Raw genomic sequence first — 122,475 nt, 5'->3', positions numbered from 1 at the left:
AACCTTCACTTCTTCCTCTATTTTGCGACCATACTCAACCATTTCTGTGAGCATCCTGATTACCAGTGTTTTGAACTCTGCATCTGATAGGTTGGCCATCTCTTCATCACTTAGTAGTATTTTTTCTGGAACTTTGATCTGTTCTTTCATTTGGGCCATATGTTTTTGTCTTGGCATGCCTATTACATTTTCAGTGGTGGAACCTTAGGTATTGGCCAGGGTAGGGCAATCCACATTGCTGTGTTTAGCATTGAATGTGGGGGAGGGGTCTGAGAGGGAAGAATTTGGCTTGCTCAGCTCTCAGCTGACTTTCAGTCACTTCCTCTGCTGTCCACAAGCAAATTGGGCCCTTCTGGTTTTGATTTCCAGGTGGGTGAGTTTGTATACATTCTAGGACCCTGCAGGTCTCTCCGACAAACTCTCCTGCGAGACTGGGTGTTTCTCCCACTGCCACAATGCCCACTGGTTTTAACAGCTAGAGGTTTTTAGGCTTTATTTTTCCAAGCTGGAATCCCGGGTTATATAGTCTGTCTCGCTCCCCAGTTGTTCCTCCCGCCTACTCTGCCAGGTACCATCTCACCCGCCCAGGTCCTTCAGCCGCTGCCTCGCCTTGGGTCCTCTTCATCCCAGCTGCCCATCTCTGTCCCTCCTACCAGTCTGGATGAATGTTTCTTCTTTAACTCCTTGATTGTCAGACTTCCATGCAGTTTGATTTTCTGGCAGTTCTGGTCATTTTGTTTTTAAATTTGTTGTTGTCCTTCTTTTGATTGTGCAAGGAGGCACAGTGTATCTACCTAGGCCTCCACCTTGGTGGGAAGCCTCTAATACCACTTTTCTGGTGCTTACATTGAAAGGTCACTCTCACAGTAGGTGCCAATTTTGATGGATTGTTCTTCTCTGTGAGTCTCCATTCCCTGGAGTAGACTCTATGCTAACACCGATACAGGTGCAGCTTTACTAACACCTGGCACCTGTGCTGATGGGCAGTAATATGGGCCCTAAAGATGGTTAAGTATTTCTGAAAACACCCATTCTGTCAGCCACAGCCAGTCCTGCACAGGTGCCCCTCATGGTTTTCCCAGGGGCAAACACAGCTCCAAAATAATGTCATACAGCTCTGAATTCCAAGCTAGATCAATGGTTTTTGGTTATTTTTTTCTATTTTTAACCCCAAGATCCAGAATTCTGTTTTATTTCAAGGGATATCAACATTTCCCCCCATTTAGATATATAAAAAATAGCACAAAGTAATTTACAAAGTTTCCAGGAGCACAATTTGACTTAAAATACTGTCTTTTGCATCTCATTGCATTATTCTTGGCCAGACTGTTGGTACCAAATAACATTACAACTCCCCGAAAATATATGACCTATAAATAGTAGATTTCCACCATATTTCTTCTAAATTATTTCTTATTTAAGCTATTTCAGCAGTTTACATATTTCATTATAACTTACATTCTGTATTCNGTCCCTCCTACCAGTCTGGATGAATGTTTCTTCTTTAACTCCTTGATTGTCAGACTTCCATGCAGTTTGATTTTCTGGCAGTTCTGGTCATTTTGTTTTTAAATTTGTTGTTGTCCTTCTTTTGATTGTGCAAGGAGGCACAGTGTATCTACCTAGGCCTCCACCTTGGTGGGAAGCCTCTAATACCACTTTTCTGGTGCTTACATTGAAAGGTCACTCTCACAGTAGGTGCCAATTTTGATGGATTGTTCTTCTCTGTGAGTCTCCATTCCCTGGAGTAGACTCTATGCTAACACCGATACAGGTGCAGCTTTACTAACACCTGGCACCTGTGCTGATGGGCAGTAATATGGGCCCTAAAGATGGTTAAGTATTTCTGAAAACACCCATTCTGTCAGCCACAGCCAGTCCTGCACAGGTGCCCCTCATGGTTTTCCCAGGGGCAAACACAGCTCCAAAATAATGTCATACAGCTCTGAATTCCAAGCTAGATCAATGGTTTTTGGTTATTTTTTTCTATTTTTAACCCCAAGATCCAGAATTCTGTTTTATTTCAAGGGATATCAACATTTCCCCCCATTTAGATATATAAAAAATAGCACAAAGTAATTTACAAAGTTTCCAGGAGCACAATTTGACTTAAAATACTGTCTTTCGCGTCTCATTGCATTATTCTTGGCCAGACTGTTGGTACCAAATAACATTACAACTCCCCGAAAATATATGACCTATAAATAGTAGATTTCCACCATATTTCTTCTCAATTATTTCTTATTTAAGCTATTTCAGCAATTTACATATTTCATTATAACTTACATTCTGTATTCTGCTCCTTAAATGTTTTCAACTCATGTAGATTTTCAGATTTAATCTTCTGTATAAGAGAGCTCACTTACCTAAACTTTTAAGAGTTTTTTAAAATTTATTGAGGTGATATTCGTTAATGAGTTTCAAACATGCAATTCTAAAATACACCATCTGTGTAATTGTTTTGTGTGTTCATCACCCAAGTCAAGTCTGCTTGCAGAGCAACGGTCTTGAATAAAAGGGTTTTATAATGAAGTGAGCTCTGAGAGAGATTTCTTGAGCTCCAAATAGTGTGAACATTTGTGAACTCAGAAAATAAATTTTATTTCATGAACTATAGCAACAGAAAATGGTGGGGTGACATAAGAACAACTTTAAAGAACACGAAAGATTCAACAGAAGATGGAACAGAGAAGTAGATATGTGGCAGCTCCTACCGTGGAGGACTTTACGTATCAACTTGCCTGGGCCACAGTACACAGGTATTTGGTCAACACACCAGTCTAGAAGGTGGTATTTAGGTGAGATGAACCTTTAAATCAGTAGACGTTGAGTAAAGCAGAGTACCCTCCATAAGGTGGGTCAGCCTCATCCAACCAACTGAAGGCCTTAAGAGAAAGACTTCAAGAGAAAGGCCTCTTTTCAGAGAAAGACTGAGGTCACCAGAAGAAGAAGGAATTCTTCCTGCAGTTTGGTTTCAGACTCGACTGCCACAAAACTTCTCTGGTCCAGCCTGCCCTGCGATTTCAGACTTTCCAGCCCTGCAAATACACGACCCAGTTATTTAAAGTATCTCTCTCTACATGTGGAGTATTCATATAGAAATAGATATAGCCCTGGCCAGGTGTCTCAGCTGGTTGGCATGTAGTCCCATACACCAAAATGTTGGGGGTTTGATCCACAGTCAGGGCAAATGTGAGGCAACAAATCAGTGTTTCTCACATCAGTGTCTCTCTCTCTCTTTCTCTCTCTCTCTTTCTCTCTCTCTCCCCTCTTTCCACTCTCTAAAATCAGTAAAACTATATCTCCTTGGGTGAGAATTTTTTAATGAAATATAGATACATAATATGTATGTGTGTGTGTACATATACAGGGTCTTAGCCTGTTCAGCCTGCTATAACAAAATACAACACCATCAAATGTAGGGCTTAAACAACCAACTTTTGCCCTGAGCAGTGTGGCTCAGTTAGCTGGAGTGTTGTCCCATAAAGCAAAAACTCGCCAGTCCAATTCCTGGTCAGGGCACATGGCTAGGTTATGGGTTTGGTCCCCAGCTGGGGAGTATATGAGAGGCAACTAATCAATGTTTCTCTCTCACATTGATGTTTCTCTTCCTCTCTCTCTTTCCCTTCCCTTCTCTGTAAAAATAAATAAAATACATCTCTAGAAACAAACTTTTATTTGTCACAGTTCTGGATGCTGGAAATCCAAGATGGGTCACCGAAAGAGTCAACACTTGCTGTTCCTAGGAGGCCACCATTTCACCTGTCCTCACGTGACTGAAGGAGTGAGAGGTCTTTCCAAGAGCACTACCCACATTCGTGAAGGCTCCGCCCTCAGGACTGGATAACCCCCAGAGGTCCCACTTCCAAATGCTGTCATGCGAATTTGGGGTAGACACAAACACTCGGCCTGTAATATGTGTTATATTATATATACATATATATAATACATATATATCCTCTTGGGTCTGTCTCTCTGGAGAGACCCAGACTCTCCCTGTGCCTAAGTGAGGACCTAAAGCTCAATCCCACACCTGCAGCCCAAGCCCCAGAATGAGGAATCACAAAAGCTACTAGTAAGTATAGAGGGTCTGAGAGTAAAAAAAAAACCTATGAACAGAGCCACTTTCCAACGGAGGCAGACCTGCCATGCCAGAGCAGCGGCCTCACTCATCTTCTGCCTCAAAACTGGGAAAGTCAAAGGGGCAGAGTGACCTTTGGAAGGCGGCTGAAAGTAACCCTGTGTCCCAAAGAACTGTTTGCAAGGGTAACAAGAAAGCAGATGTTAATAACCACTGGGCTAAAAATTGACAACACTTTAAAATTAACATCAGGGGTCAGGGAGAGAGTAGGGGGTGGAGGGACTGAGCAAAAAGGAAAGAGGACTCATGGACAACAGTGTGGGGATTGTCGGGGAGGGTATAAGGGAACTAAATGATAATAGAAAAAATACAATACAAATTAAGTTTCGTTAAATTAATATCACTAATTAGTTTCCCTGCACCAATAGCAATTCCTTCCTTTCACTGATATCATTGTTCCCCTTGCCTTTCTCTTAGTACTCTTTGCCTTTGTCTCCTAATCGGAACACTGTTTGGGTTTCTGCCAGAATTAGGGATTCCTAAACAGCTATTCTTTTTATTATTTTTTTAAATTTAATTATTGTTCAACTACAGTTTTCTGTCTTTTACTCCCATCCCAGCCCACTCCCCCAGTCCTCCCCACCTCCCTCCCATTTCCACGCCACCTAGTTCTTGTCCATGTGTCCTTTATACTTGTTCCTATAAACCCTTTCCCTTTTCCCCTGAAATTCCCTCACCTCTCCACACTGGTCATGTCAGGCTGTTCTCTATTTCAGTGCCTATGTTTAGTTTTTGTTTTGTTTCGTTTTTAATCTCAAGTAAGTGCTTGTCGCCTCTCACTTTGAAAGCCTTTTATCTTTAGGTTAGCCTATCCGGCACAGTCAGACAGGATAGGAAGTGGCCTCACCTTCATGGTCCATCTGAGCAGGCACTTTAAACTTTCTTACCGTTTGTCCTGGCTGAAACCCGGCACAAAATTTTGAGAATCTAATGACTCTATGATCAGAAATTTGGTAAAATTAGAAGTCTAATGAATCTTACCACTTGCCACAACATGGTTGGGCCTAGAGGGTATTATGTGAAGTGAAGTAAGTTGGTCAGAGAAACACAAATACCATATGATTCCACTCATAGGTGGAATCTAAAGAACAAAATAAACCACAAAACCGTAACAGATTCACGGACACAGAGAACAGACTAGACTGATGGATGCCAGAGGGAAGGAGGTTTATGGGACTGGGTGAAAAAGGTGAAGGGATTGAGAAGTACAGATTGGTATATAAAAATAGTCATGGGGAGGTAAAGTGCAGCATAGAAAATACAGTCAATAACATTGTAACAACTGTGAATGGTGCCAAGGGGAGCAGTTTGTAAAGTTTAAGACTGTCTAACCACTATGCTCTCTACCTGAAACTAATACAAAATAATATTGAATGTAAACTGTAATTGAAAAAATAAAAAGTACAAAACTGCAGTGAAAAAAGAAATTTGGCAAAATTTAAACTCTATTAGCATTTAGTAAAGCATTTTCCAAGACTCAGTAAGTTCCAAGATCTTCCAATTGATAATCAGAAATGTAAACACAGCCCACAACTGTCTAAAACTGAATAAACCAAAGGAGGGAAAATGAGAGAAAAAAGTTTAAGAAAAAAACAAAAGCCGCTAAAAAATTTCCCTTGCCTAAGCAGCACCCACACCCGATCTCCTTAAAAACTGTTCATCAAGCCCTGACCAGCATGGCTCAGTAGGTTGTGTGTCATCCCACAAAGCCAAAGATCACAGGTTCAATTCCTGGTCCGGGCACATGCCTGGGTTGCAGGCCAGGTACCTGGAGGGGGCATGCGAGAGACATCTGATTGGTGTTTCACTTGCACGTCAATGTTCCTCTCCCTGTTTCCCTCCCTCCCCCTCTCTCTAAAGATAAATAAATAAAGCCTTTTTAAAAATTGTTCATCAAAGACAAATAAAAAGCTTAAAGCCTTTGCCATCTGAATGAATAAACTTAGTTTGTTTCAACTGTTATAAATTAGTGGTATTTTGCCTTATTGTACTTGTCTCATGGCTGGTTTTTTAAAAAATATGTATGTATGTGTACCTCTGGAGAAGACTAATAAAAGTAGCTTATATAAAAAGAGTTCAGTTTAATTGGCTTATTAAGCACTAACCTCCTCCCAGGACCAACCAAACTGGAATTACAACTATATCATAGAAAATTCATCTTGAATAACCAGCTGAAGACTAACTAGAGAGAAACCTTATAACTAAGAATTTATGGGAGAAATCATACTACCACATTAAAACTGGTAGGAAGTGTGGAGGGGCAAGAGGGCTGGACGGGCTCCCACAGGCAGCAGCTGAAGTTACAGAAGGATATTCCAGCTGTTGGGGGGTCCCTGGAGATGTGTGGAGTCTAAACCTCAAGATAGACTCCCCAGCCTAGACGTACCAGAACCTGGAAAGGCAGCTGTGTAACATCTGGCTGTGAAAAGCAGTGGAGTTTCTGTCCACCAGGGAGAGACGGCTGGAAACATAGAAAGTCTCTTGAAGGGTCAAGACCCAAAATCTCATTTGGAACCACTTATCCGGGCTCTGGAAGAAAGAGAGCAGAGTGGACTGGAGACACATGAGGAGGAGAGTCTGGGGCTGGCAGCTCTGAGGAGAGAATTCAAGGATCCGCTACTAGGATCTCTGAGCTCAGTCATTCCCCTATACTGCAGAATCATCAATCTCAGGCAGAGCACTCCCCTCAAAGCTATGCCAGCCTGAGGGGAAGCAATATCCCTACCCCCCAGAAATCCCTTCCCTTCCACCCTGTGGAGCTTAAGCCTGGATGAAGAGTACAGCTGGAGAATATTTCAGTGACTAAGACTAACAGGCAGGGTGCAGGTGGAGGTGGATCTCTGGGAGCTCTGAGACTTTAGATGACCTGTGCTGGTGCACAGTCTGGTCTTTCAGCATGTGCCCTGGCCCAGCAGAGGAAGTCACAAGCTGTGCATCGCCGATATCTCCAAACAGGTTGCTCAGGGACAGTCGTGGGCAGCGTCTGACCTAGGTCTGCACCAGAGTCTTTAAAGATCTACCTAATACATAGAAACAAACGAAAAGAAGCAACCAAAATGGGGAGACAAAGAAACAAGCCCCAAATAAAAGAACAAGAGAATTCTCCAAAAGAAAAGCTAAATGAAATGGAGGCAAGCAATTTATCAGATATAGAGTTCAAAGTAACAATTACAAAATTGAAAGAGAAATAAAAAGCTTCCCAGAAAAGAAGAAGCTAAAGGAGTCTGTTACCACCAAACCATATCGCAACAAATCTTAAAAGGCTTGTTTTAAGAATAAAAAGGAAAAAACAGAAGAACACAGTTTTAAAAAATGGCAATAAATCTGTTTCTGTTAATAGTCACTTTAAATGTAAATGGCTTAAATGCTCCGATCAAGAGACATGAGGTACCTGAATGGATAAGAATACAAGACCCATATATATCCTGTCTATAAGAGACCTACTTCAGCCCTGACTGGTGTGGCTCAGTTGGGCATCATCCAGGAAAGCAAAAGGTCACTGGTTTGATTCCCAGTCAGGGCACATGTCTGGGTTCAGTCCCCAGTCTAGGTGCATATGAGAGGCAACCGATCAGTGGTTCTCTCTCACATTGATGTTTCTCTCCTTCTCTTCCTACCTTCCCCTTTCTAAATAAATAAATAAATAAATGGGCAAATAAATAAATAAAATCTTTTTTAAAAAGAGAGACCCACCTCAGAAAGAAAAATACACACAACCTAAAAGTAAAGGGATAGGAATAAATATTTCATGCTACTGGAAATTTTTTTAAAAGCTGGGGTAGCAATACTTATATCTTAAAAAATAGACGTTAAAATCATGGCTATAGTAAAATACAAGGACACTACATAACGATAAAGGGAACAATCCAACAAGAGAATAACTCTAGTAAACAGTTATATATCAGAAATAGGAGCACCTAAATATGTAAGCAAATCTTGAGGCACATAAAGGGGAGTCAGGCAGTAAAACAGTGATAGTAGGGGTTATAACATCCCCTTGGCATCAATGGATACATTTTCCAGACAGAGAATCAACTAGGAGAAAACAGCCGTAAACAACACACTAGATCAAATGGATTTAGTTGACATCTTTAAAGTATTTTGTTCCAAAGCAGCACAACATAAATTCTCAGTGCTGGGTGTGACACAATGGATAACACATCTACCTACAGATCAGAATACAAATTCTTTTCAAGTGCACATGGAATGTTTTCTAGGATAGGCCACATGTGAGGGCAAAATGTAAATCTCAATAAATTTAAGAAGATTGAAATCATATCAAGCATCTTCTCTGGCCATAATGTTATGAAGTTAGAAATCAATCACAAGAAGAAAACTGAAAAATACATAAAGATATGGAAGCTAAACATGTTATTAAACAATGAATGGGTTAACAATGAAGTCAAGGAAGAAATCAAAGACACCTGAAACAAATGAAAATGAGAGCACACAACCCAAAATCTGTGGGACACAGGGAGCAGTCTCCTAAGAGAGAAATTCATAGCATTATAGGCCTACTTCAAGAATAAGAAAAATCTCAAGTTAATAATCTAATTTTACACTTAAAGAAACTTGTGAAAGAACAACAAACAAAGCCCAGAGTGAGTGAACAGAAGGAAATAACTAAGATCAGAGTGGAGGGAGAGGCCCACGTTTGTGGTCACCACAAGTATTGCGGACCCTCGGGGCAGCTTTCAGGTGGTCTAGGCATTTATTTGGGACTGGCTTCTGGAATGCATCAGGCCAAAGACACCTCTCTTTGGGAATACGTTCAGTCCAAAGAAGACACCCCTTGGAAGTCTGCTTCTCTCTCCAACTTGCATAATTTGGATCAGTCAACCCGGGAGGTGGAGCTGAGTCTCAACTATGGAATCCCACTACAAATCTGGCTGGACAAACCTGAAGTTTGAAAACTGTCATTGGATAGCACAGGCAGGAATTGCTGGAGGTGTGGACTGGAGGGAGGCTCAGTGTCTCTGGGAGAAAACAGTTTCTTGCAGATCAAAGTGGACATCCTGCTTGACATGTTCTCTGAGACCATGGCAAAATACCAAATAATGAAGAAGAAATTGGATGAACTGAAAGTGTCAACTGGAGAAGGAAATGAAGACCTCCAAAGACATTTGTTAGGAGAATAGGGAGAAACCTACTGATCAGAGGAGTAGGATAGAGCTGGAGGTTTGTTTGTTTGTTTTTTTTTAACCGAACTAGTGGATTAGGTCCTAGGAGAGAGTACCATGGCACCAGCACCCTTGAGTGGCAATGGAAAGGTGACAGCATAATAGAGGAAGCCCAGATTCCAGGCCAGGGCAGTAAATAGCAATGACTCTGACTGCACAGCACAGGGAGGCCAGTCTGTGAACTAGGCCTCATGGAAGACTAGTGGTAGTAAGACTTTGGGTGCTCTTCAGTCACTTAACATACAAATGCACCTGTCTCATTGGACAGACACTCTTGGGAGAATCCGCTGGAGTCAGTAATTGCATCCCCTCATGTTGGTATTCGGGACATGGCTGAGATCTAAAGAGCCCTGTATGAGGTGGTTTCAGATGAGCAGCTACCCTGGTCTCCTGCCCCTCAGACCACTCTCTCCATCCTTTAAAGAGTGCTCATTCCCCAAATCCACAACCTCCTCTGGCTTCAGTTTCTCAGCAGCAAGCACCAGCCTTCTATGCAACACTATATTTTTGTGCTACTTTCCTGTTTACACTACCTTTTTAAATTAAACAGTGTTATTTTTTTAAGATAAGAGCAGAAATAAACAAAATAGAGTCTTAAAAATACTAAAACTCAATGAATCCAAGAACTGATTCTTTTTCTTTAAGATTTTATTTATTTATCTTTAGAGGGGAAGGGAAGGAGAGAGGGAGAGAAATATCAGTGTGTGGTTGCCTCTCATGCGTCCCCTGCTGGTAACTGGCCTGCAACCCAGGCATGTGCCCTGACTGGGAATCGAACCGCGATCCTCTGGTTCGCAGGCCCGTGCTCAATCCACTGAGCTACACCAGCCAGGCAAGAGCTGATTCTTTAAAAAGATAAGCAAGATTGACAAATTTTAATCAGACTCATCAAGAAAAAAGAGATAGCCTGAGTTATCCAGGACTTACCAAAATCTACACTGTCTCATCTGGGTCACTAACAACTGTAACTGAAATGTAACCTTGGCTGCCTGCACAACAAAAGCCAAACTCATGAGGCAGGTGCTGGTGCCAAAGGAAATAGGTTTATTCGTGTGTCATGACCTGGGAGAATGGAGGACTCCTGTCTCATAGAACATCCCCACTTCCTGCTCAAGCAAGGATAAGGAGGGGAGGGCTTTTTCTATCTAATTATCTTGCTATGTTTTGGCACACTTGGGTCCTGTCTTTCTAGTATTTGGTGTGCTTGAGCCCTATCCACTTATTTTTCTACCTTTTGGAATATTCGGTGTAAGAACCTGCTCCTGTGTCATTTTGATCAATGGGGGAAGCTCCCCAGTAGTCCAACTGACCATCAACAGTTACAACAACATACCCAAAAAACCCTTCATGACCCAGACCGAAGGAGGAAACACACATTGTGGAGCAACCAGAAATCTCAAGGGGGCTGAGACTGGGAAGAGGATGCAGTGTTGGGTACAGCTGGGTAGGAAGCCAGTATCCGGGCCCAGGTTGGGACAGCTTAGAGGGGCCCAGCAAGGACAGAGATGAGCTCACCAGCAGGTACCTCCCCCAACAAAAAGGAGAGGAGGGACAGGACATGGAGATTGCCGAGGAGGCTGAGATTTCCAGGAATGAGACTGCATTTAAACTGAAAGTAACTGTTGGAGAAGTCACATGGAACAGGAAAGAGCAGTGTACCAAAGAGGAATTCGGTGTGAGGACATAAAGTGAGAATTTTGCATTACTGAGTCCCCATGAGTTGTTGTAAGGAGAAGCCTGGTGTAGGCCCTGTGTGTTGCTACTTATTCTCCCTCTCCATAGAGGGACGTTTCCCTACGGCCAAGCTGTGGGCACGCATGCTCCTCATTTGGCCATCCCTGGTGTCTCAGTTGAGACTGGTTTTATGAGTCCAAGTACTCCAGAGTCCCACAGTGCTTGGGCGCTTACCCTTTCTGAAATACAAACATCCTATGCACTTTATTTGGAATTGGCATCTTTGTTTCCACTTAGCTCTTCCTTTTTTGTGTGTTTTTCAAGCTGTTCTCCATAATTACTCCCTAGAGAGAACCTCAGAATCAGAGACCCTCCGCACAGGCTACAACTGTCCTCCCCACATGTACCTTTAAGTGATTCTCCTCAGCACACCCCAGTGGTTTTGGAGGGCTGATCAAGTTTTTAAAAATCTAGTTTTTATTGCAAAATTGAATCTAGAGGAAAAACAAACATTCTGAACAAAAATACATAAATTATGTCCCAAAAACAGCAGGTGTGGTGTGGTGAGAATTTGTGAACCTTACTAAAAATCAGTAACATGTAAAATTTCTAAGTCATTTACATTTTATTTACTGATGAACTATAAACACATAAGTGTGTTTACTCTTATGTGAAACACATCTTTTCACATAAGAGTAAATTAAATTCCTTCTAGAATTTTTTTCTGTATAATCCTGAGTGCTTTTTCCCTATATTTTGTCTCCTTTAAAATAAATTTATAATTAATTCATCCTTAGGAAGAGAAGGCAAATATTTCATTGTGAAGGTGAGAGGAAAATCTTGGTCTTCCAATTTACTTACATTTTTAAAATTAGTTGCCAAAAACAGAATCAAAGATTTTTCTTTGAATACATTTTATTAATAGGTTTCTAAGTCTTAGAATTCTAAAACCAATTCAACCATCTCATTTCTTCAAGCAACATAAAACCCGGAGCCAGGATAGGTGGCCCACCTCAGCTAGAGCATGGATTCTTCGTGGTCCACGGCCTCCGTTGCCCCTGCACCTCTTCAACTTAGCACACACCTCACTTACACTGCCTGCTAGAAACTGTAAGATTTTGAATTCCCAACTTGTGATTCTCAGTCACATCACTCCCCCAATGCAGACTTATTGAGGTAATTGACAAATAACACTGTGTGAGCTTAAGGTGTGCAATGTGATTATCTGATACATTTATATGTTGTGAGATGATTACCCAAACAAGGTGACTTAACACATCTGTCACTGAACACAGTTACATGTGTGTGTGTGTGTGTGTGGTAAAAATGATTAAGATTCCTGTCTTAACAAGCTTCAAGTACACAACTTTTTACTCTGACTGATGTGCACAGTGGGCTGGGGATCTACTGCAAATGAAACTGTCCCAGGCTTTGTTCCCAGTCAGGGCACATGCCTGGTCTGTGGGCCAGGTCCCCGAGTGACGGCGAGCTAAAGGAAACTGACTGATGTTTCTCTCCCTCTCCTTCTCCCTCCCTTCCCCTCTCTCTAAAAGTAAATAAACAAATTAAACCTTTTTTTCAAAAGTACATCACTTTTCAGATGGTGGTGGAATAGGCAGATCTTGTACTCAGCTCCTCTCAGGACCAAACTGGAAATATAACTAAGTCGGGCAGCAATCACCCTAAAACCAACTGAAGACTAGCTGCAGAGCAGTCTCACAACCAAGGATTTGCACAAGAAGGCACATCCAGACTGGTGAAAAGGGTAGAGACAGGAAGGGGGCTGGCCCTGCTCCCACGGGTGATGGCAGAGGGGCCAGAGGGACGCCTCGGCTGCCAGAGTTTGTTCCTGAGAGGCAGGAGGCCTGAACTCCAGGCCAGGCTTCCCAGCCCAGAGCACCAAAGCTGGGGAGAAGGGACGGCAAAGCATTCTCTTTTTACAGCCTCTGGCTGTAAAAAGCAGCAGTGTTTCTGTTCACTATGGAGAGGCAAAGTCTGCGGAGACACAAACACCCTCTTGAAGGGCAAATGCACAACATTTCGTTCACAACCTCTCACTGTGGGCTCGGGCGGAAGAGGGGAGTGTAGACTGAAGACGCCCAAGGAGAGTCTGAAGTTTGTGGTCCTGGAGGGACCTTTGGGGGGAACAGCCAGCCACCAGGTTCCTGGCACTGAGTCACTGTCAGACACTGCAGTAGCCATCTTTCCTGGGGGAGTGCTCTCCTCCCAGTGACACCAGCCTCTGGACTCCTTCTGGTACTGCTCTGCAGAGCTTAAGCCCTGCTGAGGAGTCAGGTTCATGGGCCAGGCAGAGGTCTGGCAGACTCAGAGTGTCAATGAATGGCTTTGGAGCAGAACCAATCTCCCCATTTTTTTCTGTGAACCTGACTGGCCTTCCCTCTCATGGAAGATTCAATAGAAACACCCTCTGGCCTTCCAAGAGACCCAACTTCTGGGTTCCAGAGGCCCCATTTATCCAACTACTAGAAGCTCCACCCCACCAAGGTCAGGACAAAATCCAGGCCGACTCAGTCATGTGCATCTGGGGCAGCAGATCACACCTACCACTTTTCTTGGAGCCTGGTGGGCACCCTCCCCCTCATGACAGATCCACCAGCCCCATTTTCCCAATTCTACCAGGGGCTCTTTCAGTGACCGAGCCTGGCAGGCAGCCAGCAGTCAGGGGCAGGAGGAAGCCAATCCTGGGATGGCTTGGGACAGTTGCTGGCTTGCCCCCGGGGCCCGATGCTGCTAAAAGCTGGCCTCGGAGTGTAACTTGGTCCTTCCTTGATGCAGAGCCAGGCCCAACAGAGTCAAGAAAGAGAAACAAAAAAGACTTACACATCTATGAGTCACCAGTCATGAGAGGGTCCCAAGACACATGAGTCGGGGACAGAGATGAGGAAGGATGTGAGGAGGGAGACCCTCTGACAGACACATGGAACAGCCAGGGCTTCCCGGAGCAGCAGACACACACTGACAGGCAGCAGACAGCCAAGCCTCAGTGCCTGGGCACTCTGAGGGACAACCCCGTGGACACAGCAGTGGCGGGACACTCACACTGAATTAGCTTAGGGACCTGGGCCCAGGATACCGAGGACACCAGATAAAAAACCCAAGGGCTCTACCCCACCACCCTCACCTGATTCCAAGGAGGCAATGCCAGGTGAACAAAAGGAACACCAGATCACTGACCATAAGACTGTCACCACCCACCCTGGCTGCTGTGGCTCAGTGGACTGAGCACCGGCCTTCGAACCAAAGGGTGGCTGATTTAATCGCCAGTCAGGGCACATGCCTGGGTTGTGGCCAGGTCCCCAGTTGAGGGCATGTGAGAGATAACCACGCATTGATGTTTCTTTCCCTCTCTTTCTCCCTTCCCCTTTCTCTAAAAATAAATAAATAAACTATTTAAAAAATTTTTTTAAATGAAGTATTTTTTGAAAAAAGAATGTCACCACCCCTCCACTCCGCGTGCGTGTGTGTGTGTGTGTGTGTGTGTGTGTAATTCTATCTCCCTTTAACCCTTGATTCTCCAGCCCCAAGTAGAAAATTCTACAAGCCTGCCCTTTTCAAAAAGCCAGGTTTTTTGTAAAAACTGACTTTGTTCCCAGCTTATAAAAGCAGCCATGCAGAGGCAGCCCCGAGCCAGCTCAGGGAAGCCCCCCTACCTCTGGGCTGCCTCCTTGTGCTCAAGTGAGAGCTCAGTAAAGTCTGTCTGGAAATTTCTCCAGTGTTTACTCTCCATTTCTATCTTGTGAACCCAAAAACCCAATGATAGCAACGGGATGGCACAGGCCATGCATTGTCAAGTGTGGTGACTGTCTGCTGCCAGCGTGGGGGGAAGCTGAGTGATGGCAGGCCGGCCCACATCAACGCCCGGCAGCAAGGGCAAGGCCAAGGGAAGCACCAGTCTGTACCTGGCATGGTTATCACATGAGTCAAGGAAATTTCCTGCTACTGGGAAGAATACTATACCCAGCAAAGAGGAGAAGAAAAGGCCAGACAAAAGATAGGAAGGCTGGCCTCTGCCCTGTGGCCTGATGACATAGACAGACACTTCTCAAAACAGTGTTTTCAAGTGCATTAAATAAAAGTCATAAGCTGCAGAGGCAGCCTGATAGTGAAATGCAGCTACCAAAATATTTTTAAGTTTGTGATATTTATGCATCAATTAATAAGATCTAGCAGTTAGCCCTATAACTGGTATAACTTGGAAATGGTGATGAGGGTAACTGATATTTCAGAATACCAGCTGTGAAGTGTTTTGAAAATATCCCTAGCCCTGGCTGGTGTGGATCAATGGATTGAGCACTGGCCTGCAAGCCAGAGGATCGCTAGTTCAAATCCCAGTCAGGACACATGCCTGGGTGGCAGGTGAGGTCCCCAGTTGGGAGCACACAAGAGGCAACCACACACTGATGTTTCTCTCCCACTCATTCTCCCTCCCTTCCCCTCTCTCTAGAAATAAAGAAATAAAACCTTAAAAAAATAAAATATCTCTAATTTCTATCAGTGACAAATTAATAGGATCAACAGTCACTACTGGGCTGTGTTGTCTGCATTCACTGGAGAAAAATCAAGATTAAATTTTCCCACCCAAGTTCACAGACCCTCCCCCGACCCCCGGACTATGTCCACAGAATCCTAGGGATGCACCAGGCCTTCCCCAGCTACTCTTCCAAAATGAGTTAGTCCAGGAAGAGCTCCATTATTTCAAAGAAGAGTGATAGACATGTTTAAAGGAACAATCATGAAAACTATGCAAAGTTAGGGCAGGAGGAAAGGCACCTGGCCCACACAGATAGTGCGGAGCACCGCTGCAAAGCAGGTGGGGGTCAGCATGGCAGCCAGTCTTCCAACCACGAACATGCCGCATTACATGACAAAGAGGCATCGAGGCGGCAGGCGGGGTAGACTTACTCAGTGGGTCTTAAATCACAGAGTGTCCTGGATTATCCAGGGGGCACCCCAGGACCTCAGCAGTGGAGGAGGGGGTGAAGGGATTTAGGGGGTTCCACTGACAGGGACTTAGGGAAGGGCCTCCAGGAAAGGAGAGCAGCTGGGTGTTGCTGGAGACTCAGGAAGGAACAGCCTGCAACACCCTGAGTTCAGCCCGGTGAGGCTCCTTGTGACTTCAGAACTGCGGAACCACAAGATAATTTTTTGTTTTTTTTTAAGCCAATACATATGTGGCAATTTGTTACGGCAGCCGTAGAAAATACAATTAAGAACCACTGGCTTCCCATGAAATCAAATAATTTACAGAATGTTGTATCTGTCAAAGAAGAAACTGAAGAAGAGACATGGGCTGGACGGTAAGGGTAACGGGAAGAAAAGGAGCTGAAATAAGGAGCTGACAAGCTACAGTTGACTGAAAACGGAGAACCCTACAGAAATTAAGGTAAGGGCAGCAAAACAAACCAAAAAAACAAACAAAAGTCTTGACTGGTGTGACTCAGTTGGTTGGGCATCATCCCATAAAACAAAGGGTTGCCAGTTTGATTCCCCGTCAGGGTACATGCCAGGGTTGTAGGGTTCAGTCCCCAGGCAGGATGCAGACAGAAGCAACCAATCAGTTTTTCTCTCTCTCCCTCCCCCTCTTTCTAAAAATATAAAATAAATACAATCTTTGTTAAAAAAGTAAAAGAAACCCTTGATCTGCTAGATCGTTCCATGTGGTGGAGAGGGTGCTCAAAAGACAGAGCAAAATCGAGAGGCAAGGACAAATGTTTAAGAGGACTTTGAAGGGAAAGAAAGGCTGCATAAGGCAAAGAGGCAACTCATGCAATCTTTGTCCCCAAAGACAAGAGCAAATGCTGTAACAGAAAGAAAGAGAGAGAGAGAGAGAGAGAGAGAAAGAAGAAAATTTTCCTAAAATACAGAAATGACTGAATCTACCCACTAACAAGGCAAAAAGTGGTTTGGAAATAACTGACTCAGGGGCACAACCCTTGGGCCCATCTTTCAAAGGTGAAGAAATAACCCTATGGGCAAAAGTAGACAGAGATGACGTTTAGAAAGAAGAGCCCTCAAGCCGCCCACAGTTTTCACTGAAACCTTAAAACACAGTGTGGCTTAGGAACTATGTGCATGTCAACATTCATTCCAGCGAATAGTCCAGAAAAAACTTTAAACAGATACAACCACAGACATCGAAATAAAGAACAAACTAACAGTAGTAACCAGAGGGGAGGAGGGAGGGTGATAATGGGGAAAAGAAAGGGAAGGGTCATCAAGGAACAAGTAGAAAGAACCCATGGACAAAGCCAAACGGGGTAGGATTGAGGGGGGAGGGGGATGGGGAAAGATGGTGGCAGGAAAATGGAGACAACTGTACTTGAACAATAATTTTTAAAAAAAATTTTTATTTTTATTTAAAAAAAAGAATCTTAAAAACACTAAAATGCCCTGACCGATGTGCCTCAGTGAGTTGGACATCATCCCCCAAACCAAGGGTGGCAGGTTCTGTTCCTGGTCACAGCACATTTCTTGGTTGCAGGTTCAGTCCCCAGTCAGGGCACATGTGGGAGGAGACCAGTCAATGTTTCTCTGTGACATCGACATTTCTCTCCCTCTCTTTCTCCCTCCCTTCTCCTCTCTCTTAAAATAAATAAATAAATACATACACACATACATACTAAGCCCATGCCTGCTTTACAAGGAAAATAATCTTGCTAGAGTATAAACTAACTTAATCCAAGCACATAAAGAAAGAAGACATTCTAAAATGATGTTGATGGGCACTGCATTTGTTTTCACATTTTTTAATTAACTTTTTTTAAAGATTTTATTTATTTATTTATCTTTAGAGGGGAAGGAGAGAGGGAGAGAAACATCAATGTATGGTTGCCTTTCATGCGTCCCCTGCTGGGAGTTGGCCTGCAGAGAACCAGCCTGCAACCCAGGCATGTGCCCTGACTGGGAATCGAACCCGGATCCTCTGGTTCGCAGGCCTGTGCTCAATCCACGGAGCTCCACCAGCCAGGGCTTAAATTAACTTTTAAAATTACCTTGCCTGTATGTAGAATCTAAAGAACAAAGCAAACTGATGAACAAGGTAGAAACAGGCATGGACGCCGGGAATGGCTGACCGCTGTCCGAAGGGAGTGAAAGGAGGGACTGGGTGAGAGAAGTAGGCAAAGATCACACATGTGTGACTCATGGACTGGAACGAAAGTGTGGGGGTTTCCTGCAGGGGGCAGGGTAGAGGGGGACAAAGAGGAGGGAAAGTGGGGACAACTGCAATAGTGTACATAATAAAATGTGATTTCCAAAAAACATCTGCACGTAATTTTCACAACCCAGTTGTATTCCAGTCGGGTGCATTTCCCGTGTCCAAGGTGCCTGGCTGCGCAGCGCTCCCAGCCCCTCACAGACAGGCAGGTGGCAGGGCACCTGCGGGAGCAGCTGTGCATCCGAGGAGTCACCGAAGTGGCAGCGTTTCTTCCAGAAAGCTCCTGTGGAAGAAAGATCCACCTCCGCACTGGCAGTGTGAGGAGCCCAGGAACCGGTACTGAAGCGAGATAACCACAACCAGTAAAAATTGTCAAAATAACAACCACTTAAAGTTTCTGGAAATTGCCCTAAAGCAGGGGTGTCGAACTCATTTTCACCAGTGGGCCACATCAGCCTCTCGCTTGCCTTCAAAGGGCTGAATGTAATTTTAGGGCTGTATAAATGTAACTACTCCTTAGCAGTTAAGCGAGAGCTTGGTGCTGCTGCTGGGTAGAAACAAGGTGCTGGGCGGGCTAAAACAAGGTGGAGGGCTGGATTCCCTTGGGTTTGCCACCTGTGCCCTAAAGGTAGGCAGCAAATGAAGCCAGTCACTGAAGGGCCTCTACTAACTCTCCACAGGAATGATGAGAACTTGCAACCCCTGAGCCAGCATCTGTGCTTCCTCCCACCCAGCACAGCAGGAGGCGGCACCACCCTGGGCAAGTGAGGCCAGGAACACCAGGCCCTCCACGTCCTTTCTCAGCCAAGCCGTACAGTACCTCCCTTGAGAGGACAGGGAGCTAATATTCCTCACCCTGCAACCCCAAGGTGCAGAGGGTCAACCCCTGCAGGCGGAAGCACTGGAGCCCGAGTTGGCCTTCGCTGCTGCCCACGCTGCGGCCCTGAGCCCTCCTTCCCTCCCACTGGGGCTGTGGGTCCCAGCAAGTCCCAGAGCCTTTGCTGAGGCACTTGCGGCTGCGCGAGTCTGGCTGGCGCCTCATCGCAATACCTGTGTTACGGTGTCCCGTGGAAAGAATTCCTTCCCAACTTTTGTTTTCAAAGTTATTTATTTATTTATTTTTGGAGGGAGGGAACGGAGGGAGAAAGAGAGGGAGAGAAGGATCGATTCCAGAAGGAAACATCCATCAGTTTCCTCTCGCAGCGGCATTGGCAGGGCAGGGCCCAGGGCGACCCAGGCATGTGCCCTGACAGGGAATCTAAGGGCAACCAACCAGCTCACCCAACCCAACCCAACCCACACCAGTCAGGGCTCCTTTCCACGTTAACAAGCGTAAGAATTGTTCTTTAATAGCAGTCTCTCAGTCTCCTGATGGTGTAATATACCCCAGTTCACCTGGACTCCAAGTGAGATCAATGGGATTAAATAAATAAATTTTTAAAAGCATTCAAACCTTGCGCTGGGTCAGATGTTCCCATCGCTTTTTTTTTTCTTTTGACATAGAACTAAGTTTATTGCACTGGACCTTGAGTTTTCTGTACATGGAGGTTTATCCAAGGTAAACATTTAAAATACACCACACTTTTGCAATCCTGCTTCTCATTTCTTCTGCTTTTATAAATGCACTAGGATTCTCAAACCAAAAGAAAAATGAAAGAAAAAAATGGAAGTGAGCTGGCACTGCTGTCACAACTTTCCTGCCCACACTCTGGACACTTCTCCTTTCCCGACTAACCGCTGGAGGTGGGGTCTCAGTACCGCCACCAAACTTTCTCCTCCCCTAGACCTCTGAGCAAACCAGGCTGCGGTGCCCGCCTCCCTCCTTCCCGTACCCGTGACAGACGGCTGGGCTCTCCTCCGTGCTTCCGTAGGGGTGAGGAATCCCCCTTCGGCTGCTGCCCTCTGCTGGTCGTGGTGGTAGCGGCAATCAGCCCTGCACACTGGCCACAGATGAAGAGAAGAGGAAAAGCTCAGAGCAGAGAGCAGTGCAAACAGCCCCGGAGACCCGAGGGTGTCTTGAGGCCTGGGCATTCCCAGAGGCTGGCAAAGGACGGGACATTGGGGAAAGACAATGTCTGTCTGGATGAACATTAATATAGTTGTTTGGAGACCTGGGGGAGAAATGGGTGACTATCAGAAGTGGGAGTATTATATACAGTTATTATTTTGAATTTGCGGAGAAAAAAGTCATTTGTTTGCAAGAGCAACCTAAACCTGACTTCTCCAAGTCTAGGGCCCACTTCCCTTTGCTGGGGGACCTGGTGTGTTCAGAAGCAAAGGACTCAGCTCCTGGCGCCACTGCTGCTCAGCCTGGCAGTACTGCCCCCTGCTGGGGCTGCTGTGCCAGCTCCGTTTCATTAGGAAGGTGGGTCCAAGGCTCCAGGGATGTGGATACCTGTGGTCCCTGTCTGCTCTGTCTGGTGCTCTCTCTGGAGGTGAGGGACCCTGAAATACTATGTCCTGGCTGACACCCGCCACCAGCAGAATTTTTTATTGAATTAATTGGGATGACGTGGGTTAGTAAGACTATATAAGCAATGTTTTAATCTGGCCCTGTGCTCTGTTTCTTACACCTGAACAGAAAAGCAGCCAAACCCTGGGTGAAGCAGAGAAGGAGGCATCCCCTGTCTTCAGCCCCTGGAGCCCCACCCTGTGGACCACTGGTCTCTGGTGATGGCCCTCCCTTCCCCCTCACCAACCACTCTTTAGGCAGGTACCTGGAAACCTGCATGCCAGGGAGCCACCTGCCATTGTCTAGAGTCAAGAGACATGAGAGGTCACCTGAGACTCAGAAGGTCCATTTGCTCAGGGCCTAAAATACTCTCAAGGCCACATCAGCAGCTCCAAGAAGATCTGGTCTCAGAAATAAGAACCCAGGATTCTGCCCTGGCTGATGTGGCTCAGTCAACTGAGCCCTGGACTGTGAACCAAAGGATCGTGAGTTCAATTCCCAGTCAGGGCACATACCTGGGAATTGCCAGCCAGGTCTCCAGTAGGGCACACATGAGGGGCAACCACACACTGATGTTTCTCTCCCTCTCCTTCTCCTTCCCTTGCTCTCTCTCTAAAAATAAATAAAATCTTAAAAAAAAAAAAAACAGGGACTTCCAGCCAAGATGGAGGCATAGGTAGACACACTGTGCCTCCTCATACAACCAAAATTAAGAACAACAAAAATTTAGAAACAAAAAAAAAACAACCAGAACTGACAGAAAATTGAACTGTATGGAAGTCTGACAACCACTCATCCAGACCAGTAAGAGGGGTGGAGTCAGCAGCCAGTGGAGAGGGGTAGTGGCAGGAAAAAGCAGTGGCTGGTGACCCAGGTGCTCAGATGGCGGTTGGCAGACCCCGGGCTTGGGGTGGCAAAGAGCAGACCCAGTGAGGCACACAAGGCATCTGGCTGACCATGGTCCCACATTTGTGTGCAGATAAGCCAGACAAAATGGGCAGCAAGACAGACCACACAACCAAGGGACCCAGAGCCTCAAAACACCAATTGAAAACACCTGTGAGGGTTGAGGTGCCCAGAGAGACTCCCAGCCTCACAGGAGAGTTTGTTGAAGAGACCCACAGGGTCCGAGAATGTACACAAGCCCACCCACCTGGGAATCAGCACCAAAAGGGCCCAATTTGCTTGTGGGAAGTGGTGGAAGTGACTGAAAGCTGGCAGAGAGCAGAACAAGTGCCATCATTCCCTCTCAGACCCATTCCCCACATACAGAGTCACAATGAAGTGACATAGGTTATCTCTCAGGGGTGAACACCTAAGGCTCTGCCCCTCACTACATAACAGGTGCATCAAGACAAAAAAAATGGTCCAAACAAAAGAACAGATCAAAACTCCAGAAAAAAATACAACTAAGAGACAAAGAGATAGCCAACCTATCAGATGCACAGTTCAAAATACTGGTGATCAGGATGCTCCTAGAATTGGTTGAATTTGGTCACAAATTAGATGGAAAAATGAAGGCTATGCTAAGTGAAATGAAGGGATATGCATGGGGAACCAATAGCAATGGGAAGAAAACTGGGACGCAAATCAATGGAGTGGACCAGAAGGAAAAAAGAAACAATAAACAGAAAAGAAGGAAGAAACAAGAATTCAAAAAAATGAGGAGAGGCTGAGGAACCTCCAAGACATCTTTAAACATTCCAACATCCGGATTATTGGGGTACCAGAAGGGGAAGAGGAACAGCAACAAGTGGAAAACTTATTTGACCAAATAATAAAGGAGAACTTCCCCAGTCTGGCAAAGGAAATAGACTTCTAGGAAGTCCAGGACCCTCAGAAAGTCCCCAAGAAGTTGGACCCAAGGAGGAACACACCAAGGCACATCATAATTACATTAGTCAAGATTCAAATGAAGGAGAGAATCCTAGAAGCAGCAAGAGATAAGGGGACAGTCACCTACAAAGGAGTTCCCATCAGGCTGTCAGCTGATTTCTTTTTTTAAAAAATATTTTATTTATTCATCTTTAGAGGGTGAGGAAAGGAGAGAAATATCAATGTATGCTTGCCTCTCATGAGTCCCCTGCTGGGAACTGTTCTGCAACCCAGGCATGTGCCCTGACTGGGAATCGAACCTCGATCGTGTGGTTCGCAGGCTCGCACTCAATCCACTGCGCCACACCAGCCAGGGCTCAGCTGATTTCTCAAAAGAGACCTTACAGGCAAGAAGGAGCTGGAAAGAAGTATTTGAAGCCATGAAAGGCAAGGACCTACATCCAAGATTGCTCTATCCAGCAAAGCTTTCATTTAGATTGGAAAGGCAGATAAAGTGCTTCTCAGATAAGGTCAAGTTCAAGGAATTCATTATCACCAAGCCCTTATTATATGAAATGTTAAAGGGGCTTATCTAAGAAAAATAAGGTCAAAAATATGAACAGTAAAAAGACAGCAAACTCACACCTAAAACAAAAGCAAACTATGCAAACAACTGGAACAGGAACAGAACCACAGAAATGAAGATCCCATGGAGGGTTAGCAACAGGGGAGTGGGAGAAGAAGGGGGAGAAGGTACAGAGAATAATTAGCATAGAAAGTGGGGAGAAAATAGACAGGGGGAGGGCAAGAGTAGTGTGGGAAATGTAGAAGCTAAAGAACTTATGACACATGGACAGGAACTAGAGGGGTGTGCAGGGTGGAGGGGAATGAAGGGGGGAAATGGGACAACTGTAATAGCATAATCAATAAAATATATTTTTTTAAAAAACAGGACTTTTGTGTAAGGATCACNGCAAACTCACACCTAAAACAAAAGCAAACTATGCAAACAACTGGAACAGGAACAGAACCACAGAAATGAAGATCCCATGGAGGGTTAGCAACAGGGGAGTGGGAGAAGAAGGGGGAGAAGGTACAGAGAATAATTAGCATAGAAAGTGGGGAGAAAATAGACAGGGGGAGGGCAAGAGTAGTGTGGGAAATGTAGAAGCTAAAGAACTTATGACACATGGACATGAACTAGAGGGGTGTGCAGGGTGGAGGGGAATGAAGGGGGGAAATGGGACAACTATAATAGCATAATCAATAAAATATATTTTTTAAAAAAACAGGACTTTTGTGTAAGGATCACATTGATATGTACTTACTATATCAGGAATTTAGACATAGTCTTTGTGCTGATCAGTGTTGGGCGTTTTCAGAGCAACCGAACTGCAACCTGTCCACCTCACACCATCTCCCGTGAAAAGACTAAGCTGGCTGTGCAGCTCTCGCCCTTTGTCTCATAACCATGTCCATCAGTGAGAACGCTAACCACCAGCTGCCTGCCTTAAAAGTTTAAGAACAAGGGGAAAGATAGAACAGAAATGAGGCATCACCAAATGGAAGTTAGTGTGGAGCTGAGAAAAGCTAAGGATGAACAGATGCTGAAAAGGAGAAATGTAAGCTCCTTTTCTGCTGATGTTACTTCTCCGCTGCAGGAAAACCCTCGGTAACCAGGGCACTATAAATTGGTCTGTTGAGGACATTGTCAAAGGCATAAATAGCAACCATTTGGGAAGCCATCTCCAAGCTACTCAGGCTGCAAGGAAACTGCTTTCTATGGGAAAACAGCCAGGCATAGACAACATAATCTGGGCTGGTTTGATCCCAAAATTTGTGTCCTTCTTGGGCAGAACTGATTGTAGTCCCATTCAGTTTGAATCTGCCTGGGCCCTCACTAACATTGCTTCTGGGACATCAGAATTGCCAAGGCTGTAGTAGATGGAGGTGCTATCCCAGCATTCATTTTTCTGTTGGCATCTCTCCATGCTCACATCACTGAACAAGCCATATGGGCTCTGGGAAACATCGCAGGTGATGGTTCAGTTTTCTGAAACATGGGTATCAAGTGTGGTGCAGTTGATCCACTGTTGGCTGTTCTCGCAGTTCCTGATATGTCATCTTTCGCATGTGGTTACTTACGTAATCTTACCTGGACACTGTCAAACCTTTGTTGCAACAAGAATCCTGCACCCCCATTAAATGCTATTGCACAAATTCTTCCTACTTTGGTTTGTCTCTGTTTTTTTTAAAGATTTTATTTATTTATCATTAGAGGGGAAGGGAAGGAGAGAAGGAGAGAAACATCAATGTATGGTTGCCTCTCGTGAGTCCCCCGCTGGGAACTGGCCTGCAACCCAGGCATGTGCCCTGACTGGGAATCGAACCACGATCGTGTGGTTCACAGGCCCACGCTCAATCCACCGAGCTACACCAGCCAGGGCCTTTGGTTTGTCTCTTGCATCATGATGACCCTGAAGTATTAGCAGATAGCTGCTGGGCCATCTCCTACCTTACTGATGGTCCAAATGAATGGTTTGAAATGGTTGTGAAAAGAGTAGTTGTGCCCCAGCTTATAAAGCTCCTGGGAGCTACTAAATTGCCAGTTGTGACTCCTACACTAAAAGCCAAAGGAAATACTGTCACTTGGACAGATGAACAGACTCGGGTTGTGAAAGATGTGGGAACACTTGCTGTGTTTCCCAGCCTGTTAATGAACTCTAAGACTCATGTGCAGAAGGAAGCTACACGGACAATGTCAAACATCCCAGCCGGCCGCCAGGACCAGATACAGCCAGCTGTGAATCACGGACTCACATGATTCATAGACTCCCCATTCCTCGTTGTTGTTCTCGCTAAGGCAAACTTTAAGGCACAAAAGGAAGCCGTGGGCTGTGACCAACTATACAAGCGGTGGAACAGTTGAACCGATTGTATACCTTAGTCACTGAGGCATAATAGAAGCACTGGTGAACCTCTTAACTCTGAATGATGCCAAAATTATTCTGGTTATTCTGGATGCCATTTCAAATGTTTCCAGGCTGCTGAGAAACTAGGCGAAACTGAGAAACTTAGTATAATGATCAAAGAATGTGGAGGTTTGGACAAAACTGAAGTTCTACAAAACCCTGAAAATGAATCTGTATACCAAGCTTCATTAAACTTGACTGAGAGGTATTTCTCTGTAGAGGAAGAGGAAGATCAAAAGGTTGTGCCAGAAATTACCTCTGATGGCTCTACGTTCCAAGTTCAGGATGGCGCTCCCAGGACTTTTAACTCTCAGATTGTACAGCTGAGGCATAAAATGTGGTTGGTTGTGTGCTATGTTTGGTATAAGTGTGTCTTACTGTTTCTCCACCAAGAACTCTTTATTAATGTGGTTTGTAATTGTAGCACTTTTTACAGTGAAACTGTACTTGAACAGTTCCAAACTGTACATACTGTATAAACCTTCTCCTTTCAATGAGTTTCTTATTTCTATGTGGAATTTCCTATCTTACAGTGTCTTGTAAATAAAGATTAAGTTTCACCAAAAAAATTTTTTAACTGAGGAAAAAACATTAAATGATTAGTGACTTATTTAAAATAATAATAAATGGGTAAACCTAACACATTTTTCATAAAAAATTACTGTTCCCCCAAAATAAATAAGCAAACAAGTTTCATGAAGGGGATAACATTTTTTCATACTCTACACATCTCATTAATGTCCTCATCAGCGCAGAGCAGCTGGACCCTCCCCCACGCATATGCAGCCAGTCCCGTGTGATATCTTGTGTCCTGTACCTATTGAGAGTCCCATCAACCCTTTGTGAGAGGGGAAAAAATCATTTGACCCTGAAGACACTCTGGAAGGTGACATTTTTCAGGAGCATTCCCTGCCCATTCTGAGAGCTGCAGTTGCTCATCTGGAGGCCTAGCTTCCAAAGCTCCCCAACGCTGCCTTCACCCCCTACTGTGTGTTATTTTCTCTCTTACCTAGTGAAAAGTTCCGCACACCTGAATCTATTGCAGGTCAACTGTAACTGATAAATAAACAAATTAAACAGAAAAAATCTGTTAGAACTTCCTAGAAAAACATAGAAACTATATTAGGGACGTGAGGACTAAAAAGAGAAGTTGTATGACTCACTTAAAAAAGCAGGCAGTTTTCTCTTCAAAGAAGCTGAACTAGAATTACGAAAGCTAGGTTCAGACGTTTTTGTGGGTGGGGGAAAACACAGTGGTTTCCAGCACAGTCCCATTGCCCAGCACTGCAGGCGGGAGTGCGCAGTATTGAACTGCATTTATTCATACAAAAGCTCTATGTGATGCACTCCAGAGTGAAAACTGACCCTGCTATCTTTAGTTTAATGGAAGTTGGTGGTTTAGATCCCACAGTGTGGGCCAACCAGGGAGTTTAGGACTGTCTGCATCCCATCGTTAGGAAGCTGGCAAAGGTTACTGCAGGAAGGAATATTTCAATTCTGGGACCCACAGAACTGAGAGCTCTGCATAGCCAGGCGTCTGCCTGTCTCCCTCTGCCTCTTCCAACTCACCTTGACCTGGGGTTTCAGGGGTCACAAGGTGGTCTGTCAAGACTGAGATGAGCTGTGGTTCAGGCCTGTTACGTGCTGAATGTCTGTGCCCCGCCCCCAACTCCGTGTGTTGCAGCCCTCCCCCCACAGGGATGGTCTGAGAAAAGGCCTTCGGGTGATGGTCAGGGACACATGAGACCCTGAAGCAAAGGCCCTCATGGGGGTTAGTGCTCCCATACGAAAAGCAAGAGTGACATGTCTCTCCCCACAAAGACAAAGAAGAGGCCATGTGAGCATTCCATGAGAGGAGAGCCAACAACCAGTCAAGAGAAGAGGCACAAGAATGAAACTTGCCCTCTCAGCACCCTGCACACAGACTTGGGGCCCACAGAACTGAGAGGCGTGATCTCTGCTGTGGGGGGTGCCAGTCTGAGACACTGTTACAGCAGCCAGGCTCAGTGAGACAAAGCTCTGCCTGCTTAGCCTGTGTTTCCAGGCTCCAGCGTAGGAGCATGGCCCCCAAATCCCCTCCCTCCAGTACTCCCAATTTTATCTCTATCTTGGTGGCATATACCTGATAAATTGACTCTCAGATACCCACATCTGAAATAGCCCAGAGGAAGTGAGGAGAAGGAGGAAGAAGCAGATGACCCAGCAGGTCAAACTGTCTCACTACCCATGTTTTTTTTAATCGATTGAGTGAGAGAGAGAGAAACATCAGTTTGTTGTTTCACTCACTGATGCATTCATTGGTTGATTCTTGTATGTGCCCTGACTGGGGATCCATCCTACAACCTTGCTGCATCGGGATGATGCTGTAACCAGCTGAGCCCCTGGGCCATGGAGCTCCAGGTTTCTCTATGTCCCTTTATTCCTAACCATTAGAGCAGAATTGCAATCCACCTTATACACAATTGCCTCTTTGCCCACTTCTCCCAGGGTCCAATACCAAGCTTTGAAAAGAGTAAGTGTACAATGTCTGTTGGATTATAAATATCAATTAAAAAGCACCTATTCTTTTCTCAGTAATTTCACAGTAATCGTTATACAAAAACCATGTGCCTGGACAGTGCAGAACACTTTGTTGATAGTCCCCTATTGAACCCACTGAATTGTTTTACTCCCACTGCTGACATGAAATGTGTGGGTGTGTTCTTCACCTAACAACCAAGTTTCTGATTCTGTGGACAATAACTGGGCATCCTACAACTCAATTCTGACACTCTCAACCTGAAGTTATTGTTAAATCTCATGGGGTTCAGGGCTCAGTCCAACAAGAAGAAGGCCCCCCACTTAGAAGCCAACCACAAGTTCAGGTTGTCACTGGTCCTACTAACAATAAATTCAAGGGTTTCCATGCCCACTCCCCAATTCAGGTTTCATAATTTTCCAGAATAATTCACAAAATTTAGGAAAGCATGTTACTGGTTTATTATAAACCTGGTGGTTTTTTATAAACTGGATGTGTGACTAATGTTAAGCCATAACATTCAAGCTAGTCATGACATTGAACTTATGCACCCAATATATGTAACAATATCTAAGAAAAAAGCTTGTTGGTATCTCTCAGACTAGCCGTGACCTCTGTCAAGTACAGGATACAACTTAGTAACAGACAAATGGGAGAGAAACATAGTGTAACAGGGCGCAGAGCATGGGCCCCCTGAAAACCCCAACAAACTTTAATTGGGGGAGGGGGATAATATGGGTGTTCTAGACACTTTGCATTACAATGGCAAGTTGATAGCCATGTCTTTCCTGCAGGGAAGTGTCTGCCACCCATTCAAAAGGAGTACATGACTCTGAGAGCACGTAGCGGCTTGTGACATAGCCAGGGGATGTGAATGCTCACCTCAGATGTCCGTGTGTCATGGGGAAGTCTTGCCCTGACTAAAGATGGCAGCCAGAAGGAGGTAAAAGATATGGGGGAATTGGCAAATGTAGAATAACACAGGAGGGGCCAGATAAGAGGTACCATAGGAAGTTCCCAGCCAAGCATTTGAATGAGGGTGGGTTGAGAGAGAAGCAGGTAGCCATGAGGGAGGAGCCATGAAGTAGAGGGATTCCACCATGCAGGCTGGTGTAGTGAAGAAGCAGGCGTGCAGTCTGTAAGCCGTGTAGAGGAAAGGGTGTATGGAGGAAGCTGATGGAGCCATGCGGGGACCTGCCTAACCAAGCACAGATTCATGAGAGGTGCTTGGAGCTGAACTGAACTGTGACTAGGAGTGCTGACTTCTGCTCTTTTGAAGGACGTTACAGAGAGGCCACTCTCTTGGGCTGTGTGACTTCCCAGACTCTACCATGATTCAGTGTAACACAGCACATGTTTCCCCGAATCATTGCATGGAGGCTGAGGACAACACACCCCAGATCCTGAAGGAGAGAGCTGTAGTGAGAAGACGGTGACTCTGAAACCCACGAGAACACCTTCCAGAGGGGTTGGAGGACTGTTTGAGCAGCCGGCTTAGGACCAGATAAGGATGTGGGGGACTTTGGGGCATGGTTGTGGCTTATAACCACAACCTGGTGGGGAGCCAGGGAAGTGCTGGGTCTTGTGGGAGAACAGGGCTCCAAGCATTAGGGCTTTTAGTGCCCCCACCTGAGGTTGGAATCCTGTAAATAAAAACCTGTCTCCTTCAACAGTAATTGGGTCATGTATCAAAGTGCCAGGCGGACAAGCCCCAGATTGCTCGGTTGCAATAGCAAAAGCGATTGGGCTGGTACTGTTGGGGGAGGGATCAAGGAGCTTCCGTGCTCTCCTCGGTCGTCCCACCCTCCTAGAGCATCTGTCCACTAATCTTGAAGCCTCCTGACCTCCATCATTTAGGGGTTTCGGGGAGATTCCAGTATGTCAGTGTCATTGACTAAATCACTGACCACTGGTGACTGAACTCAACCTCCAGCCTCTCTGCCCTCCCTAAGGACTGGGGGTGGAGCTGAAGTTCCAACTCTCTAGTCAAATGGTTGGTTCTCCTGGCAACTAGTCCCTAGCCTGAAGCTATCCAAGAGCCCCACCTTGAATCACCTCGTTAGCATAAATTCAGGTAAGGTTGATAGGGGCTTATTGTGAAGAACAAAATATGTTTCTCTCATCTAGATCATGCAGTAAATTCCCAGGGTTTTAGAAATTCTGTGGCAGGAACTGGCAACAAATACTAAATATATGTTTCTTATTATCACTAACCCTGACAGCCATCCTGTCTAGAGTACACTATTGACAATATCAACATCCCCAATCTATGGATAAGGGAACTGAAATTTACGTAATAAGCACAGCTTGTAATATAGTGCTACTACATGCAAGCAATGACTGTGTATATGGTAGACCATATATACACTATAGTGCCTATATAACTGTACATATACTACACATAATGTTTTACCCCATAATCTAGAAGTGTTATATGTCAGTACAGCATTGTGCAGCACATCCATTAAATGTTTTATTCATACAATAACCTATATGGTGAAAACTATTATTTGACAGGTGAGAAACTGTGCTACAGTGCATGTAAATACATACATAGGATTAGACCTGGCAGGAAGTCACAACTAAACCGCAGATCTGCACCCCAAATCCTTTCCTCTGATCACGCCCCTTAAACACCCTTCTCCATGAAGCCAAAACCTCCATGGGTCTGCATGAGCCCGAGGCCTGCGTATGGATTTGTTTCAGGGCTCTTAGTCTGACCCTTCCCAACACATCAAAAGATCTTCTTTAATTTCACAATATTCTCTCTCTACTTTGGCTTAAAATGTTTATTCCACTAATCACTTTTGGAAATGTCAGCTTCACATTTCCTATATTCTTGTATTTGACAAAAGACGCCATAAATAAAGTTAGAAAGATAAATGATAAAGGGTGTATTTGTAAAAAGATTCTCACTTTATATAATAAATTATTAATATCCAAAATGTATAAAGGGCTCTTAAGAATAAACAAGCAGATGAGGCATCCTCTTAGCCATCTATTGCCACACGTCTAACAAGTGGGTGTCTGTGGATCAGAGACATGGCAGGGGGCTAGGTGGGTGGCTCTGGCTCCCACTTTCCAGGAGCTACAGAAAATCCAGAGCATCCAGTTATGCGGTAGCACTGGGCAAGCTGGGAGAAGACTCAGTTCCTGGTCATGATGGAGATGCTGGCTTCCCAGAGCTGGTCATGCAACACAAGGGGAGAGAAAACAGAGTAAAAGAATGACAAGATGAAAGCCACAGCCCTTTATAACCTAATCACCCTTACGCCATATATTGTTGGTCACACACAGGTGTGAGCATCAGGGTCATCGGGGAGGCTGACTGCCATTGACATAAAAATGATTATATACAAAGATAATTGTCTCCCCAGTGATTAGGCAAAGAAAATTGTAGCACTAAAAAATATTTTTCATCTCTCAGATTAGCAGAAACTTTAAGTTTCTGCTAATAGTATCTGTCCCTGACCACAAGGTGGGCAAATGGGTGTGCTTCACTCACCATGTCCTAAAAGTGTGCATTAAAGCATGGTTTGCAGGCACCTCTGATGTGCTGTCCCCACGTCTAGGTGTCTCTTCTGAAGAAATTCACAAGAATTTCACATTCACAAGATTTGTGTTCAGGTGTGCTCAAGGAAGAGGTGTTTGTTGTACAAAGAAAATAAAAACAAACAGGAGGCCTACAGATGGGGAATGGTTTCAAGTACAAAGCACACAAATTGTGTTGCTAAGTGAAGAAAGCTCCATGCCAAATATATGTATCTTGTGATCCATTTTAAGTAAAATCATTTTTTTTAAAAAAAACCTCTTTTGTCCAGGTAATACACACACAGAGAGATGACTGAAGTATAAGAATCCATATGCCTTGTTCACAGGTCAGCCCCCAGGGCTATGCACAGAGCCATCCTGGCTAAAATGTGTCACCAATAGTCACTGGCACCAATTCAACACCAACAAGAACCCCTAATTTGGGGTGCAATAAAGAAGGAGATTTTATTCGGTGCAAACAGATCAATTGTGATTCAACACAGCTACGAAAAGAGCTGAATAGTGTTACAGCCCAATTATGAAGCAGCCCAGCTCTGAAGCCTGCAGCCACGCCCCTCTCTAGTGAGGCAGCTGCACACTGCTGATGTCTGCGCCACTCTGCTCCTTTAAGAAACCAGAAAGCGGCTCTCTGAATCAGAAAGGAGCTCCTACAGAAAGAAGTCCCTGTCCCTGGTCCGGGATTGGTCCATCCTCATGCAAATCAGGACTCCAAATCATCAAAGTTTGATTGGTCCAAAAAGTACTGTCCTGACTGGTCAGAATAGAGCCACTCTGATTGGTTGGTGAAGGCCAATGGAGGATATACCCACCTAGCTCTGATTGCAGGGAAGGTCTCATTCTAGCTGTTAAAGTGCTAGTCCAGGCTGGGACAGGGCAGTTTGCGTGAGAGGCTGTTATGCAGAGAAGACTGTTAGGCCCTGTTTTCATAACCAAGCCCAGTTAGCCGCCAGGAGTCCTTGTTAGTAATATCTTCTTTTCATACAAAAGTATGCCCCCAGATATCTGAAACAGATAAAGATATATCTAGAAAGATACATCCTCAATTATACGAGGACTAATAGTATGAGACAATATTCACATTTGCGCTAGTACTATATATACAATGACAACTGATGTACTAACATTTTGTAATTTATTTCCTTTCAACAATGTTGTCACAACCAACTCTAAAAAGAAAAGCTATGACACGACAGTCATAGTGGCTAAAGTCACGACAGTAAGGCCGCCCCTCTGGCCTCCTCTGCAACTCCTCTCCCGGGCTTTTCAATCCCTAATTCAGTACACAGAAGGGGAGACACAAGAGGAAGAAGGGGGTGGGGAGAGGAGGCGAAGGAGAACCAGGAAGGGGAGGTAAGATGAGGGGCGGGGAGAAAAACAAGAAGAAAAACAACAGAAAGGAGAAAAGGTCCTTCGTGATTCTTCACTGTTGCAAATGGACAACGAACGGAGGAAGGTTAGGGGTGAGGGGTCGCTTCGTTTCACCTGGGTGTGCAAAGAGCCAACGTGTGTCCACAAGAGGGCGCACGAAGTATGCCTTGGCCTTGCTCAGCTGAAGTCATCCCTGTACCTGTAAATCTGTTAAATCGAAAAAAGACAAGAAAAATAAATTTTTACCCAGTGCATGACGAGGTGCGCACTGGCCTGTAGTGTGCGCGCGCGGCCGCGGGCGCCCTGCGCTGGCACGTGGAGTCGGGTCAATCTTGCCCTTCCCGCCCCACCCCACCCTCCCCACCCCCACCGCCCCCCACCTCCGGACTGAGGTGCATGTGGGCTGGGCACGCATCCCCTTCAAGTGGCTCCGGGTTCTCATCAGCACAGGTGGAGGAGCCAGTCGTTTTATACCTGAGGGCTAGACTCACTTACAAATTGGAACCTGAATGCTACAGGCACCCGGAGCATCTTATCACCCCCTGGTGGTTACAGCGAAGTGAAACTGGTGGGGAGTTCGCTCAACTCGGTGGGTGCAAGGGGCGGCGGACTTGTGACTCCTCCGGGTGGAAATGCATGACCTTGCAATTTGTTTTGAAAACGTCTAGGGCTGCTCTGGCTGATGTAGCTCAGTGGACTGAGCACAGGACTGTGAAACAAAGGGTTGCCAGTTCGATTCCCAGTCAGGGGATATGCCTGGGTTGCAGGCCAGGTCCCCATTAGGGGACACATGAGAGGCAACCACACATTGATGTTTCTCTCCCACTCTTTCTCCTTCCCTTTCCCTCTCTCTAAAAATAAATAAATAAAATATTTTAAATAAATAAATAAAAACGTCTAGGACTTATGGCTCTCACTGTCTTCATTTCATCCGCTGTACAGTCCCTCTGATTCTGTTGTGGATGCTTTGTCCCCGCGGCACCTACATGGCTGGAGCTCCTGTGCATTTGGTCTGGAGCCCCACTGCCTAGTGGATGGCGCCTTTGTTACCCTGTGTTCCTTTCCACCTTCTGCAACCTCTGGGTGCGAAATCCATGGCAGGCTCCAGGCCTGACCCACTGGACCCCTCAGGGATACCTGAGACCAGGACTGCACAGCAGTCAGTTTTTGGCTCCAGGCCAGCAAGGCTCAGAGAGGACCACTCCCCCAGGATCTGGACAGAGAAGCTCCCCCGTAGTGCTCTACCTGGGAAAATATTTGTAAGCCTTTGAGTCATCAAGCCAATTCATTTTAGAAGAGCACACAACTTCTAACAAACAGTAACAGCAGACATTGTGCGGAGAACTCGTAACTGAAAATGCCCCACTCACCACTAGGTGCGAGGTGCACCTTTGCCTTCGCACTGTTGGGGAGCCCCTGAAAGCCCGAAAGCCCCAAAGCTGGAGCTTGGGCAGAGAGTGAGGCTTCAGGCTTTATAGTCCCTCCTTGCAATGGAACTTTTCTTTAGGTCCATGTTAAAACACAGTGGGTGGGGGAAGTGTATGAAATGGGTGGAAGGGGTCAAAACATACAAACTTCAACATACGAGATAAGTAAGCCCTGGAATGTAATGTACAGGGTGGTGACTGCAGCTGACACTGCTGTGTGGTACATCTGAAAGTTGCTAAAAGAGTAGCTCATAAAAGCTCTCATCCCTGGCTGGTGTGGCTCAATGCATTGCTCGCCAGCCTACAAAGCAAAGGGTCACTGCGATTCCCAAGCAGGGCACACATGTGGATTGTGAGCCAGGTCCCCAGTACGGTGTACATGAGAAGCAACCGCACATTCATGTTTCTCTCCATCTCTTTCTCTCTCTCTTCTCCTCTCTCTAAAAATAAACAAATAAAATCTTGAAAAAAAAAGAAAAAAGTTAACTATGTATAAAGGTGGATGTTAACTAAACTTATTTCACCATATAGACAGGTAGCCCTCTAGATCCCAGGGTTCTGCATCCCACGATTCAACCAACTAGTGGAAAATATCTATTTTTAATTTACATTGTTGCTGTCATGTACTATATAGTTAGGTCTACAATGGTTGCATCTGAGACTTTTTTCTTGTCATTATTCCTTAAACAACACAGTATAACAACTATTTACATAACATTCCCATTGTATTATGTGTTATGGTACTCTATAGAGACAATTGGATGTAGGTTACATAAGGGACTGGCACATCCACAGATTTTGGTGTCCCTGGGGGTCCCAGACACAATCACTTGTAGATACTAAAGGATAGGTGTACACATATCAAATGATTGTGTTGTCACTACAACTAAAGCAATGTTATATGTCGGTTATCTCTCATAGAAAAAATATACAATGGCACCCATGGGTAATGACTAAAAATAGTCAGTATGTACCAACATCACCTAGAGCAGTGGTCCTCCAACATCTGTGTTTAAGAGACACAGCTGGGGAACTTATGAAAAAGGAAGGCTTGTTTGGCCCTGCCCCCAGAAATTCTAGGACCTAGGAGCCTTAGCCTTAAAGAAACGTGGGTGCCCAGTGATGCAGCCACTGCCCCAGCTTGCTAAGAAATACTATGGCTGGAAATGCTGAAGAGTCGTTTTGGAAGGCTCTTGCCTAGGTCTTTCCTTCGAGAAGGTTTATGGAGGCTGCATTCTTGTTGCAACACAAAAACTCCACAACCGACCACTATAAAGAACTCATGGTCTAACAGGGGTACTGTCTTTCACATGTTTTATAATAAGGAACCAAAGAAAGACATACAGTTACCATCACACCTAGTACTTATGCATTTATATGTATATAAAGATGCATGTAGGTATAAAATGGAAAGAAGTTTCAGGAAACAATACTTACTCCAGCGCAGTGTGATGACGGCCCCTCTCTAACCATAACTTTGTCCTGTGATCCAAAACTTACTAATGCAAGACCAAAAAACAAAACCTTACGTTTCCCTCCCTCAAGGTCATGCTTGCCTTTGTTCTGAATAAAACGTGCACTGCTGTAAACCCTCTCTGAGGTGTATATTTGGACTTCCGGCCAAGATGGAGGCATAGATAGGTACATTTTGCCTTCTCACACAACCAAAAAAAGGACAACAAATTTAAAAACAACAACCAGATCTGCCAGAAAATCGAAGTCCAACAACCAAGGAGTTAAAGAAAAAACATCCATCGGGACCAGTAGGAGGGCAGAGACAGGCAACGGGAGCAGAGGACTAGTGGCAAGACAACAGCTGGAGGATTGCGTGGGCAGGATGGCAGCTGCAGTCCCACATTTGCATGTGAGGAACCAGAAAAAACAACCAGGGAATGAGAGAGACCACAATACCCAGGGTTCCAACCCAGGAAAAGAAAGCTTCAAACCCTCTGATTGTAAAAACCTCTGGGAATTGTTGCAGTGGGAGAGACTCCCAGCCTCACAAGAGAGTTCAATGGAGAGACCCACAGGGTCATGGAACACACACAAACGTACCCTCCCTGGAATCAGCACCAGAAGAGCTCAATTTGCTTGCGGGTAGACAGTGACATGATTCAAAGCTGGCCGAGAGCTGAGCAAGCAGCATTGTTCCCTCTCTGAATGCTTCCCCACATACAACACCACAACACAGTGCCATAAGCAGCTTGCCCCACCTCTAGAGGCCTGAGCCTCTGCTCCTTACTATGTAACAGGTGCGCCCAGACAAAGAAATATGGCCCAGCCCCAGCTGGTGTAGCTCAGTGGATTGAGTGCGGGCCTGAAAACCAAAGGATCAAGGTTTGATTCACAGTCAGGGCAGTCACAGCCCCACTGCCAGCACTACCGAGGAGACTCAAAGACAATAGTCAACTCGGGCTTTTCTTCTTGAAGTGTTTCTAGTGCGCAGATTGTCTCATAATTGAAATACATTTTACACAACCTGTAAAAGCAAACAGAGAGCCTGGAGTTACACTCTTCAAATGAACACTCTCAGAGCTTTTGCCTTAAACTTCTCAGCTCACTTCCCTTGTTCTTTCACACTTTTCAGTGTTTCAATACTGCACTTCCTACCTAATATGATTTGTGTTCTGTTTGAACCTTCAAGTCTGAAAATGTTTCAACATATGCAATCATACAGAGAATAGTGTGATGAATCCCCTGTGCCTGTTACGCAGGTTTGACAATTAACAGCCAATCCTGTTTCAGTTAAAGACAGTGTGTCACCTATAAATAGTTCATGGAATGACACTAAATGAAGACTTTTTAAACATAACCACAATGCCATCGTCACAGCTTAAAAAGTTAACAATAATTCTTTAATATCAATATATGTCCAATAGGTTTAAAGTTCTTCAACTGGCCCTGGCTGGTGTAGCTCAGTGGATTGAGCACAGGCCTGTGAACCAAAGGATCGCAGTTCGATTCCCAGTCAGGGCACATGCCTGGGTTGCAGGCCAGTTCCCAGCAGGGGACGCACGAGAGGCTACCGTACATTGATATTTCTCTCCCGCTCTCCTTCCCTTCCCCTCTAAAGATTAAAAAAAAAACTTTTTTAAAAATATATTTTATTGATTATTCCATTACAGTTGTTCTATTTCCCCCCTTCATTCTCCTCCACCCTGCACACCCTCTCCCCTACCATTCCCCCCTTTAGTTTATAACCACATGTCTCAAGTACTTTAGATTCTATATTTCCCCTACTATTCTCTCCCTCCCCCTATCTATTTTCTACCTACTGTCTATGCTACTTATTTTCTGTACCTTCTCCCCGCTTCTCCTCCTCCCATTTTGCTAATGGGAGAGGAGTTGCTAATCCCCTGTTGCTAATTCTCCATGTGATCTTCATTTCTATGGTTCCACTCCTGATCTAGCTGTCCTCTTGGTTTGCTTTTCTTTTAGGTGTGGTTGTTAATAACTGAGTTTGCTGTCCTTTCACTGTTCATATTTTTATCTTTTTTTTCTTAGATAAGTCCCTTTAGCATTTCATATAATAAGGGCTTGGTGATGATGAACTCCTTGAACTTGACCTTATCTGAGAAGCACTTTATCTGTCCTTCCATTCTAAATGAAAGTTTTGCTGGATAAAGCAATCTTGGCTGTAGGTCTTTGGATTTCATGACTTGGAATACTTCTTTCCAGCCCCTTCTTGCCTGTAAGGTCTCTTTTGAAAAATCCACTGACAGTCTGATGGGTACTCCTTTGTAGGTGACTGTCCCCTTATCCCTTGCTGCTTCTAGGATTCTCTCCTTCATTTTAGTCTTGGCTAATGTAATTATGATGTGCCTTGGTGTGTTCTTTCTTGGGTCCAACTTGTTTGGGACTCTCTGAGCTTCCTGGATTTCCTGGAAGTCTATTTCCTTTGCCAGATTGGTGAAGTTCTCCTTTATTATTTGTTCAAATAAGTTTTCCACTCGTGGCTGTTCCTTTTCCCCTTCTGGTACCCCTATAATCCGGATGTTGGAACGTTTAAAGATGTCCTGGAGGTTCCTAAGCCTCTCCTCATTTTTTTGAATTCTTGTTACTTCATATTTTTCTGTTTGGTCTTTTTTTTCTTCCTTCTGGTCCACTCTCTTGATTTGAGTCCCAGTTTCCTTCCCATCACTATTGGTTTCCTGTGCATTTCTCTTCATTTCAATTAGTTTAGCCTTCATATGTTCCTCTAATTTGTGACTAAAGTCAACCAATTCTGTGAGCATCCTGATCACCAGTGTTTTTAACTGTGCATCTGAGAGGTTCACTATTTCTTTTTCACTTAGAGTTATGGGCTCTGGGGCTTTGAGTTCTTGAGTCATATTTTGGACTGTTCATGCCTGTTAGAAGCAGAGCCCTAAGTGTTCACCAGGGCGGGGCAACTCAGTCACTGGTTTGTGATGCTGTATGTGGGGGTGGGGTCAAAGAGGAGCAATGGCGGTCCCCTCTGCTGCTTCCCACTGCTGGGGCCCACACAGTCTGTCTCACTGCTCACTCCTTTGCTGATTTATCTGCATGTGAATGTGTGACCGTGGTCCGCCCGCCGCCCTGCACCCTCAATGGGTCTGCCTGTTTCCACCCCACACCTGAGATTTGTCCATGGCCACCTAGGCACCTGGGTTGGGGGAATCTTTCCTGTCTGACCCCGCTCCGCCGCTGGCTCCGCCCCTCTCACCCGTCCAGTTGAACGGTTCGTTGTTGTCAGACTTCCGTATAGTTCAATTTTCTGTGTTTTGGCTGTGTTTTTGTTTACTAAACCTTTGTTGTCTTTAAACTTGGTTGTGGGAGAAGGCACAGAGTTTCCACCTATGCCTCCATCTTGGCAGAAGTCAAAAAACCAAAATCTTAAAAAAAAAAGAAATATGGCCCAAATGAAAGAACAGATCAAAGCTCCAAAATACAACTAAACAATGAAGATATAGCCAACCTATCAGATGCAGAGTTCAAAACACTGGTAATCAGGTTGCTCATAGAAATGGCTGAGTATGGTCACAAAATAGAAGAAAAAGTGAAGGCTATGCAAAGTGAAATAAAGAAAATATACAGGAAACCAAAAGTGATGGGAAGGAAACCAAGACTCAAATCAACCCTTTGGACCAGAAGGAAGCAGTAAATATTCAACTGAAACATAATAAATAAATAAGATTTTTTTTAAAAAATGAGGACAGGCTAGGAACCTCTGGGACAACTTTAAACTTTCCAACATCCAAATCATAGGGATCCCAGAGGAAGACCAAGAACTTGAAAACTTATTTGATCAAATAATGAAGGAGAACTTCCTTAGTCTGACAAAGGAAATAGACTTCCAGGAAGTCCAGGAAGCTCAGAGTCCCAAAGAAGTTGGACCCAAGGAAGTACACACCAAGGCACATCATAATTACATTACCCAAGATTAAAGATAAAGAGAGAATCTTAAAAGTAGCCAGAGAAAAGGAGACAGTTACCTACAAAGGAATGCCCATCAGACTATCAGTTAACTTCTCAAAAGAGACCTCACAGGCAAGGAGGGGCTGGAAAGAAGTATTCCAAGTCATGAAAGGCAAGGACTTACATCCAAGTTACCCTATCCAGCAAAGCTATCATTTAGAATGGAAGGGCAGATAAAGTGCTTCCCAGATAAGGTCAAATTAAAGGAGTTCATCATCACCAAGCCCTTATTATATGAAATGTTAAAGGAACTTATCTAAGAAAAAGAAGATCAAAACTATGAACAGTAAAATAGCAATAGACAATTATCAACAACTGAACCTGAGAACAAAAACAAAAATAAACTAAGCAAACAAGTAAAACCAGAACAGAACCACAGAAATGGAGATCACAGGGAGGATTATCAGCAGCGGAGGGAGAATGGGGAAAATGGTATAGCAAATCAGAGGAGTAATTGGTAGGTACAAAATAGACAGGGGGAAGTTAAGAACAGCATAGGAAATGGAGAAGCCAAAGAACTTACAAGTACAACTCATGGACATGAACTAAGGCAGGGGGACAATGCTGGTGGGAGTGGTGTGCAGGGCAAAGGAGAATAAAGGGGAGAAAAAGATGGGAGAACTGTAATAGCATAATCAATAAAATATACTTTAAAATGAAACATATATTTGGATCATTTCAAATGCATAGTGCACCTTAATGTTGGTTATTTAGGGTGAATTTCAAATCATGTATTTGGGTAGCTTTTCAAACATAGGTTGTGTGTTTACTTCTGAGGACTTCAGATTGACACCCAAACCAAAACATTGCTAGTGGGGCATGTCTTCTTTTGTCCTGGAGAAGAACCCATCAAACTGCGGGGAAGTCCTCAATAGCTGGGCTGTTGGGTGCTCCCTTGATTCCTACTTCTGGCAGGTCTTGAGAAAACAAAAGTCGTATTTCAGAAACCCCAGGGTCTGTAGATTTATTTCCCCAACTAGGGCGATGCACTCAGACAGCCAATCTGCTGCACTAGCCTCTCCATTAAACGGCTGTGGCGGCAGCGTGGACTCACGACTTGATTGAGCCCTGCACACCTCGTGGACCTAAAGGAGGGTTGCTGCAAAGCTCCAGGTTTAAAGCCTGGCTCCTAACTCTCACTCTCCCTGTGGAGCTGCGCCGCCAACAGTCCAGAGAAAGTGGACTCCCCAGCTGTGCCGCAGGCCCCCTGAGGGAGAGAAACATAGAGATTTTACAGGCCTGCAGATTGGCCACGGTCCTGGAAGAGGAGGAAGGGGAGGGAAGCCACCCTGCACCCAGATGCTGGTGAGGAAATGGTTGAAGGAGACAGGAGCTCTGAGCAGGAGGTGCCTGGAGCTGTGGGCAGAGGACCCGCCCCTGCGGGAGTCTCCGAGTCCTTCCAGATTGTGAGGGGGCACCTTGGCCCTCTGCCCTGCCCCACTCTGCTGGAGCAGATCCAGTATTTATCTCCTGTTTATTCCTTTAATTTGCATCGACAAAAATGCCTCAGGACTGAGAGATATAGACGACACGGTTTCCTTATTTTTTTTTAAAGATTTTATTCATCTGTTTAGAGAGAGGGGAAGGGAGGGAAACATGGATATGAGAGAGGAACAGTCTGTAGGTTGCCTCTCCCAGGCACTCCAACCAGGAATGAGCCTGCTACCCAGGCAGGTGCACTGACTGGGAATTGAAGCTGTAACCTTTTGGTTTGTGGGAAGTCGCCCAACTGACTGAGCCAGGCTGGCCAGGGCACTTTCTTTTTTAAAAAAATGTATTTTTTCATTACAGTAGACATACAACATTACATTAATTTCAGATATGCAACATAGTCATTTGTTCATGGGGGAAAAAATCACGCCCAAACCTGTAGAGAGCCAAATTGATGTAATATGCCAAAGAAGTAAGATGTCAAATGCCCTGAAGAATAACAGCTTTTGCAGATTCTTTAATGCATTTGAAATCATGGAGTAAGGGAGGAATTTAAAGGAGAAGGAATGTAAAGAAGACTACATGAAGGTGAGAGAAAGCATGGCAGGAATTGGATTATAGCACAGTTACAATTCGGTGCTCTTTTGAGTGTGGTTCCCTCAGAAGGAGGGGGTCCAAGAGGAGGCCTTTCAAAGCTCTGTCACCTAGATGCTCAGAAACAACGGGCACAGCTGGCTTCAGGCCAAGATCAGCCTCTCCCTAAGGAAGTTATATGCCTGGGCTGGGATACGCATCTGCCCAGTTAGGAATCTGTCACTTATAACGGCACCCTTTTTTGTCCACAGATTTGACATTTATATACCTTGCCATAGCTTCCTTTTTCAAGGAGATTGCCTAAGAAAAGTATTTGCTTTTTAAATGTCTTTAAGCCTTCTGCTATAGAAATGGGAGGACTGAAATGCTGATGGATCCTGATTTCAAATAATTCGTAAATAAATGTTCACCCCTGAGGTCTCTCTCCACTCACTTATGGGGATGGGAGGGGCTACCTCAGACTTGTCCCACCTCTCCCAGTGGGCCAGGGCCTACCCTGATTACTGTGACAAGACAGTAAAAAGCTAGGAAAATTCCTGGGCAAGTAGAATGGGGAAACTGAGATAAGAAAATTAAACAAAGCCAAACAGTTTGAGCAATTTACAGCCAACTGGTGAATTGCAGGCCCTTATCTCCCCTAACCAAGGACTGTTGAGAGAGAATGGTTTGTACCTTTCCTCCTTGACTAGAGAATCACAACTTAAATCCCCCTGGTCTGGGGGACACAGGACAGAGACCCAGTTAATGTCATTTGTGCCAGCCTAACCCAATGAAGTCAGAGGAACAAATAACAAAAACTCCATTAAAAACCAGACAGGCCCAAGATAAAGGTAAAACAGTAAAGCAGACCAAAGAATAATCCCAAACTCCCCTATGTGCTCATTCTTATGCATCAGCATATTGCAAACACACCTGTAAAGCTGGTGAATATTCCACTGAAACCCTCCCCTAAGATTCTCACCCACAGAAGAAAGATAAAAAACCCTCAAGACGAAGACCCAGTGGGGGCTCACTCCAGGGCATGCCCATGCCCCTTCCCAGGCATGAACTTTTTACTTCCTCCTACACTCTAAGGGTCCTCCGGAGACTTCCAGCCAGGGGAGCAGTGAGCAGCGGCAGCTCAACCCAGGCTTACCCCTGAGCCTGTCTCCAGGGCCCCCTTTTCTCTGACTTCCTGGTGAGCTAAGAGCAGCCCCTTCTTGGCTTACTCCTTTCCTATAAGGTCCCTAGGGAGCCAAAGTAGAGCCCTGCCTAGGTTCTCTCCTTTTGCTTCTTCTACCCTCCGTCCCTTTGTCCCCAGTCTTAACAAACGTACTCTCAAAACCACCTGGACTCTAGCTTCGAAATCTTTCTGCACGACGTCAAAGACCCACACACTGCAGCCATCCTGAGGCTGACCCACTCTGGCCTGATCCCTGTCCAAAAACACTACCACTGAGGCCTGGCACCAGAGTCAGTGGCCACTGGTGACCAACAGTGGGTGGCTCTAGACTTTCAAAAATTCCTATCAGGGTGCCCACAGGTTTGGGAGATGGGCTCACCCCACCTCCCCACCTTCCCAGCCAGGAGTGTGGTGGTGGCCACAGCCTTACACCCTCCCTTGTGGCCAGCACACCCCTCCCTCCACCACAGGGGCCCAGAAAAGTCTGTGAGGAACATCCCCAACTGGAGGAACTGGTCCCAGAAACTCCCAGAGCCCTTGGCCACTTCCATGGTGGGATGGCGGAGGAGGAACCAGTGAGGCCACAGGCTCCAATGGACAGAGCCAGGGAAATAGAGGTGAAGGGCCTGCTGCGTGTGGCCCAGTGAAGGAAAGGCTCCGTAATGGTAGAGGCCAGGCAGGGGTCCTTGCCAATGAGCCTAGGAATCAGGGTCAGGTGCCCATGTCATGTCCCCAGAGGTTCCTCCAGTGCCCTACATGTGGCTCCTTCACTTTTCTGGGCCTTATTTTCAACTCAGTTAAGAAGTTTGATACTGGATCATTTCTGAGGATTTATCAGGGTATTAACTTCATATTAATAGAAGCAACAAATTTTAAAAAATACTATTAAAGGAATTATACCAAATAGTTGTGAGGTAAGTAGTAACTGACTGTGAGACCCGTAGATTTGTTTAAAGTAACAGTAAGGATACATGTAAATTGCCGCCTTCCACCTGAGAATAACTAATGTAAAACAAGAAATGGGAGGCACCCTCTCCCCTCCTCCCTCCAGATCACTGCCTTTGCTTTTCTTTCTCCTAAGCTCCAAGGTCCCCTTTTTTGTTTCTGTAACTCATTCTCTAGCCCACACAGCCCAGCTATCTCCCTTCTACTACCTCTGTGACGTTATTTTTATTTTTAGAGAAGGGAAGGGAGAAAGAAAGGGAGAGAAACTTCAATGTGCAAGAGAAACATCAATCAGCTGCCTCACACATGCATCGGGGCCCTGGCCTCACAAACCAGAAACATGCCCTTATGGGGAACGGAACCGTCCAGCTCACAGGCCAGTACTCAATCCACTGGGCCACACCAACCAGGGCTGAATCTTTTTTTAAAATATATTTTATTGATTATGCTATTACAGTTGTCCCATTTCCTCCCCTTCATTCCCCTCCACCTTGCACAACCCCCTCCCACCCACATTCACCCCCTTTAGTTCATGTCCATGTGTCATAAGTTCTTTAGCTTCTACATTTCCCACACTATTCTTGCCCTCCCTCTATTTTCTCCGCACTGTCTATGCTACTTATTTTCTGTACCTTCTCTCCCCTTCTTCTCCTCCCACTCCCCTGTTGCTAACCCTCCATGTGATCTCCATTTCTGTGGTTCTGTTCCTATTGCAGTTGTTTGCTTAGTTTGCTTTTGTTTTAGGTGTGGTTATTAATAACTGTGAGTTTGCTGTCTTTTTACTGTTCATATTTTTTATCTTCTTTTTCTTAGAGAAGTCCCTTTAACATTTCATATAATAAGGGCTTGGTGATGATGAACTCCTTGAGGTTGACCTTATCTGAGAAGCACTTTATCTGCCCTTCCATTCTAAATGAAAGCTTTGCTGGATAGAGCAATCTTGGATGTAGGTCCTTGCCTTTCATGACTTGGAACATTTCTCTCCAGCCTCTTCTTGCCTGCCAAATTTCTTCTGAGAAATCAGCTCACAGTTTGATGAGAACTACTTTGTAGGTAACTGTCCCCTTATCTCTTGCTGCTTCTAGAATTCTCTCCTTCATTTGAATCTTGGCTAATGTAATTATGATGTGCCTTGGTGTGTTCCTCCTTGGGTCCAACCTCTTTGGGACTCTCTGAGCTCCTGGATTTCCTGGAAGTCTATTTCCTTTGCCAGATTGGGGAAGTTCTCCTTTATTATTTGTTCAAATAAGTTTTCCACTTGTTGCTCTTACTCTTCCCCTTCCCCTTCTGATACCCCAATAATTTGGCTGTTGGAATGTTTAAAGATGTCCTGGAGGTTTCTAAGCCTCTCCTCATTTTTCTGAATTTTTGTTTCTTCATATTTTTCTGTTTGGTTGTTTCTTTCTTCCTTCTGGTCCACTCCATTGATTTGAGTCCCAGTTTCCTTTCCATCATTATTGGTTCCCTGTTCATTTTCCTTCATTTCACTTAGCATAGCCTTCATTTTTTCATCTAATTTGTAACCAAAATCAACCAATTCTGTGAGCATCCTGATTACCAGTGCTTTGAACTGTGCATCTGATAGATTGGCTATCTCTTGATCACTTAGATGTGTTGGCTCTAGGGCTTTAATCTGTTCTTCTGTTTGAGCCTTTTACTTTGGTCTGGCCATGCCTATTACATAGTGAGGGGCAGAGCCTTAGGTGTTCACCAGGGTGGGGCAACCCAGTCTCTGGGTTGTGATGCTGTATGTGGGGGCGGGGTCAGAGAGGGAACAATGGCACTTGCTTCGCTCTCTCTTGGATTTCAGTCCTTTCTGCTGTTCCCACAGCAAATTGGGCCCTTGTGGTGCTGGTTCTTGGGTGGGTGGGCTTGTGTATGTTCTAGGACCCTGTGGGTCTCTCCAACAAACTCTCCTGTGAGGCTGGGAGTCTCTCTGGGCACCTCAATCCTCACAGGGGTTTTCAATTGTTGTTTTGAGGCACTGGGGCCCTGGGTTGTGTAGTCTATCATGCCACCCATTTTTGTCTGGTTGATCTGTGCACGAATGTGTGACCATGGTCAGCCAGCCACCATGAGTGCCTCACTGGGTCTGCTTGTTGCCACCCTGAACCCAGGGTCTGCCAGCTGCCGCCTGAGCGCCCAGGTCTGCCAGCCACTGCTGTTTCCTGCTGTGACTGCCCCTCTCTACCCCTCTTACTGGTCTGGATGAGTGGTTGTCAGACTTCCATACAGTTCAATTTTCTGTCAGTTCTGGTTGTTTTTTTGTTTCTAAATTTTTGTTGTCCCTATTTTTGGTTGTGCGAGGAGGCACAATGTATCTGCCTGCACCTCCATGTTGGCTGGAAGTCATTGAATCTTTATGGACAGTTTTTTTCAGGTGCCAGGAGATCTGAGAAGACAGTGGGTCATGTACCGTAAAAGACCCACTGTCTTACATCTTGTCTCAAACTGACCTTTTTATAAGGAGAAGAAGAGGGTGGGTAAGGGGTTTGGAATTTAAGAAAAAAGTAGGTAAGGGGTTTGGAATTCAGGGAAAAGATAAAATCTGCAGTCTGGCAATTTTCCTAGCATCCTTTCATCTGTGACTATTTGTCTGCATCCTGGTCTAAGGGCATTCTCTCCCTGGAACACAATGGCTCAGTTCCCATCTTGATCCCTTCAGTCCTCCTGAGGCACAACCCTCAAATTGCTGGGTGGTCTTCTGGGTGCAGGGTGGGTCCCATCATACATCCCATTTCCTGGAACAGTAGCTTTTTACCTGTATTAGTCACTAAGCCTGTTAACTATAATTTAAAGCTAAAAATGTTTGACTTCCTGAGCTCCCCCACCACCATTCCCACTTGCTTTCTCCCACCTCTATGGATTCTTCCTTACATTTCCTCCTCAATTTCAAGTGCATTTAAAAATTGCAAAACTATCATTCTCCGGGGCATTTGAGGTCTTGCTCCCCAACATGTTTATTGCCAGTTTGACTCAAATAAACTGATAAAAATTATCTACAGGTTTGGACATTTCTTAGGTGCACACCTGGACCAAGAAAGCCACACAGGATGGCAGGCATTCCACATCGAGGTAGTTACACACAGGTCCTCTGCCCATTTGGTATTCTATCAGCCTCCCTCCTGGAACCGCTTGAAGATTCCCAGGAAGGTCAACAACGAGAGTCAGATCAAAGGCCCACCTACAGGTGCAGGATTATATTTTTAGACATTTGGAGTGAAGTTTAGGAGCCAGAACTTTCTTATTATTTCTAAAGCCCACAATGCAGGCTTTGGGGTGCTCCTTCTTTGGGTTGATATAACAACATCCAAACCTGTGGAGAATTTTTATAAGAGTTTACTTGAGCCCAACTAATGTAATATGCCAAGAAGCAAGGTCTCAAATGCTCTAGAATATTTTTTAGGTGTCTGGAATTAAGGTGGAACTATAAAGAAGATTCAGTGGAGGTGGGAGAAAGCAAGGTAGGAGTTGGATTATAGGAGAGTCAACAAGATTCTGTGCTCTCTTGAGCTGGGCATGCCTTCAAGGGATATTACTTCTAGCATCTCAAAGGTGTGTTAACCTAGATACACAAGGGCTGGCTTAACCCCTCTCCCTCAAGAAGTTGCAAGCTGAGAGGAGGTGGGAGGCTGCCACCATACCTGTGCAGGGAGAAGTTGTGACTTATTACAGCATTCCCTTCTTTTGCCCACATCTGCAAAGTACTACGCACTGAGAGCTTTTGATTCCCAGCCTCTCCGTGCATTTGGGGGAGAATTTTTACCTAAGAATGTCTTTGCACAACCTGACAGTGGCCAAGACTGATAAGGGCCCCCTTCGGTGACTGCTGGATTCAGTAACAGCTGTGGGCAGCTTCTTTCACCTTCAACACCTATACCAATAATTGTCATTTCCTTGTCACACCAGTGAGCCAGGGACCCACACTGTTCCCTCCTGGGATTTCCAAAAATGCTGACTGAACCCTGGTACCCCTGAAGTGTTCTGGTCCCCCTTGGCCTGAGGAGAACCTTTCATTATACTCCATTGTATTGAAAGACCCATCACAGCGTTGGACAAGATACTCCTCTACCTTCAGTGTCCTTCTGTGGGCTAATAAGCACACAGGCATGAGACAGGTTAGCGGGAGAACTGCCTTTAATGCATACATATGCATGGGGACCCACCTGCAGGAGAGGTTTAGAGACACAAAAGGAAAGTGGGGTGCATAAGACACCCTGTGCTGGGGTAGAGGGAGGGTGCCTTGGGGACCTCACAGGGTCGGTGCAGGAGGAGGGGAAGAGCAGATCTTTGGAGATCCCAGCTTTGTCCTGCCCTGTAGCTGCATCAGAAGAGGTTATCTGATACTCTCTGATTCTGGGCAAGGCCCCTAATTCAAGTCTCCTACGCAGTCAAGTGTGCAGATATTTTTTAAGTCCGCAAGGTCTTGGTTGCCTCTAACTCAAAATAATCCACATACCACAGAGGCACATCTGGTTTTGTTTGTTGGTTAGTTTCTTTTTTGAAGAGGGGAAGGGAGGGAGAAAAAGAGGGAGAGAAACATGGATTTTGTTGCCTCTCTCCCACCCCAAACGGGTCGGTAGGCAAGGGCAGGGAGGAGCCTGGCCTACAACCAGGCTTGTGCCCTGACCTGTGACCTTTCAGTTTGTGGTGGGACACTCAACCCCCTCCCCACCCCCGCGCCACACCTGTCAGGGCCACAGAGACACATCTTGAGGTGACTGGTTCTGAGCCCCCACAACAGCTTGCAACAGCATTAAAGAGCAAATTTAAATTGTCCATGACACTTGCTGAGCACTGTGAGACTATCAGGAAGGGTGTGTGTGGGAAAGGGGTTCTGGCTAAACCCACCCAACCTAAGGGCATTCCTGCTGACCACATCACCGGAGGGAGTGGAGCTTGAGGGACCTGGCCAGGTGTCCAGCATGGTCAGATTTCTTGAGGGCTCAGCGTTCTGATTAAAGTGACTTAGGATTCTTGCTGAAACCCGACCATGCAGAGATGAACATGGAAACCCAAAGTCAGTTTTTCTACTTGAAAAAAGGCTGTGGGAAGCCTGAGTGGAGTTGGGGTCAGGAGAGAACTGGCAATACAAGAGCATCAGAACCTGCAGAGAATTTTTATAAAAGGTTATTTGAGCCAAACTGACTGCAGTTGCTGGGAAGCAGTGTCTCAAACTTTAAAAAAAAAATGACAGTTTTGTAGTTTCTCTTATGCATTTGGAGTCATGGGGGAACATGAGGAAGATTCCATAAAGGCGGAGGTTCAATGACAGGTAGTTAAGATTATGTACTGTTGTGAAGGGAGTTGCCCTTAAGATAGAGGCATAGAATCAACTCACCAGGCTTGCTTAAGGCAAAGAGGAAACTTTTGGTAGTTAAGTCATAGGCCTGGGGCCTGAGACTACCAGTTATGACCTACCCAGTTAGGAATTTATGACCAGATCACCTGAGAGGTTACTTGCCATAGATTTCCCCTGCCCTCTTTTTTTTGTTGTTGCCAACAACAGCCCAGCCTTTTCCTAGCAGAATAGAGTAAAGCAGAGATCATCAAGCTGAATATGTGTGTGCCTTTCTCTGGGCTTCAGGCAGAAAAGTGTGAGAAATGCTGGCTTCAGAGTGAAATCCAAACTCTTCAGCCTGCTGTGTGAGGATCTCAGACTTCACCTCCCAGCAAGCAAGTAGCACAGCTCACCTTCACACAAGCTTCCCACAAGCCTTTTCCTCTGCTTTCAAGCTCCGGAAAACCCAGTAAACCTTAAACAGGCATCACCAATATCGAAGGCCACCTTGGAGCTACTTCAGGTAGATGGTGAGCTCTGCTTGCCTGCTGACTACCCTGTCAGTTCCCTTCAAAAACAGGGGCTGAGTCCTGGCTGGTGTGGCTCAGTTGGCTGGAGGGCCATCCCCACCCACTTCCCCATCCAGGTTCAGGTGCATACGAAAGGCAACAAATGGATGCTTCTCTCTCACATCAAAGTTTCTCTCTCCTCCTCCCTCTCTCTAAAAGCAACGAAAAAATGTCATTGGATGAGGGTAAATACATATATTTATCTTGAGACCCTCCTTACCTGCAGACCCCCCCACCTTCTAGCTGCAAACACCCCCACAGGGGATGTCGCTTCTGCATACCTGTCCTCCAGGAGAGCTCTCCCCAAAAGGTTATGCTTCCCTCTTTGCAGAAGAGCCACGTGTTCACTTGTTTTACCTTCCTGCTGTGCCTATGAGATTTTCAGGTCTTCTGGAATAAGCCCCACTTGCTCGCCCTTACCCGGGCTGCTCTGAGTTGATGCCCAATGAATGTCAGATTGAATGAACTCAGAGATGAGGACATTATCTCCATATTCTGAGAGATGACTGAACAAAGACAACCAGAATGCAAAGGAGAAGGTAGATGGGGGCAGAGGAAGGGGAGACGACACTGTCACTTTAACCAGTTAGGTGTGGGAGATAAAAGGCAGAAGAAAGCTGAAGGTGACAAGTTTCACGTCTGATTGAACAGTCCAAATTTATCTCCAAAAGACTGTGAACAACAGACTACAAATAATCATCACCCACAAACACCACAGTAAATCAGCTGCAAGGTCCCTAACCTGGCAGGGCAGCACTATGCATGGTGGGTGCTTCCAGGCCTGTGTCACTTTCCTGGGGCCGGCAGCACACATCTCACCGCCAACCAGGTGACTTAAAAGGACAAGAATTTGTCCTCTCGCAGCTCCAGAGGACAGACTCTGAAATCAAGGTTGGGGCAAGGCGTGTCTGTCTGAAGGCTCCAGGAACGAAGCCTCCCCTGCCTTCTCCTGACTTCGGGCAGTTACCGGCAATCCCTAGCGTTCCTGGCCTTGTGGACACATTCATAACTCAGGTCTCTGCCTCCATCCTCACTGTGCTTCATCCTGTGCATCTGCATTCACAGGTCCTGCCTACAAAGATGCCCATCACCGGATTTCAGGCTCACTCACCCTAATTCAGTCTACCTTTGTCTTACTTAACTTATTTATATCTGCAAAGACCTATTTCCAAATAAGGTCACATAAGAAATTACGACTTCAACATATCTTGTTGGGGGTGGGGGCATGTTTCTACCCATTAGAGGACCTTCACTTCCACCCCGATTTGCACATGAAGTAAATCGAGCTTGAGGGGATGGGGCTACAGCACTGATTTGTAAAAGAAATATAAATTTGGTTATTTGGTTGACCAAAGTACATATGTGCTTAGCGTGAACAGTGATAAAGGTGGCTTTTGTTATGGGAATGAGTTGATTTTGTTAAGTACCCAAGCATGGGGGTGGACCTCCAGGGAACCAACCCGTGATTAGAGGATTGTAACTTTGGTACCACACCCTGACCTCTAGGAAGGGAAGGGGGCTGGAGGTGAAGTTCCACTGGGAATGACCAATGACTTAATCGGTCCTGCCTCAGCAATGAAGCCTCCACAGAACCTCCAGAGCCAGGATGTGGAGAGCTCCAGGTTGGCGAACACAGGGAGGTTCTGGGAGAGGGGTGCCCCTAGAGAGGGCATGCAAGCTCCCTGACCCTTCCTACATACCTTGTCCTTATGTCCCTTCCACCCGGATTGGATTTCCTGAGTCTTGTCCTTCTATCATGAACTGGTGATCTAGTGAGTAAATCGTTTCTCTGATTTCTGTGAGCTGCTTGAGCAAATTAACAGAATTAAAGGAGGTTGGGGAACTTCTGATTTACGGCAAGTTGGTCATAAGTGCAGAAAATAACCTGGACTTCCGACTGGCACCCTGGTTGGAACCTCCAGTCTATAGCTGGCTGGTCAGAAGCACAGGTGAAAGCTGACTTCTGTGACTGGTGTGTGCATGTGACTGGTGTGTGCACTTCTTTGTCTGTGTGTGCAGGGGCTGAACTCTCCTTGCAGGACGGTACTCACCACTTGTGGAAACAGATACTGTCTCTGGGTAAGACAGTGTCAGAATTGAGGTGCACTCTCAGGCACCCTGCTGACACCCAAGATCTGTTTGTTGCTGTCAAGGACCTCCTCACCACCACCTTGGAATTGGGGCAGACAACCTCAAGGTAGGGGTCAAAGGAAGACTTGGAATAAGTCTTTAGAAAGGCCAGTAGCTAGAGAGTGTCAGAAAATTCCTGAAGTGGATCATTGCCTAAAATTAAAAAAATTGAGTGACAGTAAGTTGATCCATGAACAGCATGTGTTTGAATTGCCAGGGCCCACTTATATGTGGAGTTTTCCAACGAATAGGTACACTGTTTCAGTCTGCTCTTGGGAGCTGGCAGTGCAGAGGCACACTGTGTGCACTATGTATGCCACTTTATTATTATTTGTCAAATTATAAGGGAAATCTTATTCAGGAAGTTATAGAGGCACTAGAAGGGCCCTTGGAACTCAGGAGAAAGAGGGATCACAGATACCACCATGAAGGACAAAAGAGGAAGGCGAGGCTTCCAGCCAGTGGAAGACAGAGGGCAGGCCCTGGGGAGAGATGGGGGTGGGGAAAGGTGAGGGTGAGTTCTGCAGAGAACTGCTTTATTATTTTTAAATGTATTTCTAAAATTATAGTTGATATACAATGTGTCAGTTTCAAGTGTACAATGTAATGATTAGACATTTCTGTAACTGACACAGTGATGTCCAGCAAGTCTAATTCCATCACACATAGTTGTTACAATATTATTGACTATATTCTCTATGCTGTACTTATATCCTTGTGACTGTTTTATAACTACCAATTTGTAGTTTTTTAAAATTTATTTTCAATTTGTACTTCTTAATCCCTTTACTTTTTTGCCTAGCCCCCAACCCACCCCATCGCTCTGGCAACTATCAGTTTGTTCTTCGTATCTGTGAACATTTTTCTGTTTTGTTTTGTTTGGGGTTTTGTTTTGTTGTTTTTTTTTTAGATTTCAGATATAAGTGAATTCATATATTTGTCTTTTTCTGCCTAACTTATTTCACCAACATAATAATGTCTAGGTTCATAAATGTCACACATGGTAAGGTTTCATTCTTTTTTTTATGTATCTGGCTGTGTAATATTCTGCTGTGTATGTACCACATCTTTTTTTATCCACTCGTTCACTGATGGACACCTAGGTTGCTTCCATATCTTTGCTATTGTAAATAAAGCTGCTTTGAACACGGGGGTATATATATATCTTTTTGAATAAATGTTTTCAGTTTATTTGGATAAATGCCCAGAGGTAGAATTGCTGGGTCATGTGGTAATATTACTTTTTAATGTTTTGAGGAAACTCCATACTGTTCTCCAGAGCAGCTGCACCAGTCTGCAGCTAACGGTGACTGGGGCTCCCTTTCCCCCCCGCACCCCCACTAGCACTTTTTTGTTGATTTATTGATGGTAGCAGCCTCTCTGACAGGTGTGAGGTCTCATTTGGCTTTAATTTGTGTTTCCCTGGTGATCAGTGATGTGGAGCACCTTCTCATGTGTCTATTGGTGCTCTGTATGTCCTCTTTGGAGAAGCTTGCATTCAGGACCCCTGGCGATTTTTCAATCAGGTTGTTTGTTGTTCCTATTGTGTTGATACTGGGTTGTATTAGCTCTTTCCAAATTTTGGGTATTAATCCTCTTATTGGATATGTCATTTGCAAATGTATTTTCCTGTCTAGTAGGTTGTCTTTTTGTGTTGTTGATGGTTTTCTTTGAGTGGCAAAAGCTGTTTAGTTTGATGTAGTGTCATTTGTTTATTTTTGTTCTTGTTGATTTTTCCCCAGGAGATTTCTCCAAAAACATATTGCCGATACCAATGCTAAAAAGTTTATTCCTGTTTTCTTCTAAGACTTTTATAGATTCAGGTCTTACAGCTAGGTTGGTGGTCCATTTTGAGTTTATTTTTATATACGGTGTAAGAAAGTGGTCTAGTTTTATTTTTTTACATGTATCTGTCTACTTTTTCCAACACCATTTATTGAAGAGACTGTCTTTGGCCCATTTTACATTCTTGTTTTTGTTGTGGATTAAGTAACCATATAAGTATGGGTTTGTTTCTGGGCTCTCCATTCTGACTCACTGATCTACGTGTCTGCCTTTGTGTCAGTACCATGTTGTTTTGGTTACTGTGGCCTTTCACTATAGTCCAACTTTGTTCTTCTTTCCCAATATCACTTTGGCTAATGGAGGTCTTTTGTGGTTCCATCTTAATTTTAGGGTTACTTGTTCTAGTTGTATAAAAAAAATGCCATTGGTATTTTTATAAGGATGACATTGAATCTGCAAGTTGCTTTAGCTAATATGGATATTTTATCAATATTAATCCTTCCTATCCACGAGCACGTTCTATCCTTTCATTTATTTGCGTCTTCAATTCCTGTCATCGATGTCTTCACTGTAGTGTTCAGAGTACAGGTCTTTTGCTTTTTTGTTTAAATTTATTCCTAGGTATTTTGTTCTTTTTGATACAATTGTGAATCAAATTACATTCTTAATTTGGCTGATCATTTGTTTTTAGTGTATGAAAACACAATAGCTTTCTGAATACTAATTTTATATCCTGCAACTTTATTGAACTTACTTATTAGTTTCAGAAGTTTCTGTTGGAATTTCTAGGGTTCTCTCTATATAGTGTTATCTGCAGATAATGACAACTTTACTTCTGTCATTCCAATTTGAATGTCTTTTTTTCTTACCTAAATGCTGTGATTAGAACTTCCAATACTATGTTGAGTAAAAGTGAGCATTCTTGTCTTGTTTCTGATCTTGGAGAAAAAGATTTCAGCTTTTCATTTTTGAGTATGATGATGGCTATGGGTTTGTCAGATGTGGCCTTTGTTATTTTGAGGTATATTTTCTCTAAACCTACTTTACAGAGAGTTTCTGTCATAAGTTGATATTGATTTTGTCAAATCCTTTTTCTATATCTATGGATATGATCATATGATTTTTACCCTTCATTTTATATGATGTATCATGTCCACTGATTTGTGGATATTGAACAACCTTGCATCCCACCCAGGAATAAACCCCCCTCGATCATGGTATGTGACCTTTTTAATGTATTGCTGAATTTGGTTAGCTAATATTGTGTTGCAACTATGTTCATCAGTGTTATTGGGTTATAACTTTCTTGTTTTGGTAGTGTCTTTGTCTGGTTTTTCTGTCAAGGAAATGCTGTTCTCCTAGAATGAGTTTGGGTACTTTCCTTCCTCTTCAATTTTTTAGAATAGTTCGTTCATTCTTCTTTGAATATTTGGTAGGATTTACCTGTGAAGCCATCTGGTCCAGGAGTTTTGTTAGTTGGGAGTTTTTTGATGACTGATTTAATTTCATCACTAGTGACTGTCTGTTCAGGTTTTCTGTTTCTTCCTGATTCAGTACAATCTACACAATGTGATTATACTATGGACTTGAGCATCCATGGGTTTTGGTATCTGTGAAAGTCCTGGAACCAATTCCCCATGGACACCATGAATAGCTAAGTTTGTCGGGAGTTTAAAGTTATACATAAATTGTTGACTTTGAGGGTGGTCAGAGTCCCTAACCCCCACATTACTGTTCAATGATCAGATGTACTTGGAGTATTTGAGAAATGAGGAGTAATTCAAAATTCTTCCTGCCTGGTAGAAAAACATGTGGTACCATCCAGGTGTCCAACAGCAAAAAAGTAGATGGAGCTATGCTAACATAGGAGGTGTAAAACACCAAAAAGTTAAAAAGTTCAAGTGCAGCTAATAGAGAAGGGAAGAGGACTGTGATGAATGGGTACCTGTTACATATCTCTGGGCTGGGTACTTAAATCTTTATTGATCCGTATGTACTGGGTGTTGTGTTATCATGGTGTGAATGGAAGAATGCATCCACTTCTCCCTAGCATCTAAGGAGGTTACACAGCAAGGGGGCAGGTATAGGACTTTCCTACTATTGCTGGGACTGAAGGAAAGAAACAATTGAGGTAGGCACACCATGGTTCTATGACTTAAACGGTATATCTAGTAGGCAGGCTGGGTGGACGTGGAGGAGCCAGGATAAGGTCTGGGCTCTGAAACAGGATCTGGAAACAGATCCAGGTGTGGAATCCAGGTTTTCTGCCTGAGACAGGATCAGGGTGTAGGATCCAGCATGCAGCAAGCCCCTCTTTCCTACAGAAGAGATTTCAAACTGTTATGTAGACCTTGGGGCTCCATTCTCTGTGGGCTCTGGTGAGAATTAAATGATAAAATGCAGGTGGTGAGCAGATCCCAAGCATATTGTTCATGGTTTCTGTATCATATCAATAGATGCAGACGCCCTGCACCCCCACATCTGTACCACCGGGTCCTTGACCCGTTCGTTTCCTTTCTCAGTCCCACTTCTTATTCTGAAATTCCAGGATCCTGGGACTCACCTCATTTAAGGAACAGACAGAAAGGATGAAACCCATGTAAATGGAAACATCCACACAACTGCAAGGATCAGGGTGGTTCCCTCCTGATGGAGCTGAATCCTGTCCAGGGCAAATGCGTGAGAATCGTGAGGATGGAGAAGGCACCAGGCAGCAGAAGAGACACTGTGGAACAGGGCCTCCCCAAGCCTTGCAGCTGCTGTGACATGTGACAAGGCCCCATCTTCTTACCACAGGCTCCCCAGATCGGTGCCCTGCACTCTTCCAGGATTCCAAGGCTAAGCCATCAGCCCCTGACAGCCCAGGACTCCCAGCGGACCCCCTTTCCTGACTTCACCTCTAAACAGTGGCAGGGATGTGACCCCCACTTCCCCGCCACCCGCCTCCAGTCCTCCCATCCTCCAAGTGGATCATCTCCTTTCATTAAGTTTCACTCCAGCTCCCTGGGTTGCTAAGTTGATCAGTGTATCGAGTACAGCTGGCCCTGGGGTGTCTGGCTGAGTTGGCGTTAACACCCCAATGCTAGTGAACAGCTCCCCAAACTGGTGTTTGCAGTACTGATGTTGTTTCCTGGGCCACAGCACCCAACATCGATTTCAGGGAAAGGGAAGACAACTTTCTCCAGTGACAACTGGGCCATTTTAGAGGCGCTTCTGCTGGAGCTCTGAGCAGTGAGCTGTGTCGGCCTATGTTTAGTTTTAAAGCCTTCTTGCCTTTGGCAGAAGGAAAAAGAAAACATAAAAGTAGGTTAACAGCCCTCTTGGGACAGCTGGGAGGCCTGTCTTGTGAGAACCTTATTAACACAGAGCCCTGCTCTCAGTGGCTTATCGCTGGGCCTTTGCACAGGCCACATGCCTCCCGCTGTCCGTCAGCTAGGACCCTGTGTTGGTCAGCATTTTCTAGAGAAACACAACCAGTAAGGGGGGAGGGTGTGTGTGGCCGCGCGCGAGTGTGCCAGCGTGTGTAGAGTGTGGGGGGGAGGGGGAGGGGGGAGGGGGGAGGGGTGGATATTGTCTCACTGGCCTGAAATCTGCAGGGTGGGCACGGTTGGAAACCCAGGGAAGAGGTGTTGTTGCAGTCTGGAGTCTGAAGGCAGACTCCAGGCAAAGTTCCTCCTCCTTGGGGACATCAGTCTTTATTCTTAAGGAGTTCCACAGACTGGATGAGGCCCACCCACATTACTCAAAATCTATTAATATAAATGTGAATCTCATTTTAAAAAATGGTGTTTGACCAAATGCCTGGGCCCTGTGGCCAGGGCAAGGCGACACATAAAATGAACCATCACATTCTGCTTCTCACTCCCCGGAAGGGCACAAGCACTCATGGGTCCACCCACCCACAACGGCCCACCTCTGCCCAGGGTCCCCTGCCCCCTTGGCCGTGCACCCCAGACTCCTCCTGCCTGCCCGGTCTCCGTCTAATTTCCCCCACCTTCACCAGGGTACCCTGTACCCACAGCTGGCCACCTCCACTCCCCTACTCCCTCCTCTACACTGCTCTGCCCACCACCTCCACCAGAGCCTGAGTCAGAGACCCCGGCTGTGTCTTCTCTTCCTCTAACCGGATCTTGAAACAGCACTCAGCTCCCTGACCAGCCCTGGTTCATGAAAGGGCTCTTGCTCCTAGCCTCCCCTGCTTCGCTTTACCCCCGCCCCACTTCCCCCTGCCCTCCCTTGCTCTCCCCTCCTTTCCTCTGGTCTCCAAACCTGCCCTTTCTGAAGCTGCTTCCCCATCGCCCACACCCACCTAGTGTCTCTACTGCTGTAATTCCAGATTTGTGCTCCAGCCTCGCCCTTCTCCCAGATACCTGCTTCCAAGCCTGGACCCACGTCAGGCCCAAGCCACAGCTGTTCCTCATTCTAAGGCCACACAGCACAGGGAGGAGAAATCCGCCAGCCAACTTCGAAGTCACCATCTCCTTGCCTGCATTTCTGCTGCCCTTTATAACGTGGCACCCGCTTCTGCTTCTCCAATAGGTCCTGCTTCTGCTGGACCGAATAGTGGGATAGTGGTCCTGGTAAAAGGATGGTCCCGTCAGGCCACGCCCAATCGAATTCCGCTCTCTATCCCTCCAGCCCAGGCTTTCAGTAACCGCTCTTGCCCCAAGAGGACCAAGCTCCCGTGTCAGGGCCTTCCCCCATGCTGCCCCCTTTGCAGGAATGCTCTTCCCGAACACCTCTGCTCTGCCTGACAGGGGCCTGCTGTGCTGTCAGATACCACTTCCTCTCGGAGGTTCCACCTGAGGCCGTGGCAGGCTCCTCCGGGCATTCTGTCGCCCATGGCATTATATTGAAGAGTCATTTGTTATCTCCTGATTCTCCTCCCAACTCTCAGGAGCCAGGATCTTCTGTCCACCATGGTCTCCCCAAGGATGGGACAATCGGTGACACACAGCAAGCATTTTATAAAAACATACACAACCAGCAATGGTAACATAAAACGAAGACCTGCACAGGTCCTGGTGGGCCTTCAGTGGCCTGAGGGCACAGCTTCCTTGCTGGTGCTTCACAGTAGACATTGAATACAGCCCCACTTGACAGTGAGGAAAGCACCTTCCCATGGCTCCCAGTATCCCCCACCAGTTCAGACACCCCACAACCTTGTTCAGTGGCCATAACCCTGTGCTGACCCTCCTTCCCTTAGGGACCCTGTTCTTACCCAGCTGGAGCTTAATCAGATCCCTCATTCCAGATGTCACTGTGGCAGTGGAGCCTGCCCTGACTTCTTTAATACTGTTACCAGACATTGTTCCACTTTTCTTGTCCTCTGCAGCACAGATCAAACTTGGCAGATCATGATATTGATTTCACTAACTGCTTGCTTCCCCTTTACCCCCAGAAGCTAGTTGTGTTGACACATGTACTCTGTGCACCTGGAAAAGCACCTAGCCCAAGAGAGCCTAGGAGGTTCTTGGTATATTTGTTGAATGATGAAGGATTCCAATGAGGTGAACAGCATCGGCTCTGTTTTCTGGATGAGGAAACTGAGGTGCCGAAAGATGAAGTAGGCCTGAGATCATATGGTCAGGAGTCAAGGAGGAAGGCTTTAACCCAGGTGCTTAGGACAAATGCAAAGTAAGGGCAAGTTCTGAGTTGAGATGGATTGAGAATTTGCAGGGAAGGAGCTGGGCTGGGCAATGGGGACTGACCTGATGTTGTGTGCTAGCAGTCTCTGGGTTCTGCATGTTACCTGCTTTAGGGCCACAGTAGAGCAGAGCAAGGAGCACAGGTTCCCAACGCTCAACTGCTGATTCCTCAGCCAGTCTCAGGGCTGGGATCTCCAGCAGAGGGTCTGAACCTTCACAGAAGAGCCACAGGCTGGGATTTTTGCCCAAGCCTGTGGTCCCTGATTCACTGGTCTGTGGTTCCTCCCAGGGGGGCCCTCTCCGCAGGCTGCATGGCTTCAATGGTGCTGGCCAGTGCTCCTGGGGGTGGAGGGGTTAATACTGAGTTCCCAGCAGTCAGATGCGGGTAGCTCCCTTTGCTATCCACAGGCTCCAGGTGAGATCCTTGGGTGACCATTTGATTGAACAACCACTGTTCACTGAAAAGAGCTTCACTCCTTTGCTTTCCTCCATCTCCTGCTGAAGTCAGAGTCCAGGCATTTGACAGATGCGGCTCCCAGTAACTTCCACCAGCCAGGCATGGCAATTGGTAACTTGAAGAAACAAGCGGCACCAGACCATGGAGTGAAAAGACACACAGGGCAAAGGGCTGGTGTCTTGACTCACCCACCAGGTCCCAACTCACTTAGCCAAGCCATTTTCTTTTGGGAAACTAGTTTGTTCTGCTTGTCCTTGAATCAGTCTGACTGAAAGCAGAGGTGTCTGTGGGTCGGTGACCCTTCGGTGCTCGGTGCCCAGAGACTTCTCTGCTTTGCTTTCTGTTCCCTGGGAGAGTTCACGCAGGCTCGATGGAGCAGTGGCGTGGGTAGGAGAAAATCAGACCTGCTCAGGGGACTAGAGATACTCTTCCTTCCAAGCTCCGGAATCTGGAAGGTTAAGGATGACACAGAAAGACCCCTCCTGATTTAGGAGCTATATTCAGCATGGGGTAGTGTTGGGGGGATTCGGGATGCCCTAATTCCTGCTTGCCACTTCCAATGGCCTCTAACCTCCCCCTGAGCCTCTGACTCGATGAGAACGGAGAGCCCCGAGCTCCCCTCCCCTGCAACTCGGAGTGAGATGCACCGGGCTCCCCGCGCACTCCCCAGCCTTGTCTTGATGCTCAGAAGGGCCTTGCAGTGGGCAACCTTACTTAAACTGAAACTCCCCATATCTGTTTAAGCCCAAGAAAGTGCAAGCTGACACCTCGGACGTCCCAGGCGGCGAAGGCAGACAGAGGGTGTCTGCGTTTCTCTCGCCCTTCTCGTCTATTCAGCGGCCGCAGCCGGCTCTTAGAAGGGGTTTTGGCCATCAGGGTGGTGGCGCCTGCCTTGGGAGGTCACAAGGGATTCCTAAAAGGAGCCGCCCCCTTTCCCCATTCAGCCCCGGGCCCAGGATCCGCAGTTCCTGGCAACCACAAGCCCCGGGGCGTGGGAGTGGAGAAAACAGTGGAAAGGACAGCCCCAACACCTCTCCACATCGGGGGTCCTCATGGCGAGTGTGTCCTCGATCACCGACAGCGGTGCGGTCCCCGCCGTGCCCTCTACGCCCCCGCCCACAGCCCGCTAGGCGCGCCCCAGGCCACGGGGAGGCCAGGCTTGGCGGCGGGGCAGACATCCCGACCGGCGCCAAGACCCGGACGCGCGCGAAGAGGGGCGGGGCGGTGCACGAGCCGGGCCGGGGGTGTCAGATGTCACCCGGGCGCACACCTCGGCCGGGGGGCGGGGAGCGAACCACTGAGACGCCGAGACCTCCGCGATCCTAGAGCGGAGCAGGAAGTGTCCCAGGGGAGGGAGCCCGAGGGTCCGGCCTTTTCTTTCCTCCGCGTCCGGCGGGCTCCGGCGGCGGCCCAGCCTGCGGAGCCCTCAACCGGGACGCGCTGCGGCGGTGAGTTCGGCCGGGCTCCTGCGGCCCGCGCAGCGCCCTTCTACCCCCTCCTCCGGCCGCAAGCACCCAGGACTCCCGGCCCTGCGACCCCCGATCGCGCGCGCCTCCCGGCCCCGCGCGCCCCCCCATCCCGGAGCTGATCGTCGGTGGATCTGCGGGCGGGGGGGTTGGTTAAAGTAACACCAATATTGTTTTTCAGGCGCCTACATTTGTTCCTACTCTTCCCTTCTAAGTGGAGCCGTGGTTTTCTGGATGAGCAGGAGACGGGGCTTGGTTGGCCAGGGAGGGAGTCGGGCCCTGCAGAGAGCCCGCCTCGGGAAGGACACCGGGAGGCCGACCGGGAAGGATGAGGAACGGCTGCGGAGACTAACGCCGCGGCCAGAGCGGTTTGAGTTGGACGCGGGGAAGGAGTTACGGACTGTGAGGTGAGGAGCCGGGAACTGGCTACACTGGGGGCGCGCGAGCGCGCGAGTGTGTGTGTTTGTGTGTGTGTGGTGTGCGCGTGGGCGCGCGCTGCAGGGGAAGCGGGAGACGTGGAGCGAGGAAAAGCTCGGCCTTTCCTCGGCCTAAAATGCCCTCCCCTTTCCTTTCTACTGATAGCGCGCAGTCCCTTCCCCTATAAGCCCGCCCCGCCCCGCGCGCCCCGCGGGGATCCTCTGGGACCCACGTTAGTTCGTTCATTCATCAGGCATCACTCCTGGCCTCTTACCGCCAGGGGCCCGGCTGACAAAGAGGAACACCGCGGTCTAGTTGGGGCTGGTTCTCAGCGGACGCCGGACCCAGAACGATGAGGGTGGGGCCTGGCTCTCCCTTAGGTTGAGGCAGACCTGAGCCCCAGAGTTTCTGCAGTTGTGTGGCGGCTGAGCTCAGGAGCCGGCCCTGAAGAAGGCGGATTAGGAGCCTGCTGAAAGGGGCCCAGCCGGACTCCTTCAGTCCTTTTCTGCTAGACTGTTTTTCCGTGGAAGGCAAAGCAGTACAGGCTCTTGGGTTTTTCTGATTGCCGTACCATGGGTTTGTGGCTCTTCTGTGAACTAGCAGCGAGGGCCGCAGTTCACGTGGGATCCTTGGGGCCCCTGAGCTGTTGGCAGTTAAGGTTAAGCTGGGATGCCTCATGTAGTCTGGTTGTGGAGGTCCAGTGACTGTGCCCTGTGGTCTTAGAGGCCTGAAGGAGCGGGAGGGGGTTTCTCTGGGTCCCGTAGTCTGTGAGTAGTACTGTTACTCTCATGTTTCCCTATGTGTGTTCACTGGAACTGGGGGGATGGAGGGTCCCTGAGCGCCCTCTGTGCTCATATGGGGGCTCCCGCCTCTGTCCTGTCTGGGGAAGGGCTCTTTGGTGTGTACAGGTGCCTTCATTATGGTTTCATTATGCCCTGCTGGTGTAGCTCAGTGGCTTGAGTACCGACCAACCTGTGAACCAAAGGGTTCTGGATTCAATTCCCAGTCAGGGCACACACCTGGGTTGCAGTCCAGGTCCCCAGTGGGTGGTGAGATGCAACCGATCACTGTTTCTCTTGCATGTTGATGCTTTTCTTCCTCTCTTTCTCTGTCCCTTCCCCTTTCTCTAAAAAATCTTTTTTTTTTTAAGATGGCAAGGGTAGAGAAGGTGGTAGAGGCAAGGTCAGGTATCTTAGATTTAGTGAGCTGGGGGAGGCTGATCTGGAAGTGCTGGTGTTTTTAAATGCACAGAGTTATTTTCTCCAAGAATCTCAGGATGTGGCTGTCACTTTTGATATCCCATTTCTTGTGTGAGTATCTTCCCAGCCAGGAGCTCCCCACCCCCACCCCCCGCCCCCATCCCCAGTCTCCCAAGGCAGACTCTGCGTCAGAGCTGGCTCGGCACTTTTGCCAGCATGTGGGTCTCCCATCCTGGATGCGCCCTCATGTCTCTTCCCTGCTCATCTGTCTTTGTCTTTCCAGCTCATGTTGTGAAGGTCTCAAGGGCAAGGACGGTGACTTTGGCTCCAAAGCTCCAAGATAGCAGCCTGCCTGGCTTGGCCCTCTCTGGTCCTCTCCAGGAGGACCCAGCCACTGAAGGTACCCTAGAGTCTTAATTTCTTCTGGCTCCTGCATGTAGCCCTGTCAGTGTGCTGGATGCTCAGAATGCCATTGTCATGTTGCAAGGCCACTGCTTTTCTCCTGGACTCCCCGCCTTATTTGTCCAGTTGACCAGTTAGGGGAGCATGTAATGATGCTGTTGGGGGGTGGTACTGCCCTCCCTCCCTTTGTGCAAGGACCAGCCATACTGACACTTCTCATAGGTCCCAGAGCTTCTCCCAAGGGTGGTCTCTGGGCCTCGTCGCTTTCCCCATCACCACCCCCCAGAATCTGCTGCAGGAGACCAGAGCATTGAAGCCAGTGATTTCTGTTTGGAAATAGGGTCGTCTTCTGCTGCTGACCCCCATCAAATCCCATCATGCCCACAGCCCTGTGCCCCCGAGTGTTGGCTCCGAAGGAAAGTGAGGAGCCCAGGAAAATGAGGAGCCCACCGGGAGAGAGCCCTGGCCCCCAGGGCGAGCTTCCCAGCCCCGAATCCTCCCGACGCCTCTTCCGCCGGTTCCGCTACCAGGAGGCAGCAGGCCCCCGTGAGGCCCTGCAACGCCTCTGGGACCTGTGCCGGGGCTGGCTGCGGCCCGAGCGACATAGCAAGGAGCAGATCCTGGAGCTGCTGGTGCTGGAGCAGTTTCTGGCCATCCTGCCCCGTGAGATCCAGGGCTGGGTGCGTGCCCAGGAGCCTGAGAGTGGAGAGCAGGCTGTGGCTGCTGTGGAGGCACTGGAGCGGGAGCCGGGGAGACCCTGGCAGTGGGTGAGCGGAGCGGCTGCTCTTGGCCGGCCAGAGGCTGGGAGGAGCGAGGGTGAGAGCGGCTGGGCAACAGTGGAGATGGGGCCACTCACCTTCTTGCAGGGGCTGAGGAATTCCATCTGGAACTCCATGCTTTGGTTGGTCCTACACAAGTGCCGGTGTCTTGGTACAGCAGGTTACCTTCTCTATCTAAAGGCTTTAATTAGGGGGAAGATAAGCCATCCCCTCTTTACATCCCTGTCCAAGGCCTGGACTGAGCCTCCAGTGCTCGACCACTGGCCCTGGCTAGCTGGGGCCCTCACCACCTGTCCTGAGACACTCTCTGTGGGATTTCAGCTCAAGCACTGCGAGGACCCAGTGGTGATTGATGACGCCGACGGTCCTCGGGACCAAGAGCAGGAGCCGCTGCCAACAGAGCCCCAGAGCCATGTTGCAAAGAGCCAGGAAGCCCCGCTGGTGGCTCTGCCCCAGGGCCCAGGGCTCCAGAGCAGACTGCCAGGCCAGCTCAGCGGGGACCCAGGTAGGGAGCCTGGGGGTGTGGGGGAGGAGCCTGCATGCCCTTCCTGTGTGTCTTGGTGGTGGCTCTCGACCTCAGTAGTTTTCTCTTGTTTCCTAAGGAGCCATAAACCATTTTCCAGGTCTGGTTTCCTCCCTAGAGCAATTGAATCAGAATCTCCTTAGGGTGTCTGTTCTCTTCTGGCACCCAGTCCACCCAGAGGGACCTCTGCCGTAGGGGGTATCTGAAGCTGCACCATCTTCTCCCTGTGAGGGCGCATCTCTGGGCTTTGCCATTTTGGGGATAGCTGGGCACCATGGCTGTCCCAGTGGCACCTATGTCAGGAGCCGAGTATGGCCATCTCCACTTGTCTCCCTGAACCCGTCTGTACCAGCTAAACAACTCCTGACCTCAGGCATGTTATTATGCTGCAGGAAATCCAGGAATACCCTCAGAAGGAACAGGTAGGCATCTCAGGGTTCCTGGCTTGAATGTCACCTGGACATTTCTGAATATCTGTCCAGAGTATGCTGGTGGCTACAGGCAGGTGGGTGGCTTTGGCCCAGGTACACTTGACTTTGAATCCTTTCACTGTACCCGGAGCATGCTTCTGAAATCTGCAAGCCTCAATTTCCTGGTCCATCCAAAGGAGGCAATCATTGCCCATATTGGATTTCTTGAGGATTAAAGGACTATATCCATAAAATGCAGAGCCAAGGGCCTGAGCCAATCATGATTTTGAGTTGATGTCATCCCTACAGGAAGTCGTGCTGCCCTCAGGTTGAGTGAGTGACCTGTGTGGTGCGGGGGTTACTTCGGGCAGGCTTTCCACATTGTATTGGGTTGGCCAAAAAGTCCTATGGGTTTTCCATAAAAAAAGACATACTTTTTATTTTCCCCAATAACTTTATTAATTTGGATGTATCAAGTATATTGGCTATCTCCCGCGTAGGTGTCATGTTCGTTGTTCTCAATGTCTCAGTCTGATCACTGTCAACTTCGGCTGGGCTACCCAACCATGAAACACCGTCTGGTGAGAAATCTCCAGCACAAAACTTCTCAAATCACTTTTTAAAAAAAGACTTCATTTCTCTTATTTTTTAGAGAGGGAAACTTCAACGTGTGGGTGCCTCTCATGCACCCCCTACTGCAGACCTGGCCTGCAATGCAGGCATGTGCCCTAGACTGAGAATCAAGCCTTCGACCCTTTGATTCTCAGGCCAGCATTCAACCACTGAGCCATACACACCAGCCAGGGCCACAAACCACTTTTGACAAATTCAATCAGTCACGACGCCTTCTCTGTACATTGCCCAAATCTCTTTTTACATTTCAATTGCATTTTTACTTTTCTTAAAATAGTAAAGTATAACATGCCGGAAATGTTGCATTTTTTTCTTCCGTCTTCAATATTAAATTGAAGATAGCTACACAAAAATGTACCCATTTTGAAAAGTTTTTTAAATGCATGCTGATAAGATAGCTGTCACGATACAATCTAACAACTTTCAAATGAAGTTAAAGGCAACTAAGTGCTATTATGGCCATCTTATGGTAAAAACCAAACAAACTTTTTGGTCAGCCCAGTACTATAGATAACATGCAAAGGAGGGGGCGTCCAGGAGAGTACTCTTTCAATTCACAGAACTTGTCCTTGGCATTGCAATAAATTTTTCAATTCAAAAAAAAGTTAAATTTTTTTTGGTGGGGGGGTGAAACTCTTGAGTCCTGTATAAATCAAACTCTTCGGCCTCTTGTTGTTTGAAGTCCAGATGGCTGTATTAGGTTTCTAGGAACTTCTGAACCAAGTCCCACAGGCAGGGTGGCTCAGACGCCAGACATTTATTTCCTTCCAGTGGTGGAGGCTAGAAGTCGGAGATCCAGGTGTGGGCAGGCCTGGGTCCTTGGGGGCCTTTCTTCTTGGCATGTGGATGGTCATCATCTCTCTGTTCCTTTACATGTGTCAAAGTCTCTTACAAGGACACCAGTCAAGTAGGGTTGGGGTCCATCCTCATGATGTTACATTAACTTCATTACTTCTTGAAAGACCAACATCTCCAAATATAGTCACAGTTTGACATCCTGGAGGTTGGGACTCCAGCATATAAATTTGGTGGGGACACAGTTCAGCCTGTAATGACAGGCATAAGGCAAGGACTGTCAGTCCAAATAAACTCTGCGTGTACAGGCAGCCTGGGCTGTGCAGGTTGTGCCCCCAGAAGGGGCTCCCCAGCCTAAGCTGGTGCTTTGTGGGGAAGTTGGGAGACAAGCCAGTTGCCACCAAAGGGCAGCAGGCCAAGCGGCTCTGCTCCATTTTCCCTGAGCTGTAATAAAGAAACAAGAGACCTGGTGAGACACTGGGATGAGCCTCCAGTAAAAATAAACAAATAAAGCCACATAGTTCCTAATCTTGAAAATCTTCCTAAGAAGCTGGATTTTGTTTAGAGGTTGAAAAGTTTCCACAGTGATTTGCAAAACTGTCTATGTACTCATGTCTCATGGGAAAGGTGGGGTGGAGCTGTCATCACTCAGAAAGGTGTGAAGGAAATCACGCCTCACATCCACACCCTCCCTGCCATGCAGGGGGGTGGGGGGGAGGCGGGCACCTCTCTCAGGGACCCCCAGTGTCACCACCAGCTGAGCTGTCCTGTTCTGGACCTTTGTTCTAAAGAGCTGTGCCTGTCCCTGCTGCAGCCTGGGTCTGAAAGGTGGGGGACACTGGCTCTTGTGTCAGCCTTGACACTGATTGAGTGTGTGGCATGGAGTCAGCCTTCAGGAGACTAGGACACCGTCTAGGTGCAGCTTTCCTGTGAAAGGACCACCTTTTGAAACAGCTTCTTTTCACATGGCTATGCCCTGGGCGACGTGTGAGGCTCACTGCTTACAGAAGCCTGAGCCAGGTGGGGTTGCCAATTGGGAGAGCATCCCTGCTGGAATAGCGCCCCCACCCAGGCCCCAGGGTGGGCCCAGTGAGGTGTCCCTTCATTCTATACCTTCCAGCGATGGTGTCAGGGCACTGCGACAAACCTCTGGAGTTTGCAGTTGGTAACTTAAACGTGTATGTATTTATCTGGCCCTGGAGCCCCACCGTAATCTGTACTGCTGGCAGCTATTAGTGGTACTCAGAGCTCCCAGCTTTATTTTTTCCTGATTTTGAATCATGAGATTGATATCTCTGCACCTGTGGAAGTTGCTTTCCCAATTTGGTGGCAGAGCCAACTGGAGCTCAGGCATTCCCTGTTAAAAGTCCCCTGCATTGTCTCTGAGAGCAAAGGAACAAGTCTTGTGGTTTGCCTGAAGCTTTTTGTGTGCATTATCTTGTGGTCCTCCCTTTGCAAATGAGGAAAAAGGACTGAGGTTATGAGATAAGCTCTTCTCATCTCTTTCAGTTTCACAAGACTCATCCCTCCAGGACCCAACCTTGAGGGACACACAGCAGGTGACTGCCCTCCAGCTGCCCTTGGTGAGTGACCTTCAGAAGCCTTAAGAACCCCCTTTGTACTCTGTCAGCTACAGAGAGACCCTGGCAGGTTTGTGTCTGCCACACAGGCTGTTCAGCCCCATCCTAGAAAAACTAAGGGGACCCACCCAAGTTTACATGAGTCCATCTCTCCTCCCACCTCAGAGTCTGGGCTGCTCACTTTGAGGCTTTGGTGTCCCCTCCACTGAGAAAGGGGAGGGAGGGCAGATTTCTTCAGTACCATTACACAGCCATGTAGAGGGGTCTTAGGGAAATTCCACGTAAGGCCTCCATTCCCAGGTGTCAGCTAGGCTTGGTCTGCAGGTGTCCTCCTCACTCACACCTTCCCATCCCAGCTCCTGCCTGGGGGTTTCTGACTACCGCCTTCACTGTTCTCCCGAACACATCCCACTGGCTGCCACGAGGTGCAATTGTGAGAGTGTGGGTGCCATCAGGCCCCGGGGGACCCTGTTGCTGCTGGTTCTCAGCAGGTGGAAGGCTAGCTGAAGGACAGTATGTGCAGTGTGTTCTCTACACAGTGCATTTGACAGGACTTTAAACCTTGGGTGGGTGGGCTCCGGGTGGGAAGGAATAAGCCAGCATGTGGGGTGGGATGTCCTCACCCTGGGAGCTACCCCAGTGAGCAAGGCACATGTCCCCAGTATCTGCTCTGAGCTGCCTGAGCTGATGAGTCAAACTATCCAAAGGAGGTAGAACTATTTTTATTGAAAACGGTTACTTTTGACTAGTACGCCTCACAAGGCGATGCTGTGAATGTAGTACCTACGGAGCTTTGGTGCTCACCTTCAGATTCCCAGTCCCTGTAGATGCCACAGTTCTCTGAAGACACAGACTTTGATGAGTCGGTACTGTTTAATCCTCACTGAAGAGTGTTTCTGCCCATTGCATCAAGAATCACCATCCCAAAGGTCTTATTGTTGAGGGTCTTTTTAACTTTTACTTTTAGTTGTAAAATACGTGTAACAAAATTTACAATCCTAGTCATTTTTAATGTACAGTACTGTTTTTAAGTGTTTGGTGATCTTAAGATTCATTCCCATTGTTGTGCAGCCAATCTCCAGTGTTTTCACTTCTCCAAGCTGAAACTCCTCAGCAATGTGGTAGTCATTCCCCGGGCCCCCAACACCACAGGCTTTGGCACCACCCTTCACTCCGGAGAGCGAGCGTGCACAAGTGGAATGACACAGCAACTGTCCTTTTGTGCCTGGTCGGTTTCCCTCAGTGTATTGTCCTCTAGGTTCATCCACAGTGTAGCATGTGTAGCATGTGTTAGAAATTCCTTCCTCATTAAGGCTGAATGATATTCCACGGTGTGCGTATAAGCCACTGTGTTTAGCCATTCATTTGAAGATTTTATTTATCTTTACAGGGGAAGGGAAAGAGAGAGGGAGAGAACACCAATGCATGGTTGCCTCTCGTGGGTCCCCTGCCGGGAACTAGCCTGCAACGCATGCATGTGCCCTGACTGGAAATCGAACCACAGTCCTCTGGTTCGAAGGCCCGTGCTCAGTCCACTAAGCTACACCAGCCAGGGCTATCCATTCATTCTTTGATGGACACTTGGGTGGCTTGCACCTTCTGGCTACTGTTAATAATGCTGCTTTGAACACAGGTGCATTTAAAGTTTTGTTTGTTTTTTTGTTTATTTGGTAATTGCAGACTCACATTGTAAGAAATAATAGTCCCTTTGTACTCTTTACACTGAGTGTTAAGGTCTTATGGAAATACAATACAGGGTCACAGCACATTAATACACAGGATATGGAATGTTTGCTTTCAGAAGGACCTTTCCTATTGCCTTTTACAACCACACCACTGCTCCACTGGTCTCCAATAACCACTGATGTGTTATTCATCTGGTAGTGTTGTTTCTAGAACATTAACTAGGTGGGAGGTAGGCTCTTTTCAATTAGCATATTTCTGTGGTTCTCTGACCACTGTTTTGCATGTGTCAGTAGTTTGTTCTGTTTTTATTGCTGAGGAAGAACCCATGGTACGGATGAAGCACGGTTTTGCTGAACCGCTTCCCTGCTGAAGGAGACCCAGGCTGTTAACAGTTTGGGGCATAGTGCAATTGTTGGGTTGTCTGGCGTCTTTTTACATTCCCAGTACATTCTCCACATCTTCACCAGCATGTGGTGTTGCTGCTTTTTATTTTATTTTTAATTTTTTAAATCTTAGAGCCATTTTCAGGGACCGTAATGACTTCAGTGTGTTTAAGACTTATAACATGGCTTTCCTCTTGGCAGCTCTCTCTAAATTTCTGCAGAAACCTACTCAGGTGAGCAGACTTACTGGTTGGCTTTCACTGTTTTTTATTTTAGCCATTCCATTTATTTTATCTCTAGCCACAAGATACACAGTGACATGTCCTTAGGATTTAAACTGCATTTCTGTATGGCCAGTGAAGTTTGTTATCTTTTCCTATGCTTGTCTGCTGTCTGTATCCGCATGACATTTGCCCACATTGTAATTGGGTCATTTACTTTTGTTACTGTTGAGTTTTGAGAACTCATGATATACTCCATATATTTGTTCTTTGTTGGATGTATATTCTGCAAACATTTCCTCTCATCACAGCCTGTTCACGGGGTCTTTAGCAGAGCCCAGGTTTTTAATTTGGATTAAGTCTGATTTGTCAGTTTTTTCCTTTGAGGATCATGCTTCTGGTGTAAGAGGATTCTGCCTAGTTTTGATCCCAAAGATATCCTCCTATGTTTTTTGCTTTAGTTATACATTTTACATTTAGGTCCAGGATACATTTAAGTCTACAATCTATGATCTAAGGTGGAGAATTAAGTCTCAGGTTGTTTTGTTTTGATTTTGGGGGTTTTTGCTAGTGGATGCCCAGTTGTTTTGGCACCTGAAAAGCTCTTCTGCTCTGTTGTCAAAAACCAGTTAAGTGCATTTATGTGAGTCAAACTTGGGTTCTCTGTTTCACTTCATTGATGGATTTGTCCTCTCCACTAAGAGTATACATTTCTACGTTAGTTTTGAAGTTGGGTAATTTTATTCTTTTTTTTTCAAAATTACTTTAGCTGTTTTCATCTCTTTGTCTTTCTGTATGCAGTTTAAAATAGCCTTGCTCACATGTGCACAAAGTCCCACCGAGGCCGTGGGTAAGAGTTTTGTCAGGCCGTGTGTCAGTTTTGGTAGCGTCGACATTGTCACTATCTGAGTCTTGTGATCTGTGAATGCCCGGCACCTCCCGTCCACCTTCCTTCTCTGACTGTCATTGCTGTTCCACTGTATAAGTTGTGTAATTTTTGTGTTAGATTTATACCTATGTTCTTTATTTTTTTGAGCAATTGCAAATGGTATATTTTTAGTTTTGTTGACAATATGATAATTTGTAGTATAAGAAACACAACAGATTTTTGTATGTTTATTTTATATTCTGTGACCTTGCTGGATTTATATGTCACTTTAAGAAGGGTTTTTTTGTGCATTTGTTTCTTTTTAACTAGAGTCCTGGATCTTCTATGTAGATAATCATGTCATCTGCAAATAAGGACAGTTCTATTTCTCTCCAGCGTGTATGTCTTTATTTCTCTTTCTCGCCTCATCTCATTGGCTAGAACGTCCAGCACAGTGTTGGACAGCAGTGGTCCAAGGGGGCATCCATGCCTTGTTCCCAGTCTTAGAAGGACAGTGTTCATCTTTCACCATAAATATGCTGTTAGCTGTAAGGTTTTTTGTTTGTTTGTTTCTTTTTTGTTTTGTTTTAAGAAATAGAGTTTTGCGCCCTGGCTGGTGTAGCTCAGTGGATTGAGCACAGGCCTGCAAACCAGAGGATCGCGGTTCGATTCCCAGTCAGGGAACATGCCTGGGTTGCAGGCTGGTTCCCTGCAGGCCAACTCCCAGCAGGGGACGCACAAAAGGCAACCATACATTGATGTTTCTCTCCCTCTCTCCTTCCCATCTAAAGATGCATAAATAAATAAAATCTTTAAAAAGAAAGAAATAGAGTTTCTAGGGTTTTTAAAAATTTTTATTTATTTATTTTTAGAGAGAAGGGAAGGGAGGGAGAACGAGAGGGAGAGAAACATCAATGTGTGGTTGCCTCTTGTGCACCCCCTACTGGCCCGCAAAGCAGGCATGTACCCTGAGTGGGAATCGAACCAGCAACCCCTTGGTTTCCAGGCTGGCACTCAATCTACTGAGCCACGCCAACCAGGGTGGTTTTTGTAAATTCTCTCTGTCAAGTTGAGGAAGTTCTGAGAGTTTTTATTGTATAGGGGTATTGAGTTTTGTCAGAGCCTTTCTGCTTCAGTTTTTGATGAGCATGTGAATTTTCCTTAGGCTGTTAATATGGTAGATTATGTTGACCGAGATTTTAAAATTCTAATCCAGCCTTGCATCCCTGGGAGTCAACCCCTTATTGTCATGGTATAAAATCTCTTTGTATATTGCTGGGTTTTGTTTACTGTTAATTGGTTAAGGATTTCTGCATCTATTCAGGAGTGGTATAGTCTTTGTTTTTCTTCACCACCTTTGTCTGGTGTTGGTGTCAGGGTAATACTAGCTTTACAAGATGAGTTTGAAAGTATCCTAACCCCCCCACAATTTCCTAAAAGACATTGTGCAGAATTGGTGTTAACTCTTCTAACATTTGGTAGAATTCTCTAGTGAAACCACATGACTTTGAAGACTTAGAGGGGGCATAGCAGAAGTGGTATTTTTATTATAGGTTCAACATCCTTACTGGGAATGGGGTGTTTCACACTACCTGCTTCATAGTGGATGATCTGGGCTGGTTTGTGTTTTCCAAGGGGTTGGTTCTTTTCAGCTTAAGGTGCACGTTTATGTGTGCGGAGCGTTTTGTTCATCGCATTCCTTCACCATCTCACCCTCAGCAGGGTCTGTTGCAGCCCTGCTTTATCCCTGGTGTTGGAGATGCGCCCTCTCTTTTTCTTCCTTGTCAGTCTTGCTGGAGGTGTCAGTTTTATTGATCTCTCCGAAGAACCAGCTCATTGTTTCACTGATTTTTTCCTACTCTTTTTGTTTTTACAATTTTATTGAATTTTTTCAATGTGTCTTTATTTTTTTTTTTCATCCTACAGGCTTTGGGTTTATTTTACTTCTCCCTTTCTAGGTTCCAGAGGTAGGAGTTTACGTTGTTCATTTGGGACTTCTTTCTGGTGTAAGCATTTCTAATGCAGGCTCTTTAGCACTATAAATGTCCCTCTTAGCACTGCTTTAGTTATGGCCCACAAATTGTGAAATGATGCTTTTATTTTCATTCATTTCAGTATATTTGGTATTTCTCAAGGGGTTGGTTATTTAGAGTATGTAGTTTAATTTCCAAGGCTTGTAGATTTTCCTGTTAGCTTTCTATTTTTTTAAAAGATTTTATTTGTTTTCTTTTAGAGAGAGGGGAAGGGGGAGAGAGAGAGAGAAGGAGAGAAGCCTTGATTGCTTCTTGCACACACCCCACTGGGGACTCTACCCACAATCAGACATGTTCCCTGACTGGGAATTTAACCAGTGGCCTCTTGCTTTGCAGGATGCTGCCCAACCAACTGAGCCACCCTTTCTGGGGTCCAGGAAGCTTTCTATGATTGATTTGTAGTTTGATTTCATTGTAATCACAGAACACACTGTCACTTCTTTCTGATTTGTTGGGGGTTTCTTCTCCTGGGACCTCGATGGCCCAACCTATGGTCTGTCTTGTATATTATTTTGGTATTTGAATGGAACATATATTCTGTTCTTGTTGACTGTTCCATAAATGTTGATTAGAGCCTATTGGTTGATGGTTCTATTAAGCTCTTCTGTATCCTTGCTGGTTTTCTGGGTAGTTGGTTGTCCTTCCAGTTTCTGAAAGAGAGATGTTGATGCCTCCAAGTGTGGTGATCCTTTAAGATCTATCATTTTCTGCCTGTGCAACTCTCTGTTTGGTGCACATACATTAGAATTGCTGGTCACATGTTTACATGCATATTTAGGAATGCCTTCTTGGGGGGTGGGCCTGCTTATTATCATTAATGTCTCTTATCATTTTCTTTGTGCTCAAGTTTACCTGTTATTAATGTAGGTACTTTTCCTTTTTTTTTTTTTAAGATTTTATTTATTTATCTTAGAGGGGAAGGGAAGGGGAGAGAGAGAGAAAGAGAAAGAGAGAGAAATATCAATGTATGGTTGCCTCTCATTCGTTCCCTGCCAGGAACCGGGAACTGGCCTGCAACCCAGGCATGTGCCCTGACTGGGAATCGAACCGCGATCGTGTGGTTCGCAGGCCCACGCTCAATCCACTGAGCTGCACCAGCCAGGGCAGTACTTTTCCTTTTGATTAATGATTTCATAATATGTACTCCCATCTTTTTACATCCAACCTGCCCACATCATTGTTTTTGAAGTGAGTTTCATTCATTCATTCATTTTATTTATTTATTTATTTATTTATTTGAAGTGAGTTTTATTTAAATAGCAAATACGGGCAGACCTCATTCATTGTACTGCATTTTGCAAACACTGATTTCATCAACATTGAGGTGTGATACCTTCCGCCAGCAGAAACATCATCACTCACTGAGGGCTCAGGTGATGGTTGTTTTTCAGGGAGTGCTATTGCACACTGAATAGACTACAGTGCAGTGTAAGCATAACTTGTGTATGCTCTGGGAGTCCAAGAGGGTTGTATGACTTGCTTCGTTGTGACATCTGCTTCATTGCAGAGGTCTGGACCCGCACCCACAGTCTTCCAGGCCTTCCTGTAGTTGAGTCATGTTTTCTAATTCACTGCCAGTTGCTGTGTTTTCACTGGTATATTTAGGCCATTTGTATTTTAACATAAGTATTGACATATTAGGGCCTAAATATGTCTTTCCCCTCTTCTGGTTTTTGCTTCTGTTTTCTTGTTCTTGCCTTCTTGTGGGTTACTTACATTTTTTAGAACGCCATTTTAATTTACCTAGTGTATTTTTTTTATATTGTTAGAGAAAACATATTTAGTGATACTTGTTTAAGGGTGGTGAGGCAGACTTTATCTAGGACCATGGTGGTAGGTATAAAATCACCACAGTGGGGTTTTACAGTATGGGACAGAGATTCGGCTCAGCTCCAAACACAGCATGGGCAAGAGGGGATTTGTAACCATGGAGCGGGGTTGGGGATCAGTGGGTGGAAGATTACTAAGAGGATGCATGAAGGATAAGGGGGACTTTTGGGTGGTCTGAGACCCAATTTATAATATGGAAGGGTTTCCCCCACATTTGGAAGCACTCTCAAAGACAGCATGGATGCCACAGGCAAAGGGCTCAGCCCTGCAAGAGTGCCCGCCCACCTCTCCCACTCTGGACACCAGGCCCATGCCAGGCTCATCCATCTACTTACTGGCTGACTCTCAATCAGAGGTTCCCACAGTCCCCTCCTTGGGTTTGATTAACTTGCTAGAGTGGCTCACAGAACTCAGGACATTTTACTCACTAGATCACTGGTTCATTATAAAAGAATATAGCTCAGGAACAGACAGATGCACAGGGCAAGGTGTGGGGAAGGGTTGGGGGCTTCCCTGCACTCGGAGCCCACCACCCTCCCCGCAGCTCCACGTGTGCACCAACCAGAAGCTGTATGAACCCGGTCTGTTTGGGTGTTTATGGAGGCCTTATTGTTGTTGTGATTGATTAAATCATTGGCCAGCAACAGTGGGTTTAACCTCCAGCCTCTTTTCCCTCTGTGGAGGTTGGCGGAGGGCTGGGACTGAGTTTCAAACCTCTAGTCACTGGTTTGTTCCCTTGGCAACCAGCCCCCATCCTTAGATAGGGTTCAAAGTCACCTCAGTAACATAACTAAGGACCTTTGTTGCTCTTATCACTTAAAAGTTTTAGGGTTTTAGGAGATCTGTGCCAGAATTTTGTATTTGTCCAAATACAAATTACAAATCACTGGGTCACAGTGGGCATTCTGTCCAAACTGACCTAACAGGATTATTGCTAAAGACAGGCCAGGTGATCAGACAGCACCTGGGTCGGGGGCTGGCGTGAGGCACCTGTTCAGATATCTAGGATGTTGAGATATCTGGGGTGACCAGATATGGGGGAGAGAAGGGGATTCTTATAAGGAGGCGCACAGTTGGGCCCAGGAGTAGGTTCAGGAACCTGACCAATGTTTGTTAACCACAGAATTTTTGTCAATATAGCATTTTCAGAGATTATTCTGGTATTACATTATATATGGAGTAACTTACCACACCCTCAACTTCTCTTCACTCTTCCCCTTTTCTAGCACAGTTGATTTAAAGAGTTCCTTTGTTGCATTTATAAGCACATCCCAGTGTTACTTTTTGCTTTAACTGTCAAGCCTTAGAAATTTAAAAGAAGGAAAGCCTATTGCATTTACCCATATTTTGTTTTATCATCTTCCTTTCTTAAGCTTCCTTCTTTTATTATGAGGGGGTGGTAGGAATTTTCCTCTGCGGTTCTAGGTTCTTTTGGCTGGTCTACTAGTTAAATGTCCATGAGACAGATTAACAAGAGGAAATAACCAAATTTAATACATGCAGACACATAGGAAACCGACAGAACCAGAGGGTCCAGACAAAGGTAGAATGAGGAAGGCGTGACCTGGTCAGCTGGGAGCCAGGGCTTCTGAGAGGAGGGCGTGGCAGGACCAAGAGAAGAGCAGTGCTCAGTGATGAGAACATCATCACCCTCTGGGGGCTCAAGCTCAGGTATTTCTGGAGATAACTTATCACAGGCAAGGAAGGCCCGACTTAATCTCTTTGGGGGACAAGTGTCTGTGGAGTCCTTGGGCCTCCAGCACCCTCATCTTGAACAGGTGTCAGGCTGAAGGCTTCATCCTTTGTCGTGTCCTTGTTTCCGTTCTGTGTAGCACATCTCCTGCCTCACCTTGAGGAGAAGCACTCTGGTGGTGCTCAGTTCTGGACTTACCTGGACTCATCTGAGAGGTCTCCCTCCCTGTTCACCCCTGAGGGCTGTTTCCTCCTGAGGTGGCATTGGACGCTGGCGGCCAGAGATGGGATTCCTCTGAATTTCCTTTCTCCCTGCAGGGAAGATGGGTATTGGTTTTTTTTAAGATGTTTCTCTTCTGTCTTTAGTTTTCAGAAGTTTATCATGATGCATCTTGGTGTGAATTTCTTTGGATTATTGGCTTGGGGTTTACTCTTCTTGAATCTGTGGCTTTATATTGAACTATGAAATCTTGAGCCATTTTTTCTTCAGGTCCTTTTCCAGCCCACCTGCTCTTTCCATCCAGGACTCTCCTTACGCAATTTTACTCTTTTATTTCAGTGTCAGGTGTACCTCCGGCTCTTTGCTTAAGGTTTCATCCATGTTCTCTCTGTTGTTTAGATTGGACAGTTTCCCTTCCTGTCTTTCAGTTGGCTGATCCTTTTCTCTGTCCTGTCCATTCTGCTACTGAGCATGCCCTGAGTCCTTTGTTTCATCCAGGCGGCCCCAGAGATTTTGTGGTTCTGTTCCAGACCACCACCATGAAGCAAACATTGCAGTAAAGTGCGTCATACTTTTTGGTTTCCCAGTTCATATAAGTTGTGTTTATACTATTCCGAGGTCTATTAAGTGCCATGAAATTGTCAACAAAAAAACAATTATACATACATTAATTTAAAAATACCTTATGTGCCCTGGCTAGTGTAGCTCAGTTGGTCGGAGGATTGTCCTGTAACTGAAAGGTTGCTGGTTTGACTCCTGGTCAGGGCATAAACCTAGGTTTAATCTCTAGCCTGAGTGCATACAATCTCCAGGCACCAACCCCTGAGGGCAACCAGTTGATGTTTCTCTCTCCCACTGATGTTTCTCTCTCTCCCTTCCTCTCTCTCTAGAAGCAATGAAAAAATGTCCTTGGGTGAGGACAAAAAAACCCCACCTTATTGCTAAAAATTGCTAATCATCATCTGAGCCTTCAGTGAATCGTACTCTTTTTGCTGGTGGAGGAGCTTGGCTTGGATGTGGCTGCCTGCTGACTGAGAAGGGTGGTGGCTGCTGGAAGTCTGGGTGCCTGCAGACATTTTTTTCCATTGAATATTACAGTTTTAGGTATACAATGTAGTAAACTTAGTGAGATCATCAACAGCTTAAAAAAGGACCAGTCAGAAATGAAGGCTACACTAACTGAAATGAAGAGTAATTTACAGGGAATCAACAGTAGAGTAGATAAAGCCAAGAATCAAGTCAGCTCTTTGGAATACAAAGAAGCAAAAAACACCCTCCCTTACTGGAAGATTCTGTTGTAAAAATTGGCAAGATTTAGAAAGCGGAAGCATGTTACATGTCCCCAGTCACCCCCGAAGATGCACAGATGTTCGATGCGCTGTCTTCTGGACCTCACTGTCGTGTCTGTGTCTTGCCGGGGTCACGCCGTAGATCCTCATGCACAAGTGTAAGCATTTCCCCAGAGGACACAGAAGCTCACTAGGTGTCTGGCGCTATTGGTGGGCTGTCGCTGAGCGACTAGAGGGCCGCTGCCCAGACACCCATGCTGGCGCTCTGGCTGGCTTCCCCACTGGTTTGTGAGTGTCCTCCCGTATCTTTGCAGATACCACCAAGGGTCCCAGGGGGGAAAAGACCTATATCTCTTTTGATAGCACGTGCTGCCTCCTTTTGGGGGGGACTCTGTAGAGCCAGACGCCCACAGAGGACTCTGTGCTGGCTCAGGCCCAGGCCCAGATTCCTCTCATATTTTGCTTATGAGAAGTGGAGGCAGTTAGCATCTTCTCTGCATTGAGGGGCTGTCCAGGAGGGGAAAACCTCCTTTTCTCTACTTTCTTAGGTTCAGTGGCCAGTTCCCTGCAAATGGACAAGAGAGATTCCCAGGAGACAACGGCTGATTTTACCTGCCTCGCAAATGAAATGAAAATCCCAGACAGCAGTCAGAGATGATTTACCATTTTCATGGAGAATTGACAAAACAAAGGAAAGGGGTTTTGAGCCTCAAGGGGCAGAGTTGTGGGCAGGGAAATATCCCTGGGCACTGACAGAAGACAAGGGTTATTCAGTAGTTTGCTGTGCTGATCTGGGTTGATAAGAGTCGCCAGTTCTATCTGGTAATCCAGGGTCAGTCTGCCCTTCCTGGTAGGAATGGGGATTGGGATCCCTGGGTAAAGGAAAATTCAGACCCTGCCTTTCACAAGGAGGGGAGGTTGAGATAACGTCTGAGATCTTCAGTTCTCTGTTGGCTTCAGCTCAAAACAGTCTTGGCCAAGCTGGCATGGTGTGGAGTAGGTTATTTGATCCCCTTCAAGACCAACATTAAGTTCGTTCTTCTAAGCCTGTGGCTTCCAGAGGCCTGTCTGCCATTTTGTGTAGCTTGTCCCCAGGGGACAGGCTTCCCTCATGCTGGCCCCTGCCTAGCAGCATAGCCACATGGGGACCCTCCCAAATGTAGCATTCAGGCTGCACCCCAGACCAACAGAGACAGAATGTGTACTTTTGCCCCTATTTCCGAGTGAGTCAGAGGTACGTGGAGTTTGAAAAGCCCCGTTTCAAACTCCCAATTTCAACTCTGGTGAGGTCGTCAGTGATGTGGGCTGTGAAGGGTTCAGAAAGAGAAAAAATGTGTAGAGAATAAAGTTTCTATTTACTGTCCAAGAAAAGAGAGGGGCATGGAGTGGAGAGATACACCAGCATTGAGGGGTGGGGGCTTTGAGCTTGTATTGGATTATAATTGCATTAAAAATGCCAGGGGTGGTTGCTGTTGTTTGGCCCCTAGGCTAACACAAGGCTACAGTTCATTTCAAAGTTATCTTCCTCCTGTGGCTGTAGGGAGCGATTAGTTCTGTTCTTGCTTCCAGCAGTTTTCTTTTCTGCGGACAAGCTTAGAAGACAAGCAGTGTTTAACAAGGGCGTGGGCCTGCCAGCTAATGGTGCCACAATAGCCAGTGGGGCTGGCTTTGTCTTTTGACACTGTAGAGTTTGTTTTGTTTTGTTTTGTTTTGTTTTGCTTTATTATTTCTCAATTATCAACCAGACATTTTTGAAATATTCTAGTTATTTATTTTTAACCTTTTCTTTGGAATTTATTTCAAGCCTGGGGAAGTTACAAGAATAGAACAGAGCCCTGCCTGGTGTGGCTCAGTGAATTGAACACTGGCCTGGGAACCAAAGCGTCATCGTTCAGTTCCCAGTCAGGACACATGCCTGGGTTGCGGACCACATCCCCAGTAGAGGGTGCACAAGAGGCTACCATACATTGATGTTTCCCTCTTGTCTCTTCCTTCCCCTCTCTCTAAAAGTAAATAAACAAAATATTTTTAATATATTTTATTGATTATACCATTACAGTTGTTCTATTCCTCCCCTTCATTCCCCTCCACCCGCACCCTCCCTCCCCCACTATTCTCCCCCCCCTTAGTTTATAACCACGTGTCTCAATTTCTTTAGATTCTATATTTCCCCCACTATTCTCTCCCTCTCCCCTATCTATTTTCTACCTACCATCTATGCTATTTTCTGTGCCTTCTCCCCCCTTCTCCTCCTCCTCCTCCTCCCACCCCCCTGTTTCTAACCCTCCATGTGTTCTTCATTTCTATGGTTCCACTCCTGATCTAGCTGTCCTCTTGGTTTGCTTTTGTTTTAGGTGTGGTTGTTAATAACTGTGTGTTTGCTGTCCTTTCACTGTTTATATTTTTCATCACCTCTTTCTTATATAAGTCCCTTTAGCATTTCATATAATAAGGGCTTGGTGATGATGAACTCCTTGAACTTGACCTTATCTGAGAAGCACTTTATCTGTCTTTCCATTCTAAATGAAAGTTTTGCTGGATAAAGCAATCTTGGCTGTAGGTCTTTGGATTTCATGACTTGGAATACTTCTTTCCAGCCCCTTCTTGCCTGTAAGGTCTCTTTTGAGAAATCCACTGACAGTCTGATGGGTACTCCTTTGTAGGTGACTGTCCCCTTATCCCTTACTGCTTCTAGGATTCTCTCCTTCATTTTAGTCTTGGCTAGTGTAATTATGATGTGCCTTGGTGTGCCTTCCTTCTTGGGTCCAACTTCTTTGGCACTCTCTGAGCTTCCTGGATTTCCTTTGCCAGACTGGGGAAGTTCTCCTTTATTATTTGTTCAAATAAGTTTTCCACTCGTGGCTGTTTCTTTCCCCCTTCTGGTACCCCTATAATCCGGATGTTGGAACATTTAAAGATGTCCTGGAGGTTCCTAAGCCTCCCTCATTGTTTTGAATTCTCATTTCTTCATTCCTTTCTGGTTGGATGTTTCATTCTTCCTTCTGGTCCATTCCATTGATTTGAGTCCCAGTTTCCTTTCCATCGATATTGGTTTCCTGGACATCTCCCTTCATTTCAATTAGTTCAGCCTTCATATGTTCCTCTAATTTGTGACTGTACTCTACCAATTCTGTGAGCATCCTGATAAATAGTGTCTTGAATTGTGCTTCTGAGAGGCTGGCAATTTCTCAGTCGCTTAGAGTTATTGGCTCTGGGACTTTGAGTTCTTCTTGCGCCATCTTTTGGGCTGTTCGTGCCTGTTCCGTAGCAGGATCGGAACCCTAAAGTGTTCACTAGAGCAGGGCAACTAAGTCGCTGGGTTGTGACGTTGTATGTGGGGGCGGGGTCAAAGAGGGACAATGGCCTCCCTCCGCCGCCTGTTGCCGCGACCCCCACCGTCACCACAGCCACCACCGTCACCAGGCCCACTCGCCTCACTCCACTGCACGCGAGTGTGCCACCGCTGTCAGCCCTCCACCACTGGGTTTGCCCCCTGGGGCCTGCGTGGTCCGTCTCGCTGCACGCGAATGTGCGACCGCGGTCAGTCTGCCCCGCACCCCGACTAGTTCTGGGCTGCCTGTGCTCCTAGGTCTGTCCTGCCCGACCCAGCTCCGCTGCTGGCTCCACCTCTCTTACCGTCCTCGTTGAATGGTTCGTAGCTGTTGGACTTCCGTATAATTCCGTTTTCTGGTCTCTGGGTGTGTCCTAGTTCTCCAAAACTTTTGTTGTATTCAAACTTGGTTGTGGGAGAAGGCACAGTGTTTCCACCTATGCCTCCATCTTGGCGGAAGTCACAAAATATTTTTTAAAAAAGACTACTACAGAGACTTCCAGATACCCTTCACTGTAATTTCCGTATATTTGTTCTCCCTTTCCCTGTCTGTCTCATCTCCTGTCCCTACACACATTTTTTTCTGAATTTTTAGAGTGAGGTGCAGAATTTGTGCCCCTCTATCTATTAAGACAGAGGTATATTTTCTAAAAGCTAGGACAATTGCTTTCCTAACCACAATACAGCAGGTTCTTGAACAACGTAGCTTTCAGTGTCCTTTCATTAAGGAGGGGAAAAGTCAGTTCCAGGCTGGGGACAGGGCCACCTGCTGTCCGAGTAGATTTGGCTGTTCACCCCACATCTGTGTGGGCTTCCTCTGGGGTCTCCAGTTTCCTCCCTTGTCCCAAAGATATGCACAAGGGCCACTGGTACGCCTCTCTCCTTTGGTCTGAGCGTGGGAGGGCAGCTATGAGTGCCTGAAAGAGAAGAGTGTCCTGTCCAGGCCGGGTCCTACCTGTGCCCTGAGCTGCCCCTCAAGGCTCCTGCCCCCACGACCCTGAAGAGGACCCAGCACGTGAGGAAGTCGTTTTCTTACGCGTTCTTACTAATCTTAAATGTCTGTCAGCTCGCATTTATTTCAAGGTTTGATGGGAGAAGTGTTTTGGGTCTTTGTTTAGAAGTTTGGTGATGTTTTTGTGACTAGAAATATGCTTTAGGAACTTGGTCTAGTTTATATCAATTGGCCTCTGATCAAATTGGTTTCCTTATTTGTTGTTTTGCGTACAGTCATGGTTTACAAGAATCTATCGTTAGCATTAAATAGGGACTTACTGTGCGTCTGTCGCATTCTGGAAATGTAACGTTTAACTAGTACATTCCAGGTTGGCGCGCGTTTTGTTGTCCTGGCTCCGGGGTTTCCTCCTTGGGTTTCCCTCTTTGTTGCGGCACTGGTGACTGGGGGATAAGGCTAGGCTGCCGTCAGGTGCAGCTCACCGAGGTTCGGGTCCCACCTTGCGGCAGGAGTGCCAGGCCGGTCGGGTCCTTCCCAGGGTGCCGTCCAAGTGGTGTGCCCCACAGGGGTCCCGTCAGTGCTGGGCACCAGGGTAAGGCTCTTAGGTAACTTTTAATATGACATATATAGAAATCGGGTATGATTGTTCTATAAATAGATTAACTTTTTTTTAGGTTTTATTTATTTTTAGAGAGGGGAAGGGAGGGAATAAGAGAGGAAGAGAAACATCAGTGTGTTGCCTCCTGCGTGCCCTGCACTGGGAACCTGGCCCACACCCAGGCCTGTGCCCTGACTGGGGATCAAACTGATTCTCAGGCAGCACTCAGTCCACTGAGCCACACCAGCCAGGGCAACATTGTTTTGTCTTATTAAAAATGTTTATTTATTGATTTGAGAGAGGTGGGAAAGAGAGACAGGCATCACTCTATTGTTTTACATATTTATGAATTCTTTGGTTGATTCATCTTTGTGCCCAGACTGGACATTGAACCCACAACCTTGGTGTATAGGGACAGCTCGGTAACCAGCTGCGCTACCTGGCCGGGGCGGCATTGTTTTTAATATTCCCCAAAATGATGAATGAAAATGGTGTCTACAGCGTTACTTTTTAAACAGATTTTGAGCTATAAGTTGTATATAACACACCTGTTTAAATGCAAAGTGTAGAGGGTTTTTCAAAAATGTCTGCACTGAGTACCAGTACCCCAATCAAGACACAGAGCATCCCCAACACCCCAAATTTCTCTTGTGCCCCTTGCAGTGAAGCCAGGCTCTCATGCCCAGGCCAACACTGACATCCTTTTTGTCTCAGTAGATTCACTCTTGCTGAGTTTCATGTAAATGGAGTCATGTGGGCTGCCACATCTCAGGTCAGGCTCCTCTTACTCAGCCCAGCGATTTAAGCGTCCTTCTCTCTGTGTGTTTCAGAGGTTTCATCCTTTTCATTGCTGAATAGTACTCCACTGTACAACTGTGTCACAGGTGGGTTACCCACCAGCTGGTGATAAGTGTTGGGTTCACTGTAATTTTTGCTGGCTGTGAATGAAGTGCCTGTGAATATTGACATGTAAGTCTTTCTGTGGACGAATGTTTTCATTTCAGAGGTAGGGGCCTCGGGTGGAGGTTGTCGTGGGGTCAGCATGTGGCTGTGGCTGATGTGCATAGTGCTCACCACTCATTCTGCCACAGGCATGTCACATCTTCACCCTGCTTGGATGTTGTCTTTTTTTTTTTTTTTTTACAAAAGCACATTCTGGCTATTGAGGGGAGATATGTAATTGTGGCTTAATTTATCATTCCCTGTTGACTAATGAAGTTGAGCATCTTTTCATCTGCTGTGGGTCATTTATGTGTCGTTTGGGAAGTGTCCACATACTTTGCCTATTTACTGGGTCGCTTGTCTTACTGCGTTTTAAGAGCTTTTAAAAATATCTGTGTTTGTGGGTAGAAGTCCAGTGTTGGATGTGCATCTTGGGAATATTTCCTTCCATTCTGTGGCTTGCCTTTTCATTGTTTTCATTATGTTTTTTAAAGATTAAACATTTTTAACTTTGATGAGGTCCAGTGTATTGATTTTTTTTTTATCACTTATGCTTTTTGTGTCCTAACAAATCTTTGTCTACCTCAAGTTCACAAATAATTTTTTGGGAAGTTTTATAGTTGTAGAAGTTACTTTTTGCGTATGATACAAGGCGTAGGGTTCCTTTCTCTCCCCTTGCCCCCATGTTGATATTCGCTAGTTTGTCGCCATTCACTGAAAAGATTTTCCTTTTGCCTTTTGAATTCCTTGGCACCCTTGTCAAAAATCAGTTGTCCACACATGTCTGAGAATTTGAGCCCAACCTCAATTAAGCTTTGCTTTTATTCTTTATTCCAATATCACTGTAATGATAGTATGTTTTGAGGCTGGTTACTACTGTGAGTTCTCCAGCTTTCAAAATTCTTTGGGCTGCTTCTAAGTGCTTTGCTTGCCCATATACATTTTAGAATCTTCCTGAAGTTTTTGCTTGGGATTGCACTGAATCAATAGTGCGTGGTGGGCCATATTGACATCTTGTTAAGTCCTTCACTTCTTTGTTCTCAGTGTTCATTTGAAGAACATGTTTTATAAACACTTTCCCTAAGAATTCCACGGTTTTTGATGCTATTGTAAATGGTCTTTTAAAAAAATTTGTTACCTAGTTTATATAGAAACAATGAAATACAAGTGGTTTTTGTTACATTGACTTTCTATCTAGAAACTTCGTTAATTTTGCTTATTAGTAACAAGTAGCTTTCCTGAAGATTCCAAAGGATTTTCTCATTGGGTTGTGGGCATTTTAGCTTCTAGGCCAAGGCATTTAAAGTGTTTCTAGTACGTATTTATGTATAGTGACAAGATGATTGTTGAAATTTCATCACCTTAAAAAAAAATCTTTATCAGAGCAATCATTGATTTTAGCCCTGACCAGGGGTGGCTCGGGGTCACCAGGTTGATTCCCAGTCAGGGCACATGCCTGGGTTTCAGGTTTGATCCATCCCCAGCTGGGTGCTTGCAAGAGGCAACCAGTTGATGATTCTCTTGCACATTGATGTGTTTCTCTCCCTCTCTTTCTTCCTCCCTTCCTCTCTCTCTAAAAATAAATAAATAAAATCTTTAAAAAGATAATAGTGTTTTATATTATATTCATATTTTATATACTAATGAATGTGAGCTTTCATGTATTTTAATAATTGCTCTCTTGCTCTCCTTCTTTTTTCATTGACATGAAAGGTTCTTCCACGTGTCCTAAGGGCTCTGTGTATCTTAGCCCTCCCTCTCTGCCTCGTGAGTGTGTAGGTCTGTTCTCTGTGTCGCTGGCCTTTCAGTCCCCCTGGTGCTGTTTCATTACTGTAGGCGTTTGTAATTTTTGTGTGAATATCTGCCCGTTGCTCTTCTTATGGTCCCTCTCTATTTTTAATTTCTGATAGCCATTTTTTCCTTTTGCTGTATTAGGGCTTTTATTTTTGTAATAGTTGTGAACAAGAATCAGAATCTAGTTTTATTTCTGAATAGTCAACCAACTATATCAGATACATTCAACCAACTATATCAGACAAAAGTCATTTCTCTCTCCAATGGTTATTAGGGCTGTATTTTTTCTTGTAGATTAAACTTTTGTGTGTACCAAATTTGGTTTCTGGACTTTTACTTTTCTTTTGTGTTGGTCTATTTTTGTTCCAAAACCACATTTCCGATTTTGAAGCTTTTAAATCAAAATGTCATCATTCTAATTTGGTGAACACTTTCTTGCAGTTTGTCTATCTTGCTAATATTGCTGATTAATGAGGTATATCTACAATTTAAAACAAGCTGGTTAAAAAATAGGAAAAGCAACTCATTGGAAAATAGAAAAACGAGCAAAGACTATGAACAAGGGTCTCAAAGAAGACCAAAGCTCATTGGCTAATGAGCCCATATAGGGATTTTCATCCCTATATGGGCTCCCCCCACGACTATGGGGCCCGATTCTCCAACCTTGGATGGCCCCAGTGCTGGTGGAGGCAGCATTTCCTGTCCGTGGGCACGTTTCCCCAGTGGGCAGTAAGTCTTCTGCCCCAGAAGCACACTTGCACATGTGGGGAGAGAGATGAGAGTTCATTGAACTGTTGGTGGCTACAGCGAAGTAAGCTGGTCCCAAGCTACCATGGCAGGAAAATGATGGGCATTTAGTAGAAATCTTAAACAGAAGTTCAGCATTTAAAAACATGAAACAGTGCTATGATGACATTTCAAGCTATATTCAGAGGTAGCTGGAGTTTTTCCATACCTCGGAGGGCTTCCTCAGTGCAGAGGGGCCCACGTTCCTGCCCACAGGAATGCTGGGCCTGGTAGGATGTCCCGGGTTTAGTCACCGCTCTGATGATGGGCAGAGAGAGCTCGTCTTCAGCCTCTGTTATCTGTGATCATCAATGCCGTCGTGAAGGAGCTTGTACAGACAAACTCTAAAAATGGAGCGTCGCCTCACTGGCCGGGCGCTCAAGTAGCATGATGGCCACAGTCCTCTCACAGGCCTGGGACTACGTGCATGTGTGCTGCCAGCACTGAGCAGCAGAGCCTTTTTCTGCACACCTCTGGCCACTGGTGAGTCCTCTCGGTTCAGATTTGGCCATACCTGGTAGGAAAAAGGTGGATCCCGGGCAAGACCCGGGGAGCAGCGCTCTGCACACTCCCTATCACACACATATCACAGGGGTGTGCGTGCCCTCAGCCCCAGCTTATCCCTAGACTGAGGCATCCGTGTTCTCCTGTGATTTCAGAAGCGGGTTTCACCTTTCGAGGACATGATCTTCTGCTTCTCGGAAGAGGACTGGTCCCTTCTAGATCCTGCTCAGACTGGCTTCTATGGGGAGTTCATCATCGGAGAGGACTGTGGGGTCTCACTGCCTCAGAGTAAGACGTCCTTTGGTCCTCTCTTGAGACCAGGGACATGGGGGACCTGCATCCGATCTTGCTCACCACCCCCCAATGCTGATGGGAGGTTACTTGCACTCAGTGACCCCAAGCACACTTAGCAGAGGAGGCTTTACCTGCTACCATCACGTGTAAATTAGGCTTGCTGGCTGTTTTGCATACGAAACCAAACATAACAGGTTCCTCTGTATCGCTGTTCTTCTCTCTGATCCTGCACCTCTTCACGTGTGGCTCCCATAATTAATGCATGGGCCTGGAAGAGCCGCCCCAAGCCCACAGCATCCACCCTCCCTGCCTGCTCCAGCCTTTCTGCAGCCCTGCACGGCCCTCTCACTGCTGTGGCCTGTCCTGGGTCTCTCTAGATCCCTGAGGAAGATGTGTCCTCTCCTTTTCTGTGCACAGATGACCCAGCAGCCCAACTGGACCTTTCCCAGGGAGAGGAGAACGAGCCACGTGTTCCAGAGCTGCAGGACCTGCAGGGGAAGGATGCTACCCAGGTCTCCCACTTGGGTGAGTTGTGATTCTGCCACTGGGTGGACAGAGTGGAGTGGTAGGTGCGAGGTGGGCCACTCCTTGCCATCTCTCTGCATCCCTCTGTATATCCACCCTGTCTTGGTAGAACACATCTTGCCTCTACCCTGACTCCTCAAAGAAAGAATGGCCTCCTCTTGAGAGGCCTGCTCCCTGTCTTGTCTGCCCCAGCAGGCTCTGCAGCCTTTGTCTCTGCAAAGAGCACTGGGGCCTGAGAAATCCCACCACAGAAGTGGAAATGACCATAGGGGTGGCAGGCACTCATTCATAGTCATGTAGACAGGGTGGAACCAGGACCCACACCAATGCCATGTAGCTTCAGAGCCTGTGTCTATGGTGTCGGCTGTTTGTCTACAAATTCACTTTATCGACAAACACTGACTAAGGGGCTACCCTTGGGTCATGGTCTGGCATCACAACAAATTCACTTTTCCATTTTCTTTGGAAAGATTTTCCAAGTCTCCAGCCAATCCTAGTGGAAGAAAGAGGAAGACGGGAGGAGCTTCAGGTGCCAGAACTCCAGCCCTGCCAGCAGATAGCGCTTGTAGAGAGCACCTGCCCAGGTAAGGAGAGCCTAGGAAGGCATGGGGTGCACCCTGTGTGTGTGTGTGTGTGTGTGTGTGCGCGCGCAGGTGCATCTATACACACGTGTGTGTGGGGATGGCATGTGGTGCATGTGTGTGCATGTCTGCTGTGTGGCAAATTACATGTGTGTGATGCATGCATTTGTGTGTGCGCACGCCATGGGAGTGTGCACATGTGACATGTGCGTGCATGTTTGCTGTTGTGGGTAGGGTCAGGGATTGAACTCTGAGGTCCCTGCCAACCCACCAATTGTCAGCTGAAGGTGCTGATTCCCTTTTGCTAAGGTCTCTCCCAGCTGAGCTCCCACCTCAGGCCCTCCTCTCGTGTCCTTCCCCTATAGGCTGAAGCAGGTGTGCCATGGTGCTGCTGCCCATGTAGGAACGTGTTTCTTCCCCAAGCACAGGGCCAGAATCCTGGGCCAAATCTTGCACCTAAGAGCAGGGTTGTGAATGCCAAAGCGAAGGGACTCTGGAGAGCATGTGCCTCACCTGCCCTCACAGGTGGCCCACACACATTTGCACTTCAGGTCATGTTAGTAAAAGTCACCACTTCCAGAGGCAAAGACTAAAATATAGACAGCCATCTTTAATGTCCTTGGGGTTCAGGGGTTCTTCCAAACATCAAACCTGGGTCTCTAGTTCTCTTTCTTTCCTTTTCCTTTTCCCTTTCCTTTCCTTTCCTTTCTTTCCCCTGCCCCCCCTTCCCTTCCCTTCCCTTATTATCTTAAAAAAAAATTCCAGTTGATACTTGCCTAGCAGGGGAGATACCACCATCATGAAGGTGGCTTTCCCAAGACGAAGCTTATCCATTGCGCTCCAGACGTGCTGACCCCTGTGATTTCTCCAAATGTGGGAAACTTGACTGCATAATTTGTGGTAGTGGGGGACTGCATTTGCGCTTTCCCCTGAAAAAAAAAAATCTAGTTGGTGTAAAATATTATATTAATCTCTGGTGTGTCATGGAGACTGTCCACAACTGTGGGGACTGAATCACACACAACGTGTTTTATCCAATATGCCTTTTGGAGCAAGATTTGTCTGTTCTTGTAATTGCACTTAGCACTCACTATACAGGGCTTAGTGCCATTTCTCTTCACCCCGTCAGATGTAGACAAAATGGGTTTTAGGGTTTCAACAGATCCAGAAGGAAGGTGGCCCTTCCCCAACCTTCCCCACATACTTGGACCTCCCTCACCACTGGTTTTCTGAGGTGCCTGCTACAGGCCAAGGGTGGCCCCTCCTCCCCCCCGCCCCCGGGTCTGTCAGTGCCACACTGACCAGCATTAGAATGCTGCCCTGAGTACCAACTCTGGGCATCAGGTACTTGATGGTCAGGTACCTGATGATCTCTGTGGATCAGGTAGTTATTATTGTTTAGTTTCTATTTTTGCCTTTTACCCCTTTACCCTGGGTAAGCTCTGTTTTTGACCTCCCCCCACAGAGTAAGGTCATCATGAAGTTTTATGCACTGTTTCTGTATGGTACCTTCTGAAGTAGGTAGGTGCTGTCTCACTCAGACCGGCTCATGGAGCAAAAGCCATCGAAAAGGCAGCTGAAATAGCGCATTTCTCTCCTACAGTGTGGAGTGGGTGAGCCCGAGACCGAGGCCCTGGCAGAGTCCAGAGCGAGGTGGGCTCTCCACCTGATGGCTGCCTTCTTGCCCTGTGCTCCCTGAGCCTTGTCCCAGTGTGTTCTGTGGGGGGGAGGGCTCACTGTTCACTTGTGTTCTCGCTCACTCATGCTCTTCAGCTTCGAGATGTATGTAACCCTAATCACCCGAAGGCTCTACTTCCTAATACCACCTCAGAGGGAGAGAGCTTCAACCTACATATTTTTAGGGGGACACAGGTACTCAACCTATAGCAGGTCCTCCGATGTCTCCATTTTGCCGTGACTGTCAGACTGCAGAGCTGAGGGAACCAAATGTGGCATCAGACCTGGGGCCTGGCCTTGAGTCCATTCTGCTAAGCAATAGTTTATTTTACTTTTACTATGCAATCAAAATTGTGGTTCTGAGTCCATTGCCTCTTATTTGCACATAGTTCCTCCCATTTTTCTTTTTTTTTTAATTCATGGGCTATCTCAGCACATTTGTTTTTCACATTTTTTGCCCCAAATTTTATTTGTTTTTAGAGAGAGGGGAAGGGAGGGACAAAGAGAGGGAAAGAAACATCACTGTGTGGTAGCCTCCCGTACATCCCCTGCTGGGAACTGGCCTGCAACCCAAGCATCTGCCCTAACTGGGAATCGAACCAGTGACCCTTTCCTTAGCAGTCCAGTGCTCAGTGCACTGAGCCACACTAGCCAGGGCAGTTTTTCACAGTTTTAAATGTAATACACTTATTCATCTCCTTTTTGGTTTGTTTGTTTTTTTTTTAATATTTTATTTATTTATCTTTAGAGGGGAAGGGAAGGAGAGAGGAAGGAAACATCAATGTATGATTGCTTCTCATGCATCCCCTGCAGGGAACTGGCCCCTGCCGGAAACTGGCCTGCAACCAAGGCATGTGCCCTGACTGGGAATCGAACCCAGATTGTGTGTCCTTTTTGGTTTTATGTCTTGTAAGAAATCCTCCCGATCCTAACATGTCAAAACAATTTTTTATAATGTCTTTGTCTTGTTTTTTTTTCCCCTTGGCTTCCTGTCCTCCCCACTTCTCTCCTCTGCCCTCTGCCCCTCAAGCTCAAGGGGAGCACCCATTATCTATTCCCAACCCACAGAGTGCTGTCCTTGAGGAGTTTGCACCAGCCTGGTACAAGTCTTGCCCAGCTCACGTAGCACTGCCCCAGGCTTTGGTGTCCCCAATCCTGATTGAGCTTAGTTCCCCTCACAGCCAGGGCAACTTCTCTCTCTCTCTCTCCTTTAAGTTTTTTCCTGTAAAACAAATATAGGAATCAGAGCTGCCTTGTTGGGTTATTGTCGAAGATTACATGATTGAATACATATGCAAGCACACAGTCAGACCACAACTCTTCACCATTTTCCTATTATCCTTACAGCCAATTCAGGGGATTCCCCCGCTGCCCCGCACAGCCCCTTTTGAACTCATCACTGCTGAGCTGAAGCTCCCTGGCTTTACTCTTTCGCTGGTGTTTTGGGAACACTTCTGAATCCCACCTCATCTGGTAGGAATTACTGACTGTGTGTGGATGGCCTGCAGGAGCACTAGCAGTTGCTTATGCTCCTTTTTTAGAAACCCTACATTTGTCTTTGGCCACGTTCACCAACTGGAGGGAGGGCCGTCCCATGTGCACTGTTAGTTTCCTAGGGTTCCCATGGCACAGTGCCCCAGGCTGGGAGGCTCAAATGACAAGAACTTACTTCCTCAAAATTCTGGAGGCTGGAGCTCTGAGATCTTGGTGTCAGAAGTAGGGGTGAGGTCCCTCCCCTGTAGACTCTCTTCTTGGCCTGTAGATGGCCAGCTGTCTTGGCCCCGTGCTTCCACACAGTTGTCTCTCTGCATGTCTGTGTCCTAATCTCTTCTAGTAATGATGCCGGTTGGATTAGGGCCCACCCTAAGGATCTCATTTTAACTTAATTACCTCTGAAAGAGCTAAACTCCAGATATCCTATTTGGGTATATGGGGTTATGACTTTAGCATAATAAGAATCCTTAGCCCTAGCTGATATAGCTCAGTGGATTGAGCGCGGGCCTGGGAACCACAGGATCGCGGTTCAATTCCCAGTCAAGGGCACATGCCTGGGTTGCAGGCCAGTTCCCAGTTCCCAGTTCCCGGCAGGGGACGCACGAGAGGCAACCATACATTGATATTTCTCTCCCTCTCTCCTTCCCTTCCTCTCTAAAGATAAATAAATAAAATCTTTTTAAAAATCTTATTTAAAAAAAAGAATCTTTAGGGGGTGTAATTTTGCTCTTAATATTCCATCCTCTGGTCCCCCAAATTTGTGTCCTTTTCACATGCAAAATACATCCACCCTCATCCCACAGCCTCCAATGTCTTGGCCTGCATCACCTCTTAAGTGACCTCCTCATTGCTTTCCTGTAGCTGGAGGTGACTCAGCGCCTCCCAAGGATAGCCTGGATGAGGAGGTGACCATTGAGATCGTTCTGTCCAGCTCTGGGGACGAGGACTCCCAGCTAGGCCCCTACTGCACAGATGAGCCACGGAGCCCCACGAGGAAGCAGCTTGGCGCGCCCACCCCGCAGCAGAATGGTGCCCCACTCGGGGGCGAGGTGCACACCTCAGGGAAGTCCTACGTGTGCCCCAACTGTGGTAAGGTCTTTCGCTGGAGGGTCAATTTCATCCGGCACCTGCGCAGCCGCAGGGAGCAGGAGAAACTGCACGAGTGCTCAGTTTGCGGGGAACTGTTCAGTGACAGCGAGGACCTAGACGGGCACCTGGAGGCCCATGAGGCCCAGAAACCTTTCCGGTGCGGCGCATGCGGCAAGAGCTTCCGCCTCAACTCCCACCTGCTCTGCCACAGGCGTGTCCACCTGGCGCCCTCCGGGCCCCGGCCAGTGATGGGAAGTGAGCAGGGGGCAGCAGGGCCGGACATACCACTGGCCGAGGGCAGGGCCCGGCTGAGCGCCCAGTGCTTTGACTGTGGTAAGCTGTTCCAGCGGCCTGAACACCTGGCCAGGCATCGCAGCAGCGTGCATGGCAAGGACCGGGCGCGGCCCTTCCGGTGTAGGTACTGTGTCAAAACCTTCCTGCACAACTCCGACCTCCTGCGCCACCAGCGACTACACATGAAGCGCCGCTCCAAGCAGGCGCTCAACTCCTACTGACAGAGGCCAGACCCTCCCAGAACCAGGATGGACCTGCCCCAGGACACACTTCATCCTCCCGCCCTTTGCTCTCAGGTAGAAATGAGATAGTGGCCAACTGAGCTTTTCTTCTGTCTCTGCTGTGCCAAAAAGCAGGGAGGGAGGCATAACCAGGTTGGACTAGCCCGGTCTCTCTGGGTCCTAGAGAGATCGCTCAGTGCTTCCCAAGTGGGCGGAGGGACTGGGCCGCTCCAACTGCGGTCACCCCTTGGAGTCTATCCCATGCCACACTCACTTCATTGCCATGCAACCCTGTTTGAACACCCACCCCCATCCTGAGGTTCCAGGGTAACCACTTCCCATCTGAGAACAAGAAGTCGTGGGCAGGTAATGGTTAGAGAGAGGCTCTGGGGAGCAGGGCTGGGCTCACCTGGCAGGCCATGTTGCCTGCAGGCCCCAGGAGCGCATGCTGTTGTGTGGCATTTCAGGGTTGGAACCCCCATCCCCCGCACCCAGGGCGCTGTAAGCTCCTTGCAGTGGAACTGTGTCCTATGTTTATTTGTGATGGTGGCTGCTTATTAGGGATTGTGAGGTCACTGAGGGCAATACCCCATTTTAAACTATGTTGTGCACCGCCCCTCCCCCCGCCCAGTGTCATTTCTGTGTACCCTGAAGGTCCTGGTAAATGGTGTGGGGTGAAAACAGTTGTCATCGTGTGAGAGGCACTTAAGTTCCCCTGCCTGGGCCATCGTGTCCTGGAATGGGGAGGTCAGGCCCAGTGAGGAGTTCCGTTGTCTGAGTGAGGGGCTGGCTGTGCCGAGCAGCCTCCGGTGAGGTCAAGCTCTGCATACACATTAACTTGGCTGCTGTTCGTATTCTTTTGCTAGAGCTGCCTTAAGAAAGTACAAAAAACAGGTGGCTTAGAACAACAGAAATGTATTGTTTCATTTCTGGATGCTGAAAGTCCAAGGTCAAGGGGGTGGCATGTTGGTTCCTTGCAAGGGAGGGTTTGTTCTACGCCTCTGCCCCAGCTTCTGGGGATTGCTGGTGGTCGATATTCCTTATAAAGCATCATCCCATCTCTGCCTTCATCTTCATGTGTTGTCCCTGTGTACATATCTGTCTCCAAATTTCTTTCCCCTTTTTATAAGGACACCCATCACATTGGACCAGGGCTCCCCTGCCTACGCCGGTGTATTCCTGTCTTAACTAGCAACATCTGTGGTGATCGTATTTCTGAGAAAGGCTGCATTCTGATGCACTGTGGTCAGGACGTAAATATGAATTTAGGGTGGTGGGGAGATGACCCAACCCACAACGCCAGACTGTCTTGTGGCACCGCTCATCCCGGATGAACAGATGGATCAGTAGACATTTGAGGTGGCTGGTTCCCCACCCCACTGGAAGCAGCAGAGCCGTGAAAACCTGTGGCCTGGAGTTCTGGGTTGGGAGGACTGTTGCAGTGAGACCTCCAGCCACGAAAACCATGGTCTGGCTATCCCTGGAGGACTGGCAGTGTTGGCTGGGCGCAGTGTCGAGAAAGCACAGGGGCTGTGCAATGGTGGTTGAATCACAGCCACCAGGTGCACATTTTGTGTTCTTTGTATGTCAAGTCCATTAGCGGGCAGCCAGACTCCTTGTCACCCATGTCATTTTCACACTGAGATGCCATTGCCACAAGCCCAGTGGAAGAGCCACAGGGTTTTCTAATTCTGATGACTGTGCCTGTGTAGACATACCTACACACTGAGAAGCAGTAAATGCAATAAAACTGTTAGGTCAGACCTTGGACAAGAAATAAACATTGGGGCTCGTCATTTCTAAATAGTTGGCCTCTTTTATTGATTACCAAGGAAGGGAAAAATGACTTTTGAAGGCCATGGGAGGGGGAAATTCCGATAGAAGCCAGGCCATATGTTTGCCCCACTCTCCTGCACTCTTGCCCAAGAGCTTGTCAGCCAGAACTTTATTGTCCATCTACTTCGGACATTTGTCTAATGCTCTACTTACTGCTGTGTCTCGCCCGTAAAACCAGATCCTAAATAAGAAACAACGGGGATGGAACTGCAGGAGAGGGAACCCCTGCACTCACTGACCCAGCACACCCTGGAGCCTACCTAGTTAGAAGCTCACATCACTTAGGATCCAGAAACCCTCATGGGTGGTGTAGCTCAAACCCCAGGTAGTCCAGTTCAGAAGAAGCCAGTGGGGTCACCTTCATGCCGGAAGGCTCCTCCAGGTGTCCGCTCTGACTACTTGCTCCCTCCCTGGGAGGCAGCAGGCAGGTAAGCTGCGTCTCCACCTGCCATCGAAGGACAGACCCACATCTGAAAAGCATCTGCCCTCCCTGTTCCTTGGAGCCCTTGGCATTGTTGCCACAGTCTTCTAGGTACAAAATAAAGATTTACCCACTGAACTGATAGTCATTTCACACATTCTGTTGTAGTTTAAAAAGTGACATGTAGCCCTGGCTGTTGTGGTTCAGCAGGTTGAGTGTCACCCTGCAGAGCAAAAGGTCACCAGTTAGATTCCCAGTCAGCACAGGCCTGGGTTGCTGGCCAAGGCCCCAGTTGGGGGCACTTGAGAGGCAACCAGTAGATGTTTTCTCACATCGACTTTTCTCTCCCTCCATTTCCCTCACTCAGAACATGACTAAATAAAATCTTTTTTAAAAAATGCAGCACAGCTTAAAGAGGTGGTTGGCCTGACAAGGAGGGCTTGAGGTGTAAGGATGCTGAAAATGGCCCTCATCAGACATTGCCTTGTGACACATTTAGTCCTCAGGTAGGCGGTTCTGGTCACCTGATTGGACCCCTGTCCCGAGGAGAAGGAGTTAACTATGCCAGGGACAGCTTGAACACCCTACCTGGTCACACTACAGCTTGCTGACCCAACCTCAGCTGTTACCCTGTATCCTGTCTCACTAGCTCAGTGACGGGGCCAGGTGGTGGGGAGGTCCCTTGCCACTTCTAACTCACATCATGACACAAATGGAAAAGAAGGCAGGAGTCCACACCTGCCTTGGAAATCGGGTCGTGTCACTTTGCTCCAGTCAGATGGCTTTCCCCCTGCCAAAAGCAGAGTTTGGACCAGGCCCGCACATGTTTACGTGCAGCGTAAGGCAGGGGATTCAATGATACCTAGGTTGCTCATCTTGTCAAAATACGGGTGGGCCGGGACACATGCCCTGAAAATGTTGCAGGTCAGAAAAGGGCAAGTCGACCCCATCCAAGTTATACAGCGGAGCCCTTTGAACGTGTCTGCTCTGAGAAGAGACAGAGCCTCCATCCAGCCCACTGAAGGTAAATTAGAATGAGGGTTCTGGATATTTGTAATTGTTTTTCCAGAAGATTGAGTGGGAAAGAGTGTAAATTAATGTGGAAATCCAACTGGCCCTTACACATCTTCAGCAAACACTGACCTTTCCAGTTTGGTGCTGAGAATAGCTGGACCATATTTACTTTGATTTCCCTTTCAGTCAGTCACATTATTCTAGAATGGCTTGGCTAATGCCGGGATGATATCTTTTGGCCATGATCTAAAACCTTCACTTGCAACTTCCTTTAACAACTGTCTGTGCTCAAGAAGCCCAAAGTCTGACTAGATGTGTGCTCACCAAATTTGTATAAGCAGAGCCAGGTGCTGCAGTGAAGGCAATCACCGAGATGGGAGCCCTGGGACCCAGCTTTCTGGAGGCAGGCTTCAGTCCCTGCGGGGACTTCCACAGAGCTGCCGGTGGTGACAACAGAGACCTGTGGCTTGTGCACTGTGTTAAGATATTAGGCAGGTGGGCAGTCCTGGGGTTCACAGAAGGTGAGCACAGACCTGTGTTGCCTTCAGGAAGAGATGCCTGGTGCATCTTTCAACATGTTCTCTGCTGCTAACCACCAAGGACGGATACTCATTGTGTCCCTCTGTTTCCAAAGTCCATTCAGTGTCTGATACAAAATGGGACTTTGTTCAGTGCAGCAGAAGGCACACTTCATCACATCTGCCTTCCTGGGAGTAGGGCTTCGGCAGCTAGCTGGCCAGGTGCCAAGAAAGCCCTACACAAGACGTCAACTTCAGACACCAGTTACGTGTCTTGGGGACCACTCAGGTTAATGCTGGGCTGGCTACAAACAGGTATTCCAACGACCTTGCAGGTTTCACTATTCCCTACAATGACTTCAGTAACTCATTTTCATTTATGGCTAGTTTTTATGACAAAGGATAAAACTGATGAACAACAAAAAGGAAGGGATGCACTGGGTGAGGATCCAGAGGCAGAGCTCCCATGCCCTCCATCCTGGAGTGGGTTGCAGCCGCTCCCTGCCCAACTCAGCCCATCACCCTGGGCTCCACTGAGCTCTCCTGAGTTCTTAGCACGTTCCATGAGGATGCCCCACGTGGTCCATCCAGCCTCCAATCTCCAGCCCCCTTGACTCCCCTCCCCTCCTCAGAGGCTGGCCCAGCACAAAGTCCCAACTCTCTAATCATGATTGGTCTTTCTGGTAATCAGCACCCCTGGCCCCATCCTACTCCCCATGGTTCACCTCCTTAGCATAACAAAGGCATTCCAGAAATTTCAAAGGTTCTTGAAGTTCTGGGCCAGGAACCAGAAACAAAGACCAGATAAATTCTTTATTGTGTCACCCTGACTTCAGAGAGTGCCTGCAAGGTGCCTGCCCCATTCTGCTCCCAAGTCCCAGCTGTGGCCATCTGTCCTGTTGCCTTGTTCCCTTCTGTGCGGGCTTCAGCCACCAGAGCTTGCTCACTTAAGAACACCGGCTTGCTGGTTTCTCAGAAATCCTGCTATGGTGTCCAAGGCAGCGCTAAAAGCCCAGTGAGAACTGTACTAACTCTGGAATGGGAGTTTCCTAGGAATGCCTGCTCTTATTAGTGCTTTTAACAAGGTGTGATTTTCGGCAGCTAAGGAAATTACACAATTAGAGACTAGGAAAACAAAGAGGCCATTGTTAGGATTTTATTCAAAGATGGTGGACACCTTAAGGATATGTGGCTTCATGTCCCAGGCAGTGTGTGCTTGTGCACAGTGGGGCCTGCAGAGGGACCTGCAGGGCAGCTTCATGACTCCAGTGGACAGCTAAAGAATCCAGGAAGGAATATATGCAGGTGTGCTACCTGTCCAAAGCCTGTGTGCCTGATGTTTCAAAAGGTCAAAACTCAAAACATCAGAGTTTGCAGTAAGGAAAGTTCTATTGATTGAGAAAAAGGGAGCTCTAGTCGTTCATCATCTTCAGAGTTCAGTGCACACACCAAGGCACATCATAATTACATTACCAAAGATTAAACTGAAGGAGAGAATCTTAGAAGCAGCAAGAGATAAGGAGACAGTTACCTACAAAGGGGTTCACATAAGACTATCAGCTAATTTCTCAAAAGAAATCTGCAGGCAAGAAGGGGCTGGAAAGAAGTATTTAAAGTCATGAAAGGCAAGGACTTACATCCAAGATTACTCTATCAGTAAAGTTATCATTTAGAATGGAAGGGCAGATAAAGTGCTTCCCGGATAAGGTCAAGTTAAAGGAGTTCATCATCACCAAGCCCTTATTATATGAAATGTTAAAGGGACTCATCTAAGAAAAGGAAGATGAAAAATATGAACACTAAAATGACAACAAACTCACAACTATCAGTAAAGGAACCTAAAAATATAAAAGAAAGAAAAACAATGAAAAGAAAACAAAGCAAACTAGAACAGGAACAGAATCAGAGAAATGGACATCTCATGGAGGGTTCAGTGGGGAGAGGGAGGGGGAAAAGGTACAGGGAAAAAGGCATAATTAGTAGGCATTAAATAGACAGGGAGAGGTCAAAAATGGTATAGGAAACAACTCAAAGAACTTATATGTATAACCCACGGACATGAACTAAGGGGGCGATGCTGGAAGGCTGGGGTGGGTGAAGGGTAGAGGGGAGATAAAACGGAAAAATTGGGCCCTGGCTGGTATAGCTCAGTGGATTGAGGGTGGGCCTGCGAACCACACGATCAAGGTTGGATTCCCAGTCAGGGCACATTCCTGGGTTGCAGGCCAGTTCCCAGCGGGGACTCACGAGAGGCAACCACACATTGATATTTCTCTCCTCTCCTTCTCTCCTTCCCTTCCTTCCCTTCCCCTCTAAGGATAAATAAATAAAATCTTTAAAATAAAAAATTTTTAAAAAAAGGAAAATTGGGAAAAACTATAATAGCATAATCAGTAAAATATGATGTAGAAAAAGAAAAAAGATAAAGGGGAATATAGTTAATAGTATGGTGATAAACTTTCACATACACAAAAAGAAATTTTTCAACAAATGACCAAATCTTGATAAGGTAGATAATTGGGAGCCAGGAAGATGAACTTGAAAGGTGAGATGAACCTTCCCTGAGTTCTAAGATGCCACATCCTGGGGGTCTCCTGACTGGCAGCAGGCCTCCCTGGTTTCCTCAGATGAGCTCTGGACAGGCCCAGGAGGCCCTGACTAGTGACACCCACATTGTGCAATGGGTCATACTCAGAGCATAGGGGCAGGGGACCTGATGATCCATGAAAGTGATAGGGGACTTAAGAGTTGGGAAATTTTAGTTTAAATAATAGCTAATAAGCTTAGTAATCAATACATATGAAAGCTTTTGTTCCAGGAACTGAAGGTATGACCCACCCTGACTCCAGGATAAGGAGTTCCACCTTTGTTCCTCAAAAGGACTGCAAGCAACTCAAGATGATATCTGAGCCATTGTACTCCAGGGTGAGGTGACCACTGCCCAGGACACAGCTAAAGACCACCACCTGGGGCACAGCTTAAGACCACCACCCAAGATAAGAATGCTGAAGTCATTTTTTAAAAAAAATTTTTCTAATTTATTTATCTTCAGAGAGGAAGGGAAGGAGAGAAGGAGAGAAATGTCAATGTATGGTTGCCTCTCGTGAGTCCCCTGCCAGGAACTGGCCTGCAACCCAGGCATGTGCCCTGACTGGGAATCGAACCTTGATCGTGTGGTTCGCAGGCCCGCACTCAATCCACTGAGCTACACCAGCCAGGGCCCTGAAGTCATTCTTTAATACAATTAACATTTCCCTGAATTTCAAAACCCCTCACCCACCTCGTTTATTCCCTGCTACAAAAACCTTGGCCTGGAAAGAAAATACAAGATGGTCTGTTAGGGTGTTGAACTGGCCATCTTCTCAGATGGCTGGCCATCCGAATAAAGCACCCATAAAGATCCCATCCCTGTCTCTGCTTATTGGGTTTGGTAGTGACAGGCAGCCCAAACTCCAGTGTCTTTCCAGTTTCAAAAGCACCCACCTCTGGGCTTCAGGAGGCTGAGCCCCTGACCACCACTCCCCCACCTCCCCCCCACACACTCCAATCAGCCCTGCTCTAATCTGGCCTTCTCTCTCCTGGCTTCCAAAACCCACCACTTCAGAGTCTGATGAAGGGTAGGTGTCCCAGGGAACTTCATTTCCTCCTATCCCTTTCCCTTGCCATCTGCCAGCCTCAGACCTCCAGTTCTCACCATACCCCCACCCCCACATCAATCTCCATCCTAACCCCTGACCCCCTGCTTATCCCCACAACCTCTGCATGGAGCGTCTGCAAGCCAGCCTACTGAAGAAGCAGGAAGGCAGACCAAAGAGAAAGGTCTGCAGGCTTGACTTCCTCTACAAAGAGCCTGCTTTGCTCTAAATTGGGGACCTCCTCCCAGCTCTAGGCTCAACCTAGAGTTTCCCTCTAGGTGGCAAGATTAAAACTCCACGCCTGCTACCCTCCCCTTCTCTTATCTGTTGCCCTGAGATTAAATCCCCCTAAGTATGAACGCACCTCTCTGAAGCTGAGCAAGACTTACCATGGGGAGTGGGGACCCTCATTTTTCACCCAGGTTTTAAAGGCCCTTCATATTATCCCCTCATCTAGAATGGACTAAGGAGAACAAGGCGCACAGCATTAACATGGCAAGGAATTTTCTGGAAGAAATTCACCATCTCTTCCTAAGGGGAACTGGTTCCCAACCCTATGGCACTCTCATAAAGGCACGCCCCTGAACTGCATTCCTTTAAATGGGTTCGCTGTGGCCCATTCATTTGGTGAACAAGGAAGCTGAAACCCAAACCCAAAGGTTTACGCAACTCAGTCAGAGTGCCAGTTGGTGGTGGGACAGAGTGCCCGTCCCTGCCCCAGGCTTCCCAGCTGTAGCACATTTCCTTGGCTTGCAGTGGGAGCACCCCCAGTTGAAGCTCAGTTTCCCTCACCCAGGTCTGGCGCCTGACTCCACACTCATGACCACCTGTCCCGTACTGCTTCATCTAGTCCTACATTTTCTGCTGTACCCGCTCTTGCAGAGGCTGGGTATGTGCATGGCCCAGCCTGTATTCACTGAGCAGTGTGGGGAAGAAACGTTTTCTCCACCTTCTTCTAGGCAGGGATTGGGGGCCTGCAAATTAAATGGAAAGAAGATATATAAACAAAAAGCCAGATTTTTATTCACATGTATGCAGAAACTCACAGAAATGTGTGACTCAAGTATGTGGTTAGAATACGGAGCTTACACCATCTTACTAGGGGTGCAGAGGAGAAGGGTACTTCTGGGAGAATAAATGTCCTGATAGTGGAGTGAGGAGAAAGGGAACCTCACTACAAAGGACTTTCTGGAAAGGCCCTTTTGACACTAGATTGTGACAAAGTCTGTCTGGGTGTGGTGTCGACTTCAGTCTCCTTTCCTGGGATAAGAGTCAGCATTTCCTGGTTGATGAAATGCCCAGGATGGGAGGGGGTATAACACGACTCAGTGCTTTGGGGAGGCTCTGCTTCTGGGCAAAGAAGGGGTTTCAGGAACTCCAATGCCTTTAGGTCAGAATAGATTTCAGTCTGAGCAGCAGATTTTAGGGCGGGCTGTCCTGATGATCCCCACTGGCTCACTCTGAGGCCCGAGCTGGTGTCTGGCACCTGAAGGCTGAGAGTGGAAGCACATACTGCCGCACACCTCTCCTGAGGACGTCCTGGGTGGCGCCTCGGAAGGAGATTAAACGTAACACTTGCTGTAACAGTCCGGAAACGTGGAACACATGATTTTTGTTTTCTTGCCTTTTTGTGGGTGTGTGTGTGTGGAGGTGAGCTGTTTTTTTTTTTTTTTCCAGCTTCGTTTTAAGAGGCAGAGAGAAGGGAATTGCTTTTCTGCATGTTTTTATGGCCACGTGGGAAGGAGAACTCTAAGACAAAGGCTTATCTGAAGGCTTGTCTGGAGCCAGACAGCCTCTCCTCCCCAGCCCTGAGCTCGGCTCCCTCTGCTCAGCCAGAGCCTGGGGAAAGTGGAGGCAGGGCTGCTCGAGCCCCTGCTTCCCTAGGGCCAGTGCTGGGTCCCGGGGTGTGTCTGAGGACAGTACAGCAGCCTAGGAAAGACAAACATTGTTTTTAGTAAGGAGACACTGGTCTGCTTTGAAGGGGCAAAGGGAAGAAACCATGGGAATGAAAGGGGAAAAGCTGGCATTCAGGCTGCCTGTCACCACCAGAACCAATAAGTAGAAGGAAGGGTTGAGTGTTTATGGGCACTTTATTCAGATGCCGGCAATCTGAGAGGACAGTGGGTTACGTACCCTCAAAAACCTTAACATGTCATCTCAAGGCAACCTTTTTTACAAGGAGAAGATAAGTATAGGTAAGGGGTTGCTGCTTTTAAGATTCTCTCTTTGTCTTTCATCTTTCTTATTTTAATCATGATGTGTCTTTTTGTGAGCCTCTTTGGAGTCATCTTGTTTGGGACTGTCTGCAGTTCCTAGACTTACGTTCTTTTTCTTTTACCAGGTTAGGAAAGTTTTCAGTCATTTCAGTCAAACAGGTTCTTGACTCCTTGATCGCTTTCCTCTCCTTGTGACGCCCCTATGGTGTGGAAGTTGTCATGCTTCATGTTGTTCCAGAGGTTCCTCCGAACCTCTTTTTTCTTTTTGCTGCACTGACTGCTTGTTTTCTGCTACCCTTGTTTTCCAAACTGATGATCAATCCTCTACTTCAGCTAGCCTGCTGATTTCTCCTAGTGTATTCTTCATATCTGACTGGCTCTCTTTTATGGTGTCATTTTCCTTTTTTATGCTTCTATCTCTTTATTGAAGTTCTCACTCAGTGTTTTGAACATCCTTTTAACCATCCTTTTGCACACTGTATTTGGTAGCTTGCTCGTCTCTATTTCATTTACTTTTTCCCTGAGATTTCTCTTTTTCTTTCTTTGGGGCATTTTTCTTTGTCTCCTCATTCTGGCTGCCTCCCTGTGTTTGTTTCTGTGTATTAGAGCTGCCATGACTCCCAGTCTTGGTAGGGTGGCCTGATGTGGTAGGTGTCCTATGGGATCCACTGATGCAGTCTCCCTGAACACCTAGGCCAGGTGGTGTAGGAATGTCCCTTGTGTGGGTTATGCGGGCCCTCCTGCTGCAGTTGAGTCTCGTTTGCTGTTGGCTTCTCTGTGGGTGGAGCTGCTGAGCTCACTGCTTGGCTGCGAAGATTGACCCCAACTGCAACATGTTAGTTGCTGTGTGGAAGCTGGCTCCACACAGCTCATATTGCCCCAGCAGGGTCTGCTACCTGCTGAGATCTCCCTTCATGTGTGCATTGTGTGGAGCTAACTGGGCCGTGCTCTGGTGTGATCAGAACCACTGGGACGTTGGTTCTGGGGCCGCTTATGTGGGACTCCAGTGGTGTCAGGTGCTGCCTGTGACCAGCCCTGATCTACCTGTTTGGAGTTCCAAAGTGATTCAGTTTGTGGTGCCTCTGCTGGGCCTGGGTATGCGTGAGAGGGGCCCGTTCTCACCAGCACCAAGGTGGGGGGAGGTCAGCAAAAGCCTCAGTTTCCCTGGGATCTGGCTCCACCTGCTGCTAGCAGTCTGTTAGGTTCAGTCACCTAAAGAGCCTCTGGTGGTACACAGGTTTCGTGGGGGAGGCTCTCAGTCACCAGGCAGAGGCAAGTGGTGTTCACCAGGCTAACAGAGATTCACATTCAGTGCTGCTGGGTTTGTGGCCACTCAGCAACAGTCTGGGGGCACACCAAGGTCAGATGCCTTCCATGGTGAGGCAGGGCCTCAGGACTTCATCAGCATGAGGCTAGCAGTGTTCGCCAAGGCAAACCAGTGATGGTTTGGCTGTGTGAAGGGAGGGCTGTGCACAGGAATGGTGGTGCCAGTATTGCCTGAAAGGGAAAAATGGCCTCTGCTCAAGAGCCACACAACTCGATTTTTCCGAATCTCCCCACACCTCCTGGAAAGTGTTGCACCAGAGGACGAGGCTGGCCTCAGCCTGCTGACAGTATTGCGTAGTGGAAGCTCAGCACATCAAGGACACTGGGAATCAAGAGGGTGGAGCTAGTGGTTCTCTAGTGGAGAGTGGGCACCACTGCTCTGGCCCACAGGGGCTGCTGGGCATTGCTGCTCTAGCCATAGCATTGCTCCGGCCCATGCAGGAATCTGGCACTACTCTGGCCCAGGGCTCAGGACGGCGCTGCTAGGCATGCTGGGCCACTTGCTGCTCTGGTGCATGAGGGGGTCAGGGTGCCATGCCCTGGCACCCTGGCCTGACCATGGTGCCAGGTCTGCACACATTTGGCAGAACAGCATTCTGAAAAAATAAAATGTGTGTGCATCTTCCTACAGAACAAACAAAAAGTTTATTTAAAAAGTAAGTCAGAAAGAGAAGAACTCAGCAAAGAGAGTCTGGAAGGCATTAAGTGGTTGAGTCAGCCCCATGAGAAGAGAATCTCCACTGTACCTGGGTAGGGGTGTATCTGCCGACAGGAGGGTGTGACTGTGTTTATAGAAGTCTTCTATTAAAAGTGAGAACAGGGCTACATCTAAAAAGGAACTCAGCATTTTCCAGCTTTACTGAGTAACAATTAACATATAAAACTGGATGTATTTAAGTTGATCGATGAGATATGTTGGTATATGTATATATGGTGACTTGACTCCCGCATTTAGGCTAGTTACCCCACCCGTGTTCTCACGTAGTTACCTTTCTCTTAGGTAAGCACAGTGAAGCTCTCTCGGCAAATTTCAGCAGCGCAGTGCTGCGTTATTCACTACAGCTGGCACATCGTTTGTTAGGCCCCAAGGACCTGCTCATACTCATAGGGGTCTCCCTGTGAGCAGATGTGTAATACAAACAAGACATTGCTTAATTACACACAAAATTTGACAATCGTTCCAAAATATCATTAAATACCTAAAGTTCATGTTTTCCTGATTGTTGTAAAACTATCAATTTTTGATACTGTGCTTCTCTTACATCTTGCAGAAATCATCAGTGAGAGTTTTTCATCCTCCTCATGAAGCCAACACTCAGTCTCCGCTCCAAACACCACAGTCCTGTTCGCTGGGGCTTGCCCCGTTCCGCCTTGGCCTGGGGGAGCTCTTCATGTGGGTCCCAGAGTTCTGCCGCCGCCCGCGGCAGCAAGGTGTTCGCGAGGTGAGGCGATGGATTTAACTTAATTAAAATAATGGAGAGGTCCAAGTGCTCCTGGCGGCAAATGGCAAGTTTATTCAAGGAACTGCTGGCTTATATGCAGAACTACAGTGGCCTGAGAACAATGCTGTTTTACAAAAGTTTGTACATTCCCGAAGGCTATCAAGAGGGCAAGATGTTCTCACATCCTGAGAACATTTGCCCACAGATAGCAGTGTCCTCATGACTATCTCTTTCCTGGAACATGACGCACATGCCAAGACCTTGTTCTTTCCTTCAAGGCTGAGAAGGAGAAGGTCCAGAAGATGTCAAGATACCCGCCGGCTCCCGGGACCAGAAACCAAGTCCCGCCACCGTTTTCACAGTGGGGGCTCTGTCCTTGGTTCCCTGCGGCCTGGTGGGCTCCCACAGAGTTCCAGTAAAACCAGTCTTTTCTTTTCTTTAAGATTTTATGTATTTTTTAGAGAGAGAAAAAGGGAGGCAAAAAGAGAGGGAAAGAAACATTGATCAATTGCCTCTTGCAAGACCCCAAATGGGGACCTGGTCCGCAACCCAGGCATGTGCCCTGACCAGGAATCAAACTGGTGACCTTCCGGTTCTCAGGCTGGCGCTCGATCCACTGAGCCACACCAGCCAGGGGAGAACCAGCCCTGCTTTCAGGCGCAGCTGGAGGTGCACATTTTCTCTTCACTTTAGGCTTCGCACTCCCTTCTCCAGGGAACCACACTTCTTTTCAGTGGAACACATCTATGTAGGACTTGGCACTCCCTATTGACCTCAGTGTTTTGTGTTCTTCCAAGCCGGTCAGGCAGAAGAACAGTTCCCCAGAAACAGTTCCCTGCCTCTTGTTGACAGGAGATGAGACCAAGGACACATCTGGCAAGTGCTCCCTGCATTGCAATGATTCATTATTTTTGTGCCTTTCCCAAAGGTTAAAGTTGGCACTTATTTTTTTCTTGTACACTAGTAATTCACATGAAGTGAACACCTGAAGTATTTATAAAAGGAATGAATGTATAGTAGGTGCTTATAAAATGTGCAAAAGGAATGTGAAAGTAAACAAACAAACGCTTTCTTTCTTAGCTAGGTTTCAGCAAAGAAGGGCAAACGTTTGGGATCATCTGAAGGGCAAAAGGAGGTGAGGTCATGTGATTCTGGGTCATCTCACCTGGGAGTTTTTAACCAAATGGGGCCATTGAGCCTCTGAAATGTGGCAAGTTCAAACTGAAATGTGCTGCAAGATTTCAAAGACTTTCCATTTAAAAAATGTAAAAGAACTCACTCATAATTTTATATTGACAACATGCTGAAATGATAATAGTTTCAATACATTGAGTTAAATAAAACATAAATCAAAATTATTTTTCTCTGCTTCTATTTGCCATTTGGCTATGTCTCCATATACCTGCATCACACAGTTTTGGTTCCATAGATTTGTAGTAAGATTTGAAGTGTCCTCCAATGTTATTTTTAAAAAATATTGTTAACACTCCAGAAACCTCTCAAAATTGAGGTTCAACCCTGGCTGCCATGCCCACATCATCCCCCAAAATCAAAGGTCCCTGGTTTGATTCCTAATTAGGGCACATGCGTGGGATGCAGGCCCAGTCCCTGGTTGGGGCACCTACGAGAGGCAACCGATCAATGTTTCTTTTACAAGTTAATATTTCTCTTCCTCTCTTTCTCCCTCCCCTGTTCCTCTCTCTAAAAATAAATAAGTAAAAGATTTTTTAAAAAACTGAGGTTCTGCCTTTCCATTTATGCAAGACGGCCATTGAAATTTCAACAGAAATTGCATTGAATGTGTTGCAAATTTATATAGGATCGCCATCCTAACATTATTAAGTCTTCCAGTCCATTAGCATGGAATGTTTTTCCACTGATTTCTGTCCTTTCAAATTTCTTTCAGCAAAGGTTTGTAGGTTGCAGGGGATGACTTTTTCTTACCTTTGGTAAAGTTTGTTTTTAGGTTTTTTATTCTTTTGGACACTCAAAAATGAAATTGTTTTGTTTTTCTTGTTTTTTGAGCATCTTTTTAAAAAAGATTTTATTTATTTCTTTTTAGAGAGAGAGGAAGGGAGGGAGAAAGAGAGGGAAGCATCAATGCGTGGTTGCTTCTCAAACGCCCCCTGCTGGGGACCTTGCCTGCAACCCAGGCATGTGTCCTGATTGCGAATCAAACCAGTGACCTTTTGGTTCACAGGCGGGCACTCAATTCACTGAGCCACACCAGTGAGGGCAGAACATCTTTTTTTTTTTTAATTGTTCAATTACAGTTGTTCCACATTTTCCCCCCATTGTTCTCCTCTGCCCCACTTAACCTCAATACCCACCCTGTTGTTCATGCCCATGAGTCCTCTCTACATAGGTCCTTGATTTGCCATTTCCCTTGCTTTCCCCTGTTATCACCCTTCCTCCTCCCCACTGGTCACTGTCAGTTTGTTCTCTATTTCCATGTCTCTGGTTATATTTTGCTCATTTGTTTGTTTTCTTCATTAGGTTTCATTTATAGGTGAGATCATATGGTATTTGTCTTTTACCACCTAACTTATTTCACTTAGCATAATGCTCTCCATTTCCATTCATGCTGTCCTGAAGGGTAGGAGGAGTTCCTTCTTTCTTTCTGCTGCATAGTATTCCATTGTGTAAATTTGGCACAGTTGTTTGTTTGTTTTAATTTTTAAATATATTTTATTGATTATGCTATTGAAGTTGTCCCATTTTTCCCCCTTCACACTCCTGTGCCCTGCACATCTACTCCCACTCACATTCCCCTGCTTTAGTTCATGTCCATGGGTCGTATATATAAGTTCTTTGGTTTCTACATTTCCTATCCTATTCTTACCCTCCCTCTGTCTATTTTCTACCTACCATCTATGCTACTTATTCTCTATAGCTTTTTCCCCTCTCTCACCCTCCCACTCCCCTGTTGATAACCCTCCATGTGATCTCCATTTCTGTGGTTCTGTTACTGTTCTAGTTGTTTGCTTAGTTTGCTTTAGTTTTTGTTTTAGGTTCAGTTGTTAATAACTATAATTTGCTGTCACTTTACTGTTCATATTTTTATCTTCTTTTTCTTAAATAAATTCCTTAACATTTCATATAATAAGGGCTTGGTGATGATGAACTCCTTTAACTTGACCTTATCTGAGAAGCACTTTATCTGCCCTTCCATTCTAAATGAAAGCTTTGCTGGACAGAGTCATCTCAGATGTAGGTCCTTGCCTTTCATGAGTTGAAATACTTCTTTCCAGTCCCTTCTTGCCTGTAAGGTCTCTTTTGAGAAATCAGCTGACAGTCTTATGGGAACTCCTTTGTAGGTAACTGTCTCCTTTTCTCTTGCTGCTTCTAAGATTCTCTCCTTATTTTTAATCTTGGGTAATGTAATGATGATGTGCCTTGGTGTGTTCCTTCTTGTGTCCAACTTCTTTGGGACTCTCTGAGCTTCCTGGACTTCCTAAAAGTCTATCTTCTTTACCAGATTGGTGAAGTTCTCCTTTATTATTTGTTCAAATAACTTTTCCACTTCTTGCTCTTACTCTCCTCTTTCTGGTACCCCTGTAATCCAGATGTTGGAATGTGTAAAGATATCCTGGAAGTTCCTATGCCTCTCCTCATGTTTTTGAATTCTTGTTTCTTCATTCATTTCTGGTTGAATGTTTCTTCCTTCTGGGCCAAACTATTGATTTGAGTCCTGATTTTCTTCCCTTCACTATTGGTTCCCTATACATTTTCCTTTATTTCACTTAACATAGCCTTCATTTTTCCATCTAATTTGTGACCAAATTCAACCAATTCTGTGAGCATCCTGATCACCAGTGTTTTGAAGTGTGCATCTGATAGGTTGGCTATCTCTTCGTCTCTTAGTTGTATTTTTTCTGGAGTTTTGATCTGTTCTTTTGTTTGGACCTTTTTTTTTTGGTCTTGATGTGCCTGTTACATAGTGAGGGGCAGAGCCTTAGGTATTCACCCCTGAGAGGTAACCTGTGTTGTGTCTATGTATGTGGGGAAGGGGTCTGAGAAGGAATGATGGCACTTGCTCTGCTCTCTGCTAGCTTTCAGTCACTTCCTCCACTTCCCACAAGCAAATTTGGCCCTTTTGGTGCTGATTCCCAGGTGGGAGGGCTTGTGTACATTCTCGGACCCTGTGGGTCTCTCCAATGAACTCTCCTGTGAGGCTGGGAGTTTCTCCTGCTGTGGCCTCAACCCCCACAGGTGTTTTCAATCAGTGGTTTGAGACTTTTTTTCCCCACACTGGAGCTCTGGGTGGTATGGTCTGTCTTACACCCCAGTTGTTCCTCCCAGTTTATCTGTACATGAATGTGGGACCTCCTGCTCCACCAGCCACTGCCATACAGCTGCAGCCTTGCACACCCCATTCCACAATCCCACATTGGGTCTGCCATCCACTGCCTTGCCATGGGTCCTCTCCATGTGTCCATCTCCGCCCCTCCTACCAGTCTGGATGAGGTGTCTTCTTCAACTTCTTGGTTGTTGGACTTCCATACAGTTCAATTTTCTGTCAGTTCTGGTTGTTTTTTGTCTTTAAATTGTCATTCTTCTTTTGGTTGTATAAGGAGGCACAGTGTGTCTACCTACACCTCCATCTTGGCCAGAAGTCAGCACAGCTTTTGATCCATTCATTTACTGATGGGCACTTGGACTATTTCCAGTACTTGGCTATTGTGAATAATACTGCCATAAATATGGGGTGCATAGGTTCTTATGGATTGGTGTTTCAGGGTTCTTAGGGTATAATCCTAGCAGTGGATCACTGGATCAAAAGGCAATTTCATTTTTAGTTTTCTGAGGAAATTCCATACTGCTTTTCACAGTGGCTACATCAGTCTGCATTCCTACCAACAGTGCACTAGGGTTCCCTTTTCTCCACAACCTTGCCAACACTTGTTGTTTGTTGATTTATGGATGATAGCCATTCTGACAAATGTGAGGTGATATCTCATTGTGGTTTTAATTTGCATTTCTCTGATGGTTAGTGACATTGAGCATCTTTTCATATGTCTTTTGGCTCTCTGTATGCCCTCTTTGGAGAAATGTCTATTCAGGTCCTTTGTCTCTATTTTATTTTTTTATCTTTAAAATTTTTAATTTTGTTGTCATTGAAGTACAGTTGTCTCCATTTCCTTGTTTTGCCCATTTTTTAATTGAATTTTTTGTCTTCCTGGTGTTGAGTCATATGAGTTCTTTATATATTTTGGAGATCAAACCCTTGTCCAAGGTATCATTGGAAAATATGTTTTCCCATAAAGTTGGTTCCCTTTTCATTGTATTGACATTTTCTTTGTCCATGAGGAAGCTTTTTAATTTGATAGAGTCCCATTTGTTTATTCTTCCCTTTGTGTCCCTTGCTCTTGGGGACATATTGGTGAAAATATTGCTGTGTGGAATATCTGAAATTTTCCTGCCTATGTTCTCTTCTAGGATTTTAATGGTGTCATGACTTATATTTAAGCCTTTTATCCATCTTGAATTTATTTTGGTTTATTTTAGTATGGTTTAAGTTGGTGCTTGAGTTTCATTTGTTGCATGTACTTGTCCAGATCTCCCAACACCATTTATTGAAGAAGCTATTTTTATTCCATTTTATGTTCTTGCCTCCTTTGTCAAATATTAGTTGACCATGGAGGCATGGGTTTATTTCTGGGCTCTCTATTTTATTCTATTGGTCTATGTGTTTGTTCTTATGCCAGTACCAGGCCATTTTGATTACATTGGCCTTGTAATATAGTTTGATTCAGGTATTGTGATCCCTCCTACTTTGTTCTTTCTCAAGATTGCTGAGGCTATTTGAGGTCATTTATGGTTCCATGTAAATTTTTGTTCTATATCTGTGAAGTATGTCATTGATATTTTATGGAGATGGTGTTGAATTTATAGATTGTTTTGGGTAATGTGGGCATTTCAATGATGTTAATTCTTCCAATCCATGAACATGGTATATGCTTCCATTTATTTGTATCTTCCTTAGTTTCTTTCTTCATTGTTCTATAGTTTTCTTTAAAAAAAGATTTTATTTATTTTTAGAGAGAGGAAAAGGGAGGAAGAAAGAGAGGGAGAGAAATATCAATGTGTGGTTGCCTCTCACACACCTGCAACTGGGGTCCTGGCCCACAACCTAGGCATGTGCCCTGACTGAGAATAGAATCTGTGATCCTTTGATTCTCAGGCCAGCATCCAATCCACTGAGACACACCAGCCAGGGCTATAGTTTTCTGAGTACAGGTCTTTTACCTCCTTGTCTAAATTTATTCCTAGGTATTTTATTTTTCTTGTTGTTCTAGTAAATAGAATCTTTTTTCCTAATTTCTGTTTCTGATATTTCATTGTTAGTGCACAAAAGTGCCTTTGACTTCTGAATATTGACTTTGTATCTTGCTGTTTCACCAAATTCACTTATTAGATTGAGTAGCTTTTTGGTGGAGTGCATAGGGTTTTCTGTGTACACTATCATGTCATCTGCAAATAATGACAGATTTACTTCCTCCTTTCCAGTTTGGATGCCTTTTCTTTCTTCTTCTTGTCCGATCATTGTGACTAGAATGTTTGTGGATTGCTTACTGCCAGTCTATATATAGATACAGAACTGATTTTCATGTGATAAAAATAAAGCTTTCTGAAACTTGAATTTTCTCTTTTTTAATGAAGAAGTTGAATGTTATATTATTAAACTTTCTTGTTTTCCTGCAGGGCAGCTGCTTCATTATATAAAAATGACATAAGCAAACTGAGTATATTGCTAACTTAAGATAGTATTGTTCATCATCTGATACTATACCAACTAAGAAAAACACTGCCAGTTATTTACATTAGCGTGACCATTAAGTATTTTGACCCAAGTCCAGAGACAGATGTAAACAAGTAACAATATTATATAAGGTTTAAGATAACAGTGTTATCCCTGAATTACATATTTTTATAACTAGATTTTACCACAGATAATTTCAGAAATTCTGAATATTGTAACTTTAGCCTAGCCTAAAAATCACAGGATGTTGTGGGAAAGATGCATGTTGTGTTTAATCTGTGATCATTAGACAGTTAAAGGGTATTTTCTTCCAACAGCATTGTTGTAGTTTCTCTTTCCATTGGTATCACTAAAAGCTTCTAACTTTAAATCTTTTATCCACCACTAATTTGATACAACTATGCTAGAATAAGTTGTTTCATACTACTTGCTTTAGGAGGGGTCGGTCCCATTTGCACTCCTCCATGGATTTTAGGCAGTTCTCATATACTCCTCTACTCATCAGTTCTTCCGGTTCTGAAGGGCACTCAGTATCATTCTGAGTGGCCGGCCATCTGCCTAACAAGATTTGTTGGCAAGTCCTTGATATTCTATAAGAGCCTCAGTAATTTCAGTTACTGCTCCTGACATAGGAGAATGGGGATCATGAGCAGCTCTCACCCTTTCCAAAGCTCCAAACTCATTTTGTTTGTTCAGTTCTGTCCCAATTTCAGGCAGACTACAGTAAACAACATCTCCTGAAGCTTCCTGTGCAAATTGCTCATTCCCAGTGTTCCAGTACCATTTCCTGTTGTTATCCATTCTTGTTTCTCTGACTTTATGCACAGAAAATAGATTGGGGCCGGTGCACAGCGTGTGGACAGTGCTGGTCCTCAGGTGCCAGAGCCCCAGCAGGCAGGGTGTGGTGGCCCTGAGGGCAGCAAGCAAGCTGGCAGGGCCAGGCTGCATGCTTCTCTTTCAGCAACATGTTTACAGGACTGTCTGCTGAATTTCTTTGTTAGCTCTAACAGTTTTTGTGGACTCATTAGCATCTTCTATATATAAAATCATGGCATCTTTGAATTGGGTTGATTTACTTCTTCCTTATCTTTTGAACAACTTTCATTCCTTTTCCTTGCCTAATTGCTCTGGCTATATTCAATATATGTTCAACAGAAATGGTGAAAGTGGGCATCTTTATCATCTTGCTGATGTTAGGGGACATCTTTCAGTTTTTAACATTGAGAATTACATTAGCTATGCGTTTTTAATAAATTCTTTTATCATGTTGGGGGAATTATATTCTATTCCTAGTTTTTAAAGTGTTTTTTTTATCATGAAAGCATGTTGAATTTTCTAAAATATTTTTATTGCATTAATCGAGATAACCATGTGATTTTTTTCTTTTTCATACTATTAATCTGGTGCATTACACTGCTTTTGTATGCTGAACCATCCTAGCATTCTTAGCATAAATAGCATCGGTTAGGTTGCATAAACCTTTTAAATCAAGGCAGGGTTGTTTGGTAAAACTGTGTCAAAAATTTGCATCTATATTCATAAGGGATATAAGTGTACTGATTTATTTTCTTCTATGTCTTTGACTTTGATACCAGAAAAATAATGACCTTACAAAATGAATTAGAAAGTCATCCCTCCTCTTCTATTTTTTGGAATAGTTTTAAAAGTTTGGTGTTAATTCTTTAAATGATTGTGGAATTCACAACAATGCTCTCTGGTACTGGGCAGGCATTCCTTTCTTGGAAAATTTTATTGACTGATTGTCCCCTTATTATAGGTATATTTGATACAGAGAGATCTGATTAGATCTCTGGGGAGGAGCTGGGGGGGACCCCAGGAGGAGATTGTCCAAGGCAATGGTAAACAGCCTAGGATGGGATTGGCTCATATGCTAAACACCTCCAGAATGCGTGGAATTATGGGCCAGAAGATTTAAAATAAAAGGAAGGCAGAGACTGGCTCTCTCAGGCTATCTTCCTAGAGGATGCCTGGAAGATTGTGCTGCAGCTGCCTGAGTTTCCCAATGGGCTGTATTTTGGATGGGAAGGATCTACGGGCACAGCCTAGGGTTGGGCTGGCTTGGCAGAGGATGGCAGGATTGTTCTTTACGTGTTCTAGAGGGGACAAGCTGTGAGGCAGAATCCTGCCATTCTTCCAAAATTGTGTAGCTTTTGGATCTTATGTTGTTTTAGTCTGTAAATAATTCCTATAGAAATAAGATAAAACTAACACAGGGAACGATAGAACTCAGGTGTTAAAGATTTTAGCCTTAACTAATAGGCTTCAGTGATTGAAGCTGTAAGTGACTAATTCTTGTGGAAAGCAGTTATTCCAAAATTGTGTAGCTTCTGAAAAGAGATTCCTATTCTTGATGACCAAACCTTTGCCTCTGGGTTTTTGCCTAGACGGCGGGTAGCAGGACTCCACTTGCTGTCCAGTAACACATTCAGATTGTCCATTTCTTTTCTTGAGACTATTTTAATAGTTTGTGTCTTTCTCAGATTTTGTTTATTTCACATAAGTTACCTTGTCTGATGTTGTGCAACTGGTTATAGTATTCTCTTGTAATAATTTGTTCAAGGAAGGTAGTGATGTCCCACTTTCACTTCTGACTTTGTAATTTGAGTTTTATTCCTTCTTAGTCAGTCTTGTTGAAGTTTTGTCATTTTTGCTGACCTTTCAAAGAAACTATGTGCAGTTTGTTGATTTTTTCCTATTAGCTAATATTGTTTCATTTATCTCTTCTCTAATCTTTATTTTCTTTCTTCCACTATCCTTGTGTTTAGTTCATCTTCTTTTTCCAGTTACATTATTAAATGTTACATTATTAATCAGATTTTTCTTTTTTTCTTATGTAGAGTTTTGATAGTTATAATTTTTTCCTCCAAGTGCTGCTTGTGCTGTATCCATGAGTGTGGTATAGTTTTTTGTTCCTCTGAAAATATTTTTCTAATATTTTTCATTGTTTCTTCTTTGACCAATGGTAGTTAGAGTGTGTTGTTAATTCCACATATATGTAAAGAGTTCAGTGTTTGCTTATACATTTTTAAAGTTTCCCTTGTTGTAATGGGATAAGATAGTTTAGGTGGTTAGTCAATTTCTAGAGAAAGTAGACAGCTTGGCTGGTGGAGTAGCATTCAAATGGAAACCAGCTATCCACATACTCCTCCTCCCTCTCCGTATTGAGCACTCCCATTCTCATCACTACGTGTCAGACCTAATCACTCAGGGACATTGGCAAGACTAAGAGCCCCAACACCCTCCAGTATGTAAAATTATCCAAAATCAGCAAGTCTACGTATGCTTATTCTTCCTCACTTTTTTCTGGTCATAGAAACCACAATAAACCTCTTGCCCGTGTTTCCTTCTGCTTATCAGACCTGCTAAGTGACTCCAGGGCTTTCTTGTGGCTCCTTGTGGCAGCACAGCCCTCCCCTTGGGGTTGGTGTGTATGATACATGACCTTCTCCATGGTACTTGTCTCCTGATCTGTTGGCCTTCTTATAGTTAAACAATAGCACAGCCTATATTTTAAAGGATACTTCGGTTTTAGTGTTATTCAGCAATTTCACTCCTTTCTAAGTCTAATCATTCCCCTTCATTGTTGTTTTCACAAATTATATTGCTTTATGCATTTACTTTTAAATTATATAGAAAGCATTTCTTGACAATTTTTCTTTATATGGTTTTGAGTGGATGTCTAGTGTTCTTTAATTTCTGACTGATGGACTCTGTATAGATTATCTTGTAAGGCATATATTTACTAGCAACAAACTCCATCAGCTTTTGCTTATCTGAAAATATCTTACTTTTTTTTTAGAATAGTTTTACCAGGTATAGAAGTACCTGGCTTCTTGTTCCCATGGTTGTGGCAGCTAATCCAGCTGTTAATTGAATTAAGTATTTCTTATACACAATGAACATTTTCTCTCTTGCTACTTGTAGGTTTTTCTTAGTCTGTCCTTTAACAGTTTGATTATAGAGCATTTTGATTTGCATTACTGTGCTTTTATACTTATTTAAGTCCACTGAGTTTTGGATTTGTAGATTCATGTTTTTTATTAAATTTGAACATTTTAAGCTTTATTTTATCAAATATTCATTAAGTGCCATTGTCTCTATATTTATTTTTATTATTTTTTCTTTCTGTTGCTTAGACTGAATATCAATAGACCCTTCTTCAAACGTGTTTACTCTCGCTTTCTTATCAGAAAATTAGCAAAATGCGATTTCATTGGGTTTTACAGATGTTAATTTTTGTTATATTTTCTAGTGCCATTTATACCCCCTATCCCCACTCCTTCCCTCAATTACCACACTGTTGTCCATGTCGATGAGTCTGTAGGTGTTGACCTTTTCAGATGCAGTGTTCACTTGCTTTCCGTAAATATTTTCCCAGTCTGACAGTTAATTCTTAGTGTTTTTGCTCACCATTTTGGTGTTTATGCATAGGGATGGGCCCTTGGAGCTACACACTCCTCCATTTTATAGTTTTTTTACTTTCTAATGTTTATAGGTTATTGTTCAGTATTATTTATTTGTAGGTATGCCTTTTAATTTAAATTATATTTTATTGTTAATGCTATTATAGTTGTCCCCATTTTCCCCTTTCGCCCCCTTCCACTCAGTCCCCCCACATTCTTCCCTCAGGCCACCACCACACCATTGTCCCTGTCAATGAGTTATTGTCTGTTCTTTAGCTAATCCCTTCACCTTCTTTTACCCAGTCCCCCCACCCCCACAACAACAGCTGTCAGTCTGTTCCATGTTTCTATGCCTCTGATTCTATTTTGCTTGTTAGTTTATTTTGCTCATTAGATTCCACACATAAGTAAAATCACATGGTATTTGTCTTTCTCTGACTGGTTTATTTCACTTAGCATGATAATCTCTAGGTCCATCCAAGCTGTCACAAAAGGTAAGAAGATTTCCTTCTTTTTCACGGCCAAGTAGTATTCCACTGTGTAAATGTACCACAGTTTTTTAATTCACTAATCTACTGATGGGTACTTATGCTGTTTCCAAAGTTGGTGAGTGTAAATACAGCTGCTGTGAACATAGGGGTGCATATATTCTTTTGAATTGGTGTTTTGGGATCCTAGGGATATTTTCCAAAAAATGGAATTACTGAATCAAAAGGTAGTTCCTTTTTTTTTTTTTTTAAGATTTTATTTATTTATGTATCTTTAGAGGGGAAGGAGAGAGGGAGGGAAACATCAACCTATGGTTGCCTTTTGTGCATCCCCTGCTGGGAGTTGGCCTAGCAGGGAACCAGCCTGCAACCCAAGGTAGTTCCATTTTTAATGGAAACTTTATACTGTTTTCCATGGTGACTGCACCAATCTGCATTCCCACCAACAGTTCACAAAGGTTCCCCTTTCTCCACATCTTTGCCAGCACTTACTTGTTTTGTTGATTTATTGATGGTGGCCATTCTGGCAGGTGTGAGGTGATACCTTGTTGTGGTTTTAATTTGCATCTCTCTGATAGTGATGTTGAGTAGTTTTTTTATGTCTATGGACCCTCTGTATGTTCTTCTTGGAGCAATGTCTATTCAGGTCCTTTGTTCATTTTTTTAAAATATTTTATTTAATTATTTTTTAGAGACAGGGGACGGGAAGGAGAAAGAATGGGAGAGAAACATCAATGTGTGGTTGCCTCTCATGTGCCCCCTGCTGGGAACTGGCCTGCAACCCAGGCTTGTGCCTTGACTGGGAATCGAACCTGCGACCCTTTGCTTTGCAGGTCCATGCTCAATCCACTGAGCTACACCAGCCAGGATGCTTTTGTTCATTTTTAAATTGCATTTTTTATTTGCCTGGTGTTGAGTCATACAAGTCTTTATATATTTTAGGAATTAAACCCTTATCAGATGTATCATTGGCAAATACATTCTCCCATTGAGCAGATTCCCTTTTCATTTTAATAATGGTTTCTTTGGCTGAGCAAAAGGTTTTAAATTTGACATAGTACCATTTATTTTTTTCTTTGTTTCCCTTGCCCTAAGAAATACATCTGCAAAAATGTTGCTATGTGATATATGAAATTTTATGGTTTTCCTCTATGATTTTTATGGTATCACAACTTATATTTTGTCTTTTATTCATTTTGAGTTTATTCTGGTATGTAGTGTTAGCATTCAGTTTTTCAGAATAGTGTTCAATTGTTTTTTGCACATACCACTCCAGTTTTCCTAACTGGACTGAAGAGACTGTCTTTACCCTACTGTATGCTCTTGCCACCTTTGTCAGATATTAATTGACCATAAAGGGGTGGGTTTATTTCTAGGCTCTCTGTTCTGTAACATTGATCTATATGTCAGTTTTTATGACAGCACCAGGCTGTTTTGATTACAATGGACTTGTAGTATAGTTTGATATCAAGTATTGTGATCCCTCCAAATTTGTTTTTCTTTTTCAAGATTGCTGAAGCTATACAGGGTTTTCTTTTTGTTCAATAGAAATTTTTGAAATATTTGTTCCTAATATGTGAAATAGGCCATTGGTATTTTCACAAGGATTGCACTGAATCTATAGATTGTTTTGGATACTATGGACATTTTCATGATGTTAATTCTTCCAATCCATGAACACAGTATATGCTTTCACTTGTTTGTATCTTTCTAGTTATTTTTTTCCTTCAGTGTCCTATAGTTTTCCAAGTAAAAGTCTTATACCTCCTTGGTTAAATTTATTCCTACATACCTTATTTTTTATTGTTGTGTAAATAGAATTGTTTTCTTAATTTCTCTTTCTAATAGTTCATTCTTCGTGTATAAAAATGCCATTAATTTCTGAGTATTGATTTTGTATCCTGCTTCTTTGTAGGATTCATTTATGAGGTCTAGTAGTTTTTTGGTGGAGTTTATAGGGGTTTCTATTTGTAACATCATGTGTCTGTGAATAATTACAGTTTTACTTTCTCCTTTTCAATTTGGATGACTTTTATTTCTTGTTCTTGTTTAGTTGCCGTGGTTAAGACTTCTAGTACTATGTTGAATAAGAGCAGTGAAAGCAGACATCCCTGTCTTGTTCCTGATCTCAAGGAGACACATTCCATTTTTGCCCATTGAGGATAATTTTGGCTGTAGTTTTTGTATATGGCCTTTATTATGTTGTGGTGTGTTCCCTCCATTCCCACTTTGCTGAGAGTTTTTATCATGAATGGGTGATAAATTTTAACAAATGCTTTTTCTGCATCTACTGATATATCATGAGATTTTTAAAAAATGTTTTATTTATTTATCTTTAGAGGAGAAGGGAAGGAGAGAAGGAGAGAAACATCAATGTATGGTTGCCTCTTGTGCGTCCCCTGCTGGGAAATGGCCTGCAACCCAGGCATGTGCCCTGACTGGGAATCGAACCGCAATCGTGTGGTTCGCAGGCCTGTGCTCAATCCACTGAGCTACGCCAGCCAGGGCTATATCATGAGATTTTTATCTTGTAGTTTTTATGTGATGTATCATTTACTTATTTGTGATATTCAACCAACCTTGCCTCCCTGGGATAAATCCAACTTGATCATGGTGTATGATCCTTTTAATGTATTGCTGTATTTGGTTCATCAAATATATTTTTTGAGGATTTAGCATTTATGTTTATCAGGGATATTGGCCTATAATTTTCTTCCTTTGTTATGTCTTTGTATGGTTTTGGAACTAGGATAATACTGGTCTCATAAAGAGCTTGGGAATGTTTCCTCCTTTTGAATTTTTTAGAAAAGTTTGAAAAGGATAGGTATTAGTTCTTCTTTGAATGTTTGTTAAAATTTGCCTATGAAGCCATGTAGACCAGTACTTCTGTTTTCTGGGAGTTTTGTTTTTGTTTTTGTTTTTGATTACTGCTTCAATTTCATTAGTTATTTTCAGTCTATTCTGATTTTCTGCTTTTTCCTGATTTAGTTTTGGAAGATTGTATGTTTCTAGAAATTTATCAGTTTCACCCAGGTTGCCAAATTTCTGGGCATGTAGTTGTTCGTAGTATTTTTTCACAATCTTTTGTATTTCTGATGTCACTTCTCCTCTTTCATTTCTGATTTTATTTATTTTGGTACTCTTGGTTTTTTATTAATGAGTTCAGTATAAGAAATCATCAATTTTGTTAATCTTTTTAATGAACCAGCTACTGGATTCATTGATCTTTTGTATTGTTTTCTTTATATTCTGTGTCATTTATTTCCTCTTGGATCTTGATTATTTCTTTCCTTCCACTCACTGTGAGCTTTTTTGTTGTTGTTATTTTTCTAGTTCTCCTAGGTGTAGGCTGAGATTGTTTATCCCATATTTTTCTTATTCCTAAGGTAGGCCTGTAATGCTATAAACTTCTGTCTCACAACTGTTCATGTTGTATACCATAGATGTGGGGATGTTGTGTGTTCATTTTCATTTGTTTCTAGGTAATTTTTTATTTCCTCCTTGATCTCATTGATAACCCATTCATTATTTAATAACATGCTATTTAGCCTCTATTTATTTTAATGTTTTTGAGTTTTCTGTATTGAGATTGATTTCTAGTTTCATGCCATTGTGATCCAAGAAAATATTTGATATGATTTTAATCTTCTTGAATTTGTTAATACTTACTTTATTTCCTACTATGTGGTCTATCTTTGAGAATGATCCATGTGCATTTGAAAAGAATGTATATTCTGCTGCTTTGGAATGAAATGTTCTGTAAACATCAACTAAATCAGCTTGATCTAGTAGTCATTTAAGGTCACTGTTTTCTTGATTAGTTTTTGTCTGGAAGTTCTATCCACTGATGTCAGTGAAATGTTACAGTCCCCTACAATGAGTGTATTGCTGTTGATCTCTTCTTTAAAGTCTTCCAAGATTATCATTACATATTTAGATACTCCTATATTGGGTGCATAAATGTTTGCAAGAGTTATATCCTCTGTTGGATTGATCTCTTTAGTATTGTGTAGTGACCTTCTTTATCTCGTTACAGCCTTTGTTTTGAAGTCTACTTTCCTATATATAAGTATTGGTATTCCAGCTTTTTTCCATCGCCATTTTCATGGAATATTTTATCCCTCACCCATTCAGTTTCAGCCTGTGAAAATATTTTATTCTGAGGTGGGTCTCTCATAGATACTTTATGTTTGTGTGTGTGTGTGTGTGTGTGTGTGTGTATGGATTTTTTAATTTATTTTCACAGAGAGGGGAAGAGGGGGAGAAAGAGAGGGAGAGAAGCATAAATGTGTGGTTGCCTCTCACACAGCCCCTACTGGGTACCCAGCCTGAAATGCAGGCATGTGCCCCAGTGGGAAAACAAACTAGCAACTCTGTGGTTCACAAGCTGGCACTCAACCACTGAGCCACACCATCCAGGGCATGATTGGAGCATTTATTCCATATACATTGAAAGTTACTATTGATAGGAAGTTGTTCATTGTCATTTTTTCTTTATACCTATGCTCCTCTCTGTCTCTCTTTTTTCTTCTTAAAGCAGTCTCTTTAACATTTCTTGCAATACTGCTTTGGTGGTAATGAACACCTTAATATACTTTTCAAAATTTTTTAGATCTATTTTATTGGTTATGCTATTACAGTTGTCCCATTTTCCCCCATTTATTTCCCTCCGCACTGCACACCCCTTCCTACCTGCATTCCCCACCTTCAGTTCATGTCCACGGGTCATATATTAAGTTCTTTGGCTTCTACATTTCCTATACTAATCTTAACCTCCCCAGTCTATTTTCTACCTACCATCTATGCTACTTATTCTCTGTACCTTTTCCCGCTCTTGCCCCCTCACACTCCTCTGCTGATAACCATCCATGTGATCTCTATTTCTGTTATTCTATTCCTGTTCTAGTTCTTTACTTAGTTTGTTTTTGTTTTTTAGGTTCAGTTGTTGATAGCTGTGAGTTTGTTGTCATTTTACTGTTCATATTTTTATCTTCTTTTCTTATATAAGTCCCTTTAACATTTCATATAATAAGGGCTTGGTGATGATGAACTCCTTGAACTTGACCCTATCTGAGAAGCACTTTATCTGCCCTTCCATTCTAAATGAAAGTTTTGCTGGATAGAGTCATCTTGGATGTAGGTCCTTGCATTTCATGACTTGGAATACTTC

The 122,475-nt window shown here is 45.4% G+C and overlaps 1 protein-coding gene, 2 non-coding genes and 1 pseudogene across 5 annotated transcripts; 3 read left to right on the top strand and 1 right to left on the bottom strand.

Moving 5' to 3' along the window:
* Window positions 1–16,301: 16,301 nt before the first annotated feature.
* Window positions 16,302–43,546, top strand: LOC118981836 (importin subunit alpha-1-like; annotated as a pseudogene).
* Window positions 43,547–61,051: 17,505 nt separating this feature from the next.
* Window positions 61,052–95,522, top strand: ZNF496 (zinc finger protein 496). Of its 3 annotated transcripts, none has more exons than XM_037038648.1 (11): window positions 61,052–61,162; window positions 61,362–61,587; window positions 63,080–63,196; window positions 63,586–63,965; window positions 64,299–64,482; window positions 64,893–64,922; window positions 67,848–67,921; window positions 87,203–87,335; window positions 87,759–87,866; window positions 88,337–88,450; window positions 92,480–95,522. In XM_037038648.1, the coding sequence occupies exons 4-11, from the start codon at window positions 63,636–63,638 to the stop codon at window positions 93,220–93,222; spliced, it is 1,716 nt and encodes a 571-aa protein (XP_036894543.1). In that variant the 5' UTR covers window positions 61,052–61,162; window positions 61,362–61,587; window positions 63,080–63,196; window positions 63,586–63,635; the 3' UTR covers window positions 93,223–95,522. The 3 variants fall into 3 exon arrangements, with proteins under 3 accessions (XP_036894543.1, XP_036894541.1, XP_036894542.1); XM_037038646.1 differs by having other exon boundaries at window positions 61,053–61,162; window positions 63,539–63,965; XM_037038647.1 differs by lacking the exon at window positions 64,893–64,922 and having other exon boundaries at window positions 61,054–61,162; window positions 63,539–63,965.
* On the bottom strand, window positions 70,115–70,244 carry LOC118981878 (small nucleolar RNA SNORA33). Its single transcript, XR_005065426.1, has one exon. It is a non-coding gene; the product is annotated as a small nucleolar RNA SNORA33 (small nucleolar RNA).
* Window positions 89,216–89,379, top strand: LOC118981880 (U1 spliceosomal RNA). Its single transcript, XR_005065428.1, has one exon. It is a non-coding gene; the product is annotated as a U1 spliceosomal RNA (small nuclear RNA).
* Window positions 95,523–122,475: the final 26,953 nt, after the last annotated feature.

This window comes from Sturnira hondurensis, unplaced genomic scaffold (genome assembly GCF_014824575.4).
Source record: "Sturnira hondurensis isolate 20B ecotype Veracruz unplaced genomic scaffold, ASM1482457v3 Scaffold0024805, whole genome shotgun sequence".
Lineage (NCBI taxonomy): Eukaryota > Metazoa > Chordata > Mammalia > Chiroptera > Phyllostomidae > Sturnira > Sturnira hondurensis.
This window is presented reverse-complemented; position numbering and strand designations above follow the sequence as displayed.

Bases quoted from the DNA above. Each gene is read 5' to 3' on its own strand.
- ZNF496 (XM_037038646.1), top strand. From the start codon at position 63,576: ATGCCCACAGCCCTGTGCCCCCGAGTGTTGGCTCCGAAGGAAAGTGAG. The intron at 64,483-64,892 runs GTAGGGAGCCTG...ATTATGCTGCAG, and splicing joins CCAGCTCAGCGGGGACCCAG to GAAATCCAGGAATACCCTCA. The intron at 87,336-87,758 runs GTAAGACGTCCT...TTCTGTGCACAG, and splicing joins TGGGGTCTCACTGCCTCAGA to ATGACCCAGCAGCCCAACTG.